This window comes from Cornus florida, unplaced genomic scaffold (assembly GCF_030987335.1).
Source record: "Cornus florida cultivar Cherokee Brave unplaced genomic scaffold, ASM3098733v1 CherokeeBrave_3.0.0_Hap2_Chr08, whole genome shotgun sequence".
NCBI lineage: Eukaryota > Viridiplantae > Streptophyta > Magnoliopsida > Cornales > Cornaceae > Cornus > Cornus florida.
In genome coordinates, this window is record NW_026775578.1 from 23,861,721 (window position 1) to 24,005,899 (window position 144,179).

At 36.6% G+C, this 144,179-nt stretch overlaps 5 protein-coding genes and 1 pseudogene across 5 annotated transcripts in view; all 6 read left to right on the forward strand.

Moving 5' to 3' along the window:
- The first annotated feature begins 208 nt into the window (after nucleotides 1-208).
- On the forward strand, nucleotides 209-3,240 carry LOC132270861 (uncharacterized). Its single transcript, XM_059772069.1, has 3 exons — nucleotides 209-695; nucleotides 870-1,277; nucleotides 2,292-3,240. The coding sequence occupies exons 1-3, from the start codon at nucleotides 411-413 to the stop codon at nucleotides 2,943-2,945; spliced, it is 1,347 nt and encodes a 448-aa protein (XP_059628052.1). The 5' UTR covers nucleotides 209-410; the 3' UTR covers nucleotides 2,946-3,240.
- A 564-nt stretch (nucleotides 3,241-3,804) lies between these two features.
- LOC132270862 (uncharacterized) lies at nucleotides 3,805-21,695 on the forward strand. The gene is made up of 3 exons (XM_059772070.1): nucleotides 3,805-4,322; nucleotides 4,501-4,893; nucleotides 20,794-21,695. The coding sequence occupies exons 1-3, from the start codon at nucleotides 4,044-4,046 to the stop codon at nucleotides 21,445-21,447; spliced, it is 1,326 nt and encodes a 441-aa protein (XP_059628053.1). The 5' UTR covers nucleotides 3,805-4,043; the 3' UTR covers nucleotides 21,448-21,695.
- A 1,310-nt stretch (nucleotides 21,696-23,005) lies between these two features.
- Nucleotides 23,006-23,696, forward strand: LOC132270863 (18.1 kDa class I heat shock protein-like). Its single transcript, XM_059772071.1, has one exon. It carries the CDS (start codon nucleotides 23,076-23,078, stop codon nucleotides 23,565-23,567), a length of 492 nt encoding a protein of 163 aa, XP_059628054.1. The 5' UTR covers nucleotides 23,006-23,075; the 3' UTR covers nucleotides 23,568-23,696.
- Nucleotides 23,697-40,317: 16,621 nt separating this feature from the next.
- LOC132268514 (7-deoxyloganetic acid glucosyltransferase-like) lies at nucleotides 40,318-48,658 on the forward strand (annotated as a pseudogene).
- Nucleotides 48,659-115,750: 67,092 nt separating this feature from the next.
- Nucleotides 115,751-117,702, forward strand: LOC132270864 (7-deoxyloganetic acid glucosyl transferase-like). The gene is made up of 2 exons (XM_059772072.1): nucleotides 115,751-116,555; nucleotides 116,626-117,702. Exons 1-2 carry the CDS (start codon nucleotides 116,033-116,035, stop codon nucleotides 117,618-117,620), a joined length of 1,518 nt encoding a protein of 505 aa, XP_059628055.1. The 5' UTR covers nucleotides 115,751-116,032; the 3' UTR covers nucleotides 117,621-117,702.
- A 21,491-nt stretch (nucleotides 117,703-139,193) lies between these two features.
- LOC132269884 (7-deoxyloganetic acid glucosyltransferase-like) overlaps nucleotides 139,194-144,179 on the forward strand; it is an 8,270-nt gene continuing 3,284 nt past the window's right edge. Inside the window, exons 1-2 of the mRNA XM_059771116.1 lie at nucleotides 139,194-139,695; nucleotides 140,444-140,834. Coding sequence (XP_059627099.1) covers nucleotides 139,194-139,695; nucleotides 140,444-140,834 — 893 coding nt within the window. The remainder of the gene's footprint in view (nucleotides 139,696-140,443; nucleotides 140,835-144,179) is intronic.

Below are 144,179 nucleotides of genomic sequence, written 5' to 3' on the forward strand. Positions count from 1 at the left end.
TTTCGTTTTTTATCCGAAGGTGAAAACTAGGTAACTTTCTGCTAACCCTTTTGGTACTTAACGAGAATAGGTTGGTGTGATTAACAAGTCAAAGAAACTATAATGGTGAACCAATCAAAATATAGTCAAATATAAAAGCATTAGGAGACAAATCAATATAGAGAGAGAAACATTTTTAGAGAGAGAAAGAGAGAGCGTGCAGTCACGACATCAACGCATAGAAGCACGTTAGATTGGCCCACGGTCGGTTATCTTCACCAGCCTCTTCCACCCCCCTTTCAATCCAAGTCTCTCTTTACCATTCGCACTCCAAAACCCCATTAACATATCCTTTTTTTTTTTTTTTTTTTTTGCGCCATACCTCTCTCTCTCTCTCTAAAACTTGATTCTTTGTTGTGTTTCTCTCTCATATGAAGACTCTGTGCCCCAACCTGGACCGAGAAGATGGACTGGAGACGGTGCTTGAAGTCCCAATCCCAGAAGAGACGTTTGGGTCCTCCAAACAAAACAGATCATGGCAAAACATGACATCATGGATGCGATCACACGTAGAAAGGTCACCCCAATCCGTCCTCGGAGCCAGAAGCACCGAGATCCAGCTCTTGCTTGGTGTCGCCGGAGCTCCGCTAATCCCTCTTCCCATCCCTTGCCTTCAACCCATCAACAAAAACAAAAGCATCAAAGACTATCCCATTGTAAGTCAATTATCATAACTTTCAACGTCCACAAATTATGTTACTTTTCTTAATTGGTGCACTTAAAAGTCTTCTTCATACATGTACAAGGATTTTTTTTTTTTTTTTTTTCACCATCTCGAGAACGTGATTGTTTCTAATTTTAATTCTTTGTGGATTGATTATGATGTGCAGGAGGCTTCAATGGCGAAATATATAGTGCAGCAGTATATAGCTGCGTGCGGGGGTGAGAAGGCGTTGAACTCGATTGACAGCATGTGTGCGACGGGGAAGGTGAAGATGCTGGCGTCGGAGTTTCTTGGCACAGATGGTGCAAGTGTTGGGTGTAGGCGGTTGAATAGTGGTGGTGGTGGTGATAAAGCAACGAAGGTGAAGAGTGGTGGAGGAGGAGGTGGAGGAGGAGGAGAGATGGGAGGGTTTGTGCTGTGGCAGAAGAGGCCAGACCTGTGGTGTCTGGAACTGGTGGTGGGAGGGTATAAGATTAGTGCTGGCAGTGATGGCAAAGTGGCATGGAGGCAAACTCCTTGGCAAAATTCCCATGCTTATCGTGGCCCGCCCCGTCCCCTTCGTCGTTTCCTACAGGTTCGTCCTTTCTACAAAATTTTTTGTTTTTTAGAACTGTTTTTAGAAAATTAAATTAAAAAAAAAAATAAGAATTATTTTTTATAATTTTCAGAAAACATTTTGTGAGTTAGTACGTTTACAAAAATTATTGAATTAAGTTATAGGTTAGGAGTATTACTTCTAAGGTAAGCAGCAATGTGAAACATGGGACAATTTTGAAAATTCGATTGTCATTCTGATATGTGGTGAGCAAAAGAGTAGACTAGTCTTCTCATAATTAATCTAAATTTTTTCATTTCTTTTTTCCTCCTTTCACATTGATTGATTATCATGTGTTCTTTTTCTCAGACTTTTGTAGTAATACCGGAAATTTATGTTCACTGTATTCAAATTATGTGTGGTCCCACTCTACTAATAATAGTTTAGTCCATGGTTAGAAAAATTTGTTATCTCAATTGTTTGTCTAAGTACAGTTGGTTTGAGTTATCACACGTGGCCCTGATTGAATTGGTGGACCGTAGGGCTTGGCTTGCACTAATTTAAACCAAGGCCTGTTTCCGTTTCTTAGTCCAAAGCCCTTCATTCTTTTATGTGTGGGCTACAGTCCAGCCCAAGTTACTTATAAAAAATAAAAAAAACAAAGGCATTGATATTAGGGGGAGAATCCTACCAAATCCCGCACCATACTCCGATGGCTCTGATGGGCACAATAATGAAATTGCTGTTTTAATAAATGATGCCAAGAGTGGTAGTGATATTGGGGAAGTAGAAAAATCTCAATCAAAATTTATAACAAATTATAAAATTAGACCAAATAGCTCCTAAACTTTTTTACTCCAGACAACTTATTCCTTCGAATCTAGAGGTAAATAAACAAGTACTCTCTTCAGAACACCCAACTTTCCTCTAGATGATCTGAAATTAAAAGAAGCACAAATAAATAATATGATGGATAATATTACACATGAATTATTATTATTCATAAAGCTAGAGTAATATAACTCATAACCAATTTATATATATTCTGAACAGGGTCTTTGTCCAAGGTCTACTGCCAATTTATTCTCCAATTCCATCTGCATGGGTGAGAAGACCATCAATGGTGAGGACTGCTTTGTTCTAAAACTCGATGCCGAATCGTCGGCTCTTAGAGCAAGAAGCAGCAGCACTGTAGAGATAATCCGGCACACGGTTTGGGGCAACTTCAGCCAGAGGACAGGCCTCTTAGTACAACTCGAGGATTCGCACCTTCTCAGGATCCAAACTTCACCACATGAGAGTGTCTTCTGGGAGACATCAATGGAGTCACTAATACAAGACTACAGGACCATTGATGGTGTTAACCTTGCCCATGCCGGTAGAACAGACGTTTCGTTGTTCAGGTTTGGTGAGAAGTCGGAGAGCCATTCCCGGACACGAATGGAAGAGGTGTGGACCATTGAAGAGGTAGACTTGAACATAAAGGGACTGTCCATGGACTGCTTCCTGCCTCCCGGAGACTTGAAGAAGGAGGAAGAAGGATGTGGTGGTGGTGGTGGTGGTGGTGGTGGTGCTACTGCTGCTAGCAGTGTCGTGAATCCGCGATTGGGATTAAGAAATCTATCCAAGTCTGGTAGGATTGGTTCTTCTAAAGTTATGGCTTTTGATGATGGGGATGATTCCGACAACACAGAAGGGGATGAATAGTTCCTAAAAGTGTCATACATTTGTGTAAATATTGCATGACACTACATTTTTTTTTTTTACATATATTTGTGTAGCTTAGCTACTAGTTAATGAACTGCTAAACGGTTAGAGTTTGAGAATCAATTATTAAGTGAATTGATGATAGGATTAGTTGATAGGTTTACCCATCTTCAATTCGAAGAGAGGTCGGACAAGGTACAAAAATTTTATGTTGTTATTTTTAAACATTGTCCTGTCAAAAGTTAATTTCTAGCACCCATAATGTGTGTAAATTTCTTGTTAGGATTTAAAAATATATATATTTGTCAAAAATTCTTGCCCAGTGATTTTGGCGTTCCAAAAAACATACTATGGGGTTCCATTTATTATTTTATTAAATTAAAATGACAGAATACACTCCAATCATGGCACTCCATTCATTATTTTAGTAGGGGACGAGAACTCCACTTGAAATGGATCTCGGCGCTTCTTATTACCGGTCAATTGGCATAATTTCTTCTCTTCAGAATAAGAGAGTGGTTGTACCAGAAAATAAAATAAAATAAAATAAAATAAAATAAAATGAATACTGAAATTGACAAGCACTTTTTCAGATCAGAGTACGATAATTGAAAAAATATTAACAAATCAAATGAATAAAAATAATAATAATAATAATGATGTTGATTTTGCATTTAAATTTATAATCAATCCGAAATTACTATAGATAAGAGTTTGAAATGATTAAACACAGGGTGTCCCGCCTCCGCAATTAATTAAAAATTACATTTAAAATTATATAATTATTAAAAATTTATAAAATAAATAGACAATAAATAATTTAATATAAATTAGACTTTTAGAGAGAGAAAGAGAGAGCGTGCAGTCACGACATCAAAGCAGAAGCACGTTAGATTGGCCCACGGTCGGTTGGTCATCTTCACCAGTCTCTTCCACCCCTCCCTTTGAATCCAAGTCTCTCTTTACCATTCTCACTCCAAAACCCCATTAACATATCCAATTCTTTTCTTCTTTTTTTTTTTTTTTTTTTTTTTTTGCGCCAAACCTCTTTCTCTCTCTCTCTCTAAAATTTGATTCTTTGTTGTGTTTCTCTCTCATATGAGGACCCTGTGCCCCAACCTGGACCGAGAAGATGGACTGGAGACGGTGCTTGAAGTCCCAATCCCAGAAGAGACGTTTGGGTCCTCCAAACAAAACAGATCATGGCAAAGCATGACATCATGTATGCGATCACACGTAGAAAGGTCAGCCCAATCCGTCCTCAGAGCCAGAGGCGCCGAGATCCAGCTCTTGCTCGGTGTCGCCGGAGCTCCGCTAATCCCTCTTCCCATCCCTTGTCTTCAACCCATCAACAAAAACATCAAAGACTATCCCATTGTAAGTCAAAATTTTATCACCAACGTCCAATTATTTTACTTTTCTTGACTGGTGCACTTAAAAGTCTTGGGATTTTTTTTTTAAAAAAAAATTTATCTCCAATTTATGGTACTACAACTATCTGGAGAACATGATCATTTCTAATTTTATTTGTTTGTGCATTGATTTTGATGTGCAGGAGGCTTCAATGGCGAAATATATAGTGCAGCAGTACATAGCTGCGTGCGGAGGTGAGAAGGCGTTGAACTCTATTGACAGCATGTGTGCGACGGGGAAGGTGAAGATGTTGGCGTCGGAGTTTATTGGCAGAGATGGTGTAAGTGTGGGGTGTAGGGGGTTGAATAGTGGTGGTGGTGATGATAAAGCAACGAAGGTGAAGAATGGTGGAGGAGGAGAGATGGGAGGGTTTGTGGTGTGGCAGAAGAGGCCAGAGCTGTGGTGTTTGGAACTGGTGGTGGGAGGGTATAAGATTAGTGCTGGCAGTGATGGTAAAGTGGCATGGAGGCAAACTCCTTGGCACAATTCCCATGCTTCTCGTGGCCCGCCTCGTCCCCTCCGTCGTTTCCTGCAGGTTCGTCGTTTCTACAAAAATTTGTTTATTAACAGTTTTTTAAAAATTCAATTATAATTTCTTTTTTAAAAGAATTCTTTTTTTTTTTTTTTTTATAATTTTCAAAAAATAATTTTTTATTTTCCGAGTGTTCCTAAATACCTTTGGAGTCACCGCCGTAGAGCTTTAGGTGTGATTGGAGACGCTAAAATTTTAATGCACTTTTGTTTTGACAAATTAACTCATTAAATATGGGTTTAATGTTTAATTAAATTATTTAATTGGTCCAAGCTTGGTCCACTTAAATTATTTAATTAGCCCAGCCTACATGATTAAATGGAAAGATAATTATTCCTAATAATATATATTTGGAATAATTATTTTTAAGGATAATTATCGTAATATAACTGGCCTGCTCAGTTATAATTTTATCATTATCAGGAGATGACACATGTCATCATCCTATCAACCCAAGAAGCTTATAAATAGAGGTTTGGAGGAAGAAGGAGGGAACACATAAATTCAGAATTCAAAAATCTAGAATTCCAGATAGAAATATAGAAACTCTCATCCCCAACATTCAAACCCAAAAGCAAAGAATACCAAACATATCAAATCGTGTCGTTCTTCATCATCAAATTCCACGGTGATCAACAATAAGCACATCCAAAGACGTGTCGTTCTTCATCAAATTCCACGGTGATTCAAGATCAAGCTCGTGCAGCCCTTGGATCCAACCAACCAAAAAGGAGATCGAATCAGAAGACCTTATTCTTTGTAAAGAATATTACAAAGGATTGTACTCCAATTTTTTTCATTTTAATAAAATATTATTTTTTGTTTCATATTTTGTTTTTATTTACAGACTACAAAATTTGTGTGTACAAATTTCTGGTACGCTCGGTGGGACATCCTTTGCCTCTCATCTCTTTTTCCTACCATCAAGTTTTTTCTCTATCAGATTCTATGGCTCCCCCTAAGACTCAGACAGATAAGAAAACCCAAAAGAACATCATTACTACAAAGGTCGACGCCAAAGCCACCATGAAAAGTGGCACGAAATCCAAATCAAGTGATGAAAGTACTTTGGCGGGCCTTGTGACACGTAATAAGTCCCAAGCAACCACGTCATCCAAACATCAACAAGACTTGGTGAAAATCAATCCTGTAAAGCCGGCGAACGTGAAAACTCAACATGTCAAGAACCTTGGCCTTGTTCCAGAGGAGATTCCGCCACCAGATTTACCTCATTCCATCTATGATGCTCACTCTAGTATCGGTTCACCCTTAGAGTCACCACGTCAGACTTCGGAGCAATCAATCACTTCAAGGAACGTTAACTCTCAAGACCTATCATACTTTGATGTGGTCGCTTCTATAATGACTGGAGCCGCCATGGTAGAGGAACAACTAGCAATTATGGCTCATTCTATTGAGAACCTCACAAAGACTGTTGAAGAAAAGGACTTGCAAATCGCTACACTGATGAACAAATTGGAAGTTCAGACCTTCGATGAATCAGCAGTGCAGTCTGGGAATCCTACAGCTTCCACAGCAGTGCCGTCTGGGAATCCTAATTCTACAGCACAAGGTACTCGCAAGGAGGACCCCAAACAAATGCTCGTGACAAAACAGGCGATTGGTCAAACCAATCATACTTCTTCAGTCTCTTCATTATCTGTCGAACAATTGTAAGATATGATAACGAATATAATCCGAGCCCAATATGGAGGCGTCTCACAAAGCACTCTCATGTACTCAAAGCCCTATACAAGGAGAATTGATAGTATGAGGATACATGCAGGATACCAACCTCCGAAAATTCAGCAATTTGACGGAAAAGGCAACCTCAAGCAACACATTGCCCATTTTATCGAGACTTGCAATAATGCCAGAACTGATAGGGACTTACTACTTAAACAATTTGTCCGATCCCTTAAAGGAAACGTGTTCGAGTAGTACACCGACCTAAAATCAGAATCAATTTGATAGTTGGAACCAAATGGAACGATAATTCTTGAATAGGTTCTATAGCACTCGTCGTACTGTTAGTATGATAGAATTGACTAACACAAAGCAATGGAAGGATGAGCCTGTAATCGATTACATTAATCGGTGGCGAGCACGCAATCTTAACTGCAAGAACCGATTGTCAGAAATCTCTACTGTAGAGATGTGTATGCAGGGAATGCATTGGGGCCTTCTTTATATTCTTCAAGGCATAAAACCTCGCACATTTGAAGAATTAGCTAATCGTGCCCATGACATGGAAATCAGTATAAAATCCCATGACGACAAAGGTTTGGTGACCGTAGAACCACGCAAAGATAAGAAGGATTAGAAGAAGGGTGACAAGTCATCAAAGACCGCTGCTAAAGATTCCATGGCTATCTCAACTACCCTAATCAAGATATCTGTTAAAGATGATAAAAAGGATGATAAAAAGCCTCGCCAGTTTTAAGAGAAGGAAAGACAGCGTCCTACGCTAAAGGAGTTAGAGAGGAAGGAAAACCCCTTCCCTGATTCCGATGTCCCTGACATATTGGAATGTTTACTCGGAAGTAAAGTTATAGAACTCCCTGAATGCAAACGCCCTTAAGAGATGGGACGTGTAAACAACCTAAAATACTGCAAATATCATCGTATTGTCAGTCATCCAATTGAGAAATGTTTTATCTTCGAGGAAGTGGTGATGAATTTGGCAAAACAAGAAAAAATCTTGTTGGACACAGACGAAGTTGTAATTTCAAATCATACTATTATTACTTTGACAACTTCTATCGTGGGGAGTGCTCATTCTTAACCTTCAAATTCTGAGGTATATTGCAGAACCATCAAGTTTGGCTCATTCGAATCAATCCCTATCTATCTTGGCCAAGGAAGTGTACTTGACGTTTCAACATTTGGAAGAGTTTTTCCTCAGGATGATGAAGAAGGATGAACTCTGGTGACAAGAAAGAAACCACGGAAGCAACGAGCTGACATGTTTTAGACTAGTTATTCTGACAGTGGGCAAAGGAAGAAGAAACCTCAATACCGCCATAGACAGTATGGCCATAATAGAAAATAGATCAAGAAGACACAATCATCCAAACACGCTTCTATGAGCAAAGGTATCCAGAAGCCCATTACTTTGCAAGACTTCTTTCCAGAAGAATATATAGATGATGAAGTTGTGATAGCTTATATGGTTTTAACTGAGAAAATGAGCCCTGATGATGAGAATAGCGAGGATCAATATGAAGCCCAGACTATAGAGAACCATGCAAAGGATGCAGCCATCATTGAAAAATTCAATGATGATGAAATAGCCAGAGGTACACTCGATTCATGTTATGCACCAATTGTTTTCACTGACGAGGATCTTCAGTTGGGTTCGAAGCCGCATAATTGCCCTCTCTTTGTTTCCGGTTACATAAAAGAACAAAAAGTTACTCGAATTCTTGTTGATAGTAGGTCAATGGTGAATCTCATGCCAAAATTTATGATGAAAAATCTCGGGCATCACAGTTGACAAGTTATCTCGTAGCCGTTTTATTATTCAAGGTTTTAACTAAGGAGGACAGATAGCTATTGGCATGATTCGGGCGAAGCTAACTATTGGCGAGCTCCAAGCTGAAACCTTATTCCACATTATTGATGCAAAGACGTCCTATAATTTGTTGTTGGGAAGACCTTAGATATATAGTAATGGCGTCATTCCATCGATTCTTCATCAGTGCTTCAAATTTTATATGAATGGCGTACAAACGGTAGTGGTGGACCATAAACCATTTATAGAAGTCGAGTCTCATTTTGCCGATGCCAAATTCTATATTGATCCCGATACACCTTCGGAAGTGCCCATCCCAAGCCAAGAGGTTCAATCTACAAAAACAAAAGAAGCATTAAGTGATCCATTAGATGTTTCAGTGACAAACATTGTAAAGGTAGCTAAAACGCAAGGGGTTTCGATAAAAACACATCGGACGAAACCTATTTTAAAGTATGTTCCAAAATCTCAACGACAAGAAGGGCAGTCAACTGTCATCGAGATACTTGAGACCAACGAATTTAAAGTGAAAATGTCACAAACCAAGGAAAAAGAAGATATGCAAAAGCTGCAAGAAGAGTTAACTCTTCATCTCTCCAAGATTCAAAAGTCTTCACTTTCCAAGCCTCCATTAAAAGGGTTCGTGTAGTCTTCTAAATCTCTGGTCGATCATGGATCACTTCCAAAACAAATGACTGATGAAGGATTCGATCCTAAAGCATACCAACTTTTGGCTAAGTCGGGGTATGATTTTACAAATCCTGCAAGCCTTGGAAAACTGAATTCTGAGGTCACCGGTGAGAAAGTGCATGGCCTTAATGAGACAAAGAAGAAATTGAAAGAACAAAGGCATAAGATCAGTCCACCCAAGTCCGGTCTCGGTTTCATAGCTTTTGAGCCACTTCGAATTCAAATCACAAAAAAGGATAAGAAGTCAAACACTTTTTACATTGGGTTTGAAGAAGTTAAGGATGAACAAGGCCAACAGACTATGCATCAAAAATTAGTCTTCGACCGTATAGGAGCTCCATGTGATCGAATATTGTGATTCAACAGGTTGTCAAGCCAAATGTCAAATGTCTCAAATTCTCAAGTCAGCAGTTTGCCTCGTACCTCTGTTTTTAACAGAATGAGCTTTTATGACCAAGGAAGAAAATCTCCACAACCTCAATCTCAAAAATCAGTATTTTCCCGAATTGGTACTATTAATGATGCACCGCTAAGAAGCAGCAAGAGTGGAAAGTCAGAGAAAGCTAACATCGATATGGTGAACAATAGTGAAGTTCGGAGCCTGGCGCCTTCGTGAATGAAATGTAAGACAGAGATAGGTGTCACCAATGATGTTACACTAAAAGTTCAAAGGCGAACCATTGTATTCATTAATCAATCAGAAGAAGTGAATAGAATAGAAGGCACTGACGAATCATCTTATGTTACTTCATACCACATCACTATTGAAGAGGAACCTGACTCTGAACAATCAGATGAAATCGAGAAAGCTCCACTAACACTAGAAGATGAGGGGCAGGCTACTATTGATCAACTCAAGGAAATCAACTTAGGGACTGATGATTAACCTAAACCAGTTTTTGTTAGTGCATTCTTAAACCCCTCAGAAGAAAATGATTATTTTGAACTATTGTCTGAGTACAAGGATATCTTTGCTTGGACATACAAAGAAATGCCCGGTCTTAACCCTAAAATTGCAGTGCATAATCTTGCTGTCAAATATGGGACACGTCCGATTAAGCAGTCTCAACGTTTCTTCCATCTAGAGCTAGTTCCGAGGATAGAGGGAGAACTCAACAAATTAATTGAGGTAGGGTTTATTCGTGAGGTCAAATATCCAACATGGATTTCGAGCATTGTTCCAGTGAAGATGAAAAATGGACAGATTCGAATCTGTGTGGATTTTCGTGATTTGAATGAGGCATGCCCAAAAAATGATTTTCCTCTTCCCATCCCCGAGCTCACTGTAGATGCAACCACGGGGCATGAAGCTCTCTCTTTCATGGATTGTTACTCCGGGTACAATCAGATAAGAATGACTCCGAGGGACGAGGAATTAACTACCTTTTGTACTCCTAAAGGCATATATTGCTACAAAGTTATGCCTTTCGGACTCAAGAATGCGGGAGCAACATACCAGCACGCCATGCAAAAGATCTTTGATGATATACTCCACAAGATTATTGAATGTTATGTTGATGACTTGGTGGTTAAGATGAAAGAACGAAGAAATCATTTACATGATCTACGTACAGTTTTTAATCGCCTCCGAAAATTTCAACTCAATATAAATCCTCTTAAATGTGCATTTAGTGTGACTTCAGGGAAATTCCTGGGATATGTTATACATCATTGTGGTATTGAGATTGATCATAATAAAGTTGAGGCCATTCAAAAGATGCCGCCACCACAGAATTTATGCGAGCTTCGAAGTTTATAAGGTCAACTTGCGTTCATTCGTCAGTTTAACTCAAATTTGGCTGGTCATTGTCAGTCTTTTAACCGACTCATGAAGAAAGACGCCCTATTCGACTGGGACCAATATTGTCAAAATGCTTTTGATAGCATCAAAAAGTACCTTCTCAATTTTCCGGTATTAAGAGCACTTGTACCTGGAAAACCACTCATACTTTACATTGCTGTGTAAGAAAAATCATTGGCTGCCCTACTTGCTCAGAATAATGAAGAGCATAAAAAGAGAGCCTTGTATTACTTAAGTCGTAAGCTCACCCCAACGGAGTGAAATTATCCTCTAATTAAAAAAACATGCGTTATCTTCGCCTCTAAGAAATTGAGGCATTATTTCTTGGCTCATACAATACATCTTATTGCAAAAGCTGATCCTCTCAAATATGTCGTGTCTAAACCGGTAATTTTCGGACGCTTGGCAAGGTAGTTAATTTTATTCAACGAATTTGAAATTGTTTATGTGCCATGAAAAGCAGTAAAAGGACAAGTCCTAACAGATTTCTTAGTTGACCATCCTATTCCAGCCGATTGGGAAATTTCTGAAGATTTTCTTAATGAAAAAGTCTTTCTTGTCGACATTCTCCCTCTATGGATAATGTTTTTCGATAGGCAGCATGATCAGACGGGGCCGGAGTAGGCGTAGTTTTTGTCTCTCCAAAAAGACATGTTATCCCATACTCTTTTGCACTCCCTAAAAACTGCTCAAATAATGTAGCTGAATATCAAGCCTTGATTATCGGCCTTTAAATGGTGAATGAGATGAAGATCACGGATCTCGAAATATATGGAGACTCTAAGTTGGTGATCAACCAACTTCTTAAGGAATATGAGGTTAAGAAAGATGATTTACTGACGTACCATCGTTATGCCTCTCATTTGTTGGAACGGTTTGATAGCATCATGTTAGAACACATTCCGAGGAAAGAAAATTGGATAGCTGATGCTTTGGCAAATTTAGCTACAACATTTGCGTTAACTAATGAGGACCTGGTTGATTTTCCTGTATGTCAACGATGGGTCTTGCCATAAGTCCTGGAAGATAAATTTGAAGAAAGTAATTTGGTTTCTTGTTGGACATAAGAGGAAGAAGACTAGAGACTCCTTATCATTGATTATCTGGAACACGGAAAGCTTCCCGAAAACCTACGCCACAAGAATGAAATACGAAGATGAACACCTCGTTTCATCTATTACAACGATACGTTGTATAGGCATTCATATGCGGGCCTTTTCCTTCGCTGCCTTGGAAATGATGAAGCAACCTACGCAATGAAGGAGGTACATTATGGGATTTGTGGAGCCCATCAATTTGGTCCAAAACTTCACTTTTGCGTCAAAAGAAGTTATTATTGGCCCACCATGGTCAAAGATTGCTTGGAGTATGCGAAAAGGTGTCAAGCTTGTCAATTCTATGCTAACTTCATACACTAACCACCGAAGCCGTTGCACCCTACTGTGACGTCATGGCCATTTGATGCATGGGGATTAGATGTAGTAGGTCCTCTAGAAAATTTTTTAAAGGGCCACTTGTATATCTTGGCCGCTACTGATTATTTTTCTAAATGGGTAGAAGCTGTACCCTATAAACATGTGAAAAAGGAGATAGTTGTCGATTTCATCAAGTCTAACCTTATTTATGGATATGGTGTCCCTCGACACATCATCACTGATAATGGGACAAATTTCAAAAATAGTTGGGTAACTAACCTTTGTGAGAAGTTTGGCTTCAAACAACGTAAATCTTCTATGTACAATGCCCCTGCAAATGGTCTCGCGGAAGCATTCAATAAAACTCTTTGTGAGCTATTGAAGAAAGTAGTCAACCAGACAAAGAGATATTAGCATGAGTGAATGGAAGAAGCATTACGGGCATACCGCACTACGCATTGTGCACCTACTCAATCAACTCCATATTCTCTTGTCTATAGCGTAGAAGCTATTCTTCCATTGGAACAACAGATCCCTTCATTAATGATTGCCATACAAGAAGGCCTTACAAGTGAAGAAAATGTCATCTTACGTCTTCAAGAACTGGAAGCATTGGATGGGAAGAGATTAGAAGCTCAACAATAGCTAGAGTGTTATCAAGCTCGACTTTCTAAAGCGTTCAATAAGAAAGTTCGACCTCGGTCATTTCAAGTTTGAAACTTAGTATTAGTTGTTCGTAAACCAATTATCATGAATCATCGTAAGGGAAATAAATTTGTATCCAAATGGGATAGACCATATGTTGTTCGCGAAATTTATACTAACGGCGCATATCTCATTATTGATGAAGATGGAGTAAGAGTGGGGCCCATTAATGGCAAATTCCTGAAGCGCTACTACCTATGAAGGCTATACTCCTGATCGTATGAGCTTAAACTGCACTATGCTACTAGCCCACATGAGTTAAAACTGTGATCGCTAAAAAAAAAAAAAAAAAATCTCTCATTTCTATTGAACTACGTGATGACTTGATCCCTCTTTTGAGGGTACATAGGCAGCTTAGGATTTTATTCTAAGTTCATTACGACAAAAAAAAAAAAAAAAAAAAAAAAAAAAATCATCACTCTTAGCCCGCAAGAGTATAAACTGTGAATGGCAAAATAAATAAATCTGAGTCATTGCTTGGTCGTAATAAAATGATATTTTTATTGCAAAGTATGTGAAAATATATATATTAAGGCAACAAAGAGAGATCCTCAATCTCATTTTGAGCACTTTGTAACAATTTCTCTAGTAAATTCAGGGCTCCTATATCATCGCCAGTGATGATAGGGGTTTCTTCAATTAAATTTTGTTCCTCCTTAAATTTTGCAATGCTAGTTTTCCTTCGGAGTATCCGGCAATTGGCCTCTTCAATGGCGGCTTTATGTTATTCAATACGAGCATGCAAAAGTTCGATTTCTTGCATGTCTATATCATCTAAAATGAGAACTTCATTGAGGCGAGAATCAACATCGGTTAAACGTTGAACACATACTTCTTCAGGCAAGACATGATCATGCTTGATTCGAACTTTGTTGTATTCTTCACCATTCTGAATGTATGCATTAATTCTGTGGCGGAACTCCGAAAAATCTACACATTGTTTAGAGATTTCGAGAAAGATCTCATCAAATTTTGCTTAATCTTGGAAATAGCACTCCTCGGGTCAAGGGTAGTTGTAAAAGGTGTAATTCGTTGAGATGTTTGGACATGCCCAAGGTGATGTCTCTCAATCGATAATGCAAGTTCTTCAACATCCGTACTCTTTTGTTAACTTTGGACTTCTTTTTCAACCAGCAAGGCTTGGGGTTGTGACTGCTTTTTGAGAGACTCCACTTCTTGTATGAAAGGGTTGTTCTCATCTTGAGTAATTGCACAGTTTCTTCTAGTTGCTAAATCAAATGCATATGGTCCATAAGTAGATTCCCCACTGCATGTAGGATTTGTAACCATAATGGCATCTTCTCCAAGAAAGCCTTCATTGCCTTTGGTCTGAATGGAAAAAAAAAAAAAAAAAAATTCTTTACGTGGATGGGTTCCAAACTGCTATTAACTCCCTCAAACAAGTGATCTAGATTATGAGGAATAACAACCCGATCATATGGGAAGTTATTTTCTCCTACATATTTCCAGTTACGATCTTCATCGTTGGTTTCTTTATCTGAATGGACTAACAATTGAGAACGGTGCCGAGATTCTGTTGGTGATAAAAATTACTCTGTTGGCGTGCCTGCAATGATGTTGTTGATGTTGTGATTTGCAATAGCTTTTTGTTTGCAAAGAGAATTCGACTTGGGTCCATTAATGATAACTTTTCTGACTTTAGTTGGCGGTTCCTTTGGAGAAATCGTACGCTTGGTCGACAGTGAGGTCGGTCTTTTATTTTTGAATGGATCAATATATACGCTGGACCACCATTTGACATATGCTTTGGTAACTGAGGACTTCTGGTGGCTGGACGTTGAGGGAAACAACGCATCGCAACCAGAAGAATAATGGATGGATGAGTTCCAATGCTATAAAAATTCTTCTAAGATGCAACGACGAAAGTCATTCTTTAATTTTCCGGGAATATCTTGGTGGTACCCAAATTGTCGACTAAATCTGTGTGGACTGTACGGTTCAATGATAAGACGGTCATTTTGGCGCAATGTCAAATAACATGATCGAAGACTGATTAGGGAGTCAGAGTTAGCCTTTATCATCTTGCCATTATCCACAATGAGTCGCTGTTTTGAAGATCTTTTAGCCATACGAGTCAAATTTATTCCTTTACATGATCTGAAAAAATTTTGTGCTTCAAAATCGTCAAAACATCTTGCTCCTCCTTCGCCTGCATATAATGTCATTCGAGGCTAATAGATGATATTAGGAAAGGTGAAATTAGTTCTGAAGTATTCACTCAACCATCCGATGACATAGTATATAGGAAATATCGTAGAACAGCTTCCAGGATCTGGTGAGGAAACAATCTCGTTCAAGCCTCTGTAAATACTGGCCAAAACCGAGATGGAAAGACAAATGTTGCAGCCATCTGCTAACATGCTTGCAACCTTGAAGGTCCCAGGACTAATCATGTTGCCAGAGTGTGCAGACAAGGCAAATTTGCAGAGCCAACATGCTAAAAAAAAGCTAGATAAGTGGTGTCACTCGATGCTTCATTTACACCAAGGTTGATAAATACTTCATTCTCTTTGGTGGACATCGGCCGGACAGGAGGGATCACACCAGACGGGTTTTGTGTCCCCCTTGGACATTGAACTTTATTTTTTGTTGTTCTTTTTGAGGGTTTGCATGTCTTGATGCACCTTTGAACCAGAAATTAATTCATTCAGATATCTTCACATTCTGATCGCCTTTATACTTCTTGCAGAGTTTGTGGAAGGCCAAAAGTAAGTGTTGACAACTCAAGGGGAGAGAATTTTTGTTGTTGCTAGCTTTAGAGAGTTCGTCTGCGCAAGGAATAACTTCATCATAAATTTTTCCTTGATGAGGGAGACCGCCTAGCATATATAAATCTCAAAGGGAAATTAACAGCTCGCCAATAGAACAATGAAGAGTATTAGTGGCTGGGCACCAACATTCAAGAAATGCTTTGAATACATCTTTATGGCGATCATATGAAAATAGGGAGGCGAATAGAGCACCATATAGTTGTTGTTTTAATAGAAAGTCATGGAAATGCGCTAAGACATCTTCTAACCACTCCCAATATAGTTCGGTGGGTGGCAATTCAGCAGAAAGTATACAGGGAATACTCCATGATACTTCATTCGCCTGAATATTGAGACCCAAGAGTGAAAACTGGTTTTCCTCGACAATTCTCTCATGAAGTGAAGAATTTAGTATCAAGGTTTCAGAGACAATAGATTCTTCATTAATCTAATCAAGACCAAAGTTGGTGAGTTCGCATGTGGCGTGCTTGTCCAATGAGATGAACAATGTTCATTGTTAGGATTAGGCACTTGAATGGCATTACGACCGAAAATTGAGTCATATACATTTAATGTTGTTCCTTGGACTCTTTGACTATTTTCGTTCTCTAAGATAGTCATCTTTTGCTTTGCGAAATACTTGAACACCACCATGATGGAACAACAAACAAATTTTAAAGCTCGATCGGTGTTATCTAAAAGGAATGTTTCAAATTCTATTACGCTGACAAAATCAGGTTGTTATACCCAATCAAGTCCTTCCAAAAAAAAAAAAAAAAAAAGCATGAAAAAGAAAAGAAAGAAAAAAAGCGTGAAAAAAAAACAACAAATTACTGGTATATGCGCAATTGATGCTCTTGGATCTATGTATGTTTTGCACTGATATATATATGTGTGTGTGTGTGTGCATGGGCTATGTAAGTTTTGTTGTGTCTGTGCAATTCATGTGGTATCTGCATAATTAACTGGTATCTGCGCAATTCATGTGGTGTTTAAGGAATTCATTTATTATATATATAACGAAAGTAAAGAGGAAAAGGACGAAACAAGGGAAAAGACGAAACATAATTAGAGATTAGAGTTTGTTTGGTTCTATGCGCATAAGTGAGGATATAAAATTGAAACAAGAAAAGGATGAAACAAAAAAAAAGGCGAAACAAAATTAGAGATTTGAGTTTGTGTGGTTCTGTGCGTATAAGTGAGAATGTCAAATTGGAATAGGAAAAAAGACGAAATAGGAATGTGTAAATTGGAATGCGTGGTAATTTTCTTAAAGAAATAGCAGGAAGGTACTCGCCAATAAATCTTGACTTATATTGCTGAGAGTTGTTGCAGACAATTGTTGAAGACCAGTCCACCGTGTGTAATTGAAGTCTGAGACTGTGGAATTATTGTCAAACCCTATAACATTAGTGGTATATATAGGCAACGAAATACCTCTTATTTGTATTGGAATTTGTATAATTTAGTTCAAATGGGAAAGTAAAATTCTAATCCAAAGTTGAATAGAAAAGTGAAAAAGGAAACTTTACAAATTCAAAGATCAGGTTGGATACTTTAAGTCCCGTTTGAAATTGGAGATAAGTTCAGTCAAACTGGGAATCGAAGTGGGGGCAATTTATAGACACTAAAATTTTAATAGATTTTTGTTTTGACAAATTGACTCATTAAATATAGGTCTAATGTTTAATTAAATTATTTAATTGGCCTAAACTTGGTCCACTTAAATTATTTAATTAGCCCAGCCCAGATGATTAAATGGAAAGATAATTATTCCTAATAAAATATATTTTGAATAATTATTTTTAAGGATAATTATCATAATATAACCAGCCCCGGCCAAGTTATAATTTTATCCTTATCAGGAGATAACACGTGTCATCATCCTATCAACTCAAGAAGCTTATAAATAGAGGCCTGGAGGAAGAAGGAGGGGACACATAAATCCAGAATTCAGAAATCTAGAATTTCAGAGAGAAATACAAAAACTCTCATCCCCAACATCTAAACCTAAAAGTAAAGAACACCAAGCATATCAAATCGTGTCGTTCTTCATCATCAAATTTCACGGTGATCAACAACAAGTACATCCAAAGATGTGTCGTTCTTCGTCAAATTTCACGGTGATTCAAGATCAAACTCGTGCAGCCCTTAGATCCAACCAACTAAAAAGGAGATCGAATTAGAGGACCTTATTCTTTGTAAAGAAAATTACAGAGGATTGTACTCCAATTTTTTTCAATTTAATAAAATATTATTTTTTGCTCCATATTTTGTTCTTGTTTGCAAACTACAAAATTTGTGTGTACAGTGATATTAGTATTTTTTATCTATAAAACATCTATTTTGTGAGTGACAGTACATTTTACAAAAATTATTTCTATTTTTATTTTTATTTTTTTTGTGATCATGTGGGAATCCGTCCTTTAGATTTGCCCTTTACATTTGTAGCTATCAGATAAATTCTCAGCTACCCACCCACAATGGGGGTAATAGGTAAGTCAGGAAGTTGCTGAATTAGAGAATAGTCGAACTCACACCTAACTGTTAGATATGGTTGTCTAAGCACTTAGAAGTTCATCCTCTCACTCCCACCAACTCTGCTGGCGTCCTAGGGTTATAAAAATTAATCTTTCCCTCAAAATTAAGTTATAGGTTAGGAATATTACTTTCAAGTTAGGGGTAAGTGCATAAAACATCCATGAAGTATACCTTTTGTAGTACTTTTACCCCCTAATTAAAAAAGTGTGCAATAAACACCCCTAATCTTTTGATATTGTGCAAAATTACCCCTCTATCAAAAATCTGACATAAATTAGTGATGTAATACCTTTTTTGCCCTTTTATTCTTCCCAAAATGCCTATGCAATCATCCTCTTCACTGACCAGAAATTTCAGTGTTCACCGCGAAAATTTCTTTGATTTTTACTTTAACAAACCCATCAAACTTGACTTTCTGCCTGTAGAGGTACTGCGGGAAGCGAAGTATAATGTCAGAGGGCAATACTCCCATCTCTAAAAAAAAAAAAATGTATAAACAAAAATGAGTAACAGTGGACTAAGATTCAACAAAAGATTACAAGCGAGCGAGCAAGCTTCTCCAGAAACAATCAGATTATTGACTAGATTTTTTATTTTGTCTTTGTTTGTGTAAGAAGGATGTTACGCCAAAGCTTTTTCGTGTGTATTTGTACCCCTCGTCTTTCGGACCATTCTTTGACTTCCGTAAGTATGCTCGGCCTGTCCCAATGATGGAACCACTAATATCGCTAATAAGAAGAAATCGGAAGAAGAGAGAGAAAGCTGTAGAGACAAAGATCAAACAGGTGGTGGTCTCACCGTTTACAGCCATCGCCAGTAGCCACCATTACCAAGCGACTACCCGCCAGGTGACACCCACCATTTGTACCACATCTAACGCTAGGACCGTTGATGAGAAACTCTTTTCGAACGGGGATCTATACACAGGAGAGTTCTTAGGAAACGTGCCTCACGTATCGGGAAAGTATCTATGGATCGATGGGTGTATGTACGAAAGGGAGTAGAAGGCCTCCGGGAAAGGGAAGTTCTCGTGGTCGTCGGGGGCGACATAAGAGAGCGAGCTCAAGGTGGCTCGGATGGAGGGGTTCGGGAACTTCATCGGCTCTGACGGGGACACCTACATGGTCAGCGAATCAGAAGCACGGGTACGGCCAGTGGTATGCCAATAGTGACTACTACGACGATTCGTAGCGGCGAAACCTCCAGGACGGCCAAGGCCGGTACGTGTGGAAGAACGGGAATGAGTTTGTGGGTGAGTGATTGCTGATTTAGGCGAACGGAAATCGATACGATGGGAAAACACAGTGTCTTTTTTGGTCTTTTTACAAAAAAAAATTATTTTTATATATTTTATAAAATTATTTAATAAGGGTAATTTGGTTAATTAATATTTTAAAAGTGCTGAGGGATCTAATTGTACTAAATTAAAACTTAAGTGGTATTTTTTAGACGTAAAGATTGTAATATATGCTATAAATATATTTTAAGGGTATTTTTAACGCTTAACCCTTTAAGACATGGTTATTCCAAAGCACCAATGTGAGACACGGGGTAGTCGAATTTGAAAATTCCGTTGTCATTGAATTTTGAGATATGTGGTGAGCAAAAGAGTAGACTAGTCTTCTCATAATTAATTTAGATTTTTTCATTTTTGTTTTTTCCTCCTTTCACATTGATTGATTAACATGTGTTGTCTGTCTCTGAAATTGGTATTTAATGATGACCAAATTATGGTGTTGTTTTTCTCAGACGTAAACGACTTTTGGTCTAATAACAGAAATTTAGGTTCACTGTATTCAAATTATGTGTGGTCCCACTCTACTAAGAGTAAAAGTTTAGTCCATAGTTAGAAAAATTTGTCAACACAATTGTTTGTCCAAGTACGGTCGGCTTGAGTTATCTCAAAGAGTTGGCTCCGGATCACACATGGCCTGATTGAATTGGTGGGCCGTAGGGCTTGACTTGCACCAAGGCCTGCTTGCATTTCTTTGTCCTAAGCCCTTCATTCTTTTATGTGTGGGCTACAGTCCAGCCCAAGTTGCTTATTAAAAAACAAAAAAAAAAAAACAACCGTAAATCTTTGTATACTAACCCCTAATGAAATTTTTTGGGATTAAGAAGTGAAAGAAATCATTTTATCTACTAATAATAGCAAATTAATACGCCCCTATAACCTATTTACTTAGGATGCTCTAATTCGCTATTTTGCTAGAATAGAAAATAATAAAATTACTGTTTTAGTAAATGATGCAAAGAGTGGCAGTGACTTTGATCCCAAACTATTTACTTCAGACAACATTCCTTCGAATCTAGAGGTAAATAAACAAGTACTCTATTCAGAACACCCAACTTTCCTCTAGGAAAGAAGCCACAAATAAATAATATGATAATATTACACATGAATTATTATTATTCATAAAGCTAGAGTAATATAACTCATAACCAATTTATATATATTCTGAACAGGGTCTTTGTCCAAGGTCTACTGCCAATTTATTCTCCAATTCCATCTGCATGGGTGAGAAGACCATCAATGGTGAGGACTGCTTTGTTCTAAAACTCGATGCCGAATCATCGTCTCTTAGAGCAAGAAGCAGCAGCACTGTAGAGATAATCCGGCACACGGTTTGGGGCTACTTCAGCCAGAGGACAGGCCTCTTAGTACAACTCGAGGATTCGCACCTTCTCAGGAACATAGCTTCAGCAAATGAGAGTGTCTTCTGGGAGACATCAATGGAGTCACTGATACAAGACTACAGGACCATTGATGGTGTTAACCTTGCCCATGCCGGTAGAACAGACGTTTTGTTGTTCAGGTTTGGTGAGAAATCGGAGAGCCATTCCCGGACACGAATGGAAGAGGTGTGGACCATTGAAGAGGTAGACCTGAACATAAAGGGACTGTCCATGGACTGCTTCCTGCCTCCCGGAGACTTGAAGCAGGGGGAAGAAGGATGTGGTGATCGTCGTGGTGGTGGTGGTGGTGGTGTTGCTTCTAGCAGTGTCGTGAATCCGCGATTGGGATTAAGAAATCGATCCAAGTCTGGTAGGATTGGTTCTTCTAACGTAGTGGCTTTTGATGATGGGGATGATTCCGACAACACAGAAGGGGATGAATAGTTCTAAATGTGTCATACATTTGTGTAAATATTGCATGACACTGCAAATTTTTTTACATATATTTGTGTAGCTTAGCTACTAGTTAATGAACTGCTAAACGGTTGAGTTTGAGAATCAATTATTAAGTGAATTGATGATAGGATTAGTTTATAGGTTTATGTATCTTCAATTAATCGAAGAGACAAGGTACAAAAATTTTATGTTATTATTTTAAAACATCGTCCTGTCAAAGTGAATTTCTAACGTAATCAATGTGTGTAAATTCTTGTTAGGATAAGAAATAATGTCAATTTTTTTATTTTTTATTTTTATAATGATTGGCGCGTCACACAGGGAGTTTCATAATCATATGTTCATAATTCCTGTCTTATTTAAATTGGATTTGTATAGTTTAACTTGTAATTGCAAAATAAAAAAATTGGATTAATAATCATAAAAAAAAATATCAAATATTACAGTATTAGACTGTATTTTATCTCCCCGAAAAAATATTAATTAACTTATAAATCTTTGTGATATTCTGAACCATTCATGGACATCACAGCAAATATGATTAACTCCTGTTGGGGGATATCATTACTGCCAAACCCAATGCCTACAATGCATTTGCCAGTAAACAAGTAATTGAACAAACATTGCATTAAATAGTACCCGAAGAAGGTTCCTAAAATTTATTCCAAAAGGGCTTATTCAATTTAATAGTACCATGCAAGAAAAATTATTTATTTCATAAGGACCTATTCGATTTAATCGTACCACACAAGAAAAACTATTGAGATATAATGGTATACTACAAGTGAATCAAAACAATTTAATCAATGCAATTTAGGAGGAATTAATGAAATGAAATCAATTCAAATTTTGGATTTTTGAAGATGTTTCTTAGACTTATGGACATACACATTATTTTTACTAAAAATGTTTTACTTAGAAAGTCCTTGTGCCCGCATCTAATTGAATTTTCAATAATGCATTTTGAATTGAATTGAATTGAATTAGTATCAAGAACTCCTCTTGTTTAGAATTCAGGAGATCTTTAAAATTGGGAGATTTTATGGCCAGAACAAAGGCTGCGAAACTGCCGGGGCACGCCTCAATAGGGAAAGAATGGTAATAGTTCAAGAGCCAATACATGGCTATTTTATTCATCTCGATGCTTCTACTTGTTCAGCACCTAATGAAAACGACAGAAAGATCATCTAATCGCTTATGTAGCATCGATTCTTTTTCTTCGTCAATGAGGTAGGATTAAGTTTGAATGAATTCTAGTTCAATTCAATCAATGGGATTAAGTTTTTTTCCCCATTTGTTCTACCATAACACAAAAGTCAAGAGAGTAGATGATTGATACAAAATCTAAAAGTAGTGGTACTAACTGAATAATTCTAGAAGCTTAGGGATGTTTCTGGTAAATAAATTCTAGAACATACCGTCCTCTTCAGCAATTAACCGTCATTTATTCAAGTGGCGTGAGTGAGAAGTCTCTAGAACTATCGAGATATATCACCTTGATACCTTATTACCCTATATAACCACTTATCGTTCACAGATTCGGTACAACTTTCCTCTGATATTCGTTACATTTTCTTTGCGAATCACTCACTTTCTCAGTCTCCAAACGCTCCAAAATGTCGCTGATTCCACACATTTTCGGCCGCCGATCGAACGTGTACGATCCATTTTCTCTCGAGGTCTGGGATCCCTTCCAGGGATGGCCATTCGACAATAATTCCCGGTCAATTTCCGATCGGTTCAGCTCCAACTTCCCCTCTGAGACGGCGTCGTTTGCTCACGCGAACATCGACTGGAAGGAGACTCCGACGGCTCACGTGTTCAAGGCGGATGTGCCGGGGCTGAAGGAGGAGGAGGTGAAGGTGGAGGTGGAGGACGACAAGATCCTCCACATCAGCGGCGAGAGGAACCGCGAGCAGGAGGAGAAGGGCGACACCTGGCACCGCGTGGAGCGGAGCAGCGGCCGGTTCATGCGGCGGTTCAGGCTGCCGGAGAACGCCAAAGTCGATCAGGTGAAGGCGGCGATGGAGAACGGTGTGCTCACCGTGACGGTTCCGAAAGTGGAGGCCAAGAAGACCGATGTGAAGTCCGTTGAAATTTCTGGTTGATTTATGGTCAGTTGGAGTGGGCGTATGTTTGTTAGGGTTTGGTGTGTAAATCAATGGGTTGGAATATCTGAATCTGTATATGCTTATGGCTTGAATATAATTAGGAAGTGAACTCTGTTTTCAACTTTAGTTTGTGATTATGTAGCTACGAAATAGTGGATTAGTGAGGTTGAGAAATCGATTGGGGGTGAAAGTCACTCTATGAGACATTGAATTGAAATCCAAAATGTCTACCAAATCCATAGTTAATTTGATTCTAAACTCCTTAATTCAAGTCTAATTTGGCGGTTTTAATTGACTTAAAACTGAAAATTATAAGTTGATTATTTGTTTTTTCAATCGAAATTCTGTTCTCTATAGTAACAACTTGAAGAACAGAGTTAGGTTTAGAGTTAGGGTTTCAATCAACTGGTTTTTAGAAAGGCAATCCTCATGGTTTCATAATGAAATTTTGATAGAGTCATCTTCCACGGGATGTTGAAGTGGTGGCGAAAGCTGGGTATGATGGCGTTTGCAGATATTCAGGTTTGTTTAGCTGGGAATCAAAGTTTTTAGGTTATCTCCGTGAAGCTAATATTGTTGCTCACCGAGTCACCATTTAGCAGGGTGGGCTCTTAGGAGTAAACTTGAAAACCTTTTTGGTTTTTATATTCCTTTTGCATTCAAAGTTGTAAGATTGGAGACTTATCTGCTTTGGTTTTTAGATTCCTTTTGCATTCAAATGTGTATGATTGGAGACTTATCTGCTCAAGTTTTAGGCTCTCCCAATTATATTAATGAAATATCTTGCATTTTTGTCAAAAATAAATACATAAATAATAAATAAACTCAAATCCATATTATCAAAATTTTACATTCACATAAGCTTGGATGCCATTGTAACAAGATCAACTCATTTTTTTTTTTTTACTTGACACTAATATGAAAATTATCATATCTCATCCTTATCAGGGATATGCAAATAAATGTGTCAATTTTATTTTTTAATATTTTTTCGATGTGTCAAATAATGATTGATCATATTAGTCTGGAGTGAGATCCAAGATAACATTTTTATTTTTATTTTTTATTTTTTATTATTATTATTTTTTTGGATGTGTCAAATAATGATTGATCATGTTAGTCTGGAGTGAGATCCAAGATAGCATGTTAGAAAGATTTTTAGAGCCTCTAAAATTTTCTTGAACACACTCATACACTCACCCTTTTTAGAATTTGGATCCTCTAAGTTAAAGATTCTCTAAGTTAGTCGGCTAGTTTTCCATTCAATTAGCCTAAGTTGAATTCCCTATAAAATGACACGTAACATTAAAAACTTATTTACTGCTGGTGTTAAACCACGTCAATTACTCTAAAGAAACTTGGAAAACTGCACCCATTCGAATAAGGAAAATTTATCAAAGTTTAAAAACTGTACCGTTTTGAATTAAGGAAAATTCGTCATGCTAGATGTTTAACATCGTTATCTCTCCCTTATCTTTTTCAAAAAAATATCATCCTTCTCTCTCCTCTTTATTCATATCTGAAACTAGTCACGTTTCTGTTTCTCTTTTAAATAGTAACAAATTTTAGATTTTTTTTCTTAGTTGGTACTCACACAACTCCGGTTCCAAAGGTTTGTTTGCACGAAATTTTTAGATTTTAGATTTTTTTATCATTTTATTTTTTGATTTGGGAAATACAATAAAAAGGTAATGGATCCGTTAAAGTCAACTATATGCATGGTTAATATCACTAGCAGTATAGATCAATATATCATGCATTTGTATTGTCATCATTCTACATATTGTATTAAGATTTTTTTTTTTTTTTTTTTGATGAAAAAAGATTTAAATCTTGTAATGTGCTTATTTCTAATATTTAAACTAAAGTGTAGAGGATGTTTTGCAGATAATTCCAACCCATAATGCAGTTATATTTTGGAGTTTGTTATCATTTTACAATGACATAATGAAAATGGCTTTATCTTGAATTATTGGATTGAGTGGGATTAGTCTAGTAGACATGTAAGATGCAATTTGATCAAATACAACCCACATCAATCAAACCAACAAGAATAAAAACTCATTATATATAGACTGTACATTAACAGGTTATTCAAAAACCCCAATCATTTTCCCAATAACAATTGAACAAGCAGCTCCAACAACAACTGTAATTCTCCTACTTACCCTTCACTTGATGCATATATAGACGGTACATTAACAGGTTATTCAAAATATGAATCAGAACATTGAACTATGCATTCAGAATAAAGAGGAGAGAGAGGGAGAATCTTTTTTTGGAAAAGATAAGGGAGAGATAACAATGTTAAACGTTGTTAGAGTATGGTGAATTTTTCTTAATTCAAAACGGTACAATTTTTAAACTTTTGTAAATTTTCCTTATTTCAAAACGGTGCAGTTTTCAAAGTTTCTTTAAATTAGTAAACGTGGTTTAACACCAATAGTAAATAGGTTTTTAATATTACGTGTCATTTTATAAGGAATTCAACTTACGATAACTTATAGAATCTTTAACTTAGAGAATCTAAGTCCCACTTTTTATCCTTTGAAAACTTGAATCCTCAACCTTTTACTTTAAAAGATAAAAGAGTACCACTAAGTCACAAGGCCTAGGGTAAAAATTACAATTCTTCTACTTGTTAGCTACATTTCACTAATATGAGTAAAAAATAATAATAATAATTACTGTAAGCTTGCTTATAAGCCCATTAGCTATTGCCATATAATTAAAGTTGGTAGCATTTCCATTGCAATTTATTTGTGGAAACAACAATTGGTTATAAATATATAACAATCATGTCAATATGTTATAACTTATACTCCCTCCGTCCCAAAATACATGTCCACATTGATATTTGTGATTCACAAATATAGAACATGTATTTTGAGACGGAGGGAGTAACAAATATGTATGATATCTGGAATTACAAAGTGAAACGCATATTGTGTTTGTATTCTTCTAATTTAGTAGTCGCGGTTAGACATTTTTTAATAGTAGCAGAACAGGACTGTTGTACCAGAAAATGTGCACGAGAGATAAAAAAACACAAAATTAAAAATTACAATCCGATGCCAATAATGTGATCCACTTTAAAAATTTAGGTATATCTACCTAATAAAGATATTGTAGGGGATGTATCCCACGGTTCCAACGTGGCAAACCTTAAAATTTGCTAGGAGGGTTGGAATAAATGTAAGGGATGTATCTCACGGTTCCATATTGTAGGTGCAAATTTTCTCTCTATTAAAATAAATTAAAAGAAAAAATACAACTCACTCAGAACGAGCAAATATAATATTAAGAGACAAGTGTATAATGCTCGATGCCTTTATTGGAGGTCTAGGCCTCTATTTATAAGAAACAAGGTGGTGGAATTATGGTAGGACTTACATGGCTTGTCCTCCAATCCATTCCATAAATGATATTCATTACAATTATAATCCTTTCATTTTTACAATTCTTTCCCTGCAAAACTTTCCTTGCACATAACTTGCTTTCTTTGCTGAATCATTTATCTAGTAGGACTGGTCTACCTTTAATTGAGATTGGGCTGCGTGTGGGCTGATCCAAATGACTCGGTGAATGGGCTTGGAGTTCAACCTTGGCTCCCTAAGCTGTTGACACTTCCACTGGGCTTGAATGAGATTGTATGCATCTGGGCTTAGTAAATGGGCCGTATGGCCTGGGTCAGCAGTCTATATGGAAGCAAGACTTTGCCTGGGCTTGTTCCGAATTGGGTTCTCCCAATTTGGGCTTGATACCGATCGGGCCCTTACTGTATCTAATATCAATTTGTAGTGTAATGACGTGGACGATTCTTACTGGAGGCGGGATTTTTTCCCTCCACACTTTGCCCCCAATTCCCTCTTTAATTGGACTACAGCTCCTAATTAAAAGGGAATTGAAGTTACACGGTTGCCAATTCTATAAAAGGGAGTTCAAGGTGTGTCTATTGCCATTATGACTAAAAGACCTCTTCATAGTTCATTCCTGACGCTGCGACGTTCACTGTGCTTATTGCTTCAGCGTGATCTCAGGTTAGTTCCTCATTCATTTGTCTAATTTCTTTCATATCATGAGCTCCTCATCCACTCACGACCATATAAACCTTGTAGATTCGGATTCCACACCTTCTTCTTCTCCCAGTCTCATTAGGATCCTTCCCCCTAGGGTTTCTGACCTCGTTAAATTCACAAATGATTTAGTTGTTCAAATGGATGCCTCCCCTTCACAAGCTGAAGTATCCACTTCTGGGTCAGATTGTGTGTTTACTAAAGAGGAAAGAGAATTGATTTTGTCTGTTCGGCATATCAAGTTCTCTATTGAGTCTGTAATAGAGGATTTTGAGAATCATGATGGGGTAGACATTATCGAATACCCAGAAGGGGCTGACTTTAGTTCCTGCGAAGGCGTAGGGGCAATGAATTGTTTCTATCAGTTGGGCACCTTAACGCTCTTAGGTTCCCTCTTCACCCTTTCTATCATCTAGTCTTCAATAAGTTAGGACTTGCCCCTCTCCAAGTAAACCCTAACTTTTTTCGAGTGGTCTCGGCACTTCTAGTTCGTCGAAGGCTAAGAGTCTTGACTTGACTCTTGCTGGTTTACTCATTACCTATACCATCGCCAAGCATGGGACAGAGCTTGGCTGTTTCTACTTCACTTCCCTCTTCAGCAAAGGATATGTATGGACCTCCTTTCCTCCGAGAAGAAGTGGAAAGAGAGGATATAATTGTGAAGGGGAATTGGTCTGTGGATAAATTGAATACCCTCCCCATTCCTCGCAAATTTGGAAAGCTAGGTATAGAATATCTTCCCTCATTCTATGAAAAGTGCTCTGGTTGTTTCCCTTGTCAAGTTTTATTATTTCGTTATACTTATGAATTTCTTGGTCTTCTTTCAGTTACATTCCCCTCTTCCGTAGCTAAGAAAAGACTTGCTTTCTCGAAGCACAAGTTTGGAGCGAGCCCCCTTCTGTTAAGGAGTTACTCATTTCATCCAACCTTTAAGAAATTTTTTCCAGTGCCGCAGCTACAGACCTTATGGATTTGGCACTTCCATCCTTTGACAGCTTCCCCCTGACTGAGGAAGAAAAATAGAGAGCTGAAGCTCGAAAAAAGAAAGCTGCTGAAGAGTAACCTCTGCTAGTCATTAGGTCGACTGAGCATGAGAAGGAGGTAGATGAACCTCCTTTTAAGAAGACAAGATCGAACCCTCCTTCCAGCAGCAAAGGCAAAAAATCCCCAAAAGCAAGGGGAAGAAGGCTGGGGAAACTGACCCATAGGAGGAAGTCCGGGCTTATGTTCAAGCCAAATCTAGGGAACCTTAGAGGCATGTCTTCTCAAAGGGCTGATAAGTCAATCCTTCACTCCGGGGATTTAATAGTCTCTGACCCCTTTGCTGCCTTGGCGATTGCTCGAGGGATGTGGCTACCCAATGATGAAGGGATTATTGGGAATCTGGGGTTGGATCAGCTATTACTATCTGCCCCAGTTGATGTTATAAAGGTTTATTCTTTTCCCTTCACTTGCTTAATTCTTTAGATTTTTTTTCACCGTATATTTACTGATATTGTCATTGTTGATTATGTAGAGTCTGTACCAGACTATGGCACTGTGTGCCACTGCTGAAGCTCAGTCTCTTTCCATTAAGAAACTGGAAAGAGACCTGGGCAATGCTGAGAAGAAGGTTTCGCACTTTGCTATGAATGCGAAGATCGCTTCTGATGCGAGGGATGTTTATAAGAATCGCCTGGAAGCTTCTAAGGCGAAGGTGGAGACTCTGGAAGCTAAAGTCCAGCGCTTGAATGATGCCATTGGTACTTGCATTACTGCTGGGAGGCAAATGCAAGGACGTTACTCCACTATTGTGCGTTTATGCAGTGCAAAGGCTTTTAGGTTCAGCTTCAACCAGGATTCTGGTGACAAAGCAAAGGATCCGGAAGCCTTTGACGTTGACATAGAAGTGTCCTTCCCTTATGCCGAGGGTCCAAAAGCTTAAGAAGCTGAGGTGCTCTTTGCTGAAATGGTGAAGGCTTATCCAGAGGGTCATCCAGCTTCAAGCTTGTCAGCTCCTCCATCTTCTGACTTGCCAGCTCCTTTATCCACAAGTCTGAATGTAGTGGATGCCTTTGACTCTACTCCATTTGATCTAAAAAGGAAGTAGAGTTGTGTAACTCTTTTTTTTTTTCCTTGTTTTGAAAGAATGAATGTAGAAACTATATATTTTTATTCTTGAAATGCAGTGACTGCATTTATTCTGAAGTCTCTTTCATACTTGTGAATGCTTTTGGTTTTTACACTACTATATTGTAATAATGTGCTCCTATCCTCAAGGAAAAAGGCTCATTGACTGAAAACTTCGTACCTTTTGTGGTCCAGAGCAAAAATAGGAAAGATGATAAGAAGGGAATCCCTTTGACTGTTTAATTAATATCTGAGGATGGTTTCTCCGTCTAGTATTCTAACCATCAAGGGAACCCTTCTTGCCACTGATTTATATGACATAGATATATCAATACTTGTTTTCTTTGTATTATTTCGATGTGGGACAAAACTTTCCACGAGTTATAAAAAAGGATCTGTGGGTGTGTTGCCATAAAGAATTTTTGCCCCCAGTTGGTCTTATACCTTACTGGCGTAGCCTCGGACTTAAATCGTCCGAGTGGTATACTCTTTGGCTAGGAGCCTGAGAGAAATTATATTGCACTGGACTCATGTTATCCGAAACGATATGTTCCTTAGTCACGAGCTTGGGAAGAACTGTACTGTACCGGACTCTTGAGGTTCGAAACGATGTGTTCCTCGGCTATGAGCCTGGGAGGAACTATTATATGCCGAACTCTTGAGGTCCGAGCATTGTGTTCCTCGGCAATGAACCTGAGAGGAACTGTGTTATGTTAGACTCTTGAGATCCGAAGCAATGTGTTCCTCGGCTATGAGCCTGGGAGGAACTGCTGTATGCCGGACTCTTGAGGTCCGAGGCATTGTGTTCATCGGCTATGAGCCTGAGAGGAACTGTATTGTGTCGAACTCTTGAGGTCCGAAGTGATATATTCCTCGGTTATGAGCCTGAGAGGAACTGTATTGTGTCGAACTCTTGAGGTCTGAAGTGATATATTCCTCGGCTATGAGCCTGAGATGAATTGTATTGTGCTGGACTCTTGAGGTCCGGGCGTTGTGTTCCTTGGTAATGAGCCTGAGAGGAACTGTATTGTGCTAGATTCTTGAGGTCCGAGACCTGGTCTGGAAAACTTACCAAGCATGCAAAGTTGGTCGAAGATTCAAAAATGACATGAGGCCAAGAAAGAAAGTAACTGTAACTGAGGAGTCCCCCATACATGTGTTTGGGAGACTTCTTTCCACAGAGACTCTCTTCGTGGCAACCGAATGTGGTATGCTAACTCTATATTTTCTATATACCTCTTGTATTCCTATTCGATGTGGGACAAGGAATTTAATATGGGCCAAAAACTTGGTTTGTTTGGAAAGAACAAAAATTATTGCAAAGAATGCCCGTTGGTACTAGGGCTTTGAACACCATTTGGGCTGGGCCGTTACTATTACCAACGGGCCCTCTTTGCAATGCACCCAAATACTTTAATATTTCCCTATATAAAGGAACGTATAGAAGTAGTTTTTTCCCGATGTGGGACCACAGTAGATAAGTGCTCTGAGCTACACGTATTTGCGGTTTGTGTCCAAAAACGAGAGAAAAACTGTAAAGCGCCTTTGGGTCCATGATTTAAGTAGAGCTTGAATGTTCAATGGGCATTCGTTGCAACGTACATTCACTTTAAAGTAGTTTTCATGAAAAAAGGACTTGTAAGTATCACCAAAAAGCCAAAAAATTATATAGCTTTGTTTTGTTTATTTTGTGGTAATATCTTTCTTGGTAATTTCTTTTTTTTTTTTTGGTCGTAATATCAACAGTAGGGTACATGTTTTTGTTGTAATATCAACAGTAGGGTACATGTATTGCCCCCTATGACGATAAAGAAAATAGCAACAAGTAATACCCCATATTACTAAAGTAAAAGGAGTAAATATGTGTATAACTCAAGAAACTTTTATTATATGGGCTTAGAAATAGCCATATTTGGATAGAAAATAGACGTATGCTGTCTGTAAAAGAAAAGTAAATAAACCATATTATTTAATGATAGTACCTTTTCAAGTGTATTGTATTCCATGAACGTGAAATTGGACGCCCATCAACTTCCGCCAATCGATAAGCTCCTTTCCCTACTACTTCTGTGACTCTGTAAGGTCTAATCCAATTGGGTTGTAACTTTTTTACATAGGTTGTTTCCTGCTTCAACACCCAATCTCCTTCCACAAAACGTCTGAACCTAACTCGCTTGTTGTAACTGTTACACAACTGTTGTTGGTACGAAGTGAGCCTAATTGTTGTGGTATCCCTTTTCTCTTCCAAGAGATCGAGGATGTGTTCAAGCTGTTGATCATTGTTACCTTTAAGCACCAAGTAGGTTTAAAGAGTTGGAACTGCTGATTCCGTGGGGATGACAGCCTCAGACCCATAGGCCATGACAAAAGGGCTTTCTCCCGTTGGCCTTTGTAGGGTGGTTTGATATGCCTAAAGCACCTAAGGTAGATTCTCGTACCATTTTGATTTTAGCTTTTCCAACTTTTTCTTCAAGCAGCTGAAAATGATTCGGTTAGTTATTTCAGCCTGCCCATTTCCCTAAGGTTGGCTAACTGCAGCTAGCTTTTGCCTAATCCAATACTCGACGAAGAACTTTCTTGTGCTTCAGTTATCCAAGTTCGGGCTATTGTCCATCATGATAACCTTCGGTACCCCAAATCGGCAGATTATGTTGTTCCATAGAAAACTCTTCACTTGTTCATGAGTCACGCTTGAGTAAGCTTCGGCTTCAACCCATTTAGTGAAGTAATCCGTGGCTAGCAACATGCATTTCTTTTTCTCCATAGTTTTGGGTAAAAGACCGACCATATCAATCCCCCATTGAGCGAATGGCCATGGATTCGACATTGCGTGCAAATCTTTGGTTTGATGTTTCATTGGACCATGTCACTGGCACTTGTCACATCTTCTGGCATACTCTTCAGTATTCCAAGCCAAGTAAGGCCAAAAATAACCTTGAGTTAGGACCTTATACGCCAAGGATCTGCCTCCAGAGTGGTTGCCATAATCCTCGTCATGAATCTATTTTAGAATCGTGCGGGCCTCAGTGGGACTTAAACACTTTAGGTAAGGACCTGAGAATGACTTCCAATATAATTGATTATTGATGATAGCATATTTGGCTGCAGTGAGCCTGAGTTTTCGTGCCTCGGCCTTTTAGTTCGGAAGAGTCCTCTCCTTAAGGTAAGCTTCTAATGGATCCATCCAGCATGGTTCGCGTGGAACATCTGGGATTATCATTATCTCCTGCCAACGGCTTATACTTGGTTCGTCCAGGATGTCAATTGGTATGATCCGGACCAAATCTTCATCTAAAAAAGATGCTACTGCAGCCAATTGATCTGCTTCGGAATTCTCCTCACGAGATACCTGATGGAATTCGATTTGATTGAACCCTCGTGAGGCACTCTCCACAGCCTTGCTGTAGGCTTTTATTCTATCTTCCTTGGGTTGATAGTGGCCTGTTACCTGATTCACAATAAGTTGAGAATCACTAAAAACTTTTAGACACCTTACCTGAAGCTGGCTTGCTAACAGAAGTCCTGCGAGCAAGGCCTCATATTCTGCCTCATTCTTAGTGGCAGGAAAAGTCAGACAGATTGATTATTGTAGCTTGGTGCCTTCAGGGGTTGTGATAACGACTTCGGCCCCGACACTAATCAGGTTTGAGGAACCATCCATCCGAAGCTCCTATTGTGGCTCAGAAGGACCTGGTTCTTCGGGCTTATCCTTATATTCTAAGAGGAAATTAGCTAGTGCTTGTCCTTTATATGACACCTTTGGTTCATAGGATATATCAAAGGAATTGAGTTCAATTGCCCATTTAGTTATTCTTCCGGAGAAATCTGGCTTGGAAAGAATGACTCGCATGGGGTAGTTGGTAAGAACTTTAATGCTATGCAACTTAAAGTAATGTCGAAGCTTTCTATTTGCAAACACCAATGCTAGTATAATTTTCTCTGCTTTGCTATATCATGTTTCTGCATCTGTCATTGTCTTACTGGTGTAGAAGACTGGATACTGATTCTTCCTTTCTTCTCTAATCAACACTGCACTCGTGGCTATGCTGGAGATGGCTAAGTACATAATAAGAGTTTCACCAGGCTTCGGAGCTGACAGAATTGGGGGTTCAGCCATATAGCACTTCAGTTGATTGAGAGCAGCCTACTGTTGAGGTCCCCATATCAAAGAATGGTTTGCACTTATCTAATAATCGAGAGATAAATCGACTAAGAGTAGCGATTCGGCCAGTCAAAACCTGTATTTCCATGCAGGTTTTTGGTTCTTTATTTTGTATAAGGGCCTGGGCCTGATCCGGACTCATTTCAATTCCCCTTTTGTTTACAATATGGCCGAAGAACTGTCCTGAAGAAACCGCAAATGAGCACTTCGAAAGTTTTAGCTTCATATCATACCTTCTCAAAGTGTTAAAAACCTCTTGGAGGTGCTTCGGAAGTTCCTCATTCTTCACACTTTTGACCACCATGTCGTCGATATAGGCCTTGACTATCTTTCCCAACATCTCGTCGAAGATTTTGTTAACAAGGCGCTGGTAAGTTGCACTGGCATTCTTGAGTTCGAAGGGTATAACTCTATAACTGTAGGTGCCCTTCTCTGTTATGAAGGCAGTTTTCTCTTCATCTTCTGGATTCATAGGGATTTGGTTATAGCCAGAGTATGCATTAAATGTGAGCCTTTCAAAACCAGTGGTAGTATCAACTATCTGATCTATTTTGGGTAATGGAAAACTGTCTTTAGGGTAGGCTGTGTTGAGGTTGGTAAAATCTATGCACACCTTTCATTTTTCATTCTTCTTCTGAACTACCACCACGTTAGAGAGCCATTGTGGGTAGTGCACCTCTCGGATGAAGCCCGCCTGAAGCAATTTGCTTACCTCTTCAGCTATAATTCGGTTACGCTCAGGAGTGAACCTTCTGTGCCTTTGCTTGATTGGTTTGAAAGCTGGATCCACCTTCAGGTTATGGCATGAGATTGAAAGATTGATTCCTACCATGTCTGAATGCTCCCAAGCAAATGCATCTGTGTTCCGTCGAATGACATCAATTAATGCTTTCTTTTCTTCGGCTGTGGGGGAAGAACCTATGTAGGTGACTTTCTGAGGATCACCGAGGATTACTTTGACAGCCTTCAGAGACTCCTCGGTAGGTTTTTCAGCTTCGGCCTCATCCTTTGCTTTCAAATACCTGGGCAGAGGATTCTGTAATTACTATTTGGACATGCTCCCAGGAGGTGCGATTGGTTGGGACTGTTTTGTTACTTTCTTTGCTTCATTCTATGTCAACATATAGCATTCTTTAGCAGTGACTTGATCTTCCTTAAGATCAATAACCTCTTTACTGTTCGAAGACAAGCATCACATCACTTGATGAAGGGTAGATGGAACCCCGTTCATTCGGTGGATCCAACCTCTTCCCATAATAAGATTGTAGGAAGGGTGGATCTCCGTTAGAACAAAGTTTTCCTTCAGTGTCCTCTTTGCTGCTGTCACAGATAGGTCAATTACCCCAAGGGGGTCCACCTTTGTGCCATCAAACCCTATCAAGGTGGGTAGAATTGACGATGACGGAATCTCCAGTTGCTCAAAAACCGCCTTTGTGATGATGTTGGCACTGCTACCTGGGTCTATCAAAACCCTATTAATCATGCAATTTGCCACCAAGAGACTGATATCCAACGGATCCTCGTGGGGGAGTTGAACTCTGGATAGATCTCTATTGCCGAACCCAATGTTGACGCTTCCCGAAGCGATAGCGTTTATTGAGGATAACCTCCTTAGCTTATAGGTTATCCTCAATCAGGATCTATATACCTCTTCTAACTCTTGATCGTCCTCCGATCTTCCATGTATTGCATAGATGACCTTCACTTAACTACCTTCGACTTTCCAAAGATTGACCTCCCGGGGCTTCACGTACTCCTTTGTTATAAGGTAGTTTGCCAATTCACCTCTCATTATCATGTTTTCCACTGCCGCCTAAGGGATTTGCAATCATTAGTTGTATGCCTGTAATCTCTATGGTAGGCGCAATGCTTGTTCTTGTCTCTCTGTTCCAAAGGTTGCCTTATTGGCTGAGGGGCTGCAAACTTCATCTTATTCTCCTGGAATAGCCGAGCCAAGGTTGTGCAAAGAGGTGTGAACTTTTCCTCTGTCCTTTGCCTTTTCTCGAGTATTTGAATGGCTGGTGTTGAAATGTGCTGGCTTTTTCGGCTTTTTGAGTTTGAAACCTTTTCTTGGGGCTTATTTTCCACTATGACAAGGGTGGCATGTTGCGCTCGGTGGGCCACATTCTCTTCAAGCAGGATATAGATCTGTGCCCTAGCATTGAGAGTCTGCATATCCGGAGGGGAATATTTAACCAGGGATATATGGAACTTGGTTTCCTGAATCATTGTAAGTTTGAACGTTTCTATTGCGGTAGTAGGATGGCAATCTGCTATTTCCGAAGCCTCCATGTTAAATCTGGACAAGAAATCCTGTAATGTTTCGCCTTTCTTTTCCTTTATAGTGAAAAGACTAGCAATACTCTTCTTTTGCTTCTTATTACTGCAATACTGTGCTAGGAACATAGTGCACAGAGTTTCGTAGTCTGGAATAGATTTGTGTGGCCTATTCCTGAACCACTCCAGCGCAGCCCTTGTTAGACTGGTAGGGAAAACTTTGCACATCCAAGGGTTATTGTGATCGTCTAAAGCCATCTTTTGTGCGTAGTAATCTAGGTGTCGAGAAGGATTTCCCGTACCATCAAACTGGGTAAAGGAAGGCATAGTGAATTTCTGAGGTCTGTCAACAAGGTACACATCGTCAGTGAATGGGGTCTTCACGAGAGAATTCTTATGTTCCCTGGCCATCTCGGCTGGCGTTTGAACTCTCAGGAGTCTCTTCTCGTCAAAGGCCTCCTCTACTCCCACACCATCTGGAACACCATTAGACCATACTGTAAGCTTACGGCTGGACTTGGCCTATTTGTCCTGTGTGCGATGAGGAAGATTGTCTGAAGCTACTGCCTCGGACCTTGTCCTCTGCTCTTACTGAACTTCACTGGGCCGAACTTCATTAAGCCGAACCTTATTGACCCGAGGCTCATTTTGGTTGGGAGGAGGCGCAGCCACATCAACTGGTGATGGTTGAGGTGTCAACTGAGCCATAGCCGTTTGAAGGGTGTCGTTTTGCTATTGAAGCAATGCAATCTGGGCAACGCTGGCTTCATTCGCCTAACGAAGTGTTTCGAATTGGTACAAGAACTCTTCTTGCATCTTTTGCATCAACTCCATCTGCTGATCAGCCGCCGTTGACTCTCCGTTCGACATTCTAGATCGTGGAAACAAAAACAATTTGAAACGAAAGTAGGAGTATATTTCTATATGCTTCCCATAGAAGGCGCCAAAGTGTAGGTGCAAAATTTCTCTCTATTAAAATAAATAAAAAGAAAAAATACAACTCGCTCAGAACAACCAAATATAATACTCAGAGACAAGTGTATAATGCTCGATGCCTTTATTGGAGGTCTAGGCCTCTATTTATAAGAAACAATGTGGTGGAATTATAGTAGGACTCGCATGGCTTGTCCTCCAATCCATTCCATATATGACATTCTTTACAATTATAATCCTTTCCTTTTTACAATTCTTTTCCTGCAAAATTTTCCTTGCACAGAACTTGCTTTCTTTGCTGAATCCTTTGTCTAGTAAGACTGGTCTACCTTTAATTGAGATTGGGTTGCATGTGGGCTGATCCAAATGACTCAGTGAATGGGCTTGGAGTTCAACCTTGGCTCCCCGGGCCGTTGACGCTTCCACTGGGCTTGAATGAGATTGTATGCATCTAGGCTTAGTAAATGGGCCGTATGGCCTGGGTCAGCAGTCTATATGGAAGCAAGACTTTGCCTGGGCTTGTTCCGAATTGGGTTCTCCCAATTTGGGCTTGATACCGATAGGGCCCTTGCTGTATCTAATATCAATTTGTAGTGTGATGATGTGGACGATTCTTACTGAAGGGGGGGATTTTTTCCCTCCACACATGTGGCACACCTTAACACTTGCTCGAGATCCATATAAGTCGTGTTAATAACCATCTACTCCAAAAGTTAAAACTGTTAGAGATGGTAGTACTTAAATATATAAATAATTTAATACATCCTCTTACGTGTGGCCTTCTTTTGGTCCAATACGTAGACCAAAATATAGCCCTTAGTGGCTCTTTGTCCATTATAAACATTCCTTATTTTCTTATCTTTACCATGCCTATATATAAGCTTTTTGTACTAAACCAATAAACAGATCTGAATAACAAAAATGTAGCCTTTAGTGACTCTTGGTCCATGGATGTAAGCTTTAGTGCCAAACCATGTATATGTATATGTTCTCCATCTTTCTCTCTTCCCTTTTCCTATTTACATTTCTTATTTCAGCATCCAAATTTTAACATGGTATCAGAACCTAGATGTTTGTAATCTAATCTAGAATTTGAGGGGGAGTATTGGTATTACTATCATTTCCCGGCTTAGTTCCGGCGTTGTTCCGACCATTTTTCCCAGCGAGTTCCAGTTTATTTTCTACAGCAAGATCTGGTTATTTTCTCGGCAAGATCTGGTTATTTTCCCAGCAAGATCTGGTCAATTTTCTAATTTTGTTTCGGACACCTTTTCATCATATTTCAAGGCGTTTCTTTAGCAAGTTGGACATTCATGATATTCATGTTCCAACTTGATGAAGTGTTGAAATATATAAATATTTCTATATAATTGTGGAGCAAAATCCTCCACCAATCATGATGATTCGATCAATTTTCTTCTAAATATAAATATTTCTATAAAATCAAAATTGTCCATTAATTATGGTACCTCCTTTCATTATTATACACTTTTTTTATTTTTTTATTTTTACCATGCCTATAGGCCCTTTGTACATCCATAGTGCCTCGAAATTTAAAAAGTCGAGCCAGGGTGCCTCACATAACCTATATACCCAATAAAGTCACACTACTCAACCAAGGTAGGCCCAAGCTCAGAGCCTTACCCTTGAGAGCTAAGCCAATGGATGGAAGTACAAAAAAAGGTACTCATGCATTGGGGGCAAAAAAAACTTTGGAGTAATTTTCAGAGAAACTCATTGTAAAGACAATTATTTATTCTCCATCACATTCTATATTTAAATACTTATTCATTTTCCATCACTTTTTTTTTTTTTTATTTAGATATCAATCCTGTTAATTTGTATTATTGATTGTAATAAACAAGCTCCATGTATACTCAATTTTCAATGATTTTTGTTTGTTTTATCCAGAAATTTTTAGGTGACTCGTGGTCCTCAGCCAATGACCATTAAACATTTAAAAATATAAAATTAAAAAAAACTGAAAAAATTTACAAGTTCTCCTTGCAATTATTTACCTGTTCGATGATGAGGTCAGCAATGAGCTGTATTGTGAGGGCACTTTCGTCAATACAAACAGAATATGATCAATCTAAATCAGACCGATCATTATATTAATATTCAAATAATCCAACGGTAAAGACAACACTCTATATAAAGTAATTATATAAACCATTTGCCTAGAAGTTTCTCAGAAATAGTCGTATATAGTCGTTGTGGTTGGAAATTGAAAACGCTCTGTTAGCACTTAACACTCTCCGGTAGCCGCATTTCACTTTCCAAAGCCATAAATTAAGGGCAAATGGATAACCAAGCAGCTCACTCCCTCCTCACGTGCTCATCTTCCCTATGCCGATGTAGGGTTACGGAAACTCCATGCTCAAGCTCGTCGAGCTTCTCTGCCTCTCCGGCTTCCACATCACCATGCTTATTGAGGGTGAAATTCACACGGTCCGATATGACACTGTTTACCTACAAGGAAAAGAGGAAAAGATCGATGAACCTTGATGGCACCGGTGTGGTGCCTGCTAAGAGCCCTCCGATGATCAAGTTAGTCACTGGAGGCAGGGGCGGAGCCCTTGTGGGCTAACTTGGGCTGCAGCCCAGGTCCTAAAAAAAAAAAAAATTACTACTACTACTTTCTATCAACTGTAGCTTAACCTAAGTTGCCTAATCCATGGTAAATGGCCCAGCCCACTAGCCCAGCAAACCAAAACTAATCCTAAAAGAAGTGAAGAAGACCCAAGTACCTAACCATTCAAGGCAAACACAGATTCTGGAAGCAAGAAACGGAACACAGATCGCCTGGAAACTTATCCATCATGATATTTCCATATACACGCTCAGCCCAGACTCTTTATTGGGTATTTGGGTGGAATGAAACACCAGTATAGAGGATGATGTTGAAGGCTAAACAAGAACCTAAATCCCATGATTTACCCACTTGAGTGAGCCCTTACTATGTGCTCAAATTTAAATTGTACATGCATCTATATAGGTTTATATATATATGAATTTGTATATGAAATTGTGCATATTAAATGATTTAAATCTATCTTTCAAATATATATATATATATATATATATATATATATATATATATATATATGTATTAATAGTTGCATACTTTAATCTAGGATCTCAAGTACTTTATCTAGGGTTTCATGATTCAATGGCATGGAAAAAAAAAATTCATTTGCAAATGCATTTGTGTAGTTTGAAATTTGAATGCTCTGTTTTTTTTTTTTTTTAATCAAATCTAGGGTTTGTTCTTAGAAAATGGTGGATTTAGTAATTAATAATTTAATATCCAGTATTGTGCTCTTCAAATTTTTTTATAAGATTTGTCACTATCCCATCGAAATCTTATCCTGCATTAATCATCAAAAAGATCTAGCAGCTGGTTAACGCTTGGTTGGTTCTATCCTTAGGTCAAGATAAGTTTATTTTTCCCCGCCCATCAATCCTTCCCGACGACCACCCACGCTCCGGCGTTCGAACTAGGGAGATCATGATGTCTCTCAAGGTCGTCGAAAAATCACTCTTCAAGGACTTGTTGGTTTCCATCGACTGCCTCAGCTCCTCCGGCCACCGCCGCCCGTTGACCTGCCCGCTGAGGTTTGCGACGAAATGGAAATTCCGTTCATCTATTTTCGTACGGTAGAAGCTTGCTCCTTTTGGGCCAATTTTTGTATTCCCAATTTCATTGCAGCTGGGGAAGTTCCCCTCAAAGGTATGTTTCATTAGTGTTTGGTTCCCGAGAAAATTCTTTTTATCACTGTGCTGAGATAGTAGTAATATATACTATCTGTTTAGGAACGGGCATTGACTTTCAGACGTATAAAAGGAGAGAAGCAATGGACTTGCCAGTGAAGAGTATTCCGGGAATGGAGGGTATTCTATGGCGACGAGATCTGCCGGCGTTTTGCCGTGCGGACGAAGTGGATGACCCTGGTTTCTAGACCATCAGTATTGAGACCAGACGAACCACTAGAGCTCGAGCCCTAATTCTCAACTCCTTTGAAGATCTAGAAGGACCCAGTCTCAATGAAATCCGTAATCACTGTCCAAATCTCTTCTCCATCGGACCACTCTACGCCCACCTCAAACCCCGACTCGTATCGGCCAATTCATCATCCTCAACGTCGAATTCCTCCGGCAGTTTCTGGGAAGAAGACAGTAGCTGCATGACGTGGCTCGATTCACAGCCGGCCAAATCTGTGTGTAAACTATAATTATTCGTGTTAAACCATTCATCACAAATAAACATAAATCCCATAATCTTAGAACTTCATGATTTTCACATATCTATAATGCATAAATAAATACTAGTTAGATATAAATACCTTGATTCACGATATCAATTCTTGTTGAGATTAAATCTAACTTCTAGATCCTTTAATCACGAACTAATCTGCAACTCTGATCAACAGGCAAAGGTAGAAACTGGTTTCTCTCTCTTGGCCTTTTGTACACATAAAACTTTTACGTATTGTATCATTAATTGTCCATAATTGATGGAGTATATACACTTTTATAAAGGCAGAGAGAGGACCAGTTTTCCTATTAGTAACATAATTCTACTTTATATCAAAGTAAGAAATAAGAAAGGAAAACACTTCTCTAATAAGTAATTACCAAAAAGGTAATTATAAGTTGACCATAAATAAATAATATTAATTGATATCTATTTACTTACCCACCAAGTAATATGTCACATGTCCAAATCATGTGGGTCACAATTAAATAAATAATCTTACACTCTCCCACTTGGCACATATGATAACTTCTGTAGTGGTTTAGTAAAATAGTCATTATTGTGCACCATAAATCAGATTAACTTATTAAATTGGTCATCATAAATATCATGATAAATAAATTACCAATGCGAGTCATGGCGGTTATATATCCTTAAATGACACAGTCCTTTCTATGTACCACAACACTAGTAATCTATTCAACATAGTCTATAAATGAGAAGTCTCAATAATGATCTAACAATAATGTCTTTTCCAAGACTATTCCTATTACCACTTATTAAAGCAATACGTACATGTACATTAATTAATAGGAAATATCAGAAACACATTTAATCGGCGCAAAATGTCAAATATATATAAGCACTATTTAAGCAATCCACAATTAAAAAATAATCATCATTGACTACATTTAAGACCCATTTTTTCAACATGTTCCATAAATGTCTTGGATAGTAGTCCATTCATTAATGGATTGCAATCATAAATTGTGTATTTATAATTTCAATAGACATTTGTTGTTTCTAAATATCTTCTTTAATGATAAAGTATTTCAACTTTAGAATACCTATCATTTTTCATACAAGAAGATCAACAATTGCAGCATAAATTTTCAGCAATCTGAAAACGGTACCCATAACTCCAAGTCCTGAAATAAATTCTGCAACCATAAATTATAGCCTCAAAGCATGTTACAAATTAAAATTTCATAATAGACAAAGTAATCATAAATTACTTTATACTTTTTCATAATATTGTTCCTCCAACCAAATCTTCTAGAACTCTTTTAATATATGCTTTATGAGACAATTCTAAAAACAAATCAATGTGATCTATAATGAAATATTTCTATTCCTATCACATAGGATGCTTCATCCATATATTTCATTTCAAAGTTCTTAGAGATAACTTTTAGTTTCATATAATAAACTAAGATCACTACTAACAAATAAAATATCATCAATATATAGAATCAGAAATATAAACTCACTCTCACTAACCTTCTAGTATATACACTGATCAACAGTGTTTTTCTTAAAACCAAAAGAAATAATGGTATCATTAAACTTAATATACCATTGTTAGGAAGTTTGTTTAAATCCATATATTGACATCTTAAGTTTACGGACCATGAATTCTTTACCCTCTAATATGAAGTCTTCAAGTTGTTTCATATGAACTTCCTCTTATAAACTCCTATTCATAAAAATTGTATTAACATCCATTTGATATAACTCTAAATCATAATAAGCTACTAATGCCATGATATTTTAAAAGATTCCTTTTTAAATACTAGAGAGAAGATTTCTTTATAATCTCTTCATTCATGACACTAATCCATTTAGTAAAATCATTACTGTTAATGGCTTGTGAATATGTAACCGGATCCGTATATATCTTACTATATATCAAAATCAGATTCTTGCAGATATATCACATAGTCATCTGGAATAACAGATCTTCTTTCTCTTTGAGATCGTCTTAATGTTATTCCTTATGATTTTTCTGCAATCTATTCATTGGTGACAATCTCATTATAGAGTTGTTGATCATTTAATTATTCTTCGTTATTATACGGTTCAACAACTGAAGGAACAATTATTTCCTTATAAGTTATGGATAAAGATATTTGTACCCTAACTTCTGAAATGATCAAATTCTTATTTTTATCACTCCCACTGATTTCACCATTCTTAATGAATCTAACATTACCGGTTTCAATAATTATCGTACTATGTTTCGGATAGTAAAACTTGTACCCTTTAGATTACTTAATATCCACAACATTATGGGTAATGAGGAATTATTTAACGTACTCCTAACCAATTCCATAAGAGTACGATTACGCCTTACAGTTACACGCTTCTGCTGTGGCATATATAACAAAGTGTATTGAACACAAATGGCATACATTTCAAGGAGTTTAACAAACGGTTAGAGTATTAACCTGTTTCATCATACTTTACATAATATTCACCACCTCTATATGACCTTATGATTTTCACTTTCTATCTAGTTATTTTTCAACCTCATTTATATTACTTCAAGAGTACCCACTGCTTGAGATTTTTCATACAACAAATAGATATATTCATAACATGAAAAATTAACTATAAAGGCTATAAAATACTTTTCTCCTCCAAAAGATGGAACATCAGAAGGTCTACAAATAATTTCAAGAAGCTATGTACTTATTGTGGCTCATTTCTTTGTGCGTTTAATTTGTCTATCCTTAATACAATTTACACACACATCAAAATCAGTAAAGTTTAGATTCAGAAGAATCACATCCTTTACTAATTTTCCTAACATTTCACTAGATATTGACCTAGTCTTTTATGCCAAAGATAAATTTTCTATTAATTGAGTTACGCTTAATTCTAACATTATGATACAAGATCAAAAGTATTTTAATAAATAAACCATCAAATTTGAATTTACAGAAATCATCAACAATAATGCCATAACTCACAAATTATAATTTCTTAAATAAATATCATTACCAAATTTAAATGAAAAACCATTAACATAAAGTTTTTGAAATAAAATTAAATTATGGAAAATTGAATAAACATAAAAATTTTAAAACAATTTAAATAAAATCCATTGTCTAACATTAAACATAGTGTTACAATGGTTTCAACAAAACTTTTTCCCAATTATCATAAATAAGAAATTCTTATTTGAATTTGTGGTTTAGGCCATAAAAAATTCTTGCATCTATTAGAAACATAAATATTAGTACTTAAGTCAACCTATCATGTATTACAAAGAATTTCAACAAGTAATTCACAATATACAAAAGCCAAAAGCGTACTTTTCTTTTTCGAATCATTCTTTATATGTCATGTAATCTTTCAAAAAGTGTTCAATACATTAATGACACTTTTTCATTATTACATTACTTTCTTTTAGTAGATTGACCTAAATCTTTTAATTTTGGGTGTTGTTTACTTATTGCCTTTTCTGACTTATTCCCAAATTTCTTTCTAACTTCTTGAGTCGTCAGATGAACATAATGATTACCTTGGTACTTGAGTTTTGTCTTCTCATAAATTAACATAATGGTCAATTAAATCACTTTCCACTTGTCTTAATAGTGTTAATTCGAAATGACCCATACTGAATAGACAAGAAATTGAGAATAAATTGAATAAGAAAATTCCCATTCACAATCATTCATAAGGTTCTCAATTTTACAGTAACATTAGTCATCTAAAAATACGATTATACATGGTACGAGTACAACAAAAAATCCATAGTAGTTATATTAATTAATAATTTTCGTTTTAGATATTTATTTACAACACGAAAACATTCTTATAATCAAATATTCCTTAGCACTATCACTATGAGGAACAATTATTCACATAACCATAATGCTTAATCTGTTCGATCTCTCCCAAACTTTATGGAGAATCTTTTCTTCCTCACTGTTTTTATCAGTAATAACAGTAAGTTTCTCAATTTAAAATGTTAAATTAAGATTTAACACATCTAAATTTTGAACTCAACTTACTCATTTCATTATGAGAAGTTAGTCATATTGAGAATCAGAACAGATGTAGCATGTGCATTAAGGGATGTAATAAAACAAATATAATAAGATAAAATCTTAACAACAATAATACTTTGAGTTAACAACACGTATGTATAACTTAAAAATATAAATACAATGTATAACTATAGTACCCCTTTGGGTGGCAACTATAAAATACTAATAATGATGCTTACATGTATTTATATGTATACCTTTATTGGTGATGCATTATTTAATTAAATAAATAAGTTACTTTTGGATATCCTATATTTACCTAATTAAAAAAAAATACGTACAACCCTTTAATTTTTATTTAATTACTTGAAAATCAATTCCCTTTGAGGAATTATTTCTCATAATTAAATAAAATCAATATTCATGAATATCACAAAAATTATAAACATCATAATTCATGAAATATTACAATTATGTTTACTACTAAAATTAATATTCATCAACTATTATGGTTAGGCCACTTTGGTAGCTACCATCCTTTACATATATGAATATTAAATTAGATAGTAACTAATTTATGATTAATTATGTCTATTACAAAAATTAATATTCATCAATCATTATGATTGGGCCACTTTGGTAGCTACCAATCTTCACATAATATGAATATTAAATTAGACAGTAATTAATTCATCATTAAGTTATATTTACTACTAAAATTAATATTCATCGACCATTATGGTTAGGCCACTTTGGTAGTTACTAACCCACACATAATATGAATATTAAATTAACTAGTAATTAATTAATTATTAATTTACCCATTTAACATTATACACACATACTCATAATTGTCGATTAAAGTTTAAGCAACTTCGATCTCAAAAACTTAATAGTCCGAAATTTCATAGAAAATATCTTTTTATTTTATATACATCATAAAATATATTATTTTATTTTCGGACTTAAAGATCATAATTGAATCAATTTAAAATTGATTCTACAATATGTATGTATGTTTGGGTACGAAACAATAAGTTATTTACATGTCTAATTTATTAGATTAAATTTCTAAACTCACAAATTATTCTAGAAATTCAAATTCCTAAAATAAATAAATCAATACATATATTTTATGTATTCAATAACTTTAATTTTAATTTATTTTAAATTAAAGTCAGAATCTTCAAATCATTGGACAAATACTTATAACAATAATTTAAACCTCTTTAACAAAATAAATAAATACACAAATTTTATGTATTTATTAATTTTTAAATAATAATAATAATGAGTCTTTATAATCCTTTCACAACTGACTGTTTTTATAAAATAATAGCAAGACAAATGCTATTATTATTATTATTATTATTATTATTATTATTATTATTATTATTTTAAGTCAATGTTCTTTATTAGTCATGCACGAAAATTAGTAACCTAAAGCATTGAAGTTGTTTGTCTTACACATATTATGCATACGTTTGTACTATTACATATATGTAAACTATGTATTAGTAATCAACTTTCATAATTCAATTTTGGCTCAGAAATTGAGGTACCCAAACCCAAAAACCACACAGACTGATCTAAACATACGATTCTAAAAGAATGGATTGTACAATCATTTAATTTTAAATGTATACATATTATTTATGCAACTTTAATGAAAAATAATGAGTTCCTAAACCGTTAGCTCTGATACCACATGTAAACTATAATTATTCGTGTTAAACCATTCATCACAAATAAACATAAATCCCATAATCTTAGAACTTCATGATTTTCACATATCTATAATGCATAGATAAATACTAGTTAGATATAAATACCTTGATTCACGATATCAATTCTTGTTGAGATTAAATCTAACTTCTAGATCCTTTAACCACGAACTAATCTGCAACTCTGATCAACAGGCAAAGGTAAAAACTGGTTTTTCTTTCTTGGCCTTTTGTACACATAAAACTTTTACGTATTGTATCATTAATTGTCCATAATTGATGGAGTATATGCACTTTTATAAAGGCAGAGAGAGGACCAGTTTTCCTATTAGTAACATAATTCCACTTTCCATTAAAGTAAGAAATAAGAAAGGAAAACACTTCTCTAATAAGTAATTACCAAAAAGGTAATTATAAGTTGACCATAAATAAATAATATTAATTGATATCTATTTACTTACCCACCAAGTAATATGTCACATGTCTAAATCATGTGGGTCACAATTAAATAAATAATCTTACACTGTGATCTACGTGAGCTTCGGGAGCATCACGATCATGACAAGGGATGAGCTATTGGAGTTCTGGTATGGTCTGGTGAATAGTGGGCAGCGGTTCTTGTGGGTCATGCGTCCGGACTCCATCACCGGAAAAGATGGGGCGCATCAGATTCCGGTGGAATTAGAAGAGGGCGGGAGAAAGAGGGTACATGGTGGGTTGGGCCCCACAATTAGAAGTGTTGGGCCACCCAGCAGTTTTTGGGTTTTTGACCCATAGTGGATGGAACTCCACTTTAGAGGGTATAGTTGCTGGAAAGCCCATGATTTGCGGATCAGACGATTAATAGTAGGTTTGTGAGTGAGGTTTAGAAGGTTGGTTTGGATAGGAAAGATACTTGTGATAGGGTCATAGTTGAGAAGATGGTCAAAGATCTGATGGAGGAGAGAAAGGATGAGTTTGATCAACGGTCTAATCAAATGGCCAAATTGGCAGAACAAGCTGTGAGCGAAGGTGGGACATCTTACAATAACCTGAATTGACTTCATAAATTGGTTTTTGACCGAGTTGGTAAGGAACAACCGAGAACGCTCGTGTCCCAGGTTCGAACTTATGCATCATCATTATAACCCTCGACTGAAAGGTGTGGGGTCGTCGACAGCATCCCCAGTTTGTAGTCTGAGGTGAGTCCTGAAAAGGCTCTGTCCAAGTGAGTTCCGGTGCCAGCCAAAAAAAAAAAATTGCAATATGATTTTATTATTTAAAAAAAAAATGAATTCAATACATTTCTTATGTACCTGTTGCTATATTGGATTTAAATTAAACTCCGAATCAACATATATTGATTGTCTATGTTTGTCTATGTTGTTGCTCGCAAATACCACTGTTTCTTTATTTTGGATCTTTCAAATCATTTCTGAAGGATATCCACACCTTTTATTTTATGTTATTTTATTTTATTTTATTTTTTTGTCCTTTCTATTAACATTCGATAAAAAAAAATTCATTATCTTCCAAAATTCTTTTTTTCTGAAGGAGTATCACTTATCTTCTAAAAGTATTTGAGTGATGGGTCAATTTTGAAACGAGCCAACTAGGAACAAAATAAAAAATTAAAAAGTGGATTTAGTAGTGGAAAAAACAATTATTAAAAATTAATATATAAATAAATATCCTTCATTAGAATCTTATTTCACTGTGAAAAATACTAGAGTGAGATCCAAATGACATTTAAAAAGTAGGAACTTTTTAGTTTTTTAACATGTATCAGTCTCACTAAGCCGTAGATGGTTTTAGAAAAATAGATTTAGGCACCATGATAGATTCTAAAAACTAATAAAACCTGCCATGGATAGAATTTAACTCTCCCTCTCTCTCTCTTAATATATGCATTTTTATGCACTTTTCCTCTCTTCACATTTATTTTTTTAAAATTATTTTTTTATTTTTTGGTATTTAGTTGTCGTAAAATATTTACGAAGAAAAAAATTATTAAAATTTAAAAAAAATACCTTACTCATCAATTTTTGGCAAGTTATTTTACACGTCCAGCCTAGGAGACTCGACCTTAACTTCGACCGAAACTTTTATCTAACACTGAAAAATAAAATTAAAAAATATATTTTACCTGAAAAAAAAAAATTCTACATAAAATATTTTATCCCAAAATAAACAGAGCATTATTGCATGACAAAAATGCATGATATATTTATTTAAAAGACCATTAAAATCACATTGGTATTGATGGGCAATAGTTGGTACCATCTGAAACGTATATCGAGCTTGCATGCTTGCCCATCAATGATCTTAATGTTTCACTGTAGGCTTAACAAATGAGTTTGAATATTATATTATTCATTTATAATTAATCTCGTTTAATTGTAGAAGATCATAAATAGGAGAAATTTTTTTATTTTGCTGGTTATATTAGTGATGTGGTATGACTAATTGATTAGATAGTGATACGTTGTGATAGAGATCACTAAAACAAAATACTTTTACTTAAAACTTGTTTGGTATGCATTTTGTTTTAAGCGTTTTGTTTTTGGCTAAAACAGAAACAGTGTTTTTGCTTTAGAGTGTTTTGGAAAAAAATCACAAGCACGTTTGGGAACGATGTTTTGCTTTGAAAATGTCGGAAACAAAAACATGCAAAACATGTTTGGTAGGTCTTGCGTTTCAAGAATTTAGAAACATGTTTGGTAGGTCATGCGTTTCAAGAATTTTGAAAACAAAATATGTTTGGTCACTACAATTGTTACTAAAAAAAAAAAAACAGAAACAAAAAAACATGTTTGGTTATCATTGTTTTTAATTTGTTTTTATAAATTTTAAGTATATTTATATATTTATTTCTATATAAATAGTCATCATATTTTTAATCGATGTGGAGAAATTTGAACACACAAACATATATATATATATATATATATATATATATATATATATAAATTTTTGCAATAACCTATTTATAAGTTGTTTGTAATAACCTGCTTCAATTTTGTTATCCTATTACATGTATAGTCTAACACAACATTAAAAATAAAAACAAAACCCAACTGCAAGCATAAGTGAAATAGAGGATATACCATTTACAAGTGCTTAAATATTCAACCAACAAATTTATTAAACTTGCAAGTCATTTACTGTTTTTTTTAACCTTCTTAAAGTGATGAAATACAAGAATTAATACAGGTTGAAATATGCAAAGACAGCGTTTGAAACACTAATTTGCAACCACATGTTTTACAATTATACCAAGGTAATAACATCAATGTTATGAGGGTAAATAATAACCACCTGTTCTAATATATATACTAACAATAAAGCTCTCAAGGTAAATAATCACTTACAGACACTGTGGAGAGAGCAAAATGCATAATTTTAGTGAGTTATACAAATGAATATTACAAGGATAATACAATTGAGTAGTGAAAATACATAATGCAGAATGCCATTTTTGAAGATTACAAAGATGATACAAGTAAGCTAGCCTCATTGTTTAAAAGGATGACACTAGAAATACAGAATGAAGATTACAAAGATGATACAGCTGAGCAGAATCCAGAATGCCATTTATGAGTTGTTTAGCTATGGAAATACAAGGATGAAAAACTTGAGATAACATCAACCAAAATGCATCATCTATCTTTAGAAACTTGCAGTATGGAATCTTTCTCAGTGTTTTGAAAAGATGACCGCAAAATGAATTTGATCATAGTAGTCCCATTACACAACAGCAACCATATGCAAAAGAGGAGCACAACAACATTACCCAATTGTCCACATAAAGTTATGATTAAGCATGATAAATGCCACCATTTTGTAATATTCTTTTCCATTTTCACTGGTTATGAAGCATTTGAAAATTGCCATTAAATATTTGTGATTCACATATAATTTGAACAAGCATAAATAATTAATGAATAAAATCACAATGTGAGAGGTGAAATGATGAAACTAATGAGAAGATATTCCCCAAGTAGATTAAAAGATCGAACAAGAAAATCCCCATAAGGCAACCTTAGAACCAAGAGATAATCTGATTAACTGTCCCTTGAATTTGGATGGCCACAGTCACAATTTACATGGCATTCAAACAGGCCCTCAATTTGTTTCCATTAGTACGTAGTGTCGTCCCTTTATTACCTTGGCCATGTGGTCCATGCCATGATTCCTAATCTTACACCTCTTTTGTTGGATCTTTTATCTGTTCTTAATAATAATAAAATTTCAAAAGGAACAAGTTTCTTAATCTACCTCAATTACTCTTCAAACCTGCTAATAGAGCCATTCGATAGCACCCAAAAGTGGTGAATTATCCCACTATATCTACCTCGATTACACTACACAATTCATATAAATAATTTCCAAATTAGCAAGAAACTTAAGTATTAATGCTTCTATATTTCTCATTTTGTCTAATGTCTTCAAACTAAGATCAAGAGAATTGTCAGACTTTAAATCACTCTCAAGACCTGAAATTCTTAAATAAGAATGGAACCATGGAGTTTCTGGTAGAAACAACATTAAATCTATTTTGTAGCAAAGATAACACTATTTTGACTTCTATATAACAAATTTTCAGTATAATAATTTTTGATATGAAAGGCAACCGAATAACAATGACACTATGAGAATTATCTTTAAGCATGCTTCACTTAAGAAATTCAATTACACCTTGAAATAAACTTTTAGGGAAGCTCTTCACATTATATGTTTTTATGTAATTTGTATTATACCTGTACATTTTCTTTGCTGTTTAATACATTAAATACCATTGTTATCTATTAATTACCAAACTCATCTACAACTCTTTCCAATTTTCCAATAATGGGTATATACTAGCAGATTTAACAACTGATGTGTAAGCATTCTATATCATATTCTATCTTCTAATTCTTCTAACTTCGCTCTCACATCAATTTTTATCCAACTAAGTTATTGAGTCCATTAACATTAAAAATGTAAATATAAACACACCACTAAGTCTTAAGCTCAAGTTGTATCTCCTCATCCTTCCCATGTGGAGGTTAAGGGTTTGAGTTGTGACGTTTCTGATTTTCGTCGTTTTTCTTTTTCTCGGAAAAAAAAAAAAAAAAAAAATTTGTTGCCGCAAGGGCATTTTCGTCTTTTCACGTTTTTGCGTATGGGATTGTGGTTGGGTCCAATTGCATATTGTACATTTTTATTTATGTGGATCAAGTGGTATTTGTATGTGGTGCATTAATGTGTATGAGGTGTAAAATGGAGACATAAAGAAAAAGAGATAATAAAAGAAAATTTTGTGGGGCCCGCCACTAATCCTACATGTGGCTAGAGACCATTTTTTTTAGTCTCTCATTTCTCTCCTCCTGTCCATTTCTCTCTCCTTCTCATTTCCTCTTCATTTTCTTCTCTTTTGGCTTCAAATTTTGATCTTTGATTTCTCACTCCACACTTAGTGATTTTGAGTGCCGTTTGAGACGAAACGGAGAGCACAGCGAGCTCTACGCATTGATATCAACAATTTCAGCTTTGAGCCTCCCCTTGGCCTTCGAAAATTTGAACCCATTTTAAGGGTTTTACTCTAAATCAAGGTAGGGGCCCTTAATCCACAATTTTCTTGCTCCTATGTGAATTACATCTTCTAAATTGTTGCAAGACATGCTTATTTGCGCTAGTTGTAGTTTAAAAGTAGTTAGAACATGTGTATGTGGGTATGTGAGAGCTTGTAATTAATGTTTTATATGGAAACTTTGCCTATGTGATGATTTATATAGGTTCGTTATGCTAAATGTATTGTTGTATAAGAGCATGTTAAAATTTCTTGAGAATTTCTTGTGAAATTATGCCTTGCTTACTCGAATTGAGTTAGTTGTGTAATGATGAGTATATTGGCATGACATAAATGCATCTATGCATTTACATTGGGTAAGAAATGGGAAAAATTGATTTTGAAATGAAAATAGGGAGTTTTGGGAAAGTATATTGATGAAAGTGTTTTGATAAAATCCGGTCGCTGCGGAGTCACCAACGAGCCGGTAGGTTAATGTAACCTAGAGGGAACTAGGGAGATTACCCTAGCGTGGTTGAGCTATCTGGGCCCCATAATGACGCTACGGAGTCACCAAACGTCAGGGACAGTAGCCAATCCTTCTCTCGGCGCTGCCGAGTCACCAAAAGGGGTTACAATAAACAATTTGGAAAGTGATGGATGAACGGTTTTGAAAATGGGGAGTGACATTGACATGCATTACATTCCATTGCATTATATTGTTAATGTTGAGCTTGGATATGATGTTATATTTTCCCGACTTTGTATGACCCCGATTCCTATCGCTCTATTCTTTGCTTGGATTCACGGGGACATAAGAGACATGTCTTAAGTGTCACCTACTGAGCATATTGCTCACCCCATCATATTCTACATTTTTCAGGTCATGGAAAAGAAGTAGCCGACGATAATCCAACTAAGCCTTAGCTTGGAGTAGAGAAATGCCCTTTTTCATATCTTTTGTAAATGAACCTAATTTTGTAAAATATTAACTCAATATGTATTATTTTGTAATGTGTGATGTATTGAGGTTCATTGTGTATATGGTTATTTGAGAGAATGTAATTAAGTTTTACTCACTCAAAATTAGTTTGCATATTTTAAGTAACATGTGGTAAATTACGTTAACAACGTGATTGTTATTATTGCAATTTAGTATTGAAATGTATTTAAAATTACACGTAAGTGTAGTGGCGTGGGTGGTTGAATTACCAATGTTGGTGTATTTGGGTTATCACTAGATAGTGGGAAAAGAAGTGAGAGTTTCCAGAACCGGTCGACGTGTGGCTTCCCATACGTCGACCGGTATCATGGCCCAAACCAGTCGACGTATGGCTTCCTATACGTCGACCGGTATCCATTGTAACACACGTTCCAAACCAATCGATGTATGGCTTCCCATACGTCGACCGGTATCTCGGCAGTGGGTATTTTCACTGTTCATAACCCAAACTAGTCGACGTATAGTGTACATACGTCGACTGGTTTCTGCCTTTTAATTAAACTAAATTTTAGTTTCCCAAATTACACTTTGGCACCCAATAAATGTTACATGTATTTATTTTATGGCCCAATAAAGTGCAATAATTATATTTTAACCACCGAAAGGACTATATTGCCCTGAATTTCATTTTATTTATATTGTGCCCAAGTTAATGACCATTATACCTTTTTGATAAGCGCTGAATACTGTATATTCAAGCGCCCTAAATTACATTAACAAAGTCCATTAATTGATTATTTTATGTAGATTAACTCCATTTGCATGTTTTTGTACATTTTCAGGTTAAAGTGCAAAAAGGAAGCAAAAATGATGCCTTGTGGAATTTTGAACAAAAAAGGTGCCAATTCTGAATTTCTGGCAGCAGTAGAACCTGACTTTTGTCGCCATTTTCGACCTAGCAAACTCAAGAACTGAACTTCCATCATAACATGAAAGATTTATAGCTCTGAATTAGCTTTCCAAATCTTCAAGCGGTTCATCATTCGGAGTTCGGAGCAGAGAGTTATGATCTTCTTAACAGAGGTGCGCAGAACTGCCTGGCAGCACTGAAGTACTGCCTTTCTCCCCATTTTCGACCAACCAGACTTGAGAATTGGGTCTTCATCAAAACATGAAGTTTTTAAAGCACTGAATTAGCTCTCCAAATCTTCAAACAGATCATCATTCAGAGTTTGGGGCACAAAGTTATATCAGTTTTACCAAAGTAGGTCAGTGCTGAGCAAGAAGAGCATGTTGCACATTACACTAATTTAGAGTGCTCGAGACCACTCTTCGAGTGCTCAAAAATCAGGCAGATTGCACTCAAAAATGGCTCAATTTCAGCCACTTGCACATTGGTTTCCTCAATGCCATCTTCCTTCTTTATGAAGTGGTTGGAGGTGTTCCTTGGAGGAGAGAGAGCCTTGACTTGAGCTTGATAAGAGAGAGGAAGGACCACACAAAACATTATCATATATTCTACAAGATTAGAAGAGAGAGAAGAGAGCAAAAGAGGTGTGTTCTTCAAGCTCCAAGAAGGTTGCACGAAAATGGCCATGAAGATGGAGTTTCTTCCTTCTTCTAGCTTAGCAATGGGTAACTAACTCTTTCTCTAGGGAGGTGATGAAGTCCCTCCCTTGTAAGCATGTCCTAGGGTAGTCTATATTGGGGGATTGCAATGTATATTTATGGTATTTTTTCATAGGTAAGAGCACTTCATTTGGTGTAATGAATGTTTATATATGTATGGATGATTTCTTCAAGCTCATTATCTTATGTTAGGTGATGTCTTGTATTAATCTTTTTGCTTGAGTTTACATGGTGAGAATGGAAACAAGGTTATGAAATGATTTAATGGCATGTTGATAGGTGACTTTGATAGACCATTGCTTAGGAAATCCTTTGATGGTGTATGCTTAATTTCTAGCTCCATGTGCTTCATCATTTTGTCAAGAATTTGATAGTCTTTCATTTAAGTAAACGTGTATAAGCTACACCTTAGTTAGGTAGTCTAAACATGTTTACCCTTTTGATGGATTATACTTGTTTGAGACCTAATGTACCTCTTGATTACTTACATGGCAACTATGTGTTGCTATGTAGTTCTTGACCATCATATGTTGTTTTTCCCCTAATTTAGGTCTAATCTAGCATGTGTATAGGGATGGAGGTGGATTCACTTCCTTAGTCTTCTTTACTCGTCTTTCATCTCTTAAATTCTTGCAAGTTTTTCATTAATGCATATTTCAATTCATAGTATAAGTGACAAACAATTAACAACTCTTTATTACACCTCATCATCCCAAGAATGATTCTAGACATTTAGGTTGCTTTAGACTAGCGCAGTCCCAGTGGTTCGACTTACCCGACCAATAGCCCTATTTTACCATGATTCGTGCTATTGCGAAGGTTGATGTATGATTGACCAACCGATTAATTTTTGGCGCCGTTGCCGGGGACTTGCATACGGTTTAGCGACCAAAGTTCTAGGGTTAATTTTATTTTGATTATTAATATCGTGTTTTGTGAATATTCCTTGTGTGTTTTAATCATCTTTTTGTTGCAAGTGAGATTCTAGAAACTCAAGGCTTGCCGAGGGAAAATTGAGAAAATTGTAAGTCTAGAGGACTTCCGGTAAGTTTTTCAAGGTTCTAGTCTTTCAAATTGTGAATATCTTGCATGTGTTTAACTTAGTGTTATTTAGCTTGTGAAGCCCTTGTCGAGGCTATTATTTTGTTTTAATTTCGTGTACAAGCATCGGTCCTTGTCGTGGCCATTTATTTTTGTCTTGATAATTGAGGAGAAAGGGAACATCGTATGTGGAGTATTGATGATGAATTGTGTTGTTGAATATATGCTTTGTTATTGATGTTTGGCCGTAGGTCACTCTCTCTACCCACACTTGACTCGCCTATTGATATAAATTCACTTGAAAGAACTCTTAGATGGAACCTTAGGGAACCCACTCTTACAAGGGATCTTGAAACTGAATTTAATACAATGGGGGACAACGTAGGAAATCCGGGGAATGAAAGGGCTGAAATTCCTAATGTAGAACCAATGACTCTTAGAGATTATTTCATCCCTACCACCTATGCTTCTCCTTCTTGCATAGTAATGCCAAACATCGATGCAGCTCAATATGAGATCAAATCAAGCACCATCCAAATGCTTCCATCATTTCATGGCTTTGATAACAAAGATCCATATAAGTATCTTGATGAGTTCCTTAAAATCTGTTCGACCATCCGGTTGAGAGGTTTTCCGGACAATGCACTCCATCTCCATCTTTTCCCATTCTCCCTAAAGGATAGGGTAAAATATTGGTTGAACTCCCTCGCTCCCAATTCCGTTACTCTTGGGCTCAATTGCAACAAGAATTCCTTAAGAAGTATTATCCGGTGAGTAAAACCAACCAAATGAGGCGTTCCATTCTAAGCTTTTCTCAAGTTGATGGAGAACAACTCCATGAGACTTGGGAAAGGCTACAAGATCTTCTTCGAAAATGTCCTCATCATTTGATCCCAAAATGGCAATTAGTGCAAGCTTTCTATGCCGGCTTGACCGAAACCCATAGATTCATGGTTGATTCTTCTTGTGGTGGGATGTTTATGTCCAAGAATGCGGATGAGGCTTGGACCCTACTTGAGAATTTAAGCGAAAATTCACTTCAACATAATTCTCGTAGGGCTCCGACCGCAACCACTGCAAAGAACACCAACCCTTGTCAACCAAAATCAATAAGGGAGGAATCATCTCAAGTGGATGCCATCGCTCATAAATTCTACCAATTGATGGCACCACATCTTCCTCCTTCATTGTCTCAAAATTCGGCAAGTTCAGTTTGTGCTTTATGTACTAGTCCATTCCATCTCTCGGAAGATTGCCCCACACCGGAGAAATTTCCCAATCCCAACCAAGAGCAAGCTAATGCCATGTTCTCGTGGCCCGGGAACAATCCATATTCCAACACCTACAATCCGGGTTGGCGAGATCATCCGAATTTCTCGTGGCGGCAACAAGCCCCACAAAATTCCCAATTCCAAAACCAAGGGCGGCAAAATCAGTCCTCTTCTCAATATCAAGGTAGACCTTTCCAAGCCTCTTCAAGCTACCGTCCTCCTTACAATCCAAATGTCTCCAATCAACCTCCTGTGTGTCCAACTGACGAGATAGTAGCTGCAAACAAGCAAATGATGGAATCATTAAATAGCAAATAATGGATGCCAACAAGCAACTCTTGACATCCTTGCAGCCTACTCTCCAAATGGTTCACTCTTATACTCAATCCATAGCTAATCTCGAAAATCAAGTGGGCCAAATAGCTAACTCGGTGAATCAATTGCTTCAAAAGAACAAGGGCAAGCTTCCCTCTCAACCTTTTGAAAATCCTAGAGGAATGCATGTGATTGACGAAACCCCTCATCCGAGTAGGCCGACTCATGAACAAGTTCAAGCTATCATCACCCTTCGGAGTGGTAGAGTGGTTGACAACAAGGTCGATGGAGACAAAAGTGAGGAAGTTTCTCCTTTGAAAAATCCAAATCCAAGCTCTTCTAATCCAAATTCAAGCTCTTCTAATCCAAATTCTTATCCAAATACCATTCACGAAAATCCCACACATGTCACCCAAAATGTGGAAACTACTTATGAGCCAAAAGCTCCGTTTCCTCAACGTCTTCAAGAGTCGACACATTTTGGGAACAAGAATTGTAAAATTCAAGACATGTGGGAAGTTTTCAAGCAAGTGAAGATTAACTTGCCCCTCTTGGATGCTATCAAGCAAATCCCTCCCTATGCAAAATTTCTCAAAGATTTGTGCACTTAAAAGCGCACTTCTAAAAATCATTTGCCAAAAAAAGTGAGGTTGACTGAAAATGTTAGTGCTATCATTCAGCACAGCACTCCTCCGAAGTATAAGGATCCGGGTGCCCCTACAATCTCTTGCGTCATTGGTGACAGCAAAATCGAGAGGGCCCTCCTTGACTTAGGAACAAGTGTGAATTTAATTCCATATTCAGTCTACCTACAACTTGGTTTGGGAGATCTTAAGCCGACTTCTGTGGTTTTGCAACTTGCCGATAGATCGGTCAAGCATCCACGAGGTATTCTCGAGGACGTTATCATCAAAGTGGACAAATTCTACTTCCCGGTAGATTTTGTGGTTCTTGTTACGGAATCGGTCCATGACCCAAAAAAGCACATTCCCGTGATCCTTGGTAGGCCATTTTTAGCCACGGCTAATGCATCAATTAATTGCCGAACCGGGGTGATGGACATTGCTTTTGGAAACATGCAAGTCAAACTCCACATCTTTCATACAACTCAACATCCCTCCAATGAGGATGATTGTTTTCTTGTGGATGTCATTGATGAAGTGGTCGAAGAATCTCTCCCCTTCATTCTAAGCAAAGATCCTCTTGAAACTTGCATGTCCCATTTTGACTTCTCAAACTTTGATGTTGATCAAGCCATTCAAGAAGTCAATTCCTTGCTTGATATTAATGCTGTCATGGATGTACCTCCTTGGAAAATTCCAAAAGAACCACTTCCCCAACTTTCCACCACTCCTCCGGTCCCATCATTGCTATCTCCGACACAACTTGAGCTTAAGCCGCTCCCGACCCATCTCAAGTATGTGTTCCTTGGTCCAAAGCAAACCCTTCCGGTCATCATTGCCTCAGACCTTCAAAAAGACCACGAGACCAACCTTTTAGCAGTGCTCCAAGAGCATAAAGAAGCTATTGGTTGGACAGTGGAAGATTTGAAAGGAATTGACCCCTCCATTTGTATGCACTGCATTCATATGGAGGATGACGCAAAGCCTACTAGAGAGGTCCAGTGCCGGTTAAATCCGAATATGAAGGAAGTGGTCGTGAAAGAGGTGATCAAATTGCTAGATGCGGGAATCATCTACCCTATCTCTGATAGCAAGTGGGTGAGCCCCACACAAGTTGTCCTCAAGAAATTCGGTCTCACCGTTGTTGCAAATTCAGCGGGTGAGCTCGTGCCACAACGAACCACCACCGGGTGGCGTGTGTGCATGGACTACCAGAAACTCAATTCATCAACTAGGAAGGATCATTTCCCACTCCCATTTATTGATCAAATCCTAGAAAGGTTAGCTGACTAAAGCTTCTATTGCTTTCTTGATGGTTATTCCGGCTATAACCAAGTGGCAATCGCCCCCCAAGATCAAGAGAAAACAACATTCACATGTCCCTTTGGTACTTTTGCCTATCGACGCATGCTTTTTGGTCTATGTAATGCACCGGCAACGTTCCAAAGGTGCATGGACGATTTTTCCGTATTTGGCTCCTCCTTTGACTCGTGTCTCAAAAATTTATCTCTTGTGCTCCAAAGATGCAAAGAGACGAATCTCATTCTAAGTTGGGAGAAAAGCCACTTCATGGTCTAAGAAGGCATTGTTTTAGGACATGTCATTTCTAAGCGGGGAATCGAGGTAGACAAGGCAAAAGTTGAGTTAATCTCTAATCTTCCTCCTCCGAATTCAGTCCGTCAAATTCGTTCTTTTCTTGGCCATGCCGGATTCTATCGTCGCTTCATCAAAGATTTTAGCAAAATCTCACGGCCCTTGTGTAATCTCTTAGCCAAGGATGTTCCATTCAATTTTGATGACGCTTGCATGGAAGCTTTCATCAAACTTCGCACTCTCCTCTCATCCGCCCCAATCATGAAACCCCCCAATTGGTCTCTTCCCTTTGAGATCATGTGTGATGCATTCGACTATGCATTAGGGGCGGTTTTGGGTCAACGTGTGGATAAACTTCCGTATGTCATTTATTATGCTAGCAAAACTCTCTGCGATGCCCAATTGAACTACACCACCACTGAAAAAGAATTGCTAGCTGTGGTGTACGTCTTGGATAAATTTCACTCTTATCTTCTTGGCTCCAAGGTCATCGTCTTTTCGGATCATGCCGCTCTTAGGCATTTGTTAGTGAAAAAAGAGACAAAACCCCATTTAATTCGATGGATCCTCTTACTTCAAGAGTTTGACATTGAAATCCGGGACAAAAAAGGGACTGACAATGTTGTCGCCGATCATCTCTCTCGCTTACTTATTGAGAAATCTTTAGAATTCGCAGCCATCCGTGATTCCTTTCCGGATGAGCAACTTCTTCAAGTTTCACATTCTACTCTTCCATGGTTTGCGGATATTGTCAATTATCTTGCGGTTGGCAAAATTCCAGCTCATTGGTCCAAACAAGAGAGGGACCGGTTTTTCTCCCAAGTCAAGCATTTCTTTTGGGAAGATCCGGAACTATTCAAGTATTGCCCGGACCAAATCATCCGGCGATGCATTCTTGAAACCGAGGCCACAAGCATTCTAAATTTTTGCCATACTCTTGCTTGTGGAGGCCATTTTAGTGCCAAAAAGACCGCTAACAAATTTCTTTAAAGCGGATTCTTTTGGCCTATGATCGGTTGATCAACTATACATCAACCTTTGCAATAGCACGAATCATTGTAAAATAGGGCTATTGGTCGGGTAAGTCGAACCACTGGGACTGCACTAGTCTAAGGCAACCTAAGTGTCTAGAGTCATTCTTAGGATGATGAAGGGGTGTTCATAGAGGTTTTGTTTGTTGTCACTTAAATTAGGAATTCAAAGTGCATAAAACACTAATTTGCAAGGAATTTAGGATGAAAAGATTAAGAAGAGGAGACTAGGGAAGTGAATCCGCCTCCATCCCTATACATATGCTAGATTAGACCTAAATTGGGAAAAAAACAACATATGATGGTCAAGACTTACATAGCAACACATGGTTGCCATATAAGTAATCAAGAGGTACATTAGGTCTCAAACAAGTATAATCCATCAAAAGATAAGCATGCTTAGACTACCTAACTAAGGTGTAGCTTATACACATTTACTTAAATGAGAGACTATCAAGTTCTTGACAAAATGATAAAGCACATGGAGTTAGAGATTAAGTATACACCATCAAAGGATTTCCTAAGCAATGGTCTATCAAAGTCACCTATCAACATGCCATGAAACCATTTCATAACCTTGCTTCCACTCTCACCATGAAAAACTCAAGCAATATGATTACTCTAAGACATCATCTAAGACAAGATAATCAACTTAAAGAAATCATCCATACATGTATCAACATTCATTACAACAAATGAGGTGCTCTTGGTTAAGAAAAGACCATAAAATATATATAGCAAATCCCCAAAATAGACTATCCTAGGACATGCTTACAAGGGAGGGACTTCATCACCTCCCTAGAGAAAGAGTTAGTTACCCATTGCTAAGCTAGAAGAAGGAAGAAGCTCCATCCAAGACTCCATTTTCGTGCTCCTACTGTAGCACTCAAGAACACCCTCCTCCTTGCTCTCTTCTCTCTCCTCTAATCTTGTAGAAAATGTAGGATAGCCAATGTGTGGCCTTTGGTAGCTTTTTATTCTCCAACAAAACCCTCTCTCTCCTCCAAGGAACACCTCCAACCACTTCATAAAGAAGGAAGATGGCATTGAGGAAACCAATGTGCAAGTGGCTGAAATTGTGCCATTTCCGAGTGCAATCTGCCTAATTTTTGAGCACTCGAAAAGTGGTCTTGAGCACTCTAAATTAGTGCAATGTGCAACATGCTCTTCTTGCTCAGCGCTGACCTACTTTGGTAAAACTGCTATAACTTTGTGCCCTGAACTCTGAATGATGATCTGTTTGAAGATTTGGAGAGCTGATTCAGTGCTTTAAAAACTTCATGTTTTGATGAAGACCCAATTCTCAAGTTTGGTTGGTCGAAAATGGGGAGAAAGGCAGTACTTCAGTGCTGCCAGACAGTTCTGCGCACCTCTGTTACAAAGATCATAACTCTCTGCTCCGAACTCCGAATGATGAACCACTTGAAGATTTGGAAAGCTGATTCAGAGATCTAAATCTTTCAGGTTATGATGGAAGTCTAGTTCTTGAGTTTTCTAGGTCGAAAATGGCGACAAAAGTCAGGATCACTGCTGCCAGAAATTCAGAAATGGCATCCTTTTTGTTCAAAATTCCACAAGGCATCATTTTTGCTTCCTTTTTGCACTTTAACCTGAAAATTCATAAAAACATGCAAATGGAGTTAATCTACATAAAATAATTAATAACTGGACTTTGTTAATGTAATTTAGGGTGCTTGAATATACAGTATTCAACACTTATCACACCCCCAAACTTACATTTTCCTAGTCCCTTAGCAAAACCAAAATGCAAAGCTCAATGGAAAGAAAACATGGGAATGCTATTACAAAAATATTTACCATGGCAAAGATAAACATAAACATAGCTCAAATACAACTTGAAACAGAAAAAGAGCTGGAGACGGGATCATTGGGAAGACTACCTTGCATATATGAAGCATTGATACAAAAATTGGGAAAAACCATTTCAACATGCATGCATCAACATCATAGTCCATATAAATAATTCAATTGTCATCTCTTAAATGGAAATAACTCAAACTCCAGTGAAAGTGAATTGGATTCTCAACATGCGGCTTTTACTTTCTTTTCCAATTCCAAAGCACAAGTTTTCAAATCATTGAATTCCCCTTTAAATGAGGTCCCTAAGGCATGATTTTATTTACAAGACAACTTTTGTTGCTTGTTAACAATTTATTGCAACTCATAAGCGAAACATAGAATGGCTGTGCAATGCTAAAGTCCCTTAAGCTTTCTAACCAACCTATGTAGCAAGAGTTAGGCCAACAACTCCCAAACCAGACGGCTTTAGGGTGTTAAGTGTAGAGACACTCCAAAGGACTTAATAGCTCAAGTTGGAAAGGCTACGAACTCTAGCTAACCATGTTTATTACAATTTTTTTGAATGACCATGCAATGTTTAAGTCCTTTAAGCTTTCTAACCAACCCTTGTAGCAAGCGTTAGGCCAATAACTCCCAAACCAGACGGCTTAAGGGTGTTAAGTGTAGAGACACTCCAAAGGGCTTAATAGCTCGAGTTGGAAAGGCTACGAACGTCAACTGGTCATTTTTTTTATTTTTTTTATTTTTTTTTACTTAAATCATGCCAAAGATATTCATCTATCAGGTTCATCAAATCAGATTAACTAGGCCAAGGTCAAGGTTGATCAAGTTGCATGCCTCACAGTTAAGTTTCCAATGTGTATCTATGCATTGTGAAGCTTATAAGAGTGTAAATCCAGCAAGAATCTAATTGAAACATTTATACAGACTTATTTAAATCTACATGGTCATTTCAACTCAAATTTTTCTTTATTTTCAAAAATTTCAATTGCTTCTATACACAAGGTATTAAACATATGTTTCATCTCCGACAAGTGTCAAGTTATACTATCATTGCTTAGCAAAAATTATGAAACCAAAAATATGCCAAGAATGCTTTGATGCACCCCCAAACTGAAACTACACAGTGTCCTCAATGTGGGACATGGATGTAAGTTAGAGACAAAAATGACAAAGAGTAGAAAAAGGAACAACAATACCCAGGGGGAGGAAACGGCATTTTGATACAAAAACCCCCAAACTTGAATTGGACTGCGCAACCTGGAGAGCATCACGAAGAACAAAAAGAAATAACCACAAACAGTATTAATAGCATAAGCATAAATACAGAAAAAGAATGTACCGAAAGTTAACAGAACAGAAAGAATTTGCATTGCAAAAAGAGTTTACATGATGACAAAAAGAGCTGTACAGGGATCATGTCTACTAGAGCAACCTATACATAGCAAATTCTTACAGTTCAAAAGGAAAACAAAAGAAACAAGAGAAATAGTTACATATGAAACAAAAAGATAAGGTCCACACTCGCAACAAGCTATGGTCCAGAGGGTAAACGGGCGAGGATGGAATGGAGGAGAGATTGAGTCTTACGCCGTTCAGCGGAGGCCAAACGACGTTCCTCAGTGGCGACACGGCGGTCTTCAGCAGCAAGACGACGATCTTTTTCAGCACGTGAAGAAGTCTCACACAGAGTCCGAGTGTACGCGGACAAAGAATTCTCAAAACGATCCAGTCGCTCATGAATACCGGCAAAGCTAGCCCGGATGAAAGCCTGGTGCTGGTGAGAGTCGACCGGAGGCTCTACCCTTGCAGCGGCTGCGGCGGTGGAAGCATCCTCAGAAGGAGGAGGAGGTGGAGCGTGGATGAACAGGGGGGCAGCAGGCTGAGGGGTACTAGAATGGCTAAGAACATTGATCCACCGGCGCTGGGTAAAAATTTTAATCTTGTCGCCTTTTGGTTCATGGGGAGGAACAATGAAACCCTTGTGCTGAAGGAGCCGAGTGATGAAAAACGGCAAAGGCAATTTCTGATTTTCAACTCGCGGAACCCGTGCATTATGAGCATCATGCCAAAACTTCATAAATGTGGTCCAAATGAGCTCTGGGATGGAGAACCATTGGCCTTGGTCCATGGCATATAAGGCTTGCAAAAGGAGGCCCCGACGCTCGGTGCTATGCACCAAAGGGCAGACATTGTGCTTGAAGACAGTGTCAATGAACCACAGGCATTCCGGAAGATTGGTTTTGCGGATAAAAGACCGGGGCCTGGTAGGATCGTCAACAGGGCAAAGGGCAGCGGCAATCTGCTCCACAGTTAATGTATCCGGCTTCTCATATAAAGGGAGATTTTCATGATTGACAATGTCATCGGGGCACTCAATGGGGCAACCAGAAACCTGAATGATGTCAGTCATAGTGAAAGCATAGGTGGTGCCATCAATGGATGTAGTGAGAGAAATGGGTGGCTCTTCAGGGCATTGGAGATTCTGGTAGAAGAGGCGCACTACACGGGGGTAGGCAACCTTGGCAAGGGGCGCGCAAATGTGCTGCAGACGCCGGTTAGTCAATTTGGCTACAGCCCACGAAGTTGTGGGTAGAATATCAAAGGCATCCGTAAGCAGAAAAGAAAGCTCGTAGTTGAGTTGTTTGCGATCCCAAGGATCACGTGGTCACTCACGATTGACAGCACGGGCACCCGCAGAGGGTCTAGGAGGGCGAGAAGGACCGGCACAAGACATATAGAGAGGTGGACTTGGTTAAGGATTTTTAGCGAACACCTGGCGTGCACCACAAAAAGGAGAAGGTAAAAATGAGTGGGACGGATGATGAAACCCAAAAATTTTGGCAAGAAAACAAGGTATATCATAGAGCAATCATCAAAAACATTCAACACAACCTCCACAATGCATCCCCACACTCCTTATAATGGAAATAAAGACAAAGAAATGAGGAGAAAATGAAGAGCACATACCTTGAGAAGAAGAAGAAGAAAGGAGGTGCCTGGATGGTGAGTAATGTGGGGTGGTGAGTAATGGAGGGATGGAGGTTGGGGTAGCCGGGAGTTGAGAGGGAGAGAAGGTGGTGGTTGTGGGTTAAGTTGAAGGTTGGGGATGAGGTGAAGGTGGGGGTTGGTTGTGGGCGGTGGTGACTTGGATTTAAAAGAGGAGGAGGGCGTGAGTGTGTGGGGTGAGGTGGGTTGTAAAATAGGTAGGAAGTGGGCTTGGTTCGAGTGCTCGAAGCTGGACTTCGAGCACTCGAAATGGGGTCAGTGAGTTGGACGCATGGGTTTGAGAGGTCGAGCATTTTCGAGCACTCGAAGCTTGGCTTTGAGTGCTCGAAATTATTACAGAGAGGTGAGGTGGATGTTTGGTTTGGGTAGAGAGAGAAAGGTGGTTGCATGGGTGGCAAGCATGGTTGTGGGGTGTGCATACGAGTTGGTTGCATGGTTTTTATGCATGCTGGGGTTGGTCTGTAGATGCCGAGAGGGTGGCATGAGAGAGTGAGGTTGGGTTGATGTGGTGTATGATGTTGATCGATGGTGGTATGGTGTGTGAGGGTGGTGAGCTTGATGGGGGGGATGGTTTGGTGGGGAGTGGAGAAGTGGGAGGTGATTGAGATAGAGAGAAGTGAAGATGGCCGAGAGGAGGTTGTGGGTGCTCATGCATGGCATGCATGAGGTGAGGAAGTGGGTTGGGGAATGCCAAGAGGTGTGTGTTTTGTGATAAGCGCTGCGTGAGTTGGCATGCATGCATGCATGGAGCTTGCATGCATGTATGGATGTGTTGGGTGGTGAAGGTGGGTAGTTTAGGTTGAGTGGCCGAGAGTGAGGGTGGTGGATGGTGGGTTGGTGAGGATGATGTGGGGATGGGGAGTGGGGTTGAGGTGGAGTTGGTGTGGTGTGTTAGGTTGGAATGGGTTTGCATGGAATATGGGCATGCAGGAGGCATGGTGTGCATGCATGGAGGTGGTGAGGTGAGTGGAGGGTGGCTGGTTGAGGGGCATGCATGCATGGGCTTGCATGCATACATGCAGTGTTGTGGGTTGATTGATTCGAGTGCTCGAACTGAGCCTGCGAGCACTCGAATTGAAGGCAGCTGAGAGAGAGAAGGTGAGGTCTGGGTTGTTTGTGGTTGATTTGGTTTTGTTGGGTTTGGATGGTTCAAGCAAGATGCCGAGAGGGTGATGTTTGGTGCATGGTGTGTGAGGTTTGCTTGGGTGAGGGGTTGCCGAGAGGAGAGGTGTGCATGGGTTGGGAGATGTGTGTGATGGTAGGTGGTTGCATGGTTAGATGCCGAGAGGAAGGGGGTGTGAGGTTGGTTGGTGTGTAAGGAGGTCGAGCACTCGAAGCTTGGTCTTCGAGTGCTCGAAATTTGGGCAGAGAGTTGGGGTCTTTGGGTGAGAGAATTTCGAGCACTCGAAGTTCAACTTCGAGGGCTCGAAGCCTGGACAGGGAGCTCCACTGATGAGTGCATGTGAGTGCAAAGTTGCGAGCACTCTAACTTGGATACTGAATGCTCAAAATTAGGACAGTAAGCTAGAAAGGAGCACAGAAAGCTGGAATTTTGAGCAGCATAGAGGTTGAATTTTTCATCTGACAGGGATGCATGGATGCATGCAAAATTGGTTTATTTTTATGCATGTATGAATGCAAAAGTTAAACCTTACATTATGAGTGACCAACCGAGCACTTAGGCATACATATCTTATGCATACATATTGTAGAATGCAAACATTTTTTTTTTTTTTTTTTTTTTTTATACATGCATGCAGCAAAATTTAAACCTTAAAAATTTATTTATTTATTTATTTTGTATTCTTATGCATGCAGGAATCCATATGCATTGAATGCAAAGTTTTTCATCATGGATGTATGCATGAATTTTTTTTTTTTTTTTTTTTTTTTAGAACTTTGCAATTTCATTCTAATGTAATGCATGGATGATAAATTTCGAAAACTTTTCAACTTCTTTTTAATGCATGGACAATTTGGAAAAAATTTCAAACTGTAGCACCTTTCCTATGCCTGGATGATTTTGAGAAACCATGATCCAACAATGCATTGAAGATAAGAGGCTATGCATGTGAGAGCCATGTCTTGATCGGTTGGTCAATTAACATCAACCTTCGCAATAGCACGAATCATTGTAAAATAGGGCTATTGGTCGGGTAAGTCGAACCACTGGGACTGCGCTAATCTATGACAACCTAAGTGTCTAGAGTCATTTTAGAGTGATAAGGGGTATGGTGTTGAGGTTGGTTTGGGATTTCGAGCACTCGAAATGTGGCTTCGAGTGCTCCAAAAACAAGCAGAAGTCTCAGAATTGTGTTGTGGAAGTTTCGAGCATGCTGAAATTTTTGGTCGAGCACTCGAAATGGGAATTCGAGTGCTCGAGATTAGGACAGTAGCTTGGGATGAGGTTGAGAGGGGGTTCAAGCACTCGGAATGGGTTTGAGAGAGCTCGAAAATTGCAGCCAAATTAAAGTGAAGCTTGAAAACTAAAGCACTCGGCATGGAGCTTGAATGTTGTTGCATGGCCATGCATGAGCTTGCATGGATGGTTCAAGGAATGAGATCATTAATACATGGAAGCATAAAGAATTTGAGCAGTGGGCTCGGATAGGAAAGAATACAGGCATCAGAGAAATGCATGCAACCATGCATGAAATATAGAAATGCATGAAATGCATGCAAGCAAGGAACTTTGCGGATCATGATAAAATTTTTGAGGAGCATGAAATTCCTATGCATGCAATGTTAATGGATTCAAGCCAATGTATGGGAAAAATTTAAACGTTGCAACATCCTCTCATTCAAATGGATGGAAAATTTGAAAAGAACTCTCTCTTTTTTTTTTTTTTTTTTTTTTTTTTTTTTTACTTTTCAAACTTTGCAATTTCTAAGGGATGGAAAAATTGCCAACTTTCAGAACATCACACAAAGCATGGGTGGATGTAAGAAAATTTTCAAACCTTTGCAACATCACACAATGCATGAATGAAATTTATGGAGAAAATTTTAAACTTGCAAATTCATTCCATTCTAATGCATGGGAAATTTTGAAAGTTTTGTTTTGAAACCTTTCAATTTTTCAACCTTTTAATCATCTCAAATGCATGAACAATTTTGAGAAAATTTTCAGACTTTTCATTAAAAATGATAAAAGATGCACATGAGTCGCATTTGAAAAATCTAATGAAATTGCTAGAAAGCGATGGAGACTTCCGGGAATGAAAATTAGAGTTGAGAAGGTCTAAGAAGCCAGTCTAAAAAATGTGGAACACAAGTTAAGATAATTCCAGAGAAAGTTAAATTTTGGTATTTCTACACCGTTTCCCAGAAAATTTGCAAGGCACGAGCAATTTCAAAGAAAAGGAAGCTTGGGAATTGAAAGAATTTCTTTCCTTGAGTTGCTAAATTTAATGTCGATAGCTAGACAAAGCTAGAGCAGGCACTAATCCTCATAAATTGGATCCGTCAAGAGGACTTCCTCAACTTTTCGGGTTAGAATTGTGCCGTCAATGCAAGGCTTAAGCCTTTGGCCATTTACCTTGAAGAGTGATCCACTTGCAGGATCATGAAGTTCGATTGCTCCATGAGGAAAGACGGTAGTGACAATGTATGGACCATCCCATCTTGACCGGAGTTTACCGGGAAAGAGTTTCAAGCGGGAATTGAAAAGCCAGACCTTTTGTCCCGGGGCAAAAGACTTTTTGACGATATGTTTGTCATGAAAAGCTTTAGTCTTTGCCTTGTAAATTTTTGCGTTTTCATACGCGTCATTACGCAATTCCTCAAGTTCATTTAATTGCAACGCACGATTAGAGCCGGCTTGTTTGAGATCAAAATTGAACCTTTTTATGGCCCAATAAGCACGGTGCTCTAATTCTACCGGGAGATGACATGCTTTGCCAAAGACAAGTCGATATGGTGACATGCCAATGGGTGTCTTATAAGCTGTCCGGTAAGCCCAAAGCGCATCATTTAGCCTTACTGACCAATCTTTGCGGTCCGGTCTAACCGTTTTTTTCCAAAATGTGCTTAATCTCCCGGTTAGAAATCTCTACTTGACCACTCGTTTGAGGGTGGTAAGGTGTAGCAACCTTATGAATGACGGAATACTTAGCAAGGACGGATTTTAGATAATGATTTCGGAAATGAGATCCGCCATCACTAATGATTGCTCGGGGTGTACTAAAACGACTAAAGATGTGAGACTGAATGAAATGGATCACGACTTTATGATCATCGGTTTTGGTAGCCTCGGCTTCAACCCATTTAAACACATAATCCACCGCTACAAGGATGTACTCATAGCCATAAGAAGATGGAAATGGTCCCATGAAGTCAATCCCCCACACATCAAAAATTTCAACAATTAAAATGTTGGTGAGGGGCATCATGTCTCTTCGGGACATGGATCCAAGTTTTTGACATCGTTCACACGATTTGCAAAAATTGTATGCATCCCGGAACAAGGTAGGTCAAAAGAATCCGCTTTGAAGGACTTTGTTAGCGGTCTTTTTGGCACTAAAATGGCCTCCACAAGCAAGAGTATGGCAAAAATTTAGAATGCTTGTGGCCTCGGTTTCAGGAATGCATCGCCGTATGATTTGGTCCGGGCAATACTTGAATAGTTCCGGATCTTCCCAAAAGAAATGCTTGACTTGGGAGAAAAACCGGTCCCTCTCTTGTTTGGACCAATGAGCTGGAATTTTGCCAACCGCAAGATAATTGACAATATCCGCAAACCATGGAAGAGTAGAATGTGAAACTTGAAGAAGTTGCTCATCCGGAAAGGAATCACGGATGGCTGCGAATTCTAAAGATTTCTCAATAAGTAAGCGAGAGAGATGATCGGCGACAACATTGTCGGTCCCTTTTTTGTCCCGGATGTCAATGTCAAACTCTTGAAGTAAGAGGATCCATCGAATTAAACGGGGTTTTGTCTCTTTTTTCGCTAACAAATGCCTAAGAGCGGCATGATCTGAAAAGACGATGACCTTGGAGCCAAGAAGATAAGAGCGAAATTTATCCAAGGCGTACACCACAGCTAGCAATTCTTTTTCAGTGGTGGTGAAGTTCAATTGGGCATCGCAGAGAGTTTTGCTAGATTAATAAATGACATGCGGAAGTTTATCCACACGTTGGCCCAAAACCGCCCCTAATGCATAGTCGGATGCATCACACATGATCTCAAAGGGAAGAGACCAATTAGGGGGTTTCATGATTGGGGCGGAGGAGAGGAGAATGCGAAGTTTGATGAAAGCTTCCATGCAAGCGTCATCAAAATTGAACGGAACATCCTTGGCTAAGAGATTACACAAGGGCCGTGGGATTTTGCTAAAATCTTTGATGAAGCGACGATAGAATCCGGCATGGCCAAGAAAAAAACAGATATGACGAACGGAATTCGGAGGAGGAAGATTAGAGATTAACTCAACTTTTGCCTTGTCTACCTCGATTCCCCGCTTAGAAATGACATGTCCTAAAACAATGCCTTCTTGGACCATGAAGTGGCTTTTCTCCCAACTTAGAATGAGATTCGTCTCTTTGCATCTTTGGAGCACAAGAGATAAATTTTCGAGACACGAGTCAAAGGAGGAGCCAAATACGGAAAAATCGTCCATGAAAACTTCCAAGAACCTTTCAACCATATCGGAGAATATGGACATCATGCACCTTTGGAACGTTGCCGGTGCATTGCATAGACCAAAAGGCATGCGTCGATAGGCAAAAATACCAAAGGGACATGTGAATGTTGTTTTCTCTTGATCTTGGGGGGTGATTGCCACTTGGTTATAGCCGGAATAACCATCAAGAAAACAATAGAAGCTTTGGCCGGCTAACCTTTCTAGGATTTGATCAATAAATGGGAGTGGGAAATGATCCTTCCTAGTTGATGAATTGAGTTTACGATAGTCAATGCACACACGCCACCCGGTGGTGGTTCGTTGTGGCACGAGCTCACCCGCTGAATTTTCAACAACGGTGAGCCCGGATTTCTTGGGGACAACTTGTGTGGGGCTCACCCACTTGCTATCAGAGATAGGATAGATGATTCCCGCATCTAGCAATTTGATCACCTCTTTCATGACCACTTCCTTCATGTTTGGATTTAACCGGCGCTGGACCTCTCTAGTAGGCTTTGCGTCATCCTCCATATGAATGCGGTGCATACAAATGGAGGGGTTAATTCCTTTCAAATCTGCCACTGTCCAACCAATAGCTTCTTTATGCTCTTGGAGCACCGCTAAAAGGTTGGTCTCTTGGTCTTTTTGAAGGTCCGAGGCAATAATGACCGGAAGGGTTTGCTTTTGACCAAGGAACACATACTTGAGATGGGCAGGGAGCGGCTTAAGCTCAAGTTGTGGCGGAGATAACAATGATGGGACCGGAGGAGTGGTGGAAAGTTGGGGAAGTGGTTCTTTTGGAATTTTCCAAGGAGGTACATCCATGATAGCACTAATATCAAGCAAGGAATTGACTTCTTGAATGGCTTGATCAACATCAAAGTTTGAGAAGTCAAAATGGGACATGCAAGTTTCAAGAGGATTTTTGCTTAGAATGAAGGGGAGAGCTTCTTCGACCACTTCATCGATGACATCCACAAGAAAACAAGCATCCTCATTGGAGGGATGTTGAGTTGCATGAAAGATGTGGAGTTTGACTTGCATGTTTCCAAAAGCAATGTCCATCACCCCGGTTCGGCAATTAATTGATGCATTAGCCGTGACTAAAAATGGCCTACCAAGGATCACGGGAATGTGCTTTTTTGGGTCATGAACCGGTTCCGTATCAAGAACTACAAAATCTAACGGGAAGTAGAATTTGTCCACTTTGATGATAACGTCCTCGAGAATACCTCGTGGATGCTTGACCGATCTATCGGCAAGTTGCAAAACCACGGAAGTCGGCTTAAGATCTCCCAAACCAAGTTGTAGGTAGACTGAGTATGGAATTAAATTCACACTAGCTCCTAAGTTAAGGAGGGCCCTCTCGATTTTGCTGTCACCAATGACGCACGAGATTGTGGGGGCACCCGGATCCTTATACTTCGGGGAGTGCTGTGCTGAATGATAGCACTAACATTTTCAGTCAACCTCACTTTTTTTGGCAAATGATTTTTAGAAGTGCGCTTTTGAGTGTACAAATCTTTGAGAAATTTTGCATAGGGAGGGATTTGCTTGATAGCATCCAAGAAGGGCAAGTTAATCTTCACTTGCTTGAAAACTTCCTACATGTCTTGAATTTTACAATTCTTGTTCCCAAAATGTGTCGACTCTTGAAGACGTTAAGGAAACGGAGCTCTTGGCTCATAAGTAGTTTCCACATTTGGGGTGACATGTGTGGGATTTCCGTGAATGGTATTTGGACAAGAATTTGGATTAGAAGAGCTTGAATTTGGATTTTTCAAAGGAGAAACTTCCTCACTTTTGTCTCCATCGACCTTGTTGTCAACCACTCTACCACTCCGAAGGGTGGTGATAGCTTGAACTTGTTCATGAGTCGGCCCACTCGGAGGAGGGGTTTCGTCAATCACATGCATTCCTCTAGGATTTTCAAAAGGTTGAGAAGGAAGCTTGCCCTTGTCCTTTTGAAGCAATTGATTCACCGAGTTAGCTATTTGGCCCACTTGATTTTCGAGATTAGCTATGGATTGAGTATGAGAGTGAACCATTTGGAGAGTGGGCTGCAAGGATGTTAAGAGTTGCTTGTTGGCATCCATTATTTGCTTATTTAATGATTCCATCATTTGCTTGTTTGCAGCTACTATCTCGTCAGTTGGACACACAGGAGGTTGATTGGAGACATTTGGATTGTAAGGAGGACGGTAGCTTGAAGAGGCTTGGAAGGGTCTACCTTGATATTGAGAAGAGGGCTGATTTTGCCGCCCTTGGTTTTGGAATTGGGAATTTTGTGGGGCTTGTTGCCGCCACGAGAAATTCGGATGATCTCGCCAACCCGGATTGTAGGTGTTGGAATATGGATTGTTCCCGGGCCGCGAGAACATGGCATTAGCTTGCTTTTGGTTGGGATTGGGAAATTGCTCCGGTGTGGGGCAATCTTCTGAGAGATGGAATGGACTAGTACATGAAGCACAAGCTGAACTTGCCGAATTTTGAGACAATGAAGGAGGAAGATGTGGTGCCATCAATTGGTAGAATTTATGAGCGATGGCATCCACTTGAGATGATTCCTCCCTTATTGACTTTGGTTGACAAGGGTTGGTGTTGTTTAGAGTGGTTGCGGTCGGAGCCCTACGAGAATTGTGTTGAAGTGAATTTTCACTCAAATTCTCAAGTAAGGTCCAAGCCTCATCCGCATTCTTGGACATGAACATCCCACTACAAGAAGAATCAACCATGAATCTATGGGTTTCGGTCAAGCCAGCATAGAAAGCTTGCACTAATTGCCATTTTGGGATCAAATGATGAGGGCATTTTCGAAGAAGATCTTGTAGCCTTTCCCAAGTCTCGTGGAGTTGTTCTCCATCAACTTGAGAAAAACTTAGAATGGAACGCCTCATTTGGTTGGTTTTACTCACCGGATAATACTTCTTAAGAAATTCTTGTTGCAATTGAGCCCAAGAAGTAATAGAGTTGGGAGCGAGGGAGTTCAACCAATATTTTGCCCTATCCTTTAGGGAGAATGGGAAAAGATGGAGATGAAGTGCATTGTCCGGAAAACCTCTTAACCGGATGGTCGAACAGATTTCAAGGAACTCATCAAGATGCTTATATGGATCTTCATTATCAAAGCCATGAAATGATGGAAGCATTTGAATGGTACTAGACTTGATCTCATATTGAGCTGCATCGATGTTTGGCATCACTATACAAGAAGGAGAAGCGTAGGTGGTAGGAATGAAATGATCTCTAAGAGTCATTGGTTCTACATTAGGAATTTCAGCCCTTTCATTCCCCGGATTTCCTACGTTATCCCCCATTATATTGAATTCAGTTTCAAGGTCCCTTGTAAGAGTGGGTTCCCTAAGGTTCCGTCTAAGAGTTCTTTCAAGTGAATTTATATCAATAGGCGAGTCAAGTGTGGGTAGAGAGAGTGACCTACGGCCAAACATCAACAATTCACAACAACATCATCACAACAAATCTTTATCATCAACTCCACATACGATGTTCCCTTTCTCCTCAATTATCAAGACAGAAAATAAATGGCCACGACAAGGACCGATGCTTGGAATTGAAAATACACAATTGAAGTAGCCTCGACAAAGGCTTGCAATTTATCTACTTCTAAGCTTAACACATGCACGATATTCACAATTTGAAACTAGAAGTCACGAGACTTACCTGGGGTCTTCTAGACTTACAATTTGCTAGCAATCCCACGGCGAGCTTCGAGTCCCTAGAATCTTACAACACGAAGATAATCAAAACACACAAGGAATATTCACAAGACACAATATTAACAATCAAACTAAAATTAACCCTAGAACTTTGGTCGCTAAACCGTTTGCAGTCCCCGGCAACGGCGCCAAAAATTGATCGGTTGATCAACTATACATCAACCTTCGCAATAGCACGAATCATTGTAAAATAGGGCTATTGGTCGGGTAAGTCGAACCACTGGGACTGCACTAGTCTAAGGCAACCTAAGTGTCTAGAGTCATTCTTAGGATGATGAAGGGGTGTTCATAGAGGTTTTGTTTGTTGTCACTTAAATTAGGAATTCAAAGTGCATAAAACACTAATTTGCAAGGAATTTAGGATGAAAAGATTAAGAAGAGGAGACTAGGGAAGTGAATCCGCCTCCATCCCTATACATATGCTAGATTAGACCTAAATTGGGGGAAAAACAACATATGATGGTCAAGACTTACATAGCAACACATGGTTGCCATATAAGTAATCAAGAGGTACATTAGGTCTCAAACAAGTATAATCCATCAAAAGATAAGCATGCTTAGACTACCTAACTAAGGTGTAGCTTATACACATTTACTTAAATGAGAGACTATCAAGTTCTTGACAAAATGATAAAGCACATGGAGTTAGAGATTAAGCATACACCATCAAAGGATTTCCTAAGCAATGGTCTATCAAAGTCACCTATCAACATGCCATGAAACCATTTCATAACCTTGCTTCCACTCTCACCATGAAAAACTCAAACAATATGATTACTCTAAGACATCATCTAAGACAAGATAATCAACTTAAAGAAATCATCTATACATGTATCAACATTCATTACAACAAATGAGGTGCTCTTGGTTAAGAAAAGACCATAAAATATATATAGCAAATCCCCAAAATAGACTATCCTAGGACATGTTTACAAGGGAGAGACTTCATCACCTCCCTAGAGAAAGAGTTAGTTACCCATTGCTAAGCTAGAAGAAGGAAGAAGCTCCATCCAAGACTCCATTTTCGTGCTCCTACTGTAGCACTCAAGAACACCCTCCTCCTTGCTCTCTTCTCTCTCCTCTAATCTTGTAGAAAATGTAGGATAGCCAATGTGTGGCCTTTGGTAGCTTTTTATTCTCCAACAAAACCCTCTCTCTCCTCCAAGGAACACCTCCAACCACTTCATAAAGAAGGAAGATGGCATTGAGGAAACCAATGTGCAAGTGGCTGAAATTGAGCCATTTCTGAGTGCAATCTGCCTGATTTTCGAGCACTCGAAAAGTGGTCTCGAGCACTCTAAATTAGTGCAATGTGCAACTTGCTCTTCTTGCTCAGTGCTGACCTACTTTGGTAAAACTGCTATAACTTTGTGCCCCGAACTCCGAATGATGATCTGTTTGAAGATTTGGAGAGCTGATTCAGTGCTTTAAAAACTTCATGTTTTGATAAAGACCCAATTCTCAAGTCTGGTTGGTCGAAAATGGGGAGAAAGGCAGTACTTCAGTGCTGCCAGGCAGTTCTGCGTACCTCTGTTACGAAGATCATAACTCTCTGCTCCGAACTCCGAATGATGAACCACTTGAAGATTTAGAAAGCTGATTCAGAGATCTAAATCTTTCATGTTATGATGGAAGTCTAGTTCTTGAGTTTGCTAGCTCGAAAATGGCGACAAAATTCAGGATCACTGCTGCCAGAAATTCAGAAATGGCATCCTTTTTGTTCAAAATTCCACAAGGCATCATTTTTGCTTCCTTTTTGCACTTTAACCTGAAAATTCATAAAAACATGCAAATGGAGTTAATCTACATAAAATAATTAATAACTGGACTTTGTTAATGTAATTTAGGGCGCTTGAATATACAGTATTCAGCGCTTATCAGCCTACCTTGTTTCGAGATGCATACAATTTTTGCAAATCGTATGAACGATGTCAAAAACTTGGATCCATGTCCCGAAGAGACATGATGCCCCTCACCAACATTTTAATTGTTGAAATTTTTGATGTGTGGGGGATTGACTTCATGGGACCATTTCTATCTTCTTATGGTTAAGAGTACATCCTTGTAGCGGTGGATTATGTGTCTAAATGGGTTGAAGCCAAGGCTACCAAAACCGATGATCATAAAGTCGTGATCCATTTCATTCAGTCTCACATCTTTAGTCGTTTTGGTACGCCCCAAGCAATCATTAGTGATGGCGGATCTCATTTCCGAAATCGTTATCTAAGATTCGTCCTTGCTAAGTATTCCGTCATTCATAAGGTTGCTACATCTTACCACCCTCAAACGAGTGGTCAAGTAGAGATTTCTAACCGGGAGATTAAGCATATTTTGGAAAAAACGGTTAGACCGGATCACAAAGATTGGTCATTAAGGCTAAACGATGCGCTTTGGGCTTACCGGACAGCTTATAAGACACCCATTGGCATGTCACCATATCGACTTGTCTTTGGCAAAGCATGTCATCTCCCGGAGGAATTAGAGCACCGTGCTTATTGGGCCATAAAAAGGTTCAATTTTGATCTCAAACAAGCCGGCTCTAATCGTGCGTTGCAATTAAATAAACTTGAGGAATTGCGTAATGACGCGTATGAAAGCGCAAAAATCTACAAGGCAAAGACTAAAGCTTTTCATGATAAACACATCGTCAAGAAGTCTTTTGCCCCCGGATAAAAGGTTTGGCTTTTTAATTCCCTCTTGAAACTCTTTCCCGGTAAACTCCAGTCAAGATGGGATGGTCCATACATTGTTACTATCGTCTTTCCTCATGGAGCAATCGAACTTCATGATCCTGCAAGTGGATCACTCTTCAAGGTAAATGGCCAACGGCTTAAGCCTTGCATTGACGGCATAATCCTAACCCGAAAAGTTGAGGAAGTCCTTTTGACGAATCAAATTTATGAGGATTAGTGCCTGCTCTAGCTTTGTCTAGCTATCGACATTAAATTTAGCAACTCAAGGGAAGCAATTCTTTCAATTTCCAAGCTTCCTTCTCTTTGAAATTGCTCGTGCCTTGCAAATTTTCTGGGAAACGTTTAGGAAAGCCAAAAATTTGATTTTTCTTAGACCTTCTCAACTCTAATTTTCATTCCCGGAAGTCTCCATCGCTTTTTAGCAATTTCATTAGATTTTTCAAATGCGACTCATATGCATATTTTCTCATTTTTAATGAAAAGTTTGAAAATTTTCTCAAAATTCTTCATGCATTTGAGATGATTAAAAAGTTTAAAAATTGCAAGGTTTCAAAACAAAAGTTTCAAAATTTCCCATGCATTGGAATGGAATGAATTTGCAAGTTTAAAATTTTCTCCAGAAATTTCATTCATGCATTGTGTGATGTTGCAAAGGTTTGAAAATTTTCTTACATCCACCCATACTTTGTGTGATGTTCTGAAAGTTGGCAATTTTTCCATGCATTAGAAAATTGCAAAAAGTTTCAAAAGTTTCTTAAATTCTTTTATGCATTAGAGAGTAGTTGCAAGATTTTTTTTTTTTAAAAAAAATAATAAATAAAAAAATAAAAAAATAATCAATAATCAAATCTATATATATATACATATTTTTATCATAATCATAATCATAATGCATGCAGCTTTGATGCCAACATGATGCACAGTTTATTCATGCATGCAAAGGAACTTGCATTGTATTAAGTTCAGGTTCAAGAACTTGCATTGCATGAAATGGTCAAGAAATGTTAGAGTTCAGGTTCACATGTTGCATTAAGGCATCATTGCATTGCATTCATGCATTGCTTTAATCCTCATGCAAGCTTTGAGTGCTCCAGTTTTCCTCCTAAGCTTCATTCATCCGAACTCCTCCTACCCAACACTCAAGCCCACTGCATGCAACAGCTTGATCGATCTTCAAATGCCCTCATAAAGCTTACACTCAAATGCACTCATCAGTTGAGCTCACTGTCCAGGCTTCGAGCACTCGAAGTTGAACTTCGAGTGCTCGAACTTCTCTCACCCAAAGACCCCAACTCTCTGCCTTACTCTTGAGCAATCCCAACCCCATTCTGAGTGCCCAAGCTTCTTAACCCAACTCACTGCCCAGATTTCGAGCACTCGAAGACCAAGCTTCGAGTGCTCGAACTCCATCTCAAAATACAAACCAAACCAACCCCAACTTCTCTCTCTCACTCCCCTTGCGAGTGCTTGCATCACCTCACCACCTCGCACACACAGAACCTTGCACCCATGCATGTGTCAACCTCAAATTCCCCTCAACCCCATCAACCATCTCAGTTACCTCACCCACAAGCCAACCCAACCCATGCAAACAACCTCCTTTCGGCCACCTTCACTTCTCTCTCTCTCACTAGCCAACTCTAACACCATACCACCCTCATTTCCCTCCTCATGCATGCACCAACCTTCCTTCTTCTCTCTCTCTCAACCCCAGCTTGCAAACCATGCACAACAACCCACTTCCACAATGCACCAACCTTCACTTTCCTCTCATCCCACCATGCAACCCCACACCCTGCATGCACCTTCAATCCTCAACCTTCTCTCTCTCTCTTATCACTCTCGGCCACCTCAACTCCAACCCACCAACCTCTCACCATGCATGCACACCATGCAAGCCACCATCATCCCTCATCAACTCTCTCTCATTCCACAACCCACCATCACCAATCTACATCCCTCCAACCTTTCCCTCACTCACTGCCAAGACTTCGAGCACTCGAAGTCCCATTTCGAGTGCTCGAAGTGTGGAGCACAATACACCATCCTCACATTCCGAGCCTACTGCCCCATTTTCGAGCACTCGAAAACACCCTTCGAGTGCTCGAACCAAGCCTCCCTCTCTCTTTTAAAGCCACCACCTCTCTCACTCGAATCTCCTCCCTCTCTTTCTTTTAAACCCACAAACCCATCCCCACTCCAAACCAACTCCCTCTCTCTCGGCTCATCACCTTCCCCAAACCAACTAACCAAACCTCCCCACTCCATCTCCCTATCAACCCAAAAATGCACCACACCCTCACACAATCACACCACCTTTCTCTCGGCACCCTCCAACCAACCCATCCATGAACCACATGCAAGCAACCAACTCTCTCTCTCTACCCAAACCAACCAACCTCACCATCCTCTTCACCTCTAGGCAAATTCCACCCATCCCCACCACTTAATCCGACGGCCATAGGGCCTGTAGATCTCCATTGTTAGGTGAGTTTCTTCCTTCTCTTTCTCTTTCATATTTTTGGTATAAATGGAGGATGGGCTTGCATGTAATGGAGATTTGTGATTGTTTGGGAGTAGTTATTGCAATTACAGGGCCAAAAATTTTTGGGTTTCATCATCCATCCCACTCATTTTCACCTTCTCCTTTTTGTGGTGCACGCCAGGTGTTCGCTGAAAGTCCTCAACCAAGTCCACCTCTCTAAATGTCTCGTGCCAGTCCTTCTCGCCCTCCTAGACCCTCTGTGGGTGCCTGTGCTATCAATCATGAGCGACCACGTGATCATTGGGATCGCAAACAACTCAACTACGAGCTTTCTTTTCCGCTCACGGATGCCTTTGATATTCTACCCACAACTTCGTGGGCTGTAGCCGAATTGACTAACTGGCGTCTGCAGCACATTTGCGCGCCCTTTGCCAGGGTTGCCTACCCCCGTGTAGTGCGCCTCTTCTACCAGAATCTCCAATGCCCTGAAGAGCCACCCATTTCTCTCACTACATCCATTGATGGCACCACCTATGCTTTCACTATGACTGACATCATTCAGGTTTCTGGTTGCCCCATTGAGTGCCCCGATGACATTGTCAATCGTGAGAATCTCCCTTTATATGAGGAGCCGGATACATTAATTGTGGAGTAGATTGTCGCTGCCATTTGCAATGTTGACGATCCTAATAGGACCCGGTCTTTTATCCGCAAAACCAATCTTCCGGAACGCCTCTGGTTCATTGACACTGTTTTCAAGCACAATGTCTGCCCTTTGGTGCATAGCACCGAGCGTAGGGGTTCCTTTTGCAAGCCTTATATGCCATGGACCAAGGCCAATGGTTCTCCATACCGGAGTTCATTTGGACCACATTTATGAAGTTTTGGCATGACGCTCATAATGCACGGGTTCCGCGAGTTGAAAATCGGAAATTGCCTTTGCCGTTTTTCATCACTCGGCTCCTTCAGCACAAGGGTTTCGTTGTTCCTCCCCATGAACCAAAAGGCGAAAAGATTAAAATTTTTACCAAGCGCCGGTGGATTAATGTTCTTAGCCATTCTAGTACCCCTCAGCCTGCTGCCCCCCTGTTCATTCAAGCTCCACCTCCTCCTCCTTCTGAGGATGCTTCCACCGCAGCAGCCGCTACAAGGGTAGAGCCTCCGGTCGACTCTCAGCAGGACCAGGCTTTCATCCGGGCTAGCATTGCTGGTATTCATGAGCGGCTGGATCATTTTGAGAATTCTTTGTCCGCGTACACTCGGACTCTGTGTGAGACTTCTTCACGTGCCGAAGAAGATCATCGTCTTGCTGCTGAAGACCGCCGTGCCGCAGCTGAGGAACGTCGTTTGGCTTCCGCCGAACGGCATAAGACTTAATCTCTCCTCCATTCCATCCTCGCCCGTTTACCCTCTAGCCCGTAGCTTGTTGCGAGTGTTGGACCTTATCTTTTTCTTTCATATGTACATATTTCTCTTGTATCTTTTGTTTCCTTTTGAACTTTCAGAATTTGCTATGTATAGGTTGCTCTAGTAGACATGATCTATGTACAGCTCTTTTGTAATCATGTAAAAACTCTTTTTGAAATGCAAATTCTCTCTTTTCTGTTAACTTTATGTACATTATTTTTCTATGTTTATGCTTGTGCTATTAATGCTTTTTGTGGTTGTTTCTTTTTGTTCTTCGTGATACTCTCCAGGTTGCGCAGTCCAATTCAAGTTTGGGGGTTCTTCTCACCCTGCCGTTTCCTCCCCCTGGGTATTTTTGTTCCTTTTTATACTCTTTGTCATTTTGGTCTCTAACTTACATCCCTGTCCCATATTGCGAACACTGTGTCGTTCAAGTTTGGGGGTCCATCAAAGCATTCTTGGCATAGTTTTGGTATCATATTTTTGAAAAGCAATGATAGTGTAACTTGGAACTTATCGGAGACAAAGCATATGTTTAATACCTTGTGTATAGAAGCAATTGAGAAATTTTTGAAAATAAAGAAATTTGAATTTGAAGTGATCATGCAAATACAATGTAGTCTATATAAATGCATCAATTAGATTCTTGCTGGATTTACACTCTTATAAGCTTCACAATGCACAGATGCATATTGGAAACTTAACTGTGAGGCATGCAACTTGATCAACCTTGACCTTGGCCTAGTTAATCTGATTTGATGAACCTGATAGATGAATATCTTTGGCATGATTTAAGTTGAAAAACAAAAAAAAAATATGGGAAAGAAATAAAATAATGACCAGTTAAAGTTTGTAGCCTTTCCAACTTGAGCTATTAAGCCCTATGAAGTGTCTCTACACTTAACACCCTAAAGCCGTCTGGTTTGGGAGTTGTTGGCCGAACGCTTGCTACATGGGTTGGTTAGAAAGCTTAAAGGACTTAAACATTGCACGGTCATTCAAAAAATTTGTAATAAATATGGTTCGCTAGAGTTCGTAGCCTTTCCAACTTGAGCTATTAAGCCCTTTGGAGTGTCTCTACACTTAACACCCTAAAGCCATCTGGTTTGGGAGTTGTTGGCCGAACGCTTGCTACATAGGTTGGTTAGAAAGCTTAAGGGACTTTAGCATTGCACAACCATTCTATGTTTCGTTAATGAGTTACAATAAATTGTCAACAGGCAACAAAAGTTGCCTTGAAAATAAAATCATGCCTTAGGGACTTCATGTAAAGGGGAATTCATTGATTTGAAAACTTGTGCCTTGGAATTGGAAAAGAAAGTAAAAGCCGCATATTGAGAATTCAATTCACTTTCACTGGAGTTTGAGTTATTTCCATTTAAGAGATGACAATTGAATTATTTATATGGACTATGATGTTGATGCATGCATGTCGAAGTGGTTTTTGCCAATTTTTGTATCAATGCTTTATATATGCAAGGTAGTCTTCCCAATGATCCCGTCTCCAGCTCTTTATCTGTTTCAAGTTGTATTTGAGCTATGTTTATGTTTATTTTTGCCATGGTGGATATTTTTGTAATAGCATTCCCATGTTTTTCATTCCATTGAGCTTTGCATTTTGGTTTTGCTAAGGGATTAGCAAAATGTAAGTTTGGGGGTGTGATAAGCGCTGAATACTGTATATTCAAGCGCCCTAAATTACATTAACAAAGTCCATTAATTGATTATTTTATGTAGATTAACTCCATTTGCATGTTTTTGTACATTTTCAGGTTAAAGTGCAAAAAGGAAGCAAAAATGATGCCTTGTGGAATTTTGAACAAAAAGGGTGCCAATTCTGAATTTCTGGCAGCAGTAGAACCTGACTTTTGTTGCCATTTTTGACCTAGCAAACTCAAGAACTGGACTTCCATCATAACATGAAAGATTTAGAGTTCTGAATCAGCTTCCCAAATATTTAAGCGGTTCATCATTCGGAGTTTGGAGCAGAGAGTTATGATTTTCTTAACAGAGGTGCGCAGAACTGCCTGGCAGCACTGAAGTACTTCCTTTCTCCCCATTTTCGACCAATCCGACTTGAGAATTGGGTCTTCATCAAAACATGAAGTTTTTAAAGCACTAAATTAGCTCTCCAAATCTTCAAACAGATCATTATTCGGAGTTCAAGGCACAAAGTTATAGTAGTTTTACCAAAGTAGGTCAGTGCTAAGCAAGAAGAGCATGTTGCACATTACACTAATTTAGAGTGCTCGAGACCACTCTTCGAGTGCTCGAAAATCAGGCAGATTGCACTCGGAAATGGCTCAATTTCAGCCACTTGCACATTGGTTTCCTCAATGCCATCTTCCTTCTTTATGAAGTGGTTGGAGGTGTTCCTTGGAGGAGAGAGAGCCTTGACTTGAGCTTGATAAGAGAGAGGAAGGACCACACAAAACATTATCATATATTCTACAAGATTAGAAGAGAGAGAAGAGAGCAAAAGAGGTGTGTTCTTCAAGCTCCAAGAAGGTTGCACGAAAATGGCCATTAAGATGGAGTTTCTTCCTTCTTCTAGCTTAGCAATGGGTAACTAACTCTTTCTCTAGGGAGGTGATGAAGTCCCTCCCTTGTAAGCATATCCTAGGGTAGTCTATATTGGGGGATTGCAATGTATATTTATGGTCTTTTTTCATAGCTAAGAGCACTTCATTTGGTATAATGAATGTTTATATATGTATGGATGATTTCTTCAAGCTCATTATCTTATGTTAGGTGATGTCTTGTATTAATCTTATTGCTTGAGTGTACATGGTGAGAATGGAAACAAGGTTATGAAATGATTTAATGGCATGTTGATAGGTGACTTTGATAGACCATTGCTTAGGAAATCATTTGATGGTGTATGCTTAATTTCTAGCTCCATGTGCTTCATCATTTTGTCAAGAATTTGATAGTCTTTCATTTAAGTAAACGTGTATAAGCTACACCTTAGTTAGGTAGTCTAAACATGTTTACCCTTTTGATGGATTATACTTGTTTGAGACCTAATGTACCTCTTGATTACTTACATGGCAACTATGTGTTGCTATGTAGTTCTTGACCATCATATGTTGTTTTTCCCCTAATTTAGGTCTAATCTAGCATGTGTATAGGGATAGAGGCGGATTCACTTCCTTAGTCTTCTTTACTCGTCTTTCATCTCTTAAATTCTTGCAAGTTTTTCATTAATGCATATTTCAATTCATAGTATAAGTGACAAACAATCAACAACTCTTTATTACACCTCATCATCCTAAGAATGATTCTAGACATTTAGGTTACTTTAGACTAGCGCAGTCCCAGTGGTTCGACTTACCCGACTAATAGCCCTATTTTACAATTATTCATGCTATTGCGAAGGTTGATGTATGATTGACCAACCGATCACCTTTAAGTCTCAAATTATTGAATTGTGGCAATTTAGCATTTTGTCCTTTTTGGACCATGATATTTAAATTTAACGTGAAATTACTGTATTACCCTCGGATGATTTTTGGGTCGGGGAAAGGACCCGTTTAATGATCCGGATCCATAAGGGGCTGGGTCGTTACATGAGTCTTATTTTGGCATAGTGGGTCTTATGTAAACTCTCTCTCTCTCTCTCTCTCATGCACACAAACAAAAACCTTGCATATGTATATATGTTCCAATCATTAGAGTGCATTGTTAGGTTTAAATAACAAATAACATGTAGAAATCAAAATTGATCATGAATTAAAGAGAGGTTTTTGATATCATACCTGATTAGAAAATTAAACTTTGGATACCTTTGAGAATTCCTTATTACCCTTTAAGAGATCTGAAAAAATAGAGCGCTTTACCCCCTTCTGAAAGTTGTTGATACGATAAGTCTGAATAAGGGTTTTAAAACCCTTATATATAGCAACAATAGGGGGGGATGACTTCTCTATAAACAAACATACCTAAGTCTCCCTTCTTATCATGGAAACTTAGATATCAATGGTTAGAAATAAATCACACCAAATAAGTTGGAAAACCACAATCCAACGGTATAAAAACCATACTCTCAATTAAACCACCAAATTGGAAAGTACAAACCCAATCCATCAAGTATCAATAATTACATTGCAATCCTACTTTAGAAAACGTAGTGCGTAGGACCATAAAATAATTTTTATTATTTAAATATATATTTAAAAATTCCAACAATCTTCCACTTGGTCCATGCGCTCTAAGTTTTATAAAATAACACTATGGATTGCAACACACTTTATAAAAGTCGAGTAGCCACTCATTTTTTATTTAGAAAACACAATTATCGAAATTGATGGATTGAAACTTTAGAACACTCTCATCCATAAATTTCCTCAATAGTGGATCATAAATGCGTAGACAAGTAATATATTAGTTTAAGCAGTTCCATGGTCTCAAAACCGATTTCATGTAGGATTCAAGCAAATATAGTAGTTTTTACTGTATTTCATAATGTGTGCAAACTGCACGTGGTCTAAACGCACACCTCACTATCCGTCCTATTTCATACTGTTGACCTTAAGGATTTCATCTAAGGACAATCTAGGTGTTTTGGTGATAACAAATCATTAATGGTGTTTATGGACTAATGTTCACATTGAGTGTTGTAAATGATTCATATTCAAAGAAGAACCTCAATGAAGATCATAAAGATCATTCCAAGAATTCTATTACTCAAGATCACATCTATGGATAACAAAGGAGACAAAGAAGACATGAAGTTGTAAGAAACCAAATGCAAAGTCTATCTAAAGACAACTTGGACATCAATGATTAAGAAAGCAAGAATACCTCAAAGCCTAAAAGATCATGAACAAAGCTCGAAAAAAGGGGTAGATAGCTTGGTGAGTGCTAGCTTAAATTGTAAAGTTATTTTTGAAGTAATTTCATTTGAAAGCTCATCTCTATAGGACCATGCATATCATATTATCATTCATATGCTCCTATATCCATTAGCAATAGACTATGCACTTCATTCATATACAATTGACATATGGAGTCTTTATTAAAGAGCGAGTTAGTTCAAGCTTGCATAAGCTTTGAAAGAACTCATCACTTGTGCTAGAAATGCTAAAACCATGCACATCCATCATATAATTCATATTGGTCAACAATTAAGGCATGAGAAACCTTCATTACCATGAGTTGGTAACGGACATTAGGACCCCAGAATGCGCGTCATGAAAAACTGTGTTTTTGGTTAAGTGTGAAAAATGAATTTTTGAAATAATGGTTATTTCAAAATAATTTTTCCCGGTAATAACTCTTTATACTTTAACTAGCCTAAACTGATTTTATCAGAATTTTTAACAAAGTCTACATTGGTCTACATAAGGATTCATTTTTACCAAAACTGTCGGAAATCCAAATTTGTACTAAAACTGAATTTCTACATTTTGATTTAGTTGGATTTCAATTTTTTAGTATTTTTTATTGAATCCAAATGGGGGGTACTTCCTTATTTACATTTACTTAAATGTTTTCAATGGAAATAAGGTATGTGCAGATGTCCTGTAGAGTAACTGTCTCATTTGTTAACTTAGAACAATTTCTAAAGCATCAGTTCTATTTCGATCTACCGAAATACAAGACCAACTCAGTTCGGTCTACCGAACTGAGAAAATGAAATGTTGCTCTACGAGTTTCAGACGACCGAAACTAAGGAGCCAAATGCATCGGCTCGTCCGATTCTCACAGAATGGTTTTGAACAATGGAGGAAGCAGTTTCGGTCGACCGAACCAAAAGCAAGAATCCTTCAGTCTACCGAAATAAGTATGATGGCCAACCTCAAACAATTTCGGTCGACCGAACCTCAGTAGTGTTTCATTTCGGTCTACCGAACCGGTGCGAATTCAAATTCAAACGGCTATTTCACCTAGAACTATGTACCCAACAGCTCTATTGTATATCAGATGCACCAGAAACTCTATAAATAGAGTTGGGGTTTTCTGGTTTCGAGTTGAGGCTCTTAAAAGGAATTTCTACAAAGCTTTTGCTCTAGTTCCTCCCTCTCCTTGTGGAGCTTTTGCTCTAGATGTCCACACAAAGAATCACCATTGAAATACATTGCATATTATTCATGTGATTCATCTTGCAAACTTAGAGTTGAGCTTTCATTTGATTATTTCAATTGTAACTATAAGTATGAAAACTTTGATTTGTATATTTGTCTATTTGAGAGACATTCAATAGAAGCTTCATTATATATCCATTCTTGAGAGAAGAAGACCAAGAGGTGCTCTTGGCAAGGGAAAGCTTGTTTAAGCTATTATAAGGGTTCTCTTTCTCAACCCATGAAAGAAAGAAGGTGTCTCTCTAATGAGAGGATTTGGTAGAGCTCTCCACCCACAAGAGTGAGCAATGGTTCCTTCTTAGCCGTCAAAAGAAGGAGAAGCGAGATGGTTTCATTACAAGGTCGGTTCTTCACCCGCAAGCAAGAACATGTAAAGGTTTGCTCTCCACCCGTAAGGAGGAACTATAGTGGAATCCTCGAGAGGTTTTCTCAAGGCATGGACGTAGGCCGAGATTGTGCCGAACCATGTACATCGTGTGTCCCTTGGTTTGCATTTTCTCTACTCTTTAATCTCTACTCTCTTTACATTTGATTGCATATTTATTTACTCAATCTTCATATATCAAATGTTTAGTTTATTTTGAGTAGAATAGTTACATAAATCAATTAACTAGTATATGAAGCTTAATTGATTGTATGAGGAGGATTGGATGAATGCTTGGATTAAGTTTAATGAGTGATTGATTTTAGCTTAGACTATATGTTTTATATTTGATTCATATATAGCTAAAATGATGTTGCATACCAAGTGTTTGACAAGATGCATATTCAACACATCATTCACCTTTAGAGTTTATATGCACACCAAGTGTTTGATAAATTTGTTATAAACTCTATGATAATGTTTTCATAACTGTTAACCACTAATTGACTCTAGAGGAGGGGTGAATAGAGTCAATGGCCAATTTTCGCAATTTATGAAATTTGTTTTACAACAACTATTATGCAATGATTAATTGAAAAAATCAAGCAATATAAAGCACAAGTATAAAAGAGATAGAGATAGGAAGATGCAAACAATGAACTTGGTGATTTAGCGAGGTTCAGAAACTCCTACTCCTCGGCTCAAGATCCCCCTTGAGACTTCCCAAATTCACTAGAGCTTCTCCTTAATGGTGGAGAGCAAACCTTCAAATTTGAAGCAAGACCTTGCTTCTTTTCCTTGCTAGGAGAACACCCTTCTCCTAGGCTTCTTTTGGGTCACACCAACCCTTATAAAATTGTAGCAAAGTTTGTAAATGAAATACAAGAATCTCTCTCAATAGATATACAAGTGTAAGCTTACAACTAGAGAATATCAGAATATTAATGAAGCTCAAGTTCTAGGATGAGAGAATGTAGTGATGGTTGAAAGTGAAAGCTCAGAGAAGAATTTAAATGGCTTATTGAATGCTCTTGAATGCTCTCTTGAATGTATTATCCAGTGGTGTATTACTTCAGTAAAATGAGCCTTCTTTATATACACAACCGAGGCTTAATATGTCTGTTAGAAGTAGTTGGAAGTCTTAAATGCAGAAAAGTGCCGTTGAAGATTCAAATAATCTAGAAGAGCCGGCTCTACAAAAAATTGGAGGAGGCTCCAATAAATGGGAGGCGGCTCCAATAACTGGGAGGCGGCTCCAATTCACAAAATGCATTCTACGACACATAATTTGGCTCTTATATTTGCAAAGAGCAGGCTCCTATATTTGGGAGGCGGCTCCAATCCTTGTGTAAGACTAAGAATGAGACACATCTTGTTCTGTGCACTTCCTATTATGAGAGCATGCATAAGTAAAGTTCATGGAAAGATTTTAGGCCTTCTAAGAAACTGATTTTTAGAGAAAATATGCATGAACCTAAAAACTTGAGCTTCAGAAGATATTCAAATATGCTTTAATATTTAAATCTAAAGCTCTCACCATCCTATCTACCCTTTTTCTCCATTTCCTGACCATGATCTTTTGAGCTTGATGAAGACTTGCTTTCTTTCTTGAAATTGTTTGATTGATCTTTGAAGTTTGAGTCTTTCTTTAATTTCTTGCAATCTTTGAGGCTTCATTGAGTCCATAGCTTGAGTATTTGAATGCTTGAAATGGCTGATCTAGCTCATCATATAAGATATGAACTATATATAACTCAATGAAAATATTAGTACATAAACATCATTAATAGTTTGTAATCATCAAAACCTTTAGATAAAAATTCTTAGGCCAACAATCTCCCCCTTTTTGATGATGACAAAACATTGATGTGTTTATTGACAAAGTAGAGTTGTATTTGAAAGAGAGCTCCCCCTATCAATAAGCATATCTAAAGTATCATATCATGCTTGATTTCATTTAACTTTTTACAGAATTTTTTTTATAAGTCTTCCCCTATCAATATGCATCAATCAAGATATATATAAAAAGTAGAGTAGGCACATAGCATAGCATAGTAGACCCATAACATAATAACACATCTTTCTCCCCCTTTGTCATCTCAAAAAGTCTACTTCTATGAAAGAGAAAATACATGCCAATTCATGAACTATTAGAGAATGAGAATTTAAAGGGCAATAAAATAGGAAATATGTCATTTTATAGATTACAGAAGTCAAAACAGTAGATAAGGAAAATATGAACATAACTAGCAGATGTTAGACAAAAGCATAGATCATGATAAAGACTTCAAAAGAAAAACGACATAAGTAAAAACATAGCTAAAAGAGGCTTCTTCAAAGCAGATAAAACAAGTGAGTGCACAAAAAGAGTTTTTAGACGAGGTGATATTGTTCTAAGTAGAAGGAGGAGGGGGTTCAAGGCCTTTTCGAAAGGCTTCAAAGTCTTCACTGATATGAGTGACAGTCATAAGCACTTCGTCAAGTTGTTGTTGTTGATGTTCAAGAGTGGTTTGTTGTTCTTGAAGAGTGGCTTGATTTTGACGAGAAACATTTAGAAGTTCCAATAAAAGATCATGATTTGAGCGATGTGCAACTGGAACATCCTCATTTTCAGCACTGTCATGGCTTTCATGTTCTTCCCCATCCCCATCATCAACATCCTCAATCTCTTCTCCACGAGCTCTAGCTTCTTCGAATCTTCTTTGCCTAGGATAAAACCACATACCATCGGGATCCCTTTTTAGCCCCATTGTGTCTAGATTGAAAGCATCAAGGATATCTCTTGGGCCTAGTTTGGCTGATTCACTTTTGTTAAGTGGAATGTTGTTAGCCATGAAAATGTGAGTGAGAACCATGGCATAGTGGAGTGGAGTGTTTTTCTTTTTCTTGCATGCCAACATGTGATGAAAGATAATGTAGGCCAAGTCAAAATCTTTTCCATTTAAGACACACCAAATCAGAAAGATTTCCATGCGAGAGACTTTTGAGCGACTGCCAGTTTTAGGAAGAATGGAGTATGCAATAATTTTGTGGATCAATCGAGCTTCCATAGTCAATTGTTTGGATTTGACTTCTTTGATATTGGTAGTGCGGGAATCATAGCTCATTTGGCGAATGGCTGCTAGTTTGTCAAAATCTTTCCCAGTGAACCATTTTTGAGGAGAGTAGAATTGAATACCATCATCCATAAAATGAAAGATTTTGGAAATACTTCTAACATCAAGATCGAATTCCATTCCAGCCACATAGCATTGTAACTTCTCTACACCAGGCACTTTCTCAAGGTGGGTGTAGAATAACTGAACAAGTCTTGGATAATACTTGTTTTTCATCCCAACAAATGACCCAAGGCCAATAGCATTAAAGAGTTTGTAAGTGTTGAGGTTGAGGTCATCACAAATTGTGTGTGACAGAACCTTTCCTTTGGCCACTTTCCTATGAAGAAATTCTTTCTCATATAGCCTCTTGTGAGTAGGAGTTCTATATAACTTTGTGGCAGAAATTTGAATTGGACTTGGAGGAGGAGTTTGTTCATTTGGGATAGAGTCATGAGATTGAGTGATCCTAGTTTTGCCACGAGAAGGATTCCTTCTACGAGAGGATGATGCCATGGAAACTCAGTAGGGACCTAAACAAGTCACAATTTAAAAACTAAACTTATATTAATGTTGAAAGATATGGAGGCATTTTCAAAAGACTTTGAACAAAAAATTTTCATATCTAGACAATTTGGAGAACAAAACAATAAATTAAGCTATGTTTGAAAACCCAAAAAAAATTGTGAGCAACAATATGATTGTCGTTGGATTTTGAAAAGTGAATTTTGTAATGTAGACTTAAAATGGAATTTTAATGGAATAAAATTAAAAAGGAATGAATTCACAAAGCAACCCCCAAAAAAAATTTGCTGAAAGTATTAATTTTCTAGGGTTTGATAGAAAATTAAGTCTTGAGAAATGTTGAATCAATTATGACAATTCATGTGGAATTGGTAAAATATTATGGAAATGTAAACCCAAGAGGGAAATTTAACTTAATCCACAAGAAAATGTTTAGATTCATGAAGCAAGACCAAAATTTTGGATCAAAATATGACATTTCTAGGGTTTGAACATGTAATGTGAAGGTGATTTAAACCAAAATTTTGTTCAAAATTGAAAGCAATTCATGCAACAAAATTCAATTTAAGATGAGTTTAAAGCAATACATGGAGTATTACATCAAAGCATGGATCAATACATATATATGATAGATGAAATAATGAAGAAAGGAGAACAAATGAGGTTGAAGTGTTTACCTGAGATGAGGAAATTCTTGCACAACAATGAGAGAAGAATGAATTAGGATGCAGAATAAAGGCCACTTGATATTATATGATGGATGAAATCATTTTGAGACCTTAAAATTTGAAGCACTCATACTCATGGTGAAGGAGCTCTCACGGTTTAGACACTCTAGAAATGGTGCCTAAAATGCTACTGCCGAGAGGATTTAAGGAGATATATCAGATTGGAGCCGGCTCAAGAGCTTTTTGGAGCCGGCTCTTGATTTTTGGAGCCGGCTCTTGACTTTTGGAGCCGGCTCTTGATTTTTTTGGAGCCGGCTCTTGATTTTTGGAGCCAGCTCTTGATGAGTTTTGAGAGATCCTGAGAGTTTGGACATGGATGCAGGTTTTGGGGAGCCAGCTCATGAAATTTTGTGATCCGGCTCTAGAGATACCGAGAGTTAGAATTTGTGATTTTCTTGGATGCAGGTTGGAGAGGCGGCTCTTGAATGAGATGATCCGGCTCTTGTTTTCTATAGAGGCGGCTCTTATTTAGATTGGAGCCAGCTCTGCTGTTGCTACTTCACTGCATGACATTCTGCTCTGTGATCATTCCAATTTCTCTTCTGAGTAGACAGAATCTCTCCTCTTGGAGTGGTTTTGTGAAGATGTCAGCTAATTGCTTTTCAGTAGTCACAAAAATAAGATCAATATCACCCTTAGAAACATGATCCCTAAGAAAATTGTAACACCCCCACATTTTCCACACATAAGTTGATCAGGCTTATACACGAAAAACGAGGGATATCAAAAACAATTGGCAATATACAAGCATGGAATACAAAATGATGATAATAAAAGAATTTAGACAGGAAAGGAACACTAAATAATACAACATCCATCCATCCTTTATTTAATACCGTACTTCATTACAACTTGGAAATCCTATGTCAAGGATCCCTAAATATAACCCTGAGAGTTCAACGTCAAAAGTAAATAAAAACTGAAACTGAAGTAATACATAAAACTTCTACCCTGAACTGGATCGTAAGAGTAGATGAGTTCGGATGGTGGTCCCACACTGCTAGCCTCAACCTTGGAACGGGTACTGACCGTATCCTGAAATAACAACAATGGTGGGTCAACCCCACGAGCAAGTCCTCTCTACTATGACCCAAATCAGAGAATCAAATAAATTAATCATTTATATCCGGATGAGTACTATATCTGTATACATCCTAAGGGAACCATCCAATGTATAACATGACCTCAACCAGAATAGACGGTGATCACTTAGACTCACACTAGGTGGTCAAGTATCGCCTTTCCCTACCCGGGAAATCAGCTATTATACATAGTGCACGGTACTGACGACACAGCCTATAACGAACTACACAGTGATAACACCTCTCAAAGTACTGATGAATATACTGAGCATATCAATTAGGCAACACATGCCAACAATATTAATAAATATACCGAGTATGTCAATTAGGCAACACATGCCAATAATATTAAACCACATACCCCGACAGCCACACATCTATCTATCGCAACGAATGCATAAGGTATAAATGAGTCTAAACTTATTAGCCAGCTCATATGGTTCTATATGGCAACACATCCATATAATATAAATGCAACATAATTAAACAGTCCATTTATTTCCTAAAATGCACACAGCATAATAATCATGGTTTGTATATCATTAACAACATAAATAATCCTGCAATGTATAACGGACAATTTATTTGAATTAAAACCATGTAATCATTTAATTTTAACATTAATGATTTAATACTATTTAATAAAATAACAACACAATTAATGATTAACAATGTCATTAAATTAACTACATCCGTTTAATGGTGATCTGTATTGAAAACGATACAATTAATATTTAAAAATATTAATCGGAAATAATAATAACTAACGGTTAATAAAATAATAATTTAATGTCCCGTTTATACCCGTAAGTACCAACCATAGGCCCAAAAGTGCAAGTTTAAGGTTCTGGAAATTACAAAACAGGTCCTAGGGGTATTCTGGTAACTTCCAGCAGCTGTAGAGACCCCACACGCGCCCTCACGCGCCTCCCAGAGCCTCCCCACGCGCAGCCCAACCTTCCCCACTCTCCCACGCGCCTCCACGCGCGTCTGGCATCAGCCACTCGCGCACACGCGCTCCCACGCGCGTCTGGAGCGTTCCACGCGCGGGCACGCGCTCCCACGCGCGCGTTGATGGCTTCCTGCTGACGTGGCATCCTCCGGTTGGTTGGCTGCATCACCTTTCCTACATGCGCGCCACACCGGATCAATCTACCTATGCTCCTTTCATCCTACGGCTGATGATTAGCGCGCACCATCATATGGTGTCCCGCGCCACACCGAATCAATCTAAGGATTCACAACCCATCTAACGGCTGCTGATCCATGCGCATGCTTGTTACAATACACCGCAACACACCAGATAACTCCGGTCACCTTCCTCACTGCCGGTGGCCGGAAAACTCGCCGGAAGGTCGCCGGAAAATGCAGAAAAGCCTCGGAAAATTCCTAAAAATTCTAAAAAAATTCCTAATGCCTTAAGGAAATATTTTTAGCTATTTTGAACATCCTAGGATAATAACTAATTATATACTATCCTAAATAATTAAAATTTCACAAATTTAATAAACTAAAAGTCCTAATTTATTAAACTCCTTGCATTGTCTCTATGCTCTAAAATAATATCAATAAACTAAACAATTAATTTATTAATTCAAAGGGGAAAAATAGATAATAACTTGCCTTTTTGGATTTAAAATAAATCCGCCGGTTGCGTGTAGTCGGGTAAATTCCCTACACCGGTCCAAGCTCCTTTCTTTCTCTCTCTTCCTTTCCACACTTTTACAATGGCTCACTAGAATTTTGCTCTTCTACTTACGTGAGTTTCTTTCAAATTGTAACTAACTAACTAATATATACTAATTTATATAATATATATAATACAAATATCTAACTTAAACATTAACTTTCAACATTCCCACCTATATGGCTTTAAGACAATGCAATCTTAATCAAGATATTTGATCCACCATTCTACCATAGTAAATGAAATTCTATCCTACTATTTAATTTTCCATCATTACATTGATTTAATACTATTATTATTATTATAACTATTATTATTATTAATAAACTTTTATAATTATTATTATTATTATATTATTATTATTATTATATTATTAAACTATTATTATTATTATTATTTTTATTATTACATAAGAATACATTATATCATTATAATACTTTATAACACAAATATAATATTTTAATTAACTAATAATGATTAATATAAGCATAACCAACAAATAAAATTAATTATAATAATACATGCACAATTAGATGAATAAATTTACTATTTTAACATACACAATTAATTTACATGCACCATTAAATGAATTTAATATAACAATGTAGCATGCACAATAATAGGTAAGGAATCCACACATAATTGAATTTAAATAAACTAAACTCTTTAATTAATTACAGGGTATTACAAAAATGGTATCTAATTTCTATATGCTTTGTTCTTGAATGCTGAATAGGATTTTTAGAGATGCATATTGCACTTGTATTATCACACATAATAGGAATGTGATCAAAATAGAGTCCAAAGTCTTCAAGTTGTTGTTTAATGTAAAGTGTTTGAGCGCAACAACTACCGACTGCAATATACTCGGCTTCCGCCGTTGATAGAGCTATGGAATTTTGTTTCTTGCAAGACCAAGATACTAATGATTGTCCAATGAAGTGACAAGTCCCGCTAGTACTTTTTCTATCAACTTTGCATCCACCAAAATCAGCGTCCGAGTAACCAACAAGGTCAAAAGATGTATGTCTAGGATACCAAAGTCCCAAGAATGTGGTATAGCTCAAATAGCGAAAGATTCGTTTAACGGCACATAAATGAGATTCTTTAGGACAGGATTGAAAACGAGCACATAAACATACACTAAACATGATATCCAGTCTACTTGCAGTTAGATATAAGAGACTACCAATCATACCTCTGTATTTTTTAATATCTACATCAGTGCCTTTTTCATCTTTATCAAGTTTCAAAGATGAGCTCATTGGAGTATGGGCATGTTTGACTTCCTCCAAGCCAAATTTCTTTAGCAAATCTTTAACATACTTAGATTGGCAAACAAAAATGCCATCAAGTATTTGTTTGATTTGTAATCCTAGGAAAAAAGTAAGTTCACCCATCATGCTCATTTCGAATTCATTCTGCATACTAGAAGCAAACTTTTCACATATCACACTATTGGTTGATCCAAAGATAATATCATCAACGTAAATTTGAATGACCAATAAGTTGTTATCGATGGTTTTAGTGAAAAGAGTATTATCAATTTTACCTCTAATAAAACCATTAACAAGTAGAAAACCACTTAGTCTTTCATACCAAGCTCTTGGAGCTTGTTTCAAACCATACAAGGCTTTTGATAATTTGAAGATATGGTTTGGGTAATTATAGCTTTCAAAGCCCGGTAGTTGATCAACATATACTTCTTCTTCAATGATACCATTTAAGAAAGCACTTTTTACATCTATTTGATATAACTTGAAGTTCTTATGGGATGCAAAAGCAAGGAGCATTCTTATAGCTTCAAGTCTAGCTACGGGGGCAAAGGATTCCTCATAATCAATTCCTTCTTCTTGATTATATCCTTGAGCAACAAGCCTTGCCTTGTTTCTTACTATGATTCCCGATTCATCCTTTTTGTTCCTAAATACCCATTTTGTGCCAATGATAGTTTTGTCTTTAGGCCTTGGAACCAAAAGCCAAACTTTATTTCTTTCGAATTGGTTAAGTTCTTCTTGCATGGCCAAAAGCCAAGATTCATCATTTTCGGCTTCATGAATATTTTTTGGTTCAAGTTGGGAAACAAAAGCTACATAATTGCAAATATTACTCATTTGAGATCTAGTTCTTACACCTTTAGATGGATCACCGATAATTTGATTTATTGGATGATTAAGCACTTGCTTCCAAGCCTTAGGAGGAGTGTCTTCATGAGAGTGACTTTCTTTTGGAACATCTTTGGAGAGATCTTTATGAGAAGGACCATTTAAATCAAGATTTTCAACATTCTTTTCAATCTCAACCACATCTTCATTTTCATCCAATGAGCATCTAAGAGGGGATAATGGTGATTCATCAAATACAACATGTATTGATTCCACAACCACTCGTGTTCTTTTGTTAAACACTCTAAATGCTTTGCTACGAGAAGAGTATCCTAGGAAAATACCTTCATCTGATTTAGGTTCAAATTTTCCTAGATTATCTTTGTCATTTAACACGAAGCATTTACACCCAAAGACTTTAAAGTATCCAATATTTGATTTCCTTTTGTTCCAAAGATCATAAGGAGTCTTATTAAGGAGTTTTCTAATGATGACTCTGTTTATGACATAGCATGAGGTACTAACAGCTTCGGCCCATAGAGATCTAGGAGAATCATGTTCATTTAACATAGTCCTAGCCATTTCTTGGAGAGACCTATTTTTCCTTTCAACAACTCCATTTTGTTGAGGAGTTTTAGGAGCCGAAAGATTATGATTGTATCCATTTTCATCACAAAATCTTTCCACATCTTGGTTATCGAACTCTCTACCTCTATCACTTCTAATGGACTTGATCTTACATTCTTTTTCGTTTTCGACTCTCTTACAAAATTTAGTAAAGATTGTATGAACCTCATTTTTATGTGTAAGGAAAAATACCCAAGTGAATCTAGAGAAGTCATCCACAATGACAAATGCATAGAGTTTTCCACCAAGACTAGCAATTCTCTCCAGACCGAATAAGTCCATATGAATTAATTCTAATGGTCTTGAAGTTGTTATATCCTTTTTCCTTTTAAATGATGACTTGATTTGCTTGCCTATTTGACATGCGCTACAAGTTTTATCTTTAGAAAAATTAGTCTTTGGGAGGCCTTTGACCAATTCATTCTTAGATAGTTTTGAAATCAAATCCATACTAGCATGACCTAACCTTCTATGCCACAACCAACTATCCTCATTTGAGGATACAAGACACTTGACATCTTGATCGTGTAGTTCACATAAAAGCAAAGAATATACATTACCATTTCTTAGAGCGTGGAAAACTTCAACATTATCCTTTTTGACAATGCATTTATCCGACTTAAACAAGACATCATATCCTTTATCACATAATTGGCTAATACTAAATAGGTTATGTTTTAAGCCCTTAACAAGTAACACATCATCAATAGATAGGGAGGAGGAGATACCAATAGTTCCAATGCCAATGACCTTGCCTTTTAAGTTGTCACCGAATGTGACGCTTCCTCCTTTATGAGGTTTGATGGAGTGAAATTTTAATTGATCTCCCGTCATATGCCTTGAACATCCGCTATCAAGAAACCATTTGTCCTTGGATAAATATGGAGACTTCAAGCAAACCTACAAAAGGAATTTGAATAATCTTCTTTTGGTACCCACATTCTCTTGGGTCCATGAGAGTTAGGAAGAGGTGTATAAGTCCCTTTAATAACCCAAACTTCTTTTGTCCTACATGGCCTAATAGGACAATGATTGATCTTATGTCCTATTTTTTTACAATAATTACATTGTGGACTAAAAAAGGAATTTTTAACAAAGTAATTTTTCAAAGGTTCTCTCTTTTTCAATAAACAAGAGTCTTTGTTGTGAGGATCAAATCCAAGTCCATCCTTGGCATAAGCATTTCTTTGCTTTCCAAGTATGAGACCCAAATTTTCTCTACCTTTTGTGAATTTTGCTAAGGTCTCAATTTGATCTTCAATCATAATTTTTAATGATTTATTTTCAGAAATTAAATCTATTGAAACCGATTCTTTAGCTAATTCTTTTTCCTTTTTCAAAGCTTCATTTTCAAGTTGAAATTTTTCAAGGTTTTGAGAGATGATATTCTTTTCCCTTTTTAGAGTAGCACATTTTTGAACCATTTTGCCTAATTCATCATGCAATTCTCTAAGGCATCTAGCAAGTAATTGTGTGCATCAACCAATTCATCATAAGTAGTTTCCAAATTAAATGAGTCATGATTAGAAATTACCCCATCGTCATCGGCCATGAGACAAAGATTAACCAATTCATTGAGTTCATCGTCACTTTCGGATCCATTTGAATCATCATCCTCCCATGTAGCTTGCATGGCCTTTCCTTTCTTTTTCCTTTCCTTTTCATTTTTATAGGCATAGCAATCGGATTTGAAATGCCCCGGTTTTCCACAATGGAAGCAAGTAGGTGCTTCTCTTTTTCCTTGCTCACTAGATGATCCATTTCTTTTGAAGTTGTTGCTCTTTTGGAACTTTTTCATTTGAAGGATTCTTCTCACGGTTTTGGTAATGAGAGCAACTTCTTCTTCTTCTTCATCATGAGGAGCCTTATCAATTGCAACTTCTTTGGTAGTAGCTTGTAGAGTTATATCCTTCTTTTGAGTTTCTTCATCTTTATCATTCATTTCTAGCTCGTAAGCCATTAATGAACCAATGAGTTCGTCAATGGGAAGTGTGTTAAGATCTTTGGCTTCTTGGATGGCGGTCTTCTTTGCTTCCCAATTCTTTGGCAAAGATCTAAGGATTTTTCTTACATTGTCGGATGATGTATATTTTCTTCCAAAAGCTTTCAAAGGATTAACAATGTTAGTAAAACGAGAGTACATTTCACTAATAGTTTCTTTGTTATTCATGGTAAAAAGTTCATATTTATGGACAAGCATATTCATTTTGGATTCCTTAACATGACTAGTACCTATATAGGTAACTTCAAGTTTATCCCAAATTTCTTTAGCCGTTTCGCAATCCTAAATTCTATTGAATTCGTCTTTGCTTAAGGCACAATAGAGATTAGTGACAGCCTTGACGTTACATTGTATAAGCCTACGGTCATTGAGGGTCCATTCAATATCGGGTGTTGGAACATTTTCACCCTCTACTATCTTGGTTGGAACATGGTCTCCTTTTTCTACGGCTTTCCAAACATCTACATCTATGCCTCTTAAGAATGCTCTCATTTTGATTTTCCAATAGTTGTAGTCACTTCCATCAAACCAAGGGGGTCTATTGTTAGATTGACCTTCTTGATGAAAATTTGTATTGGCCATGATCGTTCTCTAAGATGATTAATCTTTTTCTAGAGATTAGGCTCTGATACCAATTGTTAACCACTAATTGACTCTAGAGGGGGGGTGAATAGAGTCAATGGCCAATTTTCGCAATTTATGAAATTTGTTTTACAACAACTATTATGCAATGATTAATTGAAAAAATCAAGCAATATAAAGCACAAGTATAAAAGAGATAGAGATAGGAAGATGCAAACAATGAACTCGGTGATTTAGCGAGGTTCGGAAACTCCTACTCCTCAGCTCAAGATCCCCCTTGAGACTTCCCAAATTCACTAGAGCTTCTCCTTAATGGTAGAGAGCAAACCTTCAAATTTGAAGCAAGACCTTGCTTCTTTTCCTTGCTAGGAGAACACCCTTCTCCTAGGCTTCTTTTGGGTCACACCAACCCTTACAAGATTGTAGCAAAGTTTGTAAATGAAATACAAGAATCTCTCTCAATAGATATACAAGTGTAAGCTCACAACTAGAGAATATCAGAATATTAATGAAGCTCAAGTTCTAGGATGAGAGAATGTAGTGATGGTTGAAAATGAAAGCTCAGAGAAGAATTTAAATGGCTTATTGAATGCTCTTGAATGCTCTCTTGAATGTATTATCCAGTGGTGTATTACTTCAGTAAAATGAGCCTTCTTTATATAGACAACCGAGGCTTAATATGTCTGTTAGAAGTAGTTGGAAGTCTTAAATGCAGAAAAGTGCCGTTGAAGATTCAAATAATCTAGAAGAGCCGGCTCTACAAAAAATTGGAGGAGGCTCCAATAAATGGGAGGCGGCTCCAATAACTGGGAGGCGGCTCCAATTTACAAAATGCATTCTACGACACACAATTTGGCTACTGGAGTGCAAAGAGCAGGCTCCTATATTTGGGAGGCGGCTCCAATCCTTGTGTAAGACTAAGAATGAGACACATCTTGTTCTGTGCACTTCCTATTATGAGAGCATGCATAAGTAAAGTTCATGGAAAGATTTTAGGCCTTCTAAGAAACTGATTTTTAGAGAAAATATGCATGAACCTAAAAACTTGAGCTTCAGAAGATATTCAAATATGCTTTAACATTTAAATCTAAAGCTCTCACCATCCTATCTACCTTTTTTCTCCATTTCCTGACCATGATCTTTTGAGCTTGATGAAGACTTGCTTTCTTTCTTGAAATTGTTTGATTGATCTTTGAAGTTTGAGTCTTTCTTTGATTTCTTGCAATCTTTGAGGCTTCATTGAGTCCATAGCTTGAGTACTTGAATGCTTGAAATGGCTCATCTAGCTCATCATATAAGATATGAACTATATATAACTCAATGAAAATATTAGTACATAAACATCATTAATGGTTTGTAATCATCAAAACCTTTAGATAAAAATTCTTAGGCCAACAATAACATTTGTACCTTGAATATTAATCACTTCAATATTGTGCAAATGCTAATTCTAAATGATTAGTTGAATTGAATGCATTGAAGCTTAAAAGAATTCATTTATTTGAATCAATGATGATCACACTTTGTTGCATGACTAATTAGCATGGTTCAATGTACAAAATGAATTGGTCATTTGCTAAAAGCAATCCACTCATGTGTAGCAAGCTCATTGTTTTACATTCCAATTATTAAGTGGTATATACACTACAACTCACTAGAAAAGCATTCAATCACAATGAATCATATTTGACTCTAAAGTATAGAGACAAATAAAATGAGCTTAGAGAAGCTAAATCGAAAAAGTTTCATAGTTTGCCAATAACCCTATTCACCCCCCTCTAGGGTCATTACTTGGGCAACAATTGGTATCATAGCCTCATCTCTAATTTTGGCCTTAACCGGCTTAGAGTTGATCCATGGCAAACTCTTTAGGAACTAGTCTTACTAAGGGTTTTATGACCTTTGACCTCCATGGTGCGTTGGAATCAATTATGATAATTAAAAAGGCTAAATAAAAATTTATCACCAAGCCTTAGATCATTATATATGGAGAGTCTTTGTAAATGATTTCATTGTACCCAAAAGACCATAAATGATAAACATTTCCCAAAAGATGACTCTAGATCATGATGTGCTATATTCATGTATTATGGGATTCTTGTTTACTTAGTACAAGTTTTCATTAATTATTTAATTTTGTGTTTAATGCATCATTTATTGATTGAAAATAGTTTTTCTCATTCACTACAATCTTGTTATTGCTATACTTAGAATTAGATCAAATTTGCTTTGAAAAGTGTAGGTCTCTAGAGAAACATTACTTTTCAATGTGCTATCATTCCTTGAAATGTAAATCTGATTATGAAAAGAAATGTATCTTCCTTATAATTGTTGAATCCTTTAAGGATTTCAAATTTGGGAACCTTATTTGTCCCTTCCCATTCAGGAAGAATTTTGCTCATTTTGTCAATTCTAGATTCTATCATGGATAATGCACATAGTACTTTTGTTACGATCCATAAATGAAATTACGTTTCTTATTTATTTCATTTTGGTTCATTGAGTTATATGTAACCGTAAGCTATTGTAAGGGTTCTCTTTCTCAACCCATAAAAGAAAGAAGGTGTCTCTCTAATGAGAGGATTTGGTAGAGTTCTCCACCCACAAGAGTGAGCAATGGTTCCTTCTTAGATGTCAAAAGAAGGAGTAGCGAGATGGCTTCATTATAAGGTCGGTTCTTCACCCGCAAGCAAGAACATGTAAAGGTTTGCTCTGTACCCGTAAGGAGGAGCCATAGTGGAATCCTTGAGATGTTTTCTCAAGGCATGGACGTAGGCCGAGATTATGCCGAACCATGTACATCGTGTGTCCCTTGGTTTGCATTTTCTCTACTTTCTAATCTCTACTCTCTTTACATTTGATTGCATATTTATTTACTCAATCTTCATATATCAAATGTTTAGTTTATTTTGAGTAGAATAGTTATATAAATCAATTAACTAGTATGTGAAGCTTAATTGATTGTATGCGGAGGATTGGATGAATGCTTGGATTAAGTTTAATAAGTGATTGATTTTAGCTTAGACTATATGTTCTGTATTTGATGCATATATAGCTAAAATGATGTTGTATACCAAGTGTTTGACAAGATACATATTCAACACATCATTCACCTTTAGAGTTTATATGCACACCAAGTCTTTGATAAATTTGTTATAAACTCTATGATAATGTTTTCATAACATTTGCACCTTGAATATTAATCACTTCAATATTGTGCAAATGCTAATTCTAAATGATTAGTTGAATTGAATGCATTGAAGCTTAAAGGAATTCATTTATTTGAATCAATGATGATCACACTTAGTTGCATGACTAATTAGCATGGTTCAATGTACAAAATGAATTGGTCATTTGCTAAAAGCAATCCACTCATGTGTAGCAAGCTCATTCTTTTACATTCCAAATATTAAGTGGTATATACACTACAACTCACTAGAAAAGCATTCAATCACAATGAATCATATTTGGCTCTAAAGTATAGAGACAAATAAAATGAGCTTAGAGAAGCTAAATCGAAAAAGTTCCATAGTTTGCCAATGACCCTATTCACCCCCCTTTAGGGTCATTACTTGGGCAACACATACCATTGCGGTATGTCACCTGAACATATTACAACAAACCGCCAACCGTCTATGCAGTGTGAGGGTTTACCGATATGGAGCCAATCTCATATCTAGCCCAAGTTATCCTCATAGAGCGTTAACACTCCCACATGCAAACTTTAGTAGTTATGTTTGGATTTACCAATGTAGCGCCAATTTCACATCTAGCCCAAAAAACTTCATGAGTGAAATACCACTCTCAGGTAACAAGAATAACACGTGCACATATCATATACAACAATGTAATAATAATAATGATGATGATGCATCATAACTTTATTTTTATGCAAATAATTGTCACCGTAAGGTGTAAATAAACTGAAAGAAAATAACTACAATGTAACATGATGTAATAGAGAAATCAGACATCATAACACAATGACTCTTAAATACCCATCCGAATCACGTGCTCTTTAAATACTTTATCATCTTTGGCTGAAGACTTTAATAAGAGGATTTGCAACAATCTTTCTGTAACCATATAGGAAAATCTTAATAACACTTAACCTTCTCACGCTTGAAAATGTACTTTATGTCAATGGGCTTACTACGCTTGGTCACCCTTAAATTGTTTCCATATACTTAATTAATATAAGCTTTTAGAGAAAGTCCAAGTATTTCAGTAGCGTGATCTCTATGGATCCTAATGCCAAGGATATACTTTGCTTACCCATGTCCTTCATGTCAAAACTTTACATAAAATTCTTAATGTCATGTATCACATGAATGTCATTGCTACCTTGCAAAAAATCATCAACATATAGGACAAGGAAAACAAAAAATGACTCCCACTGAACTTGAGGTATATGCATTTATCAATAACATTCTCTTTGATAATAACCATTATATCAAAATTTGGATACCACTGCTGTAAAACTTGTTTAAGCCATAAATGAGTGATAATGAAATAATGACTTTTAAAGAGTCCTTTAATGAAACTGGAGAAAAAATCTCAAAGAAATCAGCACTTAACTTTTACTTAAGCATTTGACCATCAATTTTGTCTTATATCCATCAGACACCTCAAAAATCACCGACTACAACACACTTCCAAGCTCTAGAAGATTTCTTAAGCTAAACAAACTTAGGAACTAGATTGTAAACTAAAAGAAAAGCCTACAAAGGAGGAAAAACTAATTGAGTTGGAAAAACTGAAGAGTATGAATATGAGCTTTAATTGAAACCACTAGAGAAAGTGGCAAGAAGCCTGAAAATGTTTTTTTGTAAAAGAAACTACAATATCTTAAACCCCCACTGGATTCACCACTCTCATTAAATATGCATAACATATTCCAATAATCTCCATAGGTCTACAAGACAGTAAAATCTCGAATCCTTTAATCTTTCAAGATGCCCAATAAAATAACCATTGATAATATGAGTATCAAGCACCTTGATATATGCATTATATAATTCTGTCTGTATAAAACATCCCCACACTTCCTCTTTTCTGCAACTTTATTTTGTGCAGGAGAACTAGGAATGGTGTACTGTGGCACAATGCCCTACTTTTTAAGTATGTACTGAAAGTACTATGATTTACACCCTCCTTACCATATTCCCAACAAAACTCACCCCCTTAGTCCGATCTTAAAACCATAATCACTATACCCAACTACTTTCAACTTTAGTCTGGTATATTTTACACACATCAAGTGCTTCAGACTTCTGTTGAATTAAGTACACAATTATACCTTGAGAACCTATCAATGTAGGCAATAAAATACATTTACCGCAAACGAGTTATAATAAAAAATGGACCACAAAATTCAGTATAAATATAGTCTAAAAGACCAAATGACCGATTAGCCTCAAAATTGAGGTTCTCTGCATCTATCTTTTGACACAACCAATGCATAAAATTTGTGACCCAATTAATCTCATCCTTGACCAAGCGTTCAAGTCTATTTTGAGAGACATTTCCCAATATCCTAGGGATAACATAGATGAATCATCCCTAACCAAAACATGATTTTATTTGGACGGCATCGAGTCTATTGAAAAATAAAAAACAAGTAGGATCACATCCAGATCCATTTACCATGTCTATACCTATACTTTTACCAAGTTTGGCTCAAATATTAACATGGCAATTTTCTTTCATGCTTTGTTTTTCTTTTTCACCACAATAACTTTTTTCTTTTGATATCCTTTTATTTCTACAGAACTAACATTTATCATTCCATGATCAATGTCTTTTCATATATTGTTCTGTCTTTCTTTATTCTTTCTAGCCTTATGCACTTTCTTGCCGCCTAGTTTCTTCTTGAAACTATTCTTGATGTCATGGCAAGATGAGCTGACTCAATTTTAACACCTTTGAGTCGCTCCCCTTCAATCACACAAAGTGCTAACAGCTGGTTAATGCCACATGCATTTAACTTCTTGTGAATTATAATTCACCTTGAAAAGCTGAAAAAACTTAAGCAGAGAATAGATCACCATGTGAACTAATAACTTATCATCAAATATGATTTTGTACTACCTCATATCATAACCAGCTTGCACATCATATAGATGTACTCCCTCACTAAACCATTGCCATCATATCTGACTAACATAAACCATGTCAAATAATAGTATTGTAGTTGCTTCTTAATGTCCATTAACTCTTTCTTGATAAAATTAAGAAGCTCATTGGCAGTATCAAAACTAGAATACCACCCTGAATAGTATCACTAATAGAAGCATAAATTAACCTAATGGCATGGTAGTACCTTTAGTTTACATAAAAATGCAACAACTTTTCTGCCTAAGAAGACTCTGCACTGGGCATATGGGTTTCTTCCTCAAAAACACAGACTCGTAATCTAAGAAATCCAATATAATATCAAAACCTATCTTCTAAGGAGTATAATTGTAACCATTCAATAGTTCAATCCCTATGAGCTATCTTTAAATTGCGGAAGCGTTTGTAACCTGAATAAATGTTATATTGAATAACACTACATAAACAACATATAAAATAATATGTCACAGCTTTAAGGATTATTACTTTAATTCGTACTTGGGGTTTTAAGCCGAATTTCTCAGGGTGTTTTACTATGTGCAAAAACCATCCACCCTGCGGGAACAAATAAAATGCCATCTAAAAATCACCTTTTGGTAATTTTAGATTTTACTTTACTCCCCAAATCTGCTATAAAATCGCACATAGACTTATTTGATTATACTTGAATTATTACTAAACACTTCCACTATCTTTTGGCAAGATGGTTGTTTAGTTATAATCTAAGCATTCTCAAATATTCTACTCACTTATCCCACACTAAGACTTTCATCACCCTTTGGCAGAACAAATACCCTCATGTAGGTAAGTGCACTATAAGACCTTAATAAGACCAATGCCTTAAAATTTCAAAAAAAAATAATAATAACTTCTTTGAGCGTGTCACCTTTTGGCAGGCATCACCCATTTTGGCTACCACCTTTGAAACGGTCACTTTACTGGTCTTCCTAAATCCCAAGGAAGAACCTATACTGCAGAAGTTCCATTTATTTAAGTTAAACAATTTCTTTATACTACACATAAACTAAACCCAAATATTATTGAACACTTAATTTTACCGTACTATAAATGGCTTTAATACAAATAAAATAAAGCCCCCTCATACATCTTAAGAAATTACAGTAAAAAATATAATAACATGCACATCAATCAAGATTTAAAAAAATCTTAGTTCTTTCTAAACTTTAATCGAAAGAAAATTATAAATACTTCACGCACGCATATTATATAGGGTCGTGTGCGCTTTACACCCCTATGAGATCGATATAGTGCGTATAACCCCCTATTGTTTGTTTACCTCCCTTATACTTTAAAAATGGTGCGAATGAGTGCATTTTGGGCGTTGACCGCTATTAACCTATACCGGAGCTATAAAAATACTAAAATAGCCCTCTATCTATGATTTAACAAAACTAATAATATAACATAAAATGTGAAAAGACTAAAATAGCCCTCTATCAATACTCCATCTCTATCCTCGTTCTCAACTTTGATCTTCCCCCCCCCCCCCCCCCTCTCTCTCTCTGCCACTGTAAACTACAAAACCATACAAGAAACAGAAGTTCAAAACCCATATATCTATATGTCTGTAAGAATCAAAAGTTCAAATCAAAAGTTCAAAACCAACTAGGAAAAAAAAAAGTTCAAAACCTATTACCTATCAAAACCCATGTCGGAATATCATTTCAGATTGTTCAAAAAATTGAAACCCATATCTTTCAGTTTCCATTTCAGATCGTTCCAAAAATCTTAACTCGTATATTTCAGCTTCCATTTCAGATTGTTCCAAAAATCAAAACCCATATCTTTCAGTTTCCATTCCAAATTGTTCAAAAAATCAAAACCCATATCTTTCAGTTTCCATTAGCCGCTGTCTCTCAACTCTGTTCTCGTTCAACCTTCCCAATCACTTCCATCTCTATTCTCGTTCTCAACTCTGAACTTACCCTCTATGCTCCATGGCTGCCTCTGCTCTCTCTCCTGTCACCCTTTCTCAGGTAAACCACTCTCTCTCCTCCAAACCTCTTTCCAATTACATAACATAACATAAAAATGGGTAATATTATGATGTTAGTAATATTAATTGGATTGTGGTTTTCAGTTGTGTTCGAGTAAGAATGAGATGTTCTCACCATGTCAAGCTTTAATGGTGAAGTCCACAAGGACTCGTCACCAATTGGGTGCTGTAACTGCAAACTACAAAAAAAATACTATATACAAATATATATATATATATATATATATGGTGAGGGGGTGCATGATAGAAGATCAGTCAGACGATGAAGTGGAATTGATTGACCCATATTTCTTTAGATAGAAATAATCCATGAATGAAATGAAAGCTCAGTGAACCAACCTTAGTAGTTAGAGCATGACAGGTTCGTTTCCAAGATCCGTTCATAGGTTGAAAAGGAGGTGCATGATGTTATCAAACTCAATTGTAAAGAAATATAAAAGGGGAATTTTGGAAATAAAGGGTTTAAAATGGTCATGTGTCACCGGAATTCTCATCGGAGGTGCTTAATTGCACATTTTTATATTTTGTATGGATTTATATAAACAAATCTAATAAAAAGGGTGTAATTCGCACAAATTGAAAAGCACAAGGGTGTTTGTCAGACTTTCCCCTATTATATATTCAGTAAACAATTTAAAATATTCAATTCTTTAAATCAATCAAGTTAATACTGCTTGCTTATGGCATATAAACCCCATAGATTTTTCAAGCTAAAGCTGACTTATTTATGTAATACAATCTTAAGAACATCTATACCATTTATTATTCACTATTCATGAATAAACCAATTGTTCACAATATCGTCATGCAAACAATCTAATTGATGATAAAATTTCAAAGAAAATTTCTAGTCAACTATTCTTTGATATCAACTAATTACTGTACACATATTAAAACTTGAATTGAATATCATATTAATTAAATGTTCAATTACTTCACCACAAAGTAGTCAATCATGCCCCATATATTCACATCCTGAATATATACCCAAAACAATAAAAGAAATAATCTACGAACTTATATCTCAAATACCATGAAATGAATCATCATATGTGTGTAAACTAACTTTATATTTGAGAATCCACAAGCTTCACCAATGGGTATCTCATCAAAAGCAAATTCTAAATTAGTGTATAGATGCATACATATTTACCATGACATTTAAAGCATTCACTACTCAATTGTGCACAATATAATATTATTTAAAAACTCATGTTCAATAGCCTCATTGCTCACACATCACTTTATTTATTTAATTTAAAATAATTTATTTTTATATATACATATACAATCGAGTATATATACATATATCTATATTGTGCATACAAAATTATTTGATTGTGCAAGAAATTAGAGAATACAAAATTGACCCAAAAATATAGGCATCAGTAATCTAATCAGTTCGTCTCCATATATGGTATCAAAAACAATACTTTCCATGTATGTTTGCATACAAACTGATTGCACAAGAATTTGATGGACAAGAATCTCGTTCGGCATGCACAAGAATTTGCTTGCATAAAAAATTACTTGAAACTACAATTAAGTTGTTAAATTTAGCCAACATGAATCTGTCTTGGCAGCAATTTGTTAACTGGTAACACCTGGATGATGACAATGCTGATGCGTCATCAAATCAGGCCCCATGTGCTCTATGACTTTACTGGAATTTAGGAAAAGCTACAAGATGGGATGATCACATGGAGACACAGATGCAAAGAATAAAACAATGAAAACCTTTTTTTTTTTTTTTTTTTACTATGTATGTTTGAATACAAACTGAATCTCATGGAAGTCATAATACTCACATTTGAATCAATTATGTGATCAATTTATGTGGTTAAATTAATTGGATATCCCAAAAGCCATAACTGATTAATCAAACACCATTATTGATTGCATTAATATTTTTCACAGAGATTTAGACCATGTGATTAATGAGATTTTAAATACACCGATTTATACTACATCATAAATCAATCTTTACTATGTTGATTTCTATAAGCCCTAACTTTTCTCTTATACCAATTGTTGGGTTTAAATAACAAATAACAAGTAGAAATCAAAATTGATCATGAATTAAATAGAGGTTTTTGATATCATACCTGATTCGAAAATTAAACTTTAGATACCTTTGCGAATTCCTTATCGCCCTTTGAGAGATCTGAAAAAATAAAACGCTTTACCCCCTTCTGAAAGTTGTCGATGCTATAAGTCTGAATAAGGGTTTTAAAACCCTTATATATAACAACAACAGGGGGGGACGACTTCTGTACAAACAAGCATACCTAAGTCTCCTTTCCTATTATGAAAACTTAGATATCAACCGTTATAAGTAAATCACACCAAATAAGTTGGAAAATCACAATCCAACGGTATAAAAATCATACTCCTAATTAGACCACCAAATTGTAAAGTACAAACCCAATCCATCAAGTATCAATAATTATATTACAATCCTACTTTAGAAAACGTAGTGCATAGAACCATAAAATAATTTTTATTATTTAAATATATATATATAAATTCCAACATGCATGTCTTTGGCAATGTGTTACATATAGGAGTGGCAATTTGTGTTCGTGGGTTGTAATCGTGTCGTGTCAATTTAAGGGTATTATACTTAACAGCTCAACCCGAACATGACCCTTTTAATAATCGTGTTAGGAACTTTCAATACTAACCTGACCTGTTTATTAAACAGGTTACACGTGTAACCCGTTTAATGACCTATTTACAAAAAAAAAAAAAAAAATTATATTATTTAAATTATTAATATTACTCAATAAAATAATATATACTAAAAAAATATATAAGTTTTAATCAACCAAATTACTAAATAGTTTCTAATTTATAAAAGATTAAATTATAAGACACAAGTTTATATAGTAATTTTAGAACTTAAATACAAATTTATTTACAACATATATAGTTAAACGTATATAAATGGGTAATACGGGTTGAACCCATCAACCTAAACACGACACGATTAATTAAACGGGTTAATCGTGTTGACTCGTTTATGACCTAAACCCGTTTAAGGTAAACCCAAACCTGTTTAACTTGTGTCGTGTTCAAGTCGTGTTGGCGGGTCATGTCAACTTTTGCCACCCCTATTTACATACACTATGTCAATATTAAGTGTCAGTTTAAGATTCACATACTATATATCAAAATTGTACTTAATTTCTTTTCTTTGCAAACATTCTCTCTCAGCCAAAACCAGAGAAAAAGTAAATTCCCCTATATTACAATAACATGATACCATATATATCAAAAAAAATTAATGTAAACAAATATTTCAATTTCATTCCACTTCCTCAATTTACAATAAGATAAAGAAATCCTATAACTTTGTTTATCTTATTGCAAAGATTTCAATTCCATTCGGTTTCCTCATATTTAAGTAGGATTAAATAGATTAAAAAAACTTAGTGGATAAATAGATTAAAATTTTTTGTTTATCTTATTGCAAAGATTTTCTCAGCAACCAAACAGAGGAATTTCCTAACACTTAATTTCAACTCTTTTGAACTAAGTTCAAGAACTCTTTTGGACTAATTTCAAGAATCAAGACTAACTCAAAAAAAAAAAAAAAAAAAAAAAAAAAAAAAAAAAAAAAAAACCATATTAAACACGCTAGAAAATGGTAAGGGCTAGGGCTAACACACACTTGGTTCGGAGTTTGGAGAGCTTGCCGTCGACGATGAGGGCGTCGGCATTGGCGGTTCCAGTGGACAGACCTCAAGTAGAGAAGTGATTTCCAGGTGATCGATGAGTTGATGAGATCGAAGCTTTCTATTCACGAAAACAAAATTGAACAAATCGAAACCGAAGAACACTTAAAAAAATATTAAGTCGAACGTCTAGGGTTTCAAAGGCTTACACTACTATGAATTGAGCCTCTTCTTCGTAAGTCGCCTCCAAAATCGCCAGAGCTTAGGGCTGCATAGAAGAGAGAAATTTTCGGGCCAAATGGACTACAATATTTTAACTTTTGCTTTTATACATGGGCCAAAATGTTGCAAGTAGTTTAATTTTATTTGGACCGCTACAGTTGTGTTTGGCCCCTTACAGTATTGAAACATCCAAAAACACCAATTTCTTGTTTCAATTTCTAATTTGTGAAATGTTTTGATACTGTGCAAAACAATCAGCCCACTACCAAACATGTTGCAATCCACTTTTTCAGCTACAGTGCCCAACCTGCAACAAAAACACTAAAACAAAGCAGATACCAAATAACCTCTTATATAATACAATTGGTTGATGACACAGATAACAAAATATTAAAAGTGTGGGAAAGTTTACGGACTCTTTTATCAAAAAAAAAAAATGTTAACATTGGCGTTCCAATTTCCACCTCTTATGCTCCATTTTCTTTAAGTATTAAAGTAAATCACTATTTTATCCTCATCCAAATCCTTTCTTCAAGAGAAATTCTATGTATCTATATATCCATGTTAGTGTCCTGATGGAATTGACAGAGAAGGGGACGAGACGAGACGTGACTGGAGAGAGAACTCTTAGGTTATGGTAGCATAAATGGTGGGTTTGGGTTGGAGAGGATAGGTAAAGACAAAGTCGGGGATTCCAAAGGGATGCATGAGAACTCGTCCGAGTAAACGTTGGATCGGAGTACTTGTGTTTTGGGTGTCTAAGCCAACAGCGGATTCAGAAATTGTCAATGGGGAAGGCTAATATTTCTTTGAGTGAGCTAATACTAATTATTTTATTTTATTTTATTTTTTGGCTTGGCTAAAATTGGGTATAGAAAAAATATATATATTTTTTTGGGGTGGGCTTGAGCCAACCCAAGCCCACCCTTGGATAAATATTTTCCTCTAGCTCCATGAGGTGAGTATGACACCATTTAATTCATAATGTATCTAAGTCACCAGTGTATAAATCCCAAATATATCTAAGAATGCTTGCTTTGTTTGAGAGCTCTAGTTAGGGATCCCCAATCCATCTACTTGTTTGGGCCTGCAAACATTTCTTCAAACAATTTTTGCACCTGTGGATTTCAGTTCAGGGTCTGGCCATAAAAAAGATCTGAAGATTCTATTTAGCTCATTTAGAGCGCGCTTTGGCAAAATGAAAATGCTACTCCAGTATAGTTGAGTAGAAACCAAAATAGCTTTCATGAGTTGTAGTCTTTCAGCATAGGACAATGACCTAGCTGACCAATGAGTAATTTGATTTGTGATTCTGTCAATAAGAAGGCTGCAATGTGAGAATTTTAGATTTTTAGTGATCAAAGGCACACCAAGGTACTTGACCGAAAGAGTTCCAACTTCAATTCTAAGTAAGGAAATTGTATCATCTTTTTTGTGGTGTTCTACTCTAGAGAAGAAAACTGAGCTTTTGCATAAATTAATTTGGAGACCAGAAATGGCACAGAAGTGGTCAAGTGCATATTTCAATTCTAAGTAGGAAATTGTATCATCTTTTTTGTGGTGTTCTACTCTAAGAAAACTGAGCTTTTGCATAAATTAATTTGGAGACCAGAAATGGCACAGAAGTGGTCAAGTGCATATTTCAATACTGACACAGATGTTACTAGATTTTATAATGTTACAACTAAGGTTTTCTGCTCAAGCTTTAGGCAAAACAGACCGTTGGTTGGTCATTGTAATACATGACTATTTTAAGACTTTAAAATCTAAAATTGTCCTTTTTCTGCGTATTGAAGAAGGCAGAGAGAAATGCTTGGAATCCACCACGTTCTTCGAAGAACCCATGGTCGAAAGACTCACAAATCACTACCGATTCACCGAATATGCAGAAAGAGAGAGAGAGAGACGTGATCGATCTTTCTGTATAGGGAGAAAGAATGTAAATTGAAGAGAGGAGGGAGAAAGAATGTAAATTGAAGAGAGGACCGAGTTATATGTGAAGTAACGTTCGTTCAAGACCAAATAAAGCATCTACGCACGGCGAAACACCGTGTATAGCGTTGCTCATTTTAGTCTTTTTACAATTTAAGATGTGAGTAATGCTCATAAGATGTTCCTATAATGACTCACTTTATTAAATCATTGGATGGAACAATTTTTTTAAATGTATGAAAAATCAAATCAAATATTTAATACATCTAAGTTTTAAAAAATAAGCGCATTCAGGGCTCTTCATAAGGAGACTCTTGAAGCATTATTCTTACGATATTTTAAATTATATGGACAATTTATATTTTTCACATAAAGTCACTAATTCACGACCTAGTTGAGAGGAGCGAGGAGTGATAAATAAACGAAGAGATTAATTTTAGACCTGTCAATAGAGCGAATCCTGATCCGGATCCGGTCCGAATATGATCCAATTAGTCGAATATAGATTGAAAAAAAAAATCCAATAACCCGATTACGATTTGAATCCAATAATTCGTTAACCTAACAAATCGGATATGAATTATGCTGATCCAATCCAATAATAATCCGATTTGATCCAAATAAAATTATATATATAATTATTTATCAATAATTTTACGTATATTTATATATTTATATATGATGTTCTAATTCACGTACTAATAAATCTCTTAATATACATATTAACAATATCCTACTCTTTATTTATTAACAAAAAGTAAATAATCTTTTTTCCATATCCTTTCATATTTTACTTATCTTTTATTTTATATCTTTTTCTTATAATCATTATTTTTTTAATTTCTTTTGACATTAATTTATATATATATTTACATTTATGAAAAAACTACATTTTTTTCGGATTACATCGAATTAATCGGATTAAATATCTATTTATTAATAAATCAGATTCAGATCACCTTAAAAAATATCCGTCCAATTATAACTAAAAACTTATCAAATTGGGATCGGATCAAGCGTAAATCCTATCCATTTACATGTCTATCATTATATGCCGTATATGCATACTAGGGTTGTTTTTTCCTTATCAAGAAACAAGCGTGGATCGCATGAGTTGTTTTTTATTCAAACCAACCTACGATGATCATCCACCGTTTAATTTTATTCAAACCGTCAGACGATGCAGACATCCCTCTATATTTAATCCATTTAAGTGACTAGCAGTTTCTCCACACAATCATATGTAGTCACCGTCGACGGAGACAAAAACGTTGTTAGAGCTCTGCGGCCACCGCGTTTCCCTGTCGAAAGCCACAACTAGTAGGAGGTCAATGGATAACCAATCAGCGTCACTCCCTCCTCACGTGCTCATCTTCCCTTTGCCGATGCAGGGTCACGTCAACTCCATGATCAAACTCGCCGAGCTTCTCTGCCTCTCCGGCCTCCACGTCACCATGCTCGTCTCCGACCACAACTACGATCGCCTCCAACGCCATGCCAACATCCAATCTCTTTTCGATCGCTACCCGGGTTTTGGTTTCAAGACCATCACCGATGGCCTCCCCGACGACCACCCACGCTCCGGCAAGAAAACTATGGACATCGTGTTGTCTCTCAAGGTCATCGGAAAATCACTCTTCAGGGACTTGATGGTTTCCACTGACCGCCTCGGCTCCGCCGGCCACCGGAAACCGTTGACCTGCGTCATCATGGACGGTGTCTTGAGTTTCGCCGCTGAGGTTTGTGATGAAATGGGAATTCCGTTCATCTATTTCCGTACCGTTGGAGCTTGCTCCTTCTGGGCCAATTTCTGTATTCCCAAAGTCATTGAAGCAGGCGAAGTTCCCCTCAAAGGTATATTTCATTATTGTTTGGTTCGCGAGAAAATACTCAAGGAAAATAATGTTTTTTATTATTTGTTCAGGAAAGGGGATTGACGTACAGACGTATAAAAGGAGAGAAGAAATGGAATTACCAGTAAAGAGTGTTCCGGGGATGGAGGGTTTTCTCCGGCGACGTGACTTGCCGGCGTTTTATCGAGTGGACGAAGTGGATGACCCTGGTTTCCAAACCATCAGTACTGAGACCAGACGATCCACTAGAGCTCGAGCCCTGATTCTCAACTCCTTTGAAGATCTAGAAGGACCCATTCTCAATGAAATCCGTAATCACTGTCCAAATCTCTACTCCATCGGACCACTCCACGCCCACCTTCAATCCCGACTAGCATCAGAAAATTCGCGGTCGTCGTCGTCGTCGTCGTCGAATTCCTCCGGTAGTTTCTGGGAAGAAGACCGTAGCTGCATGACGTGGCTCGATTCACAGCCGTCCAAATCTGTGATCTACGTGAGCTTCGGGAGCGTCACGATCATGACGAGGGAGGAGCTGTTGGAGTTCTGGTATGGTCTGGTGAACAGTGGGCAGCGGTTCTTGTGGGTCATGCGTCCGGACTCCATCACCGGAAAAGATGGGGAGCGTCAGATTCCGATGGAATTAGAAGAGGGCACGAGAGAAAGAGGATACATGGTGGGTTGGGCCCCACAGTTAGAGGTGTTGGGCCACCCAGCAGTTTTTGGGTTTTTGACTCACAGTGGATGGAACTCCACTTTAGAGGGTATAGTTGCTGGAAAGCCTATGATTTGCTGGCCCTACTTTGCGGATCAGACGATTAATAGTAGGTTTGTGAGCGAGGTTTGGAAAGTTGGTTTGGATATGAAAGATACTTGTGAAAGGGTCATAGTTGAGAAGATGGTCAAAGATATGATGGAGGTGAGAAAAGATGAGTTTGATCAACGGTCCGATCAAATGGCGAAGTTGGCTGAACGAGCTGTGAGCGAAGGTGGGACATCTTACAATAATCTGAACCGTCTGATTGACTTCATAAAATCAATGGAGTGTGTCAGACTGTCAGTAAAATGATAAAGAGTAGTGCTGTAATAAGTTGTTTTATTCAATGATTCTCAAGTCAAGTCAAATGAGTACTTTTATCATTTTCCAATAAGATGTTATATAAACAGTTACAAATTTTTGCCTTCCAAGAGACTAAATGCAGAGTGTGGTGGGATGCGTTGCCGACAAAAGCAAAAGAAGGGAATAGTATTGAATAATTGAAAAAGAGTGAACTGAAATTTTGGGCTACCCTAACGTGGATTAAATAAGTAACTTTTTATAGAATAAATGTACGCAATTCCTTCCCTTAAGAGGATATTAAAATGTTAGACATTGACGTCTAAATAGTAAAATATTTTTTTATTTTTTTAATATTTAACTGTCGTAAAATATTTACAAAAATAAAAAATTAATAAAATTTAACAAAAATAATAATTTATTTTTTAATTTTCGACAAGTTATTTTATAGGCAAAAGTACAAAATACCCCCCGACGCGAAGTTTATTCCATCGAGCAAAATACCCCCCTTAAGTAAAAAAATGAACAACTTAGTTATAGTTGTTCTGAAATTGAGCACTTTGCCACGTGACTCAGGCTTTTTAACTAATTTCAAAATTACCTTTCAATATGACGATTATACCCCTCCCCTATAAAAAAAAGCTTTTGCATCCAACCAAACTTTATACATGATCGTAGTTATACAGCTATATATACACACATATACATCTCTGTTTTTGTAATATTTAATTTAATTTTTGAGCTAAAATGGAGAAAATCTTCGCCAACTACAAGCTCAAAGCTTGTGGTGTAGTTTAGGTCTCAAAGTGTGTTCCACTTTCTCTCTCTGGACCTCTTTTTCTTCTCTCTCTAGAATGAGTTGCAGGAGGATGATTACGGGGAACTTGGATCCAAAGAGGAAGAGGAGTAGGGCATTGAGGATGAAATAGGCGGGGAGAGGATCGTGCCGTGGAAGTTAGGCTGGAAAATCTGAGTTGCTGGAAAATTTGTGATCTCCAGCACTAAACTTTTTATATCTATCTGTTACCCTGCACGGTCATCTAATTTCTGTTTGTTGATTCACTGTTCCATCAAAGTTCAAAGTTTCGTCGCGATTCGGACCTATGGGGTATCTATTGAAAGAAGCTTTGAAGACTCTCTGTGCCAATAACCAGTGGTCTTATGCTGTTTTCTGGAAGATCGCTTGCTAAAACCTTAAGTCAGTGTCCTCTCATATTTTTTATGGTTAAAAAGTCCGGAGGGGGCACCTGATATTAATTTATTATTGAGCTGTGTTAACGGTCTGTTTGGTACAAGATCATATGTTGGAAAAATATATGCTTAATGTGACTTTTAAGATATAACAACCCTTATACTAATATGTCATGAGATAATTAACAATATGCTAATAAATCATTAATTAAATATGCAACTCTATATTTAATTAAATATGCAAAATAAAGCAATAAAATAATAATAATATGCAATGAATGAACCTGAACCGAGGCTAGTATTGGATACTATGTCCTTGAGACAGATTCGCCCCGCTATGGTGCTAACGGACTCAGTGGCGTCTATCTCCCAGGATACAACGGTCTACATCCACCAGTAGCAGCACTACAAACTCGTGGATACGACGAACCTTCTCTGTGTAATACTCTCTCTGACTCAAAAATGCATCTATATACTATATAAATGCTGAATTTGGTGTAATCCGAACCAAATGGTTCGGACCAATCTTAATATGGCTCGATGAAATTGGATTAGGTTCGAAGTGGCTCGAACCACTTAACCTATGGTTTGAACCCACTTGGGTTGGGTTCTAGTCTAGAGAGGGAGATAGAAGAAAATGAAAAAATGAATTAATTGCAAATGATCCAAAAGGGGGGTACTTATAGAAACAGAAACGCCTTTTCGAATGGAGTATGTCTTTTCATCATTGGACACAACCATTGCAATAGGTTGCAATGGTTCACATGGTGTCTATTCACCACTAGACACATCCATTCCAATAGGTTGCAATGGTTCACATGGTGTCTGTTCACCAATAGACACATCCATTCCAATAGGTTGCAATGGTTCACATGGTGTCTGTTCACCAATAGACACATCCATTCCAATAGGTTGCAATGGTTCACATGGTGTCTTTTCGAGTGGGTACAACCATGGGTTATGATGGTTCGGAAAAAAGTGTAACCCTTTGAAAAAAAAAAACTAAAAAGTGGTTTTTTAATTTAAAAGGTGTAACCCTTTAGAAAAACTAAAATATGGTTTTTTAATTTAAAATGTGTAACCTTTTAGAAAAACTAAAAAGTAGTTTTTTTTAATTCAAAAAGCCAACCACCCAAAAAACCCACTCATTTGTGAAACCCATTTAAATAAGCCCAGCCCAAAATTAGGCCCAATCCAAAATTCCAAAAAAGAATAATCTGGACTTTACAATTAGGCCCAAGCCCAAGCCCAAATCCTAAACTCAGCTTATTTAAATTTCAATTTGTTTCAACATTTTTTCCATGTGGGACAAACACTTCCCACATTTTGCATACCTATTTAGGCTTATCAAAACACCACACTTTGGAGCTAATTTCTCATTCATCCGGAAACGAATTTCAGAAAGTAAATATACCACATTCATCTCCTTACGGAGAGAAACGCGCTTGTCTAGAGATCAGTAAAAAATTATTAACGGAATCTATTTCAAATCTCATCCAAAGTTTATGTTTTTAATGACCCCGTTTCCAACAATCCCCCACATGAATGGAAATTTGCGTAAAATGCAAAAGATGATCATGCAGACACTAGAAAGAGTATAATCGAAAAGTTACTGCATCAGGATAGGTGGCTTTTGGCTTTGAACCATCCCTAGTGTATTGCTATCGGATTTACTGGCTAACCAGTGAACGCGATGTCTTGAACTGTTCAGCCGTTTGTGTAAACCAAGACAATAACAAACACACAGTAGCTTTCCTCACAAAGTTGGTTCTCATTGTTGTGTTCATTTTGGCCCTGAACAAGTCATGGTATTCAATGAGTGCTCTAGAAAACTTAGCCTTTATAGTTCTCATAGAAGCGGCCCCACTTCACACTCATATAGGTGACTTCTTATTAAGAGTATCCTACCAAACCCCACTTGAATTTTCAAGGTATAAGAGTCATTAAAAGCGTAGCTTATCCTGATCATCGCTGTAGGTAGCACTGTCTCATCATAGAAATGGGTAGAAAATTTATATCTTCCTAGTGCTTCTGGTGAGTCACTCAGAATTTCTGTTGTCCCTTTGAACCTAGATCTTGGGATCTCCAATCAACTAGGTTGGGTTTCCATTAAGGTGACTCGTTAGCTTTCGGCTTTAAACCCCATTCCCCTCGATGAACTGTACAATTGCTCTCTAGTACAACCTTCAATTTTATATGTGGCCACAAGGTTGCGTTTAGAAATATTACACTCTGCAGAGATTTCTCCAGGTGAGAGCAACTGTATACTTTGTGCCCTAAAATTGCTTATTGTTAGCAATATCATTTTCTTTAGTGGCACAGGTGTAGACTTACTTTGAATTGTCCTCTAGGTGAAATCTATTGACTTCCCTATTTGATTTATTCAAAGTTTCTAACTTTGAGTTATATTAACAACATAGAACTACATCTTTAATATAAAAGACATATCCACTATTGGATTTGAAGTCTTTAATATCCCATATCCAGATTGTATCACTGTTACACCTCCAATTTAGTTAGATACCTCGATCTATGCAATATTGGATTTAGGGTGTATCTCAACTATCCAATTCATTGTTTTTTAGTGATCCGATCCTGGATTGAAAATGTGCAATTAAACACAATTATTAAGATGCCTTGCAATCTCAATCAATGATATACTTTGGCTAGTATTTATATTTGAGATTTACATTTACAAAAGTTAGCTAGGCTTTTGTTATCATAACTAGTATTATCTCAATCTCACTCTATTGAGAATATACTATGTTATTAGATGTTAAATCTTTCATATCAAATATACTAATTAGTATATCATTAATTTTTTTTTAAGGCATACAATGACTTATACATCACATTTATGTCATTGTCTTGGTACTAGCTTTAATCCACTCAATGACTTATAAGCTTGCACACTTTACTCTTCAACTAGAACATATTAATCGGCTCTTCCGCTGGAAAAAGAACTTTTCTAGTTGTTCCATAATATTTTTCTCATAGGAAACAACATGCACTATTGTTATAATACTATAAATGATTTTTGGTTCTATCCAAAATTTCTTAGGATTAAGAACCCTACATTTATAAGTATTTCTTATTTGGTGAGGTAACTCATAGCAAATTTTATCTATGGACAATATCCCCCCACAACTTTGAGATAATCCTGAAGTTTTATCTCTAATGTATTTATTATGATTTTTCAACTATGAAAATACCATATATTAAATACTTCACCTCATCTACCTTTTCAAGGTTCCATATTCGCTTCTCAACAAGCATATATAATAGTCTCTAGTGCATATGTACTCACTTTATCTTTAGCATATTCTTATAATAATTTACCGACATTACCGTGAATTAATGCTAAAGATATTAATTACAATGGGTTCTAATTAATATTTGCTTTTACTTCTTTTATATTTGTAAATTGAGTTATTCATGTTTAGGTTCATGTTAAGTCAGTCATATTAACATGTTATAACATTTCATGTGTCACACATCACATAACTCAATCATTTAAGCAAATAATTATCTTATTATTTAAGCTTTGGATACAATCACCACAGAGTGAGCACTCACTTCTTAGCTATCATTACTAGTCAAAAGTGAGTTCTTAACTATCATTACTAGCTTAGATTAAGTACACTCTTCTCATATTTCACTACTAGGTTATGATGAGCACCCACTTTTTAGCTATTACCGCTAGCTTGAAGTTAAGTTTGTTTAGCTATCAATTCTAGTAGTTCATAATTTTAGTACACACTTATCTAAGTAGTCTACCTTGGTAGTAGAGTAATTTGTTTTAAAGAATATTCTTCAAAAACTACTACTTTATAAGTAGTATTATTCCCTCCTACATGAGCAGATATGATGAATAGCTCAAATAGCTTATGGCTAAAATAGCTACTCATCACCCTCGTGTTTTTTACTATCAAGTTGAGAGCTAGAACCAACTAACAGATTTTCCATCTTCCTCTTAGGTTCTGTGCACCTCATTAATCATTTTAGCTTATAGCTAAGCTACCTTGTTTGCAACTCAGTAACATTTTAGCTTTTAGCTAAATTGTACATTAGAGTTAACTAGTTTGATTTAGCTTGTCTCAGTGTACTAGCTTAGTGTATCCATAACATTAAACTCTTTAGAGTTATCGAAAAATCTTTTCTTATTTAGCCCATTCACAGCTATACGTGTCTTAGACACTAGTATAGATCTTTCTCCCTTGACTATTGGAAGAATTGACATACTTAGACTAATCAATTTTTGTCTGTTGTATTAAATACACAAACCAGTCATGAACTCATACAAAATTAATAATATCACACATTAAATAAGCTATATTGTAAAATTAAATTACTACGTACACTAAGTAATTCAACCACATATCTCAATATTATAATTTCAAATAATAAACTTTTGTAAAAATAATATTGAATTTGCATAACAATATAGTTTCGTATTATATCACATGATTAATTATATCACATAATTAATTTAAGAAAAAAAGATTTGTGGCTCATTCTCCAATAAACATACTAGAAAATTAGGACCAAAAGATATAGACGTTCTAGCCTACAAGAAAATGATATGCACTGATGTTATAACCTATCAAAGGTTTTATGTAACGATCCACTCCATCACATAGTATGATATTGTCCACTTTGGGATCAAGCCCGCACGATTTTATTATTAGATTTTATCTCAAAAGGCCTCGTACCAATTGGAGATAACACCACTACATAAAATCACTTTACCTTTCCCTTACGTAGGTGGTGTGGGACTGTGCACCTATAACTTGCTCAATGTGATAACATGTCAGTGCCTCTTGCACCCGCCCATGGCACACCCACCCACAAGGTTGCCACATTATAGGTCTCACTTTAACTTTCTAAGGAGAAAGTACAACCTTAGTTAGACACCCCCACATTTTTAAGAATTTATAAGAAGGTTTTCGAATTTTTTATAATTCATATGGTGTCACATTTCTAAGGTTTCATCTTTGCTTTGTGGCAAATACACATAACGTTATCTTGTGCAACCAATAATAAAAGTAACGAAGTATCTTTTTTCACCTCTAGTTGATACATGTTTAAGGTAATGTCATATACTTCATAATATCATATTACAAAAGTAAATAATTCAATCAAAATTGAATAATTCAATAATCCACTTATATAACATGCTTCAATTTCACATAATATTGAATGCATTAATATTTAACATATTATCATATAATAATGTATATAACATTATTTTATCATATCTCAACTATTAGTATAATATCTACTTGTTTATATCTTAAATAGAAACATATAATAAAATCTACGCAAGGAAGGAATCTGTCTTAAGATTGTTGGAAAAATATATGCTTAATGTGACTTTTAAGATATAACAACCCTTATACTAATATGTCATGAGATAATTAACAATATGCTAATAAATCATTAATTAAATATGCAACTCTATATTTAATTAAATATGCAAAATAAAGCAATAAAATAATAATAATATGCAATGAATGAACCTGAACCGAGGCTAGTATTGGATACTATGTCCTTGAGACAGATTCGCCCCGCTATGGTGCTAACGGACTCAGTGGCGTCTATCTCCCAGGATACAACGGTCTACATCTACCAGTAGCAGCACTACAAACTCGTGGATACGACGAACCTTCTCTGTGTAATACTCTCTCTGACTCAAAAATGCATCTATATACTATATAAATGCTGAATTGGGTGTAATCCGAACCAAATGGTTCGGACCAATCTTAATATGGCTCGATGAAATTGGATTAGGTTCGAAGTGGCTCGAACCACTTAACCTATGGTTTGAACCCACTTGGGTTGGGTTCTAGTCTAGAGAGGGAGATAGAAGAAAATGAAAAAATGAATTAATTGTAAATGATCCAAAGGGGGGTACTTATAGAAACAGAAACGCCTTTTCGAATGGAGTACGTCTTTTCATCATTGGACACAACCATTGCAATAGGTTGCAATGGTTCACATGGTGTCTATTCACCACTAGACACATCCATTCCAATAGGTTGCAATGGTTCACATGGTGTCTGTTCACCAATAGACACATCCATTCCAATAGGTTGCAATGGTTCACATGGTGTCTGTTCACCAATAGACACATCCATTCCAATAGGTTGCAATGGTTCACATGGTGTCTTTTCGAGTGGGTACAACCATGGGTTATGATGGTTCGGAAAAAAGTGTAACCCTTTGAAAAAAAAAAACTAAAAAGTGGTTTTTTAATTTAAAAGGTGTAACCCTTTAGAAAAACTAAAATATGGTTTTTTAATTTAAAAGGTGTAACCTTTTAGAAAAACTAAAAAGTAGTTTTTTTTAATTCAAAAAGCCAACCACCCAAAAAACCCACTCATTTGTGAAACCCATTTAAATAAGCCCAGCTCAAAATTAGGCCCAATCCAAAATTCCAAAAAAGAATAATCTGGACTTTACAATTAGGCCCAAGCCCAAGCCCAAGCCCAAATCCTAAACTCAGCTTATTTAAATTTCAATTTGTTTCAACATTTTTTCCATGTGGGACAAACACTTCCCACATTTTGCATACCTATTTAGGCTTATCAAAACACCACACTTTGGAGCTAATTTCTCATTCATCCGGAAACGAATTTCAGAAAGTAAATATACCACATTCATCTCCTTACGGAGAGAAACGCGCTTGTCTAGAGATCCGTAAAAAATTATTAACGGAATCTATTTCAAATCTCATCCAAAGTTTATGTTTTTAATGAGCCCGTTTCCAACATCATATGGCTGGAAAGAGGTATTTTGGTTTCAGAACTAAAATTTTGTAAAGAGGTATTGACTGCATGACTGGTACAAGATCATATGGCTGGAAATAGTATGAATTCAATTCTTTTAATTTTTTTTTTTACATGCGCAACGAACACACCGTGACATATTTTTTTGTTTTTTCTTTCTCACGACCGGGTTCAACTCAACCTCTCAATAAAGATGATGAGAAGATTATATTATTGAATTAGATGCTATTTGATAATTAAAGAGGTAATTTGAAGAGATCAAAATTATAAATAAGTTTGAATTTGAAATTAGCAAATTTAATTAACATTTTGAATTAATTTTTTTTTAATTTAAAATTCAAAGTATTGAATCGATACTCCTATACGAAACATTAATTTCTTTTTAAAACTTCTTTTGCTAAGATCTTTGAACATTGATTTCATATTAGAGTAATGGTTCAAATAGTAAAAGAGAAAAGAAAAAAATAAATAAAGAAGAAAGAATAATAATAGTTATGAAAAGAAAGAAAAATTGATTGTAGCAATTTGGAGTTGATTAATGAAAAAAAAAAAAAAAAAAAGAAATTATTATTATTGTAATCTACTATTACAGTATAAAATTGATTGTAATAATCAATTTTTGTATTTAATTAAAATTTTAATTTTTAGTAAATTCTTTTCGTATTTAATTCATTTTCTTTAATATTATTATTTCACTTTCATTTTTCTACACCCAAACCGACCCCCAAGCTGAAAATACCACTTTTAAAAGCATCAAAATGCGCGCCCTCTTAAGGGTAATTTTGAAATTAGTTAAAAAATCTGAGTCACGTGCATCACCATATCACCGGAAAGAGGATTCCGACGTCTGGAGGGGGGCAAAGTGCTCAATTTCAGAACTACTATGACTAAGTTGCTCACTTTTTTACTTCAAGGAATATTTTGCTCGATGGAGTAAACCTCAGGGGGGTATTTTGCACTTTTGCCTATTTTATATATCCGTCGGATGGACTCGACTTCAATCTCGATCTAGAATTTTACTAAATACCGACAAAAAAAAAAAAAAAAAAACGAGTCACATTAATTAGCACCGACACTAAACAATATAGGAGTATATTTCATAACATTATTTTCGTAGATCAACGAGACTTACCAACCTTAAAAATACTTTAATAGTAATTTCACATTGTCCACTTGTTTTGATTTATATTTCTTCCCCAATAATCTGAACCGTCTGACTGACTTCATAAAATCAACGAGTGTGTCAGACTGTCAGTAAAATGTTAAAGAGTAGTGCTGTATTGAGTTGATGGATTAATGTTGGACTAAGTAAATACAAAATACAAAATGCATTGCAATCGAAGCACGTAGGGGTCACCCATCTTTTATATTATTAATATAAAACAAAATACAAATGTCATTTTAAAACAAAATATAAAACAAATGTCGTTTTAATATTCAACCATTTTCAATTGAACCTTTATTGATGGATTAATGTTGGACTAAGTAAATACATTGCAATCGAAGCACATAGGGGTCACCCATATTTTATATTATTAGCATCAATAATTTATTTATTATTATTATTATTATTATTTTATCTATCAATAGTTTAACTCAATTTGATAAAATTTTATCACCTTTTTAACTTCTTAAAGCATAAATTACCAAAAGGGCAAAAATGAAATAGTGTAAGTAAATTACAAGATGAAACATAATGTTGTCCCATACATCTTATATTTAGGAATTTTTCATATTAGTTCTCTTTTAAAAAGTCAAAGGCTATCATTTCATAATTATACTTTACATTTTCAAAAATTTCAAGGCCAAATAATATACATATTTATACTTAAAAAGAATAACTTGATAATTTTAAAAGATGACAATATATATAATTTGAACGTGCTCCCGTTGAATATCGAATTATCGAAAATGGCGACAATGTGACGACGTCTTTAGTTGAGGGGGTTGTAGGTTTTTTACACTAACTTGAAAGTCGCCGGGGGGGGGGGGGGGGGGGCACAACCCAAACCCAGTGGTCCGAGTCTCCAACGGGCGGTGATCTGATCCCGAATTCTTACCCAAACCCAAGGACGCATTAAGGGTTAAATAGTCATTTCATACTAAAGATGGATGATGAGTTGACCCTAAATGTACCAAATGGGGTTCTTTATGATCACATTAACTAATTAAACCCATTCTAGACGTTTCTAATGGTCAAAACTATGATTTCCCACAATTACCCACTCTTGGTTTAAAGGATTTCCTGACACTACCTTACTACAATAGCTATAACTCTTGGTGTGTTAGCAATTTGAGGATACAGTTAATAGCATTGGAAATCTGACTTCGAGTCGGTCAGTTTGGACTAAAGATGAAACCATCCTTGTCAAAAAATACTACAATACTCTAACCTCCGTTGATGGTTAGAGAAGTATATTACTACAATACTCTCTCTGAAGCTCCATTGGAGATGGCGATTCCAAAGGATTCCGGCGAGTTACGACAGTTATTGGGAGATTGAATATTGATTTACATTGTAGAGAGAGATGAATCTTTGATTTAGAATTTTAGAGAGAGAAAGAAAGAAGATGAGAGAGTCACAACTTGTTTCGTTGAGAGATTCTCAGCAGAACTTCACTTCGGACTGTGACCAATTTACGACAATTTCATTATTTTTTCCACACCATCGAATATTGGAAGGCACCCCATTCCGTTTCTCTCTCTGAAAGTCCTGTAATACCCCTAATTTTAAAAAGGATATCCCGGGGATTTTAATTTAGTAGTTAATTGCATTTTATTTTATTATGTGTGATTAGTTGTATTAATTTGATTATTTAATTGTTTAAGTGTTGTAATTAGTAAATTGATTATTTAATTGTTTAAGTGTTTTAATTAGTAAATTGATTTAATTGTTTTAATTTAATTGAGTTAATTGTTTTAATTTAATTTATTTAATTATAGTTAATTATTTAAGTGGTAAATTTATTTGTTTTGTTTAATTTGGTTTTCACGGGACTGCATGGGACACATATAGTTATATTAGGGTTTCAGTTTATAGTCGGCAATGTATATATCATAGGTCGGTTTATGGGCCAAGGAGGGCTCTGTCTCTATTAAACAAGGATTAGGGTTTGGGATTTGTATGCCTATATATATATACATGCTTCTTGGTATTAAGGATTGGAAAAAAAAAAAACTCTACTCGCGTAACATAAAAACAGAGAGATACAGAGTGAGGTTTTGAGAGAACAGCTTTTGTTTGGTGTGGGATTCGACGGGGATTTCAGGGTTGGACCTAGGAGAAGGGAAGGGTAGAGGTATTAGGAGGCTAGACAGTGTTGCAGTGGTTACCAGACGTTGGGAAGACGGCGACAAGTTTTGAGTCCAAAACTTCAGGCAAGTTCTTTTCTTCCTCCTTCCCGTTGGCTTGTGTTCTGTGCACCTAGACATACTCTAGGGTTTTAATGGATCAATAATTGAATTAAGCATGTTTTTATATGTCAATTTAACCTTATCTTTGCCTTGAATAAATTCGGTGATGGGTTTTGAAAGTTCATTACAGTAGTTGTTTTTCCTAAGCATGATTTGTCTGTGGAACTTGTAGTTTTTGTTTTTGATTTCAACTATTGTAAACACTCCATGGGGATTATACTGGACTTAGTTAGGACCCTTGGGAACAGTCTAAAACTAAATAGAATGGGTGGGAAGCGGCCGGCGTTGAAGAAGAAGGTCGCAGAAGTCACAGACGGACAGACGGCTCTCAGAGAGGGAGAGAGCCGGCTCCATGGAGGAGGGAACTGGCTCCCCCCTAGTGTAGAGCCGGCTCTAGGAGGTATAGAGCCGGCTCTACCCAAGTAGAGCAGGCTCCAATAAAAATTGGAGCCGGCTCCACCTTTGTTCATAACCTGTTCTCGCTCAGTTTGCTTCCGGAAGGTGTTTAATGCACTGTTTGAAGCTGTTGTGTGTTTGAATTGTTAAAAAAAAAATATTGGGACTTGCCATAGTGATTAAGAAGTTAACTTTGGGTATTAATAGAACTTTTAATTGATTAAAGTTTACCTCTAAATTAACGGAACAAACTGTATAAAATTTATACACATTGTACACGATTAAGGAATGGAAGAAGACTTAATTGCTCAAGCTTATTTTTGAGCATTCTAGTGGGATCTAATATGTTTATAAATTGTTCTAAATACATTATAGGGTCATTGATGTATTTAAGTTGACCTATGCATGCTTTGGAGGTTAATTGTTGAAATAGTAAATACTTTCTGCAATGATATGGATTATCGTTTGGATTTTTAATTGCTAGAACATCAAATATCTTCCTGCAATTATTTGGATAATGTTTTGGAATGTAAATTACTAAATTATGATTTCTATGTTGTAATTGGCATTGATATGGAGGATTATATGCATCGGTATGGGACGGTGGCATTCTAGGATGGTTTAGCTTCAAAATGCTAAGACCTAACCTAATGGATTAATGGAATGGATTGTAAGATATCAAATCCTAATTGTGACTAAGTCAGATCAGCTGTAACCAAGTTGGATGACTTCCTGGATTAACGGATAGTAGTTAAGTCATATCAACTGAATAAGTTGAGTGACTAACTAGTTGGTTTATTGCAGGTCAGTTTAATAAATAGTTGAACTGCTTACCCTGGATTTGGACGGACTTTATGTATATGTTTATGGTACCACGAGTTGAGCTTGAGTCTCAGACTCGTTGGTTAGGGTGCGTATATGCAGTGTATGCGTAGCTGGTTATAATAGGTTGAGGTGTACCCTGTTAGGTCTAGGTACTCATGCTCACCTTTGGGTGCGTATTCGCATGTTGCCTTCTATTCAGGTTAAGACCCCTATTATAGACTAGTGAATGTCCCTTAGCGTGGATATATTTATACGTATGGACTAGATAGATATTGTGAGGTGTCTACGGTGTATCTGCGTATCGGGTCACTGTATGGATTGCAGTTAGATTAGAACTTGCTCATGGGTCTGACCTACTCCTTTAATAATCTTTTCAGGTACAGGACAGTTCCAGCCTTAGAGCTTGATCGTGCTTGTCGAGGACAGTCTCACTTTCGTCGGATTACGTAGGACTTCCCCCGATGTTTCTAGTATTATCTATTTTCAGTTTCAGTCTCAGTTGAATTTTTTTAGTTCGGGGTCCATCAGTGGATTCCCAAGTTGTAACTTTGAAGTTTGAAGGATTGGAGTTTCAATTTTCAGTTACACATGGAGGATTTTATTATTATTATTTCTTGCAGTTTTATTCTATTTTTATTGTTCTTTTTGTCATCTGTGTTCGTTTTAAAATACTTTAATTGTTTGATATTCCCTCGGGTTTGGGCCTCGGCCTGATCAACCCGTGTCTCGGATCCGAGGAGTATCACAAGTCCCCTCTCTCTCTATAAACCCATTTTGATCAGTACATCTAAGCAAGTCCAAACAACAGCATATTAGATGTACCTATCACGTTATATGTTAATTTCTTGCTTCATTGTGTTTTTTTTCTTAATACCCACTTTGATGTGTAAATTAGTGGAACCTATAGTGAAACAATTTTGGATTGTTCATTTTGATAAGAAAACAAAGAAGGCCAAACAAATGATGATTGAATCAGAGGATTTAAAACAGTATTTATTTTTTCTCTTTAGGGAAGTGATCAACAACTATCATGGATTTGAAACTGGAAACACCGTTGTTGATTGTTTTTGGAAGCGATTATCATAGGATTTGAAGATGAAGCCATTAATTGTTTCTTCTCCGGCAAGCATTTTTTCTAAAAATTCTTTCCTTATCCGAAAAAATCTATAATTGAAAAATTACAAAAGCACGTGAGTGATATATATATATATATATAGACGGAGGGAGAGGAGAGGAGAAGAGATGAGAGATATGTTCAGTTCCTTCTCTGTGTGTGTGTTTTTTTTAAAATCAGAAACGTGAAGAGGATGAAAAGTTATTATATGTATGTGTATAGACAGATAGAGCATAAGGGTATGTTTGGGGGTAACAATTGGTATTTCCGGAAGCGATTATCATAGGATTTGAAGTCGATTTCATCAATTGTTTCTTTTCTGGCGAGCACTTTTTCTAAAAATTCTTCCATTGTTGGAACAATCTATAATTGAAAAATTACACAAGCATATATATATATGGACAAAGGGAGTGTGAGAGGAAAGGAGAGGAGAGATATGTTCAATGAGTCTTTTTTTTTTTATAAATAATGCGACGTTGTGAAGAAGATCAACAGTAATAACGTAAGGGTTTGGTTGGGGTGTTTAAAAGGTGTTTGGGTTTAATAGTTACAAAAGGGGTAATATTGTCTTTTCATAGTTACAAGGGAATTATGGTCATTAAAATTATAGTGTATCTCATGTGACTGCCACATGGGGTAAGATCTAACCGGAACAGTGACGGATCCTACCGGAATAGTGACAAATGGGGTTCATTTGCAACAAAAATGTATAATTCAGGGGGTTAGTTGCAATTTTAGTAGTTCAGGGGGTTAGTTGCTGATTTCCCAATAGTTCAAGGGTGTTTTTTGCATTTTACTCATCTTTATAATTAAATGCGTGTCAAAATTGACTAAAATATGTTTTGTCGTGTCATTTCGTATCATGTTAAGCTTGAATCCATTTACTGAGCTGATTATATGTGTCGTGTCATGCTGCTCATATAATAATTGTGTCGTATTATAGTATCGACCCATTTAACAGGATACACGTCTTGATACAACACAAACACGACTCGTAAATACAAATTGCCACTTAAATGTGATTGTAATTAAGTATCGTTGTCGTGATATATAGTTCACTATTCCTATGTCCAAGCCTATTATTTATGTTCGGCAAGTTTTGACTTCTCATTTTCCAATTCAAAATCTCTTAATAGTGTCCCAAAGATTGGGGCTATGAATACTCAAAAAGATTATACCTATATATTTATTTGTACTATGCAATATTGATTGTGTTAATTAAGGATTTAGTGTGTTAGTTGTGTGAGATATATTTTATAATTGGCTAATTTTTTTGTCAAAATAAGTCCGATCGAGTTGTAATTTTTTAGTTTAAAATTTCAAAGATTGAATATCAGATGCGGATTTGAAGAAGTTCAAGTGTTTATGGGTTACTACACTCCGGGTTGATGAGAACAATGCTTTAGGAAGGTATGTGAGTGAGTGAGAACACTTAAGGAGTTTAGACGGCTGAAGAAAACCAAAATATTCTATTTTGCCTAGTAAGAACCGGTAGGAAACATTGGTTCACAAAAGATTTGGTCACTGCCAATCTTGAACCGGTAGGAGAAATAGGAACTAGTAGCCAAAGACATAGGAAAGGCTTCTAACCTTCTTGAACCGGTAGCCGATTTGGGAACCGGTAGCCAATTTGGGAACCGGTAACAAGAGTCCTGACAACATTTAAACTTTCAGTTTCCTGTTCTGATTGTTTCTTTTTTGATCCCAACTTCTTTCCAAGTACTATGCACGAAATTTTTCATATTTTCAGAGGGATTAGGGTATTCTAAACTCTATATAAACCTTGGTAGACTTCTAGGTTTATTCATGGCTTTAGGAAAAATCAATTCTATATTTTGAGAAAGCCTTTTAGAGAGAGAAAATTCAGAAAATCAAATCTAATTATTCTGAATTTATTTATGAGAGCATACACATATATTCATGAGTGATTTAGTGGTGTTCTTCTCTATCTCATCGGAATTGGAACTATACTGAAGATTCAGATATTCTAGATGAGAAGCAGGATTTAATTCTTCTACAATCAAGTTCAGATCTTGAAGAAGAGAAATAAACGCAATCACACTTTGAAAAGGGTTGGAGCATTCATGGAGTGTTGTCTGATCTACCTACTACTCTTCTACAAATATCAAGTGTCAGTCTAAGATCAAGTTGCTGATGGACGAGGAGTCGCAAAGTTAGAGGATTGTCAGCGGTTGGTGTGATATAGAACGATGGGGTGTGAGCCAGAATCAAAGTTCGGTATACTTTGTTTCAAGCATAGTGGATTGGTTTACTTTGGACTATATAGTCCACGAGATTTTTCCCATAACAGTTGACGTATTTTATCAACTGGGGTTTCCTCGCTAAAATCCTAGTGCAATCTCTCTAAACTTTACTTGCTTTACTTTTCAGTATTTATATTTATGATTGTGGATGTTTAATTGATCATGCAATTTAATCAATCATAAATTGAGCAAGTTGACCTAATAATTAGATCTAGGTCATTAAAAGAGTTAATCATAATTAAAATCAACTGTTTCCGCACCCCGCGTAACTCTTGTTTCACAAGTTGTACCTCGTGCAAGATTTGATGTCCTGGTATAATACTAGAGTTTCGATTAGACTTGAAGGTCAATATCTTGAAGTTTGGTGACCCGGTGCGAGAACATGGTTTTGACTAGGCATAAGCATTATAGTTTCAAGGCTTAATGACTTGGCGTGATATCGACTTTTTGAATGGGCTCGAGAATAGTGATCTCGCAGCTTGGTGACCTAGTGTGGCCAGTACTGGAGTATTGATTGGAATCAGTAATCAATATCTCAAGGTTTGGTGACTTGTTGTTGTGCTAGAGTTTCGACTGGGCTCGAGAATTGTAAGTTTGAGGCTTGATGACCAAGTGTGGTACCATGGTTTTAACTAGGCCCAGGGTTATTAGAACAATGCTAGGACTTCATTCTTTGACTTTTTATTGTGTCCCGTTATCGTGTGTCTAGGTGTCATGTAGGATGATTTTGAACATTAGCCGTTCACATGCACCCACAACTTTCTAGTCTAATGATTTATATTCTACCTCTTAAAATAAATACTACTAGTAAAGGTTCAAGTGTCCAATGAAAGATATACTATGTGTGAGTATGGTAAGGGCCCATTTGGCATGCATTTTGCTTTAGGCGTTTTGTTTTTGGCTAAAATAGAAACAATATTTTTACTATTGGAGTGTTTTGGCAAAAATCAGAAACACGTTTAGGAACGATGTTTTGTTGTAGAAATGTCGGAAACAGAAATATGAAAAACATGTTTGGTAAGCCATGTGTTTCAAGAATTTTGAAAACAAAATATGTTTGGTAACTCCAACTGTTGTAAAAATAAAAAATAAAACAGAAACAAAAAAACATGTTTGGTTATCATTGTTTTTAATTTATTTTTATAAATTTTAAATTTATCTATAAATTTATTTCTATATAAATAGTCTATATATTTTTAATAAATATATTGAAATTTGAACGCAAACATATATATATATATATATATATATATATATATATATATATATATATATATATATAACCAAAGTATAATTACAGAAGCAACTGCTTCAGCGAGGCCAATGTTTTGGTATCAACTTGAGTCTTGATGACATGTAGAGTTCCATCTTTTTACTGTGTACTTGTGATCCAGATATTAAGATCACCTTTTTCATTTCTAATCCATCTATTTGGAGTCAAACTTCACAAAACATCTATCAAGGAGTCATAACATAAAAAAAAATAAAAAATAAAAAAAGCACCCTGCTAGAATGGAAACTTGCAAGGAACCTTCTCAAATCATACTCATTCTTCTTTATTAGGAAAAATGACAAAGAAATTGAAAACAAATTAAATAGGAGATTAAATTAAACAGGAGATATAATTCAAAGTTAAAAAACAATTCACTTCATTGTTTACAAATTTCAACAATAGGATTCAAAAACGAAGAAAAAGATGTTTAACAAATAAAAAGTTATTTCCTTATGTTTTTGTTACAGAAGACATACTTCAAAAAAACACAAATTTCACTTCCATGGAACAAGCTTCAATAGTAAGACACGTCATCTTCATAACAGCACACATCACCTTCAAGAGAGTATCAACACACTTCACATCTGTAATGGTAGAATTTAAGTTGAAAAATATTAACAATAATATTAGCCTGTAATAGTAATAGTAAAAGCAAAATAGTAACAGCAAAAATGATATATATTACATATATATATATATTACAAGCCCACAATTGCAACAAATATATTACATATAAAAGAAAAAACATACCATCAGTTTCAAGAAGATCAAGAGTGCCCAAGAGAATTCCAGATTCGATCAGCAATAGTATTACGCAATTGATCCATTTCTCGAGGAGGATCGTCACCATTAAATAAATCATCAGGCTGATATTGATTTCTAATGAAGTTGTGTAAAAAACACATCGGCTGACAGGATTGAAGCCTAGGTCTCCATGGCAACAACTTATTTAATAAAAAAATCAAATAACAACATATCCCTCAAAATGCCTATTATCTACCTAGCATGTACTCATGGTTCCTCAACCTCAGCAATGAGCTTGCAAGAGAGAGCACCAAATTTTACAAGTTCCATGCAAAAATTCAGATTACTAAATAGTTCATCATTGGGATATGAACATGTAAAAACAAAATTATAGAAGATTTGTTTAAATCATGAAAATTAGATGAGGGAGACATAAAATTTAACATTGGTATAATAGATGCAAAATATGCCAAAGTCAAAACAAGTGACCTCAGTAAATAAATTTAGTAGAAATTATATAACAAAACAACCATTTTTAAATTAATATTATTGTTATAAGTTTCTCCAAACAATGAATCATGCCAAGTGATTGAAGCACAGGTCTCCATGGCAACAACTTATTTATTAAAAAAATTATCTTATAATTCTAGATAAAGCTAAAATATCTAAAACCCATACGACACGTGGAGTCTTATGGCATAATACATTGTAGGACAATAAAGCATCATAAGTATATTTGTGCTAAAAAAAATGAAGCCAAAAAGAAAAAACAAAAAGAAAATATTAAAATCAAATAACAGCATATCCCTCAAAATGCCTATTATCTACCTAGCATGAACTCATGGTTCCTCAACCTCAACAATAAGCTTGCAAGAGAGAGCACCAAATTTTACAAGTTCCATGCAAAAATTCAGATTACTAAATAGTTCATCATTGGGATATGAACATGTAAAAGCAAAATTATAAAAAATTTGTTTAAATCATGAAAATCAGATGAGGGAGACATAAAATTTAACATTGGTATAATATATAAAAATTAGGAATCTAGAGTGAATCAAAATTTTGACTCTTACAGGTTGATTCAAAATATATAAAAATTCAAATAAGCAATGCGAAAGATTCCAACTTTTCTTTTCTTTTCCTTAATCTTGGAAACAGAAAGGGAAAAGAAAAAAGAAAAAAAAGAAGAAACATAAGTAATATAATAATACTCGACTCTATGAGATAATCATAATGATATATAATAATTTTATTTATCAAAAAAAAAAAAAAAAAACTTACATTTTAGAAGCAACGTGCAACAATTTATTAAGAAAAGGATACACATTAGCTATAAATTGTATCACTCATAAATCGCGCAACACTTGAAAGAGAGTTCAAATTACATTAGACCCAAAAAGTATAGAGAAAACATATTTTATGTTTATGATATCAGCAGCCATGTCAGAGGTAATTTAGGGGAAACTGGCAGTAAATATTCTAGCCCACTATTCTACTCAATTGTGGAGACTAGAACCCAGGTACATCCTTGAATTATTTATCAAGCATGGGAGCCCCAGGGGAAGTGGTTGCAAAGGATCAAAACTAAACCTCTAGAACCTTATTAAAGGGCTACAAGGATGACAAGGAAGAGCTCCTTCTAAGTTCTAACTATATTCAACTCTATTTTGCCCAAGGAAAAGACTATTAGATCACTACAAACTTACTATGACAATTTGCAATCACATAGTTCCATAATACCAACCATGATAAAAACGTGATACAGAGAGACTCAACATGTTATACTGCACTATTATCAATATTGACAGATCATATTGTACACCAATCAGTATGCAATATCAAAAAATCAAATTGTTACATGTTATATTCCTATGAGCCTTTCCTGGTTCCCACTTTTAACAAGCAAAAGAGAAATCAAGAATTTTGCAAAATGGCAAAAGGTCTCCATTGTTCTATATATGTCAAGTTCCAATTCAGTAATTGAGAAAATTTAACCTCAATCATACATCCATACTGCAGATAGGAATACAGATACATTGTAGAATATTACACACAACTTAATAAGAAATTCACTTAAACAAATCTTTTCCTGAAAAAGTGAATTCAGGTGACAGTAAATCAAGATTCATTATTAACAATCTAATAATGTACAGTTGCTTTAAAATAGAAAGTTGTATCTCAAATCTTCAAATCAAATTGAACAATAGACTCCAACACAACACTATTGTGGTAATTAAAATTTAGGATTTATACAAATATAAGATTAATTATTAGGCTTCAACACAACACTGTTGCGGTAATTAATCCAAAAACCGAAAGAAAAATTTAGGGTTTTTACAAATATTGGTTTCCCTTCAAATATAATCTCAAATTTAACAATATAGAAGAGTTTTATGTTCGTAAAACTGAAAGAAAAATTACGGTTTTCAGGAAAAATCAATTTTTTTAAAAAAAAAAACCTCCAAAATCAAAAAATATTACACACCATTTATGGATTTCCAACAAAAAAACTAAAAAAAAATACAGAAAAATAGTCAATATGTTGAACTTAATCGAACAAAGTTAAACCAAATGGGCCAAACCTGGCTTCTTCTTCGACGAAAAGTGTAAAGAGCTTTAGATCGGTGGTTGATTTAAGCAAAAAGGCTTGAATTGATCGAAATTTTCAGGACCCAAGCACTGTATAGTCGAATCGCCCTAAATCGCCACAGAGAACATCGATGGAGGAGAGAGAAAGTTGGGGTGCAAAATGACCTAAAATATTTAAGCGTCGCCTTTGTACTTATTGTACAGTGTTATAAGTTTTGCCGAATTACTTCCTCCACTACAGTGCATGAAGTGGGCAAACAGTGCTGAAACAACTTAAAACACCATTTTGGTGTTTCAAGTTTTGGACTTTTTTCTTAAAATGTTTTACAACTGTTCCAAACAAAACATAAAGAACCAAACATGCTTTGGGCCACTTTTGGGCTACTGCAGCAAACCTGCAACAAAAACACATGAAGTAAAACAGATACTAAACAAGGCCTAAGTAAATAGCACTAATATTTTTGCTTTGCCATCAGGTTTACGTAAACAGGTTTCATCACCAAAGTACTATAATAAATTTGGGTAGGGTGACACCATACTATATTACAAGTTACAGCTCACGTTGCCCATTTTGAAGGCTACTTGACAAAAGAAAAAGAGTCATAATAATTCGTCATCGATACTAAACAACGTAGGAGAATATATCACAACATTATTTTCGTCGATCGACGAGACTAACCAACATTAAAAATACTCTAATAGTAATTTCACATGGCCGACTTGTTTTAATTTATATTTCCTCCCCAATAAACTAGCACATTATCCAACAATTACTGTAACACAATGTTGCTTGTTCAATCAACAATTCCAAGGTCAACTGATCAGACTAAAGCTAATTTTATTTATTTATTACTAATTCAGTTTGTAATTGTCCACTTGTGACATTTTATGAAGTGAACAATTATATTAGAAATGAAAGAGTATTATTTATAAAAAGCTAATCCGTGAAGAATTGAGAAACTCCAATTGAATACAGTTGAAACTGCAATGGAAGAAAAGACCCTCCAACCGCATGTAATCATCATCCCACTACCGCTTCAAGGCCCAGTCAACTGTATGCTCAAGCTCGCCGAGCTTCTCAGCCTCGCCGGCATCAATGTCACCTTCCTCAACACCGACCATGTCCACCGTCGTCTCCTACGGCACACCCACATTCACTCCCGTTTCGCTCCATTCCCATCTTTCCGTTTCAAAACCGTTTCAGACGTGCTCCCGGAAGATCACCCGCGCACCGGTAATAGATTCCTGGACATGTTTGATGCCTTTGTAGCCGTAACCAATCCACTTCTCCGAGATATGCTAACTTCCAGTGGACCGAGTTCGGGCCCGGTAACGTGCGTTATAGCAGAAGGTACCTTTGATTTTGTACTTGATACTGCAAAAGAGAATGGAATTCCTGTCATTTATTTTGATACTCTCAGTCCTTGCTGCATCTGGATTTATCTGTGTCTTCCCAAGCTCATAGAAGCTGGCGAGTTTCCATTCAAAGGTGGGTCAATTAGCTTCTTCCATTTCAGTAAATTTATTGCCACTTTTGTTATTAAGAAGATGCTTAATTAGACAGTTCGACTAGGGTTTTTTCTTTTCTTTTCTTTAAAGGTTTTTAAAGTAGTGCAATGGACTCATAATAGTTCTGTATTTACTTTGCGTAGCCCAACTAATACATAGTTATACTTAAAAAGGGCAAAAAAAAAAAAAAAAAATTCAGCATATCTTCCATATACAAATTGAGAGTTTTCACTCATTAGTTAGGGTGTCATTATAAATAGTCCCCAAGTATTGTATACTTTCTTGTTGCATATACTTCCATTTGGTGCACTTTTTGATGGATCAGAATCCAACTTGGAGTAAAGCCAAATCAAATTGAACCATAAAATCGTTCTATTCTACGTGCAATATTAGACTTTCTTATAGGGTATATATCCAATAAAATGAAAAATTAAATTTTAAAATATGCCTAAACTATCATGCATGCATGTTGAGTTATATTCCTAACATTTTCAGTTTGATTTGGTTTTGTCCTCATTATTATAATCCCTAATCGGAACTAAATGGTTGTCCTTCTTGTTCAGTCTAGTTAATTTTAACGATTTTTGTGTGCATCCCCTAGCATAGACTACAGAGAAACAAACGTTTTAACTTCACATTTGCATAACTTTTCTCACTAACCAAACAAGCTACTCCAGTAAGTCAGTACATTAATCTAACCTATCAGTCGTGTTCACCATTTGATATAGGAAATAACTTGGACACTCCTATAAAAAGTGTACCAGGCATGGAAAGTTTTCTCCGGCGCCGTGATCTTCCGGACTTCTGCCGTAGCGGTGACATCTCAGGCACCCAAGTACAAATTTGCTTATCGGAGACCAAACAACTCCCAAGAGCCTATGGAATCATACTCAACACCTTTCAAGATTTAGAAGAAACCACGCTCTCTCACATCCGCTCTCTCTGTCCAAACGTCTACTCCATCGGACCTATCCACAACCTCCACAAAGCCAAACTCGCAGAAGAAACAACGCCGTCGACCCTGGCTTCCTCCAACAGTTTCTTGGAAGAAGACAGGGACTGCATGACGTGGCTCGACGCTCAACCGTTGAGATCAGTGGTCTATGTTAGCTTTGGGATGTAAACTATAATAATTCGTGTTAAGCCATTAATCACAAATTTACATGAATCCCATATCTTAGAACTTCATGATTTTCACATATCTATAATGCATAAATAAATACTAGTTAGATATAAATACCTCGATTCACGATATCAATTCTTGTTAAGATTAAGTCCAACGTCCAGATCCTTTGACCACGAACTAATCTGCAACTCTGATCAACAGGCAAAGGTGGAAACTGGTTTCTCTCTCTTGGCCTTTTGCACACATAAAACTTTTACGTGTTGTTTTATTAATTGTACATAATTGATGGAGTATATGCACTTTTATAAAGGTAGAGAGAGGACCAGTTTTCCTTATAGTAATATAATTCTACTTTCCATCAAAGTAAAGAATAAGAAAGGAAAACACTTCTCCAATAAGTAATTACCAAAAAGGTAATTATAAGTTGACCAAAAATAAATAATATTAATTGATATTTATTTACTTACCCACCAAGTAATATGTCACATATCCAAATCATGTAGGCCATAATTAAATAAATAATCTTACATTCTCCCACTTGACACATATGATAATTTCTATAGTGGTTTAGTAAAATAGTCATTAATGTGCACCATAAATCAAATTAACTCATTAAATTGGTTATCATAAATACCATGGTAAATAAATTACCAATGAGAGTCATGGCGGTTATATATCCTTAAATGACACAGTCCCTTTCATGTACCACAACACTAGTAATCTATTCAACATAGTCTATAAATGAGAAGTATCAATAATGATCTAACAATAATATCTTTTCCAAGACTATTCCTATTACCACTTATTAAAGCAATACGTGCATGTACATTAATTAATAGGAAATATCAGAAACACATTTAATCAGTGCAAAATGTCAAATATATATAAGCACTATTTAAGCAATCCACAATTAAAGGATAATCATCATTGACTACATTTAAGACCCATTCTTTCAACATGTTCCATAAATGTCTTGGATGGTAGTCCATTCATTAATGGATTGCAATCATAAGTTGTGTACTTATAATTTCAATAGACATTCGTTGTTTCTAAATACCTTCTTTAATGATAAAGTATTTCAACTTTAGAATACCTATCATTTTTCATACAAGAAGATCAACAATTGCAGCATAAATTTTCAGCAATCTGAAAACGGTACCCATAACTCCAAGTCCTGAAATAAATTCTGCAACCATAAATTATAGCCTCAAAGCATGCTACAAATTAAAATTTCATAATAGACAAAGTAATCATAAATTACTTTGCACTTTTCCATAATATTATTCCTCCAACCAAATCTTCTAAAACTCTTTTAATATATGCTTTATGAGACAATTCTAAAAACAAATCAATGTGATCTATAATGAAATATTTCTATTCCTATCACATAGGATGCTTCATCCATATATTTCATTTCAAAGTTCTTAGAGATAACTTTTAGTTTCATATAATAAACTAAGATCACTACTAACAAATAAAATATCATCAATATATAGAATCGGAAATATAAACTTACTCCCACTAACCTTCTAGTATATACACTGATCAACAGTGTTTTTCTTAAAACCAAAAGAAATAATTGTATTATTAAACTTAATATACCATTGTTAGGAAGCTTGTCTAAATCCATATATTGACATCTTAAGTTTACGGACCATGAATTCTTTACCCTCTAATATGAAGTCTTCAAGTTGTTCCATATGGACTTCCTCTTATAAACTCCTATTCTTAAAAATTGTATTCACATCCATTTGATGTAACTCTAAATCATAATAAGCTACTAATGCCATGATATTTTAAAAGATTCCTTCTTAAATACTAGAGAGAAGGTTTCTTTATAATCTCTTCATTCATGACACTAATCCATTTAGTAAAATCATTACTGTTAATGGCTTGTGAATATGTAATCGGATCCATATATATCTCACTATATATCAAAATCAGATTCTTGCAGATATATCACATAGTCATCCGGAATAACAGATCTTCTTTCTCTTTGAGATCGTCTTAATGTTATTCCTTATGATTTTTCTACAATATATTCATTGGTGACAATCTCATTATAGAGTTGTTGATCATTTAATTATTCTTCGTTGTTATACGGTTCAACAACTGAAGGAGTAATTATTTCCTTATAAGTTATGGATAAAGATATTTGTACCCTAACTTCTGAAATGATCAAATTCTTATTTTTTATCACTCCCACTGATTTTACCATTCTTAATGAATCTGACATTACCGGTTTCAATAATTATCGTACTATGTTTCGGATAGTAAAACTTGTTCCCTTTAGATTACTTAATATCCACAACATTATGGGTAACGAAGAATTACTTAACATACTCCTAACCAATTCCATAAGAGTACGATTACACCTTACAGCTACACGCTTCTACTGTGGCATATATAACAAAGTGTATTAAACACAAATGGCATACATTTCAAGGAGTTTAACAAACAATTAGAGTATTAACCTGTTTCATCATACTTTACATAATATTCACCACCTCTATATGACCTTATGATTTTCACTTTCTATCTAGTTGTTTTTCAACCTCATTTATGTATACTTCAAGAGTACCCACTGTTTGAGATTTTTCATACAACAAATAGATATATCCATAATGTGAAAAATTAACTATAAAGGCGATAAAATACCTTTTCTCCTCCAAAAGATGGAACATCAGAAGGTCTACAAATAATTTCAAGAAGTTATGTATTTATTGTTGCTCATTTCTTTGTGCGTTTAGTCTGTCTACCCTTAATACAATCTACACACACATCAAAATCAGTAAAGTTTAGATTCAGAAGAATTACATCCTTTACTAATTTTCCTAACATTTCACTAGATATTGACCTAGTCTTTTATGCCAAAGATAAATTTTCTATTAATTGAGTTACGCTTAATTCTAACATTATGATACAAGATCAAAAGGATTTTAATAAATAAATCATCAAATTTGAATTTACAGAAATCATCAACAATAATGCCATAACGCACAAATTATAATTTCTTAAATAAATATCATTACCGAATTTAAATGAAAAACCATTAACATAAAGTTTTTGAAATAAAATCAAATTATGGGAAATTGAATAAACATAAAAATTTTCAAATAATTTAAATAAAATCCATTGTCTAACATTAAACATAGTGTCACAATGGTTTCAACAAAACTTTTTCTCAATTATCATAAATAAGAAATTCTTATTTGAATTTGTGGTTTAGGCCATAAAAAATTCTTGCATATATTAGAAATATAAATATTAGTACTTAAGTCAACCTATCATGTATTAAAAAGAATTTCAACAAGTAATTCGCAATATACAAAAGCCAA

Coding starts and splice junctions, on each gene's coding strand:
- LOC132270861 (XM_059772069.1), top strand. CDS start 411: ATGAAGACTCTGTGCCCCAACCTGGACCGAGAAGATGGACTGGAGACG. Junction 696..869: donor GCATCAAAGACTATCCCATT/GTAAGTCAATTA, acceptor TATGATGTGCAG/GAGGCTTCAATGGCGAAATA. Junction 1,278..2,291: donor CCCTTCGTCGTTTCCTACAG/GTTCGTCCTTTC, acceptor TATTCTGAACAG/GGTCTTTGTCCAAGGTCTAC.
- LOC132270863 (XM_059772071.1), top strand. CDS start 23,076: ATGTCGCTGATTCCACACATTTTCGGCCGCCGATCGAACGTGTACGAT.
- LOC132270864 (XM_059772072.1), top strand. CDS start 116,033: ATGGATAACCAATCAGCGTCACTCCCTCCTCACGTGCTCATCTTCCCT. Junction 116,556..116,625: donor AGGCGAAGTTCCCCTCAAAG/GTATATTTCATT, acceptor TTATTTGTTCAG/GAAAGGGGATTGACGTACAG.
- LOC132270862 (XM_059772070.1), top strand. CDS start 4,044: ATGAGGACCCTGTGCCCCAACCTGGACCGAGAAGATGGACTGGAGACG. Junction 4,323..4,500: donor ACATCAAAGACTATCCCATT/GTAAGTCAAAAT, acceptor TTTGATGTGCAG/GAGGCTTCAATGGCGAAATA. Junction 4,894..20,793: donor CCCTCCGTCGTTTCCTGCAG/GTTCGTCGTTTC, acceptor TATTCTGAACAG/GGTCTTTGTCCAAGGTCTAC.